Source organism: Delphinapterus leucas, chromosome 10 (genome assembly GCF_059928025.1).
Source record: "Delphinapterus leucas isolate spDelLeu-1000000601 "Yukka" chromosome 10, BTC_Dleu_Yukka2, whole genome shotgun sequence".
In the NCBI taxonomy this organism is placed as follows: Eukaryota; Metazoa; Chordata; class Mammalia; order Artiodactyla; family Monodontidae; genus Delphinapterus; species Delphinapterus leucas.
The window spans coordinates 27,915,523-28,059,701 of NC_143138.1; the positions used below are offsets into that span (position 1 = coordinate 27,915,523).

At 38.2% G+C, this 144,179-nt stretch overlaps 4 protein-coding genes and 1 non-coding gene across 13 annotated transcripts; 3 read left to right on the forward strand and 2 right to left on the reverse strand.

Moving 5' to 3' along the window:
• Positions 1–9,847: 9,847 nt before the first annotated feature.
• RHAG (Rh associated glycoprotein) lies at positions 9,848–33,002 on the forward strand. Its single transcript, XM_022582093.2, has 10 exons — positions 9,848–10,010; positions 20,320–20,503; positions 21,048–21,198; positions 22,933–23,080; positions 23,270–23,436; positions 25,529–25,666; positions 26,213–26,334; positions 30,250–30,323; positions 30,532–30,605; positions 31,319–33,002. Exons 1-10 carry the CDS (start codon positions 9,848–9,850, stop codon positions 31,397–31,399), a joined length of 1,302 nt encoding a protein of 433 aa, XP_022437801.2. The 3' UTR covers positions 31,400–33,002.
• Positions 33,003–33,417: 415 nt separating this feature from the next.
• LOC115801791 (U6 spliceosomal RNA) lies at positions 33,418–33,525 on the forward strand. The gene has a single exon (XR_004022137.2). It is a non-coding gene; the product is annotated as a U6 spliceosomal RNA (small nuclear RNA).
• Positions 33,526–47,799: 14,274 nt separating this feature from the next.
• On the reverse strand, positions 47,800–52,930 carry C10H6orf141 (chromosome 10 C6orf141 homolog). Its single transcript, XM_022582091.3, has 2 exons — positions 51,278–52,930; positions 47,800–48,725 (listed from the first exon to the last, which is right to left on the reverse strand). The coding sequence occupies exon 1, from the start codon at positions 52,151–52,153 to the stop codon at positions 51,578–51,580; it is 576 nt and encodes a 191-aa protein (XP_022437799.1). The 5' UTR covers positions 52,154–52,930; the 3' UTR covers positions 47,800–48,725; positions 51,278–51,577.
• An 84-nt stretch (positions 52,931–53,014) lies between these two features.
• On the reverse strand, positions 53,015–86,717 carry CENPQ (centromere protein Q). Of its 6 annotated transcripts, none has more exons than XM_022582088.3 (9): positions 86,323–86,717; positions 82,026–82,168; positions 81,212–81,266; positions 79,811–79,931; positions 79,154–79,222; positions 78,474–78,603; positions 73,423–73,542; positions 73,195–73,269; positions 53,015–55,765 (listed from the first exon to the last, which is right to left on the reverse strand). In XM_022582088.3, the coding sequence occupies exons 1-9, from the start codon at positions 86,447–86,449 to the stop codon at positions 55,664–55,666; spliced, it is 942 nt and encodes a 313-aa protein (XP_022437796.2). In that variant the 5' UTR covers positions 86,450–86,717; the 3' UTR covers positions 53,015–55,663. The 6 variants fall into 6 exon arrangements, with proteins under 6 accessions (XP_022437796.2, XP_022437797.2, XP_022437795.2 ...); XM_022582089.2 differs by lacking the exon at positions 53,015–55,765 and adding an exon at positions 56,352–68,608; XM_022582087.2 differs by lacking the exon at positions 53,015–55,765 and adding an exon at positions 68,617–72,213 and having other exon boundaries at positions 73,432–73,542.
• MMUT (methylmalonyl-CoA mutase) lies at positions 86,497–113,946 on the forward strand. 4 transcript variants are annotated; one of them, XM_022582082.3, is made up of 13 exons: positions 86,498–86,666; positions 90,027–90,451; positions 91,681–92,048; positions 95,494–95,651; positions 96,433–96,604; positions 97,873–98,121; positions 100,519–100,630; positions 102,033–102,148; positions 103,996–104,111; positions 105,699–105,830; positions 106,975–107,122; positions 109,500–109,667; positions 113,453–113,946. In XM_022582082.3, exons 2-13 carry the CDS (start codon positions 90,067–90,069, stop codon positions 113,579–113,581), a joined length of 2,253 nt encoding a protein of 750 aa, XP_022437790.1. In that variant the 5' UTR covers positions 86,498–86,666; positions 90,027–90,066; the 3' UTR covers positions 113,582–113,946. The 4 variants fall into 4 exon arrangements, with proteins under 4 accessions (XP_022437792.1, XP_022437790.1, XP_089774759.1 ...); XM_022582084.2 differs by lacking the exons at positions 109,500–109,667; positions 113,453–113,946 and adding an exon at positions 107,225–107,840 and having other exon boundaries at positions 86,497–86,666; XM_089918633.1 differs by lacking the exon at positions 86,498–86,666 and having other exon boundaries at positions 86,780–90,451.
• Positions 113,947–144,179: the final 30,233 nt, after the last annotated feature.

Here is a 144,179-nt window from a genome sequence, read left to right on the forward strand (position 1 = left end):
TATATTTATGGAGATGTGTTTATTTTTGACAATGTGACATTTAAGACTTGTATTAACAGTTCAATGGTAGTCAGGCATGGAATACCTCCTTAGAATTTTATAAAATTACATCATGACTCAAGCCTATTGACTTCCATTTCTATTATCTTAAAAACCTGTTCCTAAGTTATAAAAAAGGTGACAGGAAATAAATTAAAACTTGAAGAGAACTAATTAGGCTGGGTGAGGGCATGAAGGAGACTTCTGGCATTAGTATAGCTGGTTTCATAACTATACACCTATGTAAAAATTAAATTGGCTATATACCCTTAAGATTTTGTGCATTTATTGTATATTAGTTATGCTTCAACTTTTAGAAAAACGATGCAGGGAGGGAGGAAGGAAGAAAAAAAGGAAAAGGCAAAAAAAGTAAAAGAAAATAGGTTACTATGATATGACAAGGAGCACAGGTTTGGGAAGAAAATCTGGTTTTTGTTTGGTGCATATCATGAGTGGAGGTATGGAGTGGCAGTTGAATATATGAGTCTGGGATTCAGTCTAGAAAGGAAATAAAAATTTGGAAATCATCTCTGTATAGTTGATACCTGCAGTGATGATATTAGATTAGATTCCTAGGAAGTGACTGAAGGAATGTGCTAAATCCCAGAATATGCTGAAGCTTGGAAAATAAGATATAAACGTTCACCAAAAGTGTCAAAACAGGAGAAGCAGCAGAAAGGACTGAAGAGTATAATGTAAATGAATGTCAGAGAGACAGATTGCTGTGTAACTCCTATCATTTTTTTCAATCAAAGAAATGAATCTTTAAATTCTCTATGCCTGTGCAATTATCTGAAGGAGGAAAGGAATAATTCCATCTCTAAGGAGACACAAAAGGATCATCCAGATGCTTGGGGAATATTGAAAACCTTTTGAAAATGATCATGAAATTACTGTCAGTTGATAGCTATCAGTTAACCCCGAAAAATGATGAGGAAGGAGGAGCCGTATAAGGTGACTGACATGACAAATGGAAGGAACCAGAAAATCTTGAAAGCTTGATATTAACCTGTGGGAAATTCTTATGATTTAAAATATTTTTCTTATCGTCTTATATTTAAAATATTTGACTTATCAGCCCAATCAGGTTATACAAGCTCCTTGGAGTTATGGACGACTTTTCTCTTATGTCCCCTAAACACTCAGCACCCTGTAGAACAATATTGGATGTTCAGGGGATGTTCGTTGTGTTAAGTTGTTTCTAAACTCCTTTTCTATTTCTTTCTTTTTTTTTTTTTTTTGCGGTACGCGGGCCTCTCCCTGTTGTGGTCTCTCCCGTTGCGGAGCACAGGCTCCGGACGCGCAGGCTCAGCGGCCATGGCTCACGGGCCCAGCCGCTCCACGGCATGTGGGATCTTCCCGGACCGGGGCACGAACCCGTGTCCCCTGCATCGGCAGGCGGACTCTCAACCACTGCGCCACCAGGGAAGCCCCTCCTTTTCTATTTCTTATGTTATTATTTTTATTTTTAAATTCCTGATGGATTTTTTGGTATATTCACCCTGCAAATATGAAGAGCCAGAGCTGAAAAGGACCTTCAGAGGTTCTATGGCCTACACTCTTTTTCGAGATGAGAACACTGAAACCCTGAAAGAGGTTACAGAAGTAATTAGTACAAGTTACAGGTCTAACATTGATTCTAAACCCAGGTTCCCTGAGTCCAATTTTAGTAAGTGTCTCACTAAAACTACACTTATTCTTAAATATCATCATTGCTTACCTCTCTACCATAATCGTATTTGCCTTCATTACCTATTTCAGTATCAATCCCTCAAAAGATTATCTGCTTTGATTTCTTGACATTTCCTCAGGTACATCTTTATTCATTGTTAAATTTGGTCTATGTTTAACTAGAACTCTGTTCAGTAACCCGCACCCAGTACTCTGCTCAACATTAGCTACCGAGTAACAATGTAATAAATGGATACATGAACAAATAAGTAAATGAATGAAAAAATAACTCATTAATTGCTACAGAAATGTATTTTGTGAGACTGACACAGATTTTTTCAGAAGCCAAAGGGTTCTTTACCAAGAAGGATGTGTTGCCAAAGAATTCCTTAATGTACTTCTTGCTAAAATTGTACGTGAAAGAACACTACCTGCTCTCTAATTTAACAAAAAAAAAGAGAAGAGAATAGTGTCGGCTCCACCTTTTTGGTAAACATGGACCATCACTACTGTTTCTGTGGGGAAGAGGAAATAGGAGCCAGCTTCCCTTTGAAATATAGTAAATACAAGGAAGAAACATACATAAAGGAATATTGAAAGTTTAGTTGATTCCCAAGTCCTCTCTCTCTCCTTAATATGATGTTTATTGTTTTAAAATGTTAAGTTGATATATTGGTTGTTTGGTGCCTATAAAATTGAAAGAGAAAGTAACAGTGTCTAAAAATGTAGCATAAAGGAACATACCACAATATATTTATTTGATCGAACAAGAACATTGAAATTAAAAGGCAACTCTGAGCACTGATATACATCATTATATTTATAATTGAATATCCAACACCATTATGCATATCTCTGGTAAAAAAAAAAAGGATAGTCTTTCATTCAAAAATATATTAAATATATACTGAGGATCTACTATGTCCCATATGTACTGATTAGTTGCATTGGGAAAGCCTCACTTTATGGAAGGTATGGATCTCCTCAACATCTTAAAACAATGCGGGCAGGTTTTATAATGTTTTCTAACTATAAAGAACTCCAGGGCAGGAGGTCATCATTATTATCAGGGATGCACATTTGATTTAGCTTTTTTATTGGTAACTTGGAGTTGTGAGCTAGGATGCTGACTTGCCAAGTTTTAGGTTGAACTAGAGCTGGAGAGGATAACAAACTCAAAGGCAACATGAAAGTCATCAGTGGGGTCAAGTCAAACCAATGTACAAAAAGAAAGGAAGGAAAGAAGGAAGAAAGGAAAGAAGAAGGAACATTAATTACATAACTCAATAATAAAAAAAATAATATGAGAAAAGACAAGGGATACCTAAAAAAATTATGTGACCATCAGAGGGATAATTTCTGCAACTTGCCGAGTCTTACTGCAAAACAACATAAATAAGAAAATCCAATAGAAAGATAGGCAGAAGTCCTTATCAGATGATAAACAAATAAATACAATCACTAATAACATATGTAAGGAGGCCTGGCTTTATATATAGATATAGAGAATGAAAACTTAACATTTTTCATGTATCACATTGATGAGAATTTAAAGTTTAATAGTACCCAGGGTAAGGGAAGAAAGCAATCACTTTTTTATGTGAGTACACATTAATGCAAATTTGAGGACAATTTGACGATTTTTTAAATGCACATATGCTTTGATCAGCAACTTCACTTCTGGGAAATTCTTCAATAGCTATATTTACTTTTATGTGTGTGAAAATGTCTGAACAAAATGATATGATTGCAGTATTGCGTGGAATCATAAAAAATTTTTTAAAAGGCTGAAAATAGCCTACGTGCTTAAATCTACATCAGGAAGGAACTGAGTAAAGACCTTATGGTATGTCTACAGGAGGAGTCAACAATTTTTTTTAATTTTATTGAAGTCTAGCTGATTTACAATGTTGTGTCAATTTCCGCTGTACAGCAAAGTGACTCAGTTATACATATATATATATACTTTTTTCATACACTTTTCCATTTTGGTTTATCACAGGATATTGAATATGGTTCCCTGCTCTATAAGGTAGAATCTTGTTGTTTGTCCATTCTCAGTTTGCATATGCTAATCCCAAGCTCCCAATCCTTCCCTCCCCCCCCCCCCCCCGCCCTTCTCCCCCTTGGCAACCACAAGTCTGTTCTCTATTTGATGAACTCTTTTTGTAAAGGTCAAGATAGTAAAATTTTTAGGATTTGTGAGCCACATAAGATCTCTATCACATATTCTTCATTTTTTTTCTTTAATATAGTATTGGCACAGACTTCTGATCTAGAGAATGGGATACCATGGCCAGTAAAAATCATTCATGTGCAAAGAAGGACAAGTCATGTGAAATATTGTTTGGCAAAACCAAAAAGAACAAAACGTGTTTTCTTTATCTAAAGACCTTCTTTCTTATAATACTGGAAAAAATGGTATCCATCAGGCATATGTACATATATTTACCTTTTTCCCTCCTGTTCAAATGGGAAAACTGTCCTTGCTCCATCCAAGGCCAACCATGGAACCCATGCTCTGGAGCCCAATTCCTTTTGCTCACACGAAAAGCTATTTTTTTTTCCTTCACAGGAAAATTTCACATTGTTGTCTTTGTTAATTCCTTCATTTAGACTTTCCCATTTTTCTCCTCAACCCACTCCATTCCAGCTTTCATCTCCTCTAGGCCTCTAAAATCATTCTCATTAGGGTAAGTAATACCTGAAAGACTTAGTAAAAGAGCGCCAACGACAATTAGCCCAAGAAAAAGAACAACAGTGTCAGAGTCAGACAGACTTGCATTTTAATTGAGTCCTGGAACTTTTCTAGGTGCTGTTAGATTTTGGGAGTGATTTAGTTTCTTGGTTTTCCCATTTGTACAATGACAGTAAGAAACAAACCTACCTTGATGGACTGTCTCAAGGATAATAACCTGTGTAAACAGTCTGGCAGCTATCAGGTGCCAGTGGATGTTTAAAAGGTCACTAAATGCTTACTGGAAAGACACATTAGTGCCCGAAGCCCAGTACGCTGATGCACCTAGATAAAACGCAATGGGGAAAGAAGCAAGTTCCGGGAGGAAAAAAAAAAAGTTCTGCCATACTTTCTGGGAGGCCCTTCAGTTCTAACCTTATCTTTGGAAAGCAGCTTGCTCAAGACCGTGCCTGGTTTACACGACTTCCCTTTCATTTTAGCTGTACCCTCCCTTGGGCCCAACGGCCAGGACCCTAATCAGGCGGGATCTCCCTGGAGCCCAGATACAAGTTTCTGTCCCCACCTTTCTCCTCTACTATCATCTCCTTCTCTTTTGTTCTTTATTTTAATTTTGTACAGTGGAATTGCAGCTACTGCATTTTATTATGAGTGAATTTAGGGAAACATGTTTGGGACCTAATCCTTTCTTGGCAAGACTGTGGAGAATGAATATTTTTCAACATTAAAACTCTTCTCCACCTTAACCAAGTAACCAAGGTTAACATCACCAGTGATAAAACATATCCATATCTCATACTCCGTGATAGGATAGGAGGAGAAGGGCAGTTCACCTCTGGAGTAGTTAACCCTAAAATCCATAACCCCAGTCTAATCATGAGAAAACATCAGGCAAACCCAATTTGAGGAACATTCTGCAAAATATCTGAGCAGTACTCTTTGAAAACATCAGAGTCTAAGATGACTAAATGTAATATGGGACTGCGGATTGAACCCTGGAACAGAAAAAGGACACTAGCAAAAAAGTCTGGAGCTAATAGCATTTTTTTTTTTTTTTTTTTTTTTTTTGCGGTACACGGGCCTCTCACTGTTGCAGCCTCTCCCGAGACTCTCAACCACTGCGCCACCAGGGAAGCCCAATTTACTGGTTTTGATCATTGTACTATGACGATGTTAGATGTCAACACTAGAAAAAAACTGAATGGAGGGTAATAAGGAACTCTCTGTTATCTTTGCAATAGAGATAAATCTTAAGCTATTATTCTAAACCTAAAATTATTCAAAATAAAAAATTTAAAAATCTCTTCTGCTTCCGAATGTTGATAGGATATAAACACTTTAGTGATTCTATTATTTAAATAGTATGCCTTCATTTTTCCAATATATTGTCCTTATACCAAGGTTTCAAATTTTTCCCCCAAACTGCCCCATACACTTTGTTAGCTTTTTTGTTTGTTTGTTTGTTTTGTTTGTTTTGTTTTGTTTTTTCGGTACGCGGGCCTCTCACTGTTGTGGCCTCTCCTGTTGCGGAGCACAGGCTCCGGACGTGCAGGCTCAGCGGCCATGGCTCACGGGCCCAGCCACTCCGCGGCATGTGGGATCTTCCCGGACCGGGGCACGAACCCATGTCCCCTGCATCGGCAGGCGGACTCTCAACCACTGCGCCACCAGGGAAGCCCTAGACTGAAAATTTTTGAGGTAGCAAGGAGTGACCTCCTTATAAAGGGGATGTTTTTATAGAATGTCAACTATGGCTCAACACTTAACCCATAGTAATGATCAGATTTGAAGATTCTTTGACCATTGGTTGATGAGATTCATCCATTTAATAGGCAGGGGTAAATACATGTTAGTGATCCCCACTCTTTCCATAGTAAAAACTACATTTAAATATAGAATTATATTTTAAATATATATTATATAATATAAATGTATAACAGTCCTCAACAGAATAGAAATGTAGTTTTCATATCTTTTGATTTGAAAAGTACATAGGGCATATTTTTTTTTCTCAGTGCAAAGTTTGAAGTTCATAGCAATTTTTAGTATTCTGCAGTAAAGCCATTATGTATCAGGGACAAAGTTTGGGGACATCTGTCGAATAACTATATGCAAACATAAAATATTCTCTATTATCTAGATGTCCTCACTGGGGAAAAGAGTGCTTCAAGTAAGAAAGTTGACATCTATCTTAATTTGATAGTACCTTCCAAATTAAGGTAAAATAAAATATAATAAACAGAAGACAGAGCTAAAATTAGAAATGTCTTCCTTTAATATTTCAGAAGATTCTTTGACATTTTTCAGTACCTTGAGATCAGCAGGAACCTAAATTATCTTACATAGAAAATGAAATGGTATAGCTGAAAGAATTTAAATTTAGGAAATTGGACAGACATGTTTGGCCAAGCTCTGCCTTCTACCTGCTGTGCAACCTTGAGCAAGTTGCTTAAACTCTCTGAGCCTCAAGTTTATTATCTGTCTATAGAGTTCTCTTCTACTTGGCAAAGTTAGCTTTACTGTCTTTGTTAAGGATCATTTCACAGGTCCTCTAGCTCTTCTTATGCAACGCCGATCATATGAGGGGTGTTGAATTAACTTTTCTAAGGTGCACAGGATCTCCTAGGAAGATTTTGACTAATATTCCTCTAATTGTCCCTGGGATGTAGAGTTAAGGAGATTTATTGCTATAAACTAATGTGTCCATGAGAATTACCAAGGACAAGAAATGATGAGGAGATTCCTGAGGTAAAGTTACATTGAAACAAAGGGGAAGTAAGGCCATATTTAAAACAGACTTTTTTTGGTTTTGGCTGCTTTGGGTCTTTGTTGCGGTGCAGGCTTTCTCTAGTTGTGGTGAGCAGGAGTTACTCTTCATTGTGGTGTGCGGGCTTCTCATTGCGGTGGCTTCTCTTGTTGTGGAGCACGAGCTCTAGGTGCGGGCTTCAGTAGTTGCGGCACGTGGGCTCAGTAGTTGTGGCTCGTGGGCTCTAGAGCGCAGGCTCAGTAGTTGTGATGCACGAGCTTAGTTGCTCTGCAGCATGTGGGATCTTCCCAGACCAGGGCTCAAACCCATGCCCTCCTGCATTGGCAGGCAGATTCTTAACCACTGTGCCACCAGGGAAGTCCCCAAAACAGACATTTTAAACCAGGGTTCCATGGATAGAGTTCAGGTGGTCCATATACTTGAGTAGGAAAAAAAGTGCATTTAATTGAAATTCAGTATTTCCATTAGTAGTTTTATGACTTTGTCACCAATAGAAATCCCAAATAATTTTCTCTCATATTATTCTTGTTCCAAATATCTTAAAATAATGAGTAAAAATTGTTTATACTCATACTCCTACTTTGAAGTTATACTAGTTATTAGAAATGCCACTAGATTTTGTTATTTTCTATATTATGAAGATGCATCTACATCAGACTTTTGGATTTTATTATATTTTGATCAATGAGTTTCAATGCAACTGGTTAACTTGATAATTCTATGCATGTTATTTTGTACATTTAAGAAATATTTCGAGAAGGAATTCAGAGGCTTCAACAAACTGCCAAAGTGTCCATAGCACATAAATGTTAAGAACCCTTGGCTTAAGACAAGGGCCTATACCTCAGACAGCTGCTTTGGGTGTGCTGGAGCTCACTCTGGTCCTGTAACCCAGCTCGGTGGTAATATTCTGGGAAATAATTCCACAGCCATGTAGGATGATGAGGAAACACAGGGCCCCCCAGCTAGAGCCCTGAGAGGTGGAAAGAGCCTTTTTGGGGACAGGAAAAACCTTTTCTTCACTAGATACATATGGGATCGTAGTTCCCCGACCAAGGATCAAACTTGGAATTCAGGCCCCCTGCAGTGGAAGCTCAGAGTCCTAACCACTGGACTGCCAGGGAATTCCCTGTTACTTGGTTTTTTACAACCTTGTGTAGAGTTTATCAGCATTAGTACTTTGCCTTTATGATCTTTTGGAATTATCACGAGCACCCTTTGGGCCACTGCAAAACCAAAACCAAAGTGGAGGATGTACATGTGTGTCCCTGAAGTTAACCATCTGAATCCACTCCTGTGGTGCCATCTTTCACTCAGTACGATAATCTCTAGGTCCTTCCGTGTCACTGCAAATGGCATTATTTTGTTCTTTTTTATGGCTGAGTAATATTCCATTGTATATATGCAGCATTCTTCATACTGAATGCAAGACCCTTTATAATCCAGCCCAGCTACCATTACAGCTTTATCACCAGATACCCCACACCTGGTCCCTCCCCATTTCTCCCAGCTTTACTTAACGAATTGCTATTCCTCAAATATGCCGTGTGCTTCCAAGCCTTATGCTAGTCCCTCTTTCTGTTTTACTGGTAAAGCCTATTTATTTTTTTAATGCCTCCATCCATAGCATTTCATGTGCTAGTAGTGTTCTTGGGCCAAGACAAAATGAGATGCTGCCTTATTTATGTTCCTCAATACTTTTACGAACACTTACATTACTTATCTGTTTTTATATGATCACTTGCTTACATTTCTGTCTTCCCAACTAGATTAACTTCCTCAAGGAAGTTAATAGACCCATTCTATACTTTGCTTACTTTTGTGTCTCCTAGAGGGCCCAGCTCAGTGCCTGTCATACAATTAGCACCAAGTTTCTGCTGAATTTAAGTTACATTAGAGACTAGACACTAGAAATAATGCCACTTGCAGCAACATGGACGGACCTAGAGATTGTCATACTGAGCGAAGTAAGTCAGACAGAGAAATACAAGTATCATATGATATCACTTGTATGTGGAATCTAAAAAACGGTACAAATGAACCTATTTACAAAACTGAAATAGAGTCACAGATGTAGAAAACAAACTTACGGTTACCAAGGGGAAAAGTTGGGGGAGGGATAAATTGGGAGATTGGGATTGACATATACACACTACTATACATAAAATAGATAACTAATAAGAACATACTGTATAGCACAGGGAACTCTACTCAGTGCTCTGTGATGACCTACACAGGACTAGAATCTTAAAAATGAGTGGATATATGTATATGTATAACTGATTCACTTTGTTGTACAGCACAACATTGCAAATCAACTATATTCCAATAAAATTTTTTTTAATTAATTAAAAATTTTTTTAATTTAAAAATGTAATAAAAAAGGGAAAAAAGAGTCTAGACACTTGTGTGCAATAGATCATTTCCATCAGCTGGCTTCTTTCAATCTATATTGTATTTTCTTCAAACCACCATTTACAACAGTTTGATTACAGAGCATAATTCACTCCAGTGGATGGGGTGTTTTCACCAGTCTTGCCCATTTTTTTTCTTGCAATGTCACTGGAGTGCCTTGAGCATGCAGCCTAATTCTACACACAGAGCAGCCCTTCTGTCCTTATCAACCTCCCACAGACCGCAAAGCCCTCAGTGTGCCTCTGTCCTTTGCCACAAACATGAGGTTCACGTTCCCTCTCATGGCCATTGGCCTGGAAGTTGCCATGATTGTTTTATTTGGATTATTTGTTCAGTATGAAACGGATCAGAACGTTTCCCAGCAGCCCAACAGCACCAAGTCACCTACCGTGGATGTGGACAGATACCTTGACCTGTATCCTCGTGAGTAAGCAATCTGCTTCTTATTGTACATTTTTGGGTTCTCAGAATGTGGACCCATTTTACGTTCTCAGAATGTGAGGTCTGTGAATACTGTAACCCCTAGCACTCTACATGGGAGCTCTTTACAGAATTATGTGATAGTTCTGAGTGCTAAGGTTATTATAAGTTTATGCTGGGGCATCTGGTCTCTGTAGTTAATGTGTTTGGATAGAATCTGTGTTTATTAAAATATCAGAACAAGAAGCTGAAAATGTAAATAATTGATCAATGTTTTGTGTTGCCTACATGCTGCTAAATGACCTTATTTTTCCCTTCATCACTAGTTCTGCAAGGTATAAAAATATCCCCCCCCCAAAAAAAGACTCAAAGTTAACTTTGGAGGAGAAAAAGTAGAAACAAAATGGGATATTGAGAAGGAATTCATGTAAGGGCCTTAAGGTATAAGAAGGGGTATTAAGGATGATATAGGATGTAAATGATGTACTCAAGGCTTTATAATATTCTGAAAGGAAGACCGTTTGTTCCTCTGAGATGAGAAGAAACGTGTGAACACCTGACATATTTTAAAAGCAGGACCCTTCCCTGGGAATGGCAACTGGAGGAAAGAACGGATATAGTTTCAAGTTTGGACAGGCAGGCTATAAAATACTTGGTATAAAAATAATAACTACCATTTACTGACTGCTTACTATGAGCCAGGCATATTCATCACCTTGTTAACCAGGGAGGGAGGTTGTGATATAATCTTGTTATATAGACTGTTTATTCAGTGAGGCACAAATAATTTTATTATTTATTAAGTGTTAAATTTTATTAATTTATTCAATTATTTTTGTAGCGATATTTATTATAGTTCTATAGCATATGTCTAAGCTTTTTTAAGAAAATATGACATTTGTTCTCTCATTCCTACACATTTTTGAGGGAGTTTATATAATGCAGAGTATTCTCATGTAGAAACTGTGACCTAGAGTTGCCAAGCGACTCAGCCAAAATGCACATTCTCAAGTTAAGGGCAGAGTTAGGACCATAAGTCAGAGACTCAGGGTCCAAATCTAGTTCTTTTTACACTACATAGATATCCAAACGGGTTCTTGATTAAAGAATTTTATAATTTGCAAGTTCAAGAACACCAAAACAGAAAAGAATTCTGTTCAACTCTGTATGCTTCTGTACATTTCGTTTCTTCATCCAGTAAACATTTTTACTGTGCACCAAGCATGTGCTACAGCAAACTTACTCAAAGATAAAACAAGTAAGATGTCTTTATTGTAAGACTCCACTGTTCGGTACAAATGTAAACGAAGAGCTGCACTATGGCATAGAAACAAAATGCCAAAAATATAAGATTAGTGTTATTCAAATAAAGTTATCTTAAGCGATCAAAAGCTTTGTAATTTGCATAATTCAAGCTGAATTCTCTCAGTTCCAGTGTCAACACTCATAGGTAAAACTTCAATTCAGAATTTGAGATAAAAGCCAAGTTGGAGAGAAGAGTTACTAAACATGGTCATTTTTTTCAATTGCCTAGCAATCATATAACCTTTATACTCTGCTTGCAAGGAACATAGAAATTCATTCATTTTATGATGCATTAAGAAAATATCTATTTAGCTCCCAATTCTCGTCAAGCAATCTTCGAGGTCCTAGGCTCTAGGCAGTAAATAAAGCAAAGCAAACAAAACAAGCAAAGTCCACGCCCTTGCTATTACCGAAAGTGGAGTCTGGCTGCTCGCCGCTCAAAAGCCAATAAAGAAGCAAGTTTGGTGGAAAGGAAAGTTTGCTTTATTATAGATGCTGCAGCTGAGGGGGAGGGCAGACTCCTGTCCAAAGGCCGACTTCCCCCGCCCCCCGACAATCAGGGCGCAAGAGCTTTTATAGACAGAGGGAGGGGGCTACATGCAGAAAGAGCACAGTCAGCTCTGACAGTCCTCTTGATATTGGTCATCAGTGGTCTGATCAGTGTCATATTGATTGTTTTAAGTACTGTTAGTCTTTAGTTCCAGGGTTGGTTTGTTCCCATTTCGTTGAGGCCAATTCTCAGAATTGTGACAGCTTATGTCATGGCTACAGTCTGTTCATCATGTAGTTAACTTCTTCCACCTGGCCGGGGTTTCAGTGTCTAAAAGGCAGCTCACAGCATGTGGCTCAGGATATTATCTATAGCCCATGAGGAGGAACTAAAGGTCCTTGACTTTGGTTAATGACTAAACTATTATTATTTGTCTTTTTGGACTGCTATTCTTTGCTTCTGCATTTTCTCACTTCTATTAAACTTATTCTTTGGCTACAGTTTTTCCACAAAAGGCAGGTGGAGAACATGAATTGGGAGAGGACCACAGGGTCCTGCTCTATTTCATTATAAAGTTTACATTCCAATGGGGAAACCCAGACCATATACACACACACACACACACACACACACACACACACATATATATATGAATAGATATATATTCAATATGTATATATATATTCATATTCACATATGTACTGTGCTGGGAGGGGAAAAGCATTTACACATATATACATATGTGTACATATGTGTATATATACATATGCATATCTGTGTATAATACAAGCAAATATATACATGTATATATTTGCTTGTATGTTATACATACACACAGCACACAGCCATACACTAACACACACACACTCACATGGTAATAAAATGCCACAGCAATAAACAAAGCAATATTTAAAAACTAGATGTACCTGGACAAGGGGGATATCCTTTCAGCCTTTCTCAACCAGGGTTATGTGAATGAATTAAGTCTTACTAGCCCAAGGCATCCACTGCATACAATTAATTAACTTCTCTTCTGTGCTTCTACAGTGGTACCAATCCTGTACCATCTTTGAGAGAACTAGAAAATAGTTACTTAAATCATTATCTTGTTCCATGGTTTAAATGAGAAATCTGATTGAGAAAGGCAGTTAATGTAGAGTCTGGATAGGTCTTTTTGATACGAAGTGACATTAAACAGAACTAAAAGAGGCAAGAGAATAAGCTATATGGAAACAGAACAAGGACATTTTATATGGAAGAAACAGCAAGCGCAAAGGCCCTGGGGTATTTAGTATATGCAGTGAGCAAGCAGGGAAAACAAACTCAGAAGTGTGAGAGTTTGGGTGCTACAGAGCCTTGTAGACCGTTGTAAGCAAACTGTTTTTATTCTGAGTTGATAAACAATTGGAGGACTTTGACAGGAGGAGTATGATATGATTTAAGTTTTAAAGACATTCTTCTGGATGTTACGTAGAAAAGAGTTTGTAGGGGATCAAGGGAACAACTAGGAAGTCATATTACAAGAACCATCTAGTAATCCTGGAGAGATATGAAAGTAGGCTGGACCAAGGTCATAATGGAGGAAGTTCCGAGAAATGGTCAAATTCTGGCTATAACTTGAAAGTATCGCTAAAAGGATTTTCTGTTATATCAGCTGTATCAAACATAAAAACAAGAGAGGGATCAAAAAATGATATCTAGGGCAGGATTCTTTTTCACTTCTTTAAGGAAACATCAAATCACAGTTGCCAATAATAATAATGATTAACAATCAACAGCCAACACAGACACACACAAACCACAACATCTTCCTCACTATAAGGGCAGTGAAGCCAGGACATAGGCAGGGGGCAGGATAAGGGAAGAAGAATTTAAGCAATAGAGGCCCCTGGGGGCCCAGAAGAAGGGCATTACACAGAACACAAAGTGAAATTTTACATGGAAGGCAGCCTTCACTCATTCAAAATGCTCCCCATAACTCAAGTCTATACACAATTAAAAGTTCTCTCTTCTGTAAGGTGGCTCCCAAGATCTAAAATTCTGGTTAGTACTAATCTTCCAGTTCAGCTGTGTTATCACTGGTTAAAATATTTTGTAGAACAGCCCTAGAAACCACACAATTATACTAATTATACCTATATTTTTTTTCCTACATTTCAAACAATTGATGTACATCAAACTTATGCAACAGCATAAGTCACTGGAGAGAAGATTATTAAATATTCACTCACTAAGAAGCAAAGTGCAAGTCAGGTAAACAAACATTTGGGGGCACCTACCCAGCACCATGGACGGTGCCAAGTTCAGGGGTTCAAGCACAGAAGAGGCTCATTTCCTGCCTAAGAAGCTCACAGGGACTTTCACCAGTTCTCAGTTGCAGTGTGGTGAAAGCTATGAATTTTTCACAAATAAAGAAAGTAGGACCTTTATTTATATTTAAAATAAATTCAATAGGATATAATTTTATTCATCTCTCTCCTCTCTTGCATTCCTCACTATGCAATGCAGAGAAAGGGGTGATATCACACAATCCTGGCATCTGCTCCCATCCCAGGGCACAACTACGGAAGTGGGCAACACACCTGAATATCACATTGCATGTCATGACGGACCCCAGAGAAACTCATTTGAGGAACTAGATACACTCCATGGTTTTTGGCCTTCATGGCACCCAGCAAAGTGTTGGCCAGTTTGTTGAGGCAAATAATTTGATAAAGGAATGACGTTTGGCTGTGACTGTCAACTAATCCTTGCTAACACATAGCAAGACTAGAGAAAAGTAAAGTTTAAGGAGAAGGCTCCTTGAAGGCTGTTAACATGTTACTAGAGATTCTACAAACACAAGGTCTTTAATGCCTACAGGACATTAAAACCACATCAATGAACTTTATGTCCTCTGTTAAACCTCTCCTGTTGCGGAGCACAGGCTCCAGACGCGCAGGCTCAGCGGCCATGGCTCACGGGCCCAGCCGCTCCGCGGCATGTGGGATCCTCCCGGACCGGGGCACGAACCCGTGCCCCTGTATCGGCAGGCGGACTCTCAACCACTGTGCCACCAGGGAAGCCCCCATTAGTCTATCTTGAACTTTGAGTGGATCCCATGTGTGATCTTGTTACACTGATCATTTGAAAAATACTGATTCACAGTTATGCAGATACTCCAAATGTTGACATATTTCATTATATAATATCAAAAAAGGATACTTGTTAATATCACCAACAATCTCACCAGAAACCCCAAGAAGTTTCAGAAAGCTGACAAGCTTGTAGTGGCAGACATAAATTTTCTGAAATTCTAATTTTTAATTTACTTCTAATTTTTTAATTTACTTCTTATTTAACTAAGTATAGTTGATTCACAATGTTGTGTTAGTTTCTGGTGGAATTCTAAGGTTTTTTTTTAAACTCAAAATGTATTACTGGCAACAAATACTGTGAGTTCTTTTCATTGAAATCACAACATCACTTCGTTCATTTTTCAGAAAAAGTTAATACCCATTTGAAAAACCATAGTTTATACCAATCTTTTTTCCAAAAAAAAAAAAAAAATGGAGTTCTGTGGAAAAGTTGCTCACTCAGTTCATAACTCAAACAATAACAAACGTGCTTTTTCTTTTCTGCGACAACCATCATGTTTCAGTAGTGCTTTACGTGTAAAGACATGTATGAGAGGGTCAATAGTTACAATTAATAATTTTTACTGATTCATCAAGGAATCTGTAAGTAAAACTGGCTCTTTTTTTACTGCAAGTGTGTGGTCATGAAGAATACCAGACTACTAATTCAGTTTGGTACCACTGCTTTCCTTCATGCTAAAGTACAAGCAGTTTTCTATACCATTGTTTTTCATCATCTGTGGAAATATCAACACAGTGAAAAAGTCAAACAACATCCTGAATTAGAATTATCATAAAAATAATTTCAACCTCAGATCCCCTGAAAGTGTTTCCAAGATGCCCAAGATGTCTGCAGATCACACTTGAAGAATTACTGAAGATATAGGTAAACTGGCAACGAATGTACACAGCACTAGAAATTATTTTATGAATTTCAATACCAGCAACAGATTAGTACGATGATTTATTTTTAAAAATCCCAATTTAAGAATATGCTCCTATTTTATTCAGATATCATTCCGTTCATTTATTTATTTATTTATTTATTTTGGCTGCACCGTGCGGCTTGCAGGATCTTAGTTCCCTGACCGGGGATTGAACCCAGGCCAGGGCAGTGAAAGCACCGAGTTCTAACCACTGGACCACCAGGGAATTCCTCATTCAGTTCATTTATTACAAAAGATTCAGCAAATCTAGATATACGTGACAGGCAAAAGGTTACAGAAAGTGCAGGGTAAATGATTCCTAGGAAATTGTTTGCTGCTATCCTAAGTGATACAATGCTTGAATTAACATGCTGTGTTTTATAATCTAACAATAAGATACCAGCCTCCTGTATGCTGCCTTTGAGTTGACTCATTTTGTTTACTTAAAAGGACTGGAAGCAATGAGCACAAATAGAACCCATATCTTGCCTTCTAACTACCATTTTCCACTCAGAGGCTCATTCCAGGTCAGGGCAAAGAAAGCTCAAGGTAAGCCAAGTGTATAAAGACTAATGGGGGCATGCCAAGAGAACACAAGATCCTACTTGAAAGAGCACCAGCTAGCCAAATTGGGGATAAATAGAGCATTAAAAATAATAATGGTATAACGGTAATAGATTATAACACACTGAAACAAAGAAAAATTGATGATAAACGGGCACAGACAAGCACATAAACAAATGAAATAAAACCAGAGGGACGTGCACAATCTTACAGCTGTGCCCGGCGACACTGTGCAGAGCATCTGGTTCTTGAGGGTCATCTAGAAGTATGTCAGGTAAAGAAGTGTTAGGTATAGGGGAATTCCCTGGCGGTCCAGTTGTTAGGACTCAGCACTCTCACTGCCAGGGCCCCGGGTTCAATCCCTGGTCAGGGAAGTAAGATCCCACAAGCCAGGTGGCGTGGCCAAAAAAAAAAAAAGTGTTGGAGGTGGGATGGGGCGGACATTCTAGGCAGCACCCGTATACAGGAAATAGAGGAGAAAGAAGGTTCTGTTTCATTTTTCTGTTGGTTGGTGGTGGGAGAGGGAGAGTTGGAATCATCAGTTGCATTTCAAAGACATTGAGTCATCAGGGCTTAAAAGATACCCTAGTCCAAGATAAATGTGAAGTAAAATATAGAACAAAAATACCAGACGTTGCCAAGTTTACTTTAGAGGCTAAAGTTGCCTGCTATTGACGGAGACAGACAAATACAATAAGATATCACTTACACGTGGAATCTAAAAAATAATACAAATGAATCTATATACAGAACAGATACAGACTCACAGACATAGAAAACAAACTTATGGTTACCAAAGGGGAAAGGGAACAGCGATGGACAAATTAGGAGTATGGGATTAATAGATATAAACTACTATACATAAAGTAAATAAGCAAGAAGGATTTACTATATAGCACAGGGAATATTATCCAATATCTTGTAATAGCCTATAATGGAACATAATCTGGAAAAAAAAAAAAAGGCAAATCACTATGCCTTATACCTGAAAGTAACACAGTATTGTAAATCAACTATACTTCAATTTTTTAAAATTGCCTGCTACTGAGAATATCTGATTTAGACAAGTCTTGGAAGTCCTTAAAACCTGTCAGAAGACTTCACAAAAGTTCCAATCACTAAAGAAATCCCTTTTTCCTTCTATGAAGAGGATACTTAATTCCTTTAAAGGCAGAGTCTTGCACCATAAAACTAAACTCATGACCCTCTCCTTTGTCCCCACCCGCAAAAAAAAATTCCTAGTGCAGGATGAAAGACAATACATAATCCTAACTGTTTATAAACCTTTTTATCCATACCTTTTATACAGAATCATTATTTGTCAAGAGCCTTCTCAACTTTGTAAACTCTCTTAGATGAGGTTCTTAAAGCCCCCTTGTGGCGAAAAGCAGTAACAAGAATTAGATTTGGGGGAGGGGTGGGAAACAGTGGAGCACTGTTAATACAAGAAATTCCTCCCTCTATATAACGTCTGGTTTTCCAACAAAGGAAGAGGAGGATAGAATCTGAGTAATTATTACTCCCAGTGTGAGACATTACAAAATTAGTTAAAACAATTTTTAAATTAGTTGGTTACTGCACACTTTAAAATCAGCTGATGACAGGAGGAAAAAGAGTTTTCTAAACAAGAACGTTTAGAAAAACAACTTGGCGTAATAAAAAAAATAACACAGTGAAGACAGTAAGACTGGGTTCTTATTTTTATTTTAGTTTTGTGATTATAAACAACTCACCTAACTTCTCTGGATCTTAGAGTCCTGACCTAAAAACAAAATAAAATAAATGAAACAACTTATAGAGCTAGGAGAGACTTTGGGCTTCATCTAATCCAAACTGTTCTTTAAAGAGGAGAAAACTGAGTTGCAGAAAGGTCTAGGAAAATCATAAACAGTAAGTCACGCATACTCTCTGAGCTCCACTCCAACTTAGTCTATGATCTAAATCAAATGTTTATATAAAAAATTTAAATGGTAAAACAATCTGTAAAAATAGATAAATGCATGTGGTCACCTATATTTCCAAAATCAAACAGGTTGATGTTAGTTGACAGTTGCCCATCGGCAGGTCAGGTAAAATCCCAATTCTGAAGTTCTCTGGGAAGATATGAGATGAGGGTGGGCATCCAGAATGCGGGTGTAAGTCAGATTATTGCCAACAGGCATTATCTCACTAGGAAAAAAAAAAAGACTGCAGCATTCTCCTCTCTGAGACCTCCCTCAAAGCTGCTAATGAGAGGGAATCTTCAGAAATCTTTTTCCTTTTTCACCCTCCTCAGACTGACTGTCTTGGGAGGTTGCACCAACAAATAAAATGACCAAAAGGCTCACTGCATGGATGGAGTCGAAAGAATGATGACACTGTGTGTACCTGAATCAGCAAGTTTGGTCTGGTTTTCTCATTCTCTTTATTACATTTGCAGCACTCATATATAAGTGAGACTAGCTTCTAGACCACCAAAGGAACCTCATAATTCAGTCTATGATGCCAACTTCTGTCTGTCCTGGTATTTGTCATAGAGTAAGATGGTAGGGTAAGTCCCCACGGCTCCGACCAGCCCTTTTCAAATACTGGGAATCTTTGGAAAGACAGCATCTTCATCCACTTCTGGGTTTGTGATCACTGCCACAGATTAGTTGATCGGATTTAATCTGAAAAGTTTGAAAAAAATGTAGTATGCAAGCTGTGTTGGGGAGAGAGTCAGGACAGTTCTACAGAGATGAGGGGAGTCCAAAGGGAAGGTGCTACAGACTCTAAGAGCGACATTAGCCTGAAAGAAGGTTATTGGGGAGTGTCTTATGATCAACACCTGCAGGAGAAGTGTTTGGGCAGAGAGAGAAGCCTCAGCTGACCCCACCAGAAACTCTGAGACTGGGATTGTCTAGCTTCAGGTGGCCCTCTCCCGAGGCAAGGGGATGCACATGTCAACCAGTCATTGGGCTCAGGCTCCCCGAGGGAAGGCCTGTGACCTGTATAAGACAAGAGTGTTTCCCAGAGGGAAGGGAGAGCTGTCACCTGGCAGCACCCCCTACAGCCCCAGGAAATGTGAAATATAGCTTTTGCAGTATTGCAGATGAGAACACTGAAGCTCCCAGAGAATAAGTGACTTGCCCAAGGTCTCACAGTCACGTGATACAATTGGGGGATATCAGCCTACATCTCCAGAACCAAGTCAAGTATCTGTTCCTCAAGAGGATACAGCCTTCCTTCCGTTGGCTTAGAAAGTGTTAATGAAGACATTATCCCATATGACTTGAATAATGATCTAGTAAGATTTCCAGGGCTGGTCCTATTATACACATTTGATAGATAAAGACAGCAGCTCATTCATTTCGTCAATGTTGCCTCTTTTCCTATATGCACGCTTTTATGACAGATTCAGGGGAGCAAAGGATGAGTATGCCCTAATCCCTTCAATCAGGAAACTCACAATCTAGTGCAGGCAATGGACACCTCACCAAATAACTATTGCAGTGTGATACGTGCTAAATAAATGGTAATGCAATGTGACAAATGCTAAAGCTGAGGTTTGGAAAAGACAAGAGGAAATATTAATTTTCCCTGGTAATATTGGGAAAGTCTGCAAGAGCGGGTGATACTTGCATTATGTTTTGCAAAGTTTTCCTCAGGTGGAAAGTAATGGAAAACTCTTCAGGGAGAGGATGAAAGACACACTGGTATGATAGTGCATAGTCTTCCAAGAAAAGGCTCAGACACTGAATAATTTGCCCAAGGTCTCCTGGCTGCTAAGTAACCAAGCTGTCACTTGAACCCAGCCTTTGGCAGCCCAGTTAACATTCCCTTTGTAGTGTTTTCTGAAAAGGATGTAGCACTTAGTAAATGGAATATGCTATGATGTAACACTTTCTCAGTGGTCCCCTTATGCAGATTTTTTTTCCTCTGCTCTTTTGCAGTCTTCCAAGATGTGCATGTTATGGTATTTGCTGGGTTTGGCTTCCTCATGACCTTCTTGCGAAAATATGGCTTCAGCAGTATGGGCATCAACCTACTCATTGCTGCTCTGGGCCTCCAGTGGGGCACTATTGCACAGGGGATCCTGCAGAGCCATGGAGAGAAATTCCACATTGAAATCAAAAAGTGAGCACCCCTTATTTTCCAACCATTGTGTTTTCAGAGCAATTGTTTCTCTGCTTAGTCTCTTGACAGTCAGCCGCTGAACTAGCTTGCAAATTGTTTCCTTTCCATGATAGAAGATCGTTGAGATCCAAGGATCTAAATCAATGCCTTGCTCAACTGAGCTGGACCATACATTCATGTCTATATCCACTATGATGTGACCTTAAGGGTATGAGAAATCTCCTTCCATAAAATTATTATTCCTTCCTTATTAAGGTAATAATAATAATTATTATTCCTTTACCTTATTAAAGTAAAACCCTAAATGAGGTAAAGAACAGGTAGGTTAAAGGAAATGTGAGAGCAACTAAAGATTGTATGTTAATTGGAGGTGGGGGTGGGCAAGGACGTGGGAGAGGATAAAAGTAGGCCTGGGAGAAGCACCTGATGGGGACAGGTGGGGAGAGGGCCCTTGAACTCTGGACAGGGTGATGCTATAGTTCATTACAACTCATATATGTGGGGTGTGCATTATTCTTCAATGTCTTCTTTCTTCTTCCCTCAGCATGATAAATGCAGACTTCAGTACAGCCGCAGTTCTGATTTCTTTTGGAGCTGTCCTGGGAAAAACAAGTCCAATACAAATGCTGACCATGACAATTTTAGAAATTGCTGTCTTTGCTGTCAATGAATATCTGGTTGTTGAGGTATTTGGGGTAAGTGTTCTAGTGATACTTACCTAGCTTTGAACACCACAACACATGTATTGGATGCCCACTATATTCAGGGACAAACCTTGGTGACAGTGATACCATAGCAAATAGTACTCATAGTCATCATTTGAGTGCCTACTGTAAACCAGGAGTTTTATAAACATTATTTAATTGCAGTATCACCACAACAGTGTAAAGTAGGTATTATGATGTTACTATTTATACACAATAAAACTGATGATCACAGATGCTAAATGACTTACTTGCCTGAATCTGGATTCAAATCCAGAATTTTCTAGCTCTACAACTCTTTTTATTAAAATACATTTTCTATCAATGATCAATTCCTATTTATATTTCAACTACTCATTGAATAGCTCTTTCAAAGCCTTTTATTAAAGCTTAGATGAAATTTCTTCTCCTCCTTGAAAATCTCATTGATTCTCCCAAGGAAAATAAATAGAATATTTCTGGGCACTCTCCAGTATTTTATTTATGCCTCTATTGAACATGTAATTCAATAGCAAATACTTTTGGTAACTTTCTAGGTGTCATGTGTTGGTGATTCAGTGACAAACAAATAGTTAAGGTCTCTGTCTTCATAGGGTTTACAATCCAGTGGGGGAGACAGACATCCAACAAATGATCATACATTCAACCATCTACCTATAGAATCATGCACACATACACAAAAATATTACTATAAATTGCAACACGTGCTTTGAAAAAATAAATAGAGCGGCTCTGAAGGAGTATACCTAAAAGATCTAACTTAGACTGTGGAATCAAGGTAGAATTGTCTGAGGAAGTGACAGCTAAGCTGGACCTGAAAGGTACATAGGAGTTTATCAAGCATGAAAATTTAAATAAATTAATAAATTTGTATCATTTTCCTACTTTAATAAGTACAGAGCAATGCCTTGGGTTTGGCACACTGAACTTTCCATCTAGAGACAAGAAATGTAGAAAACTGGATCAAATCCATTGTGTCCTAAAGAGGGACCTAAAATGCGCTTCTTCAAATGAATCTTGGACCTCAGCTCGTTTTCTTTTTCTTTGTTTTTTCTTTTTTCTTTTTTTTTTTGTGGCGGCACTGAGCAGCATGTGCGATCTTAGTTCCCAGACCAGGGATCGAACCCGTGCCCCCTGCAGTGGAAGCGCAGAGTCTTAACCACTGGACCGCCAGGGAAGTCCCTCAGCTGGTTTTCATATCATCATTGCAGGGTGAAGCTTCTTGAAACTTCAAGTCTTTGAGTTACAATGAAGTGAGCTTTTACTGCAATGTCAAGTGAATGCAAAAATCATGTTTGTTTTGTATCAAATGCAATGCATAATATTTCACTGAGAATCTCCCTAACCTGGAAAAGTAACCTAAAATGTATTGAGTGCCCACTAAGGACCTAACAGTTGAAAAACATGGTCCCAGCTCAATCTTACCACAAACTGTATTAGTTGGGTAACATTTCCCCATTTTACAGAACTGGAGGTTCAAAGAAGTAGAGTAATTTGACTAAAGTCACATCAGAGAAGTACCTGACCTAGGATTGAAAGTCAGTTCTGTGTGGCTCCAATGCTTGCACTTTTTTGTTTTTCCTGATCCTGTTTTATTCCCTTTCTCTGACACATTTTTTCTCTCTCTTGATCTCTTTTTCTTTAACCCATGAAGCAGTTCTTTCATTGACCTCCCTCCTGTAGTGAGTTTCACCTCTATTTACATGAATGTTTTGCCACCCTCAGGCCTCTGATATTGGAGCATCAATGACCATCCATGCCTTTGGGGCCTACTTTGGTTTGGCTGTAGCAGGCATCTTGTATCGATCAAGTCTGAAAGAAGGGCATCGCAATGAAGAGTCTGTGTACCACTCGGACTTGTTTGCAATGATTGGTGAGTTGGGATGAACTTGCCTGATTCTTGTCTATTTGGTCAGACGCAAGGGAATACCCCTATTTTCTCCTAACTCTTAGATAACAAAGCATAAAAGTAAAGACATCTTGTCAGTGCCCAAGGCAAACGGCTTCCCCTGGACTGCCTTCCATATTCAGAACTAATACCCCTTTTTGTGATTTACTACAGGGACTCTTTTTTTATGGGTATTTTGGCCCAGCTTTAATTCGGCCATCGCTGATGCTGGAAAGAACCAGTACATGGCCATCGTAAACACATACTTCTCTCTTGCCGCCAGCGTGGTTACAGCCTATGCATGCTCCAGCCTTCTTGAGAGCCGAGGCAAGCTCCATATGGTAAGTGCCATGTTAACCCCCATGGAACTTTCGCTAAGCAACCCTGATGGCTGCTCTTATGACTAGTTCACTTCTGCATCACTGCTGAGCTGCCCGAACAAATCACAACACTGCAGACCTTGGAGAATAATCTGAAAATAACATTCCTTTATTCTTCAAATGTGTACTCTGGCAAATCTAGTAGGGAATATAATTATGCAAAAATGAAAGATCTGAAGCATATTTCTTTAATGATAGAGCTAACTGTCCCCAAGTTCTTAGAAAATCTTTCTTAGAAACAGGAATTTCTACAAGAGTAAAAAAAGAGAGTGGGGGAATGCAAGTTGATTTTCTAATAGCAGATATTTCTCTCAAAGAAATAACAACTAAATGTAATGTGGGATCCTGAATAGGATTCTGGAAAAGAAAAGGGATATCAGTGGGGATACTGGTGAAATTCAAAAAGGTATTTAATAATATTACACCAATGCTAATTTCCTGGTTCTACAGTGATGTAAGATGTTAACATTGGGGAAAACTGGGTGTGGTATATATGGAAACCCTCTGCAATATTTTTGTAACTGCTACATGTCTAAAATTATTTCAAAATCAAACTTTTTTTATATCTCCCCCAAAATAGTCTTTTGAGTTGCTTGACTAAGAGCTTAAAGAAATATCAGTGAAGGAATAATCCTCAGATCAGCCACTCTTCCTTTCTGAGCTGAGGGAGAAAAAAGATATTGTACCAAAATATTACTTTCTTTTTTTAAATTTTTTTAAATTAATTTATTTATCTTGGCTGCGTTGGGTCTTCATTGCTGCGTGCGGGCTTTCTCTAGTTGCCTCGCGCGGGGGCTACTCTTCATTGCAGTGCACAGACTTCTCATTGCGGTGGCTTCTCTTGTTGCAGAGCACGGGCTCGAGGCGTTTCACTAGTCGTAGCACACGGGCTCAGTAGTTGGGCTCGCAGGCTCTAGAGCACAGGCTCAGTAGTTGTGGTGCACGGGCTTAGTTGCTCCACGGCATGTGGGATCTTTCCAGATCAGGGCTTGAACCCGTGTCCCCTGCATTGGCAGGTGGATTCTTAACCACTGCACCACCAGGGAAGTCCCACTAAAATATTTCTAAGCATAGCTAAGGACATGTATTTCAGTTCTCTGCAAATTGTTTCACGAGAAAAAACTGAAAACAATAAAAAGAAGCAATCGTACATGTACAGCTCAGTGGTTCTCTTTCAAAAGCACTGATAACCTGTCTTCCTCTGGCAGAACAGTCAGAATATGATTTTTCTGAGGAATTCTGGTAAATGGAAACTGGTTACTATTTCCTCCACCCTCAAATGTTCTCAGAAGAGTGACACTTGCAAAAGCTGTTGTCTTTGATGTGTAATGTGTACATTTCAATGTCTCTAAATCCCCTCTTTGATTATTGGAATATCATGGACTCTGCAAAAGCACACAGTGGCCACAGGCTTCTTTCAGTTCACGGTAACCACAAATGCATTCCAAAGCTGCATAAAGAGGCAGAACACTGCCAGAATAACTGCTGTATATTCCCACCCTCCTACTACAACTTCTTTTGATTTCCTCACATCCCTCTCCACACTGGTCTTACTAACCTGATCTCTCATGCATGACCAAAGAACCCTACAACAAGGATACCAAGTGTCAACTGCTGGGAAGAAAGGCCTTCTGAAATTACAAAGAACCTTCTTCTTAAAAAGGAATCCTGGGACTTCCCTGGTGGCACAGTGGTTAAGACGCCACGATCCCAGTGCAGGGGGCCTGGGTTCAATCCCTGGTCAGAGAACTAGATCCCACATGCATGCCGCAACTAAGAGTTCACATGCCACAATTAAGGAGCCCTTGAGTTGCAACTAAGGAGCCTGCCCGCTGCAACTAAGGCTGAGTGCAACCAAATAAATAAATAAAAATTTTAAAAATAAATAAAAAGTCCATTCCCCAATAATATTAAAATAAAAAAGAACGAATCCATAACCCTCCCAACTGAAGAATGTGTGGTGTATGGAATCCACTGAACCCACGATTGCTACAGTCCTTCTGAACTCCTCCTCCTGCCTCTCACCTCACTCACATTTCTGTGCCCTACACAGGTTCACATTCAGAATGCAACCCTTGCTGGAGGAGTGGCTATGGGCACTACTGCAGACATGGCAAATACCCCATACTATGCTATGATCATTGGGAGCATTGCAGGAGTGGTCTCCGTGTTTGGGTTCAAGTTTCTGACTGTAAGTATTAACAAGACACTCTGAGTCAAACTTTGGATCTGCCCCATCTTCTTCTCACATCCCACCAGCAGAGAAAAGCTATGAAAAGTCCTTTCCTAAGCACCTCTCCTTGGGTCATTCAACATGTCAGTGTTCCAGTGGTTTCTACTCTTTCTTGCTTTCTTTTGTTTTTATCAGTTACTTATAACAGTATGAACTGAACGTACTTGTATTGCTTTCCTCAGGGCAGTTCCATTAAAGGTTTTGTGGTTGTTGATGTTTGTTTTGTATAATTAAGGACTCTGAGCCCTACTCATGAGATTTAGGATACCATCAGTAGGTAAGAATGAGTAGGAGTTAAAGTCACTCACCTTCAAATCTATCTACCTAAGACTGAAATGAGCAGTTTTGCTACCAGTGTGTTCAGATTCTTTGATGTAAGCAGGTGTCAGATAAAGATGGGGAACTGGCCTGCAGATAAAAATTTTCCTGCATGGTCATTGACTTCAGTCACACAGCTCTCTATAGCTAACAAAATAATAAAGCTTCCTCTTTTTACAATTTTAGCCATTTTTCACTACTAAACTGAGGATCCACGATACGTGTGGGGTCCATAACCTACACGGCTTACCTGGTGTGATAGGAGGCCTCGCCAGCATTGTGTTCATAGCCTTGGAGACAGCTGACACGTGAGTGAAAGAATGGGTTTTCCTGTTCCCCAAGGTCAAGTGCTGTTTTCTCTTACTCTTAGAGAAACCCAGTGATGAGAGAGCTTTTTCTTTAGCAGTCCAGACCACAGTTCGTAAGTACTGTTCTTATTGAAGCCAAAGAGACACAACCAAGATAAAAGAATTGTATTGGAAGGTGTTTCTTAACTAGCATTATTAATGTTTTTTTTTGTTTAATTAACGTGTTTATTTAAATTTCTCTATCATAGGCAACTGTCTCATTGCAGATAGGACAATTTGATCATCACATTCAGATTACAGTAGGCTTACTCTTTTACTTGGTCCTACCAAAATCAAGCATATGGGGCATATATGATGAACTGGCAACCTTTGCATCCAATCCACACAAAGAAGAATGAGTTAGCATAATGTGGAGAGCATTTGGATCTGGGGAATCAGAAAGACTGGCATATGGTTCCAACTTTGCTACCTAGTTAAGTGGCTTTTGACAAGTCACTCAGCATTTCTGGTTCTAAGTTTTCTCATCTGTAAAATGAGAGACTTGTACTATTTATTCTCTGAAATCCCTTCTAGGCTCTAACAGACTTAGATTCTTCCCCAAGTGGCCAGAGAAAGAACAGCCATCAGTCAAATTTAGGAGAATGGAAGTGATGCCATAAGCCATCAGTTGTAATTTTATGCAACAAGATTGGAACAATTTGATATGAATGTCATCCATGCAAAACAGCTAGGAAAATTGTAGAGTTCAGATCACTCAGGGATTAAGGAAGGAGGAATCAAAATGCTCAATTTTTGATTGAAAACATGAGGAAAATGTGAATGTGTTTGATGATGTCTCAACAAGTCCACTGGCTGGAGTTATATAATATGAAAAGAAAGTGTTTCTCTTCCATTTTAGCAGATTAAAATATTACCATGTTAAGACCAGTAATGATAAATATTTGAAAAACTTGCTTCATCATATTTTCTACTGAATAGACAATTTGCTTCCTCTTCATGTGTATAGGTGACCCATTTCTTCTGTTGTTTTATTATTATTATTATTTTTACTACTTTTGTAAATTTGGAGGACAACCCCAGAAATATCACATCTTCTTTTAGTTCTTTCCAGGACCCAACAGAGTGTTGAGACCAAACACTGATGTATTTTAATGCAAATCAAGCATGACAAAAGTTTGAGATAAATAGTTCAACTCCTAAGTATTATAGTGTGTAAACGTTCTGCACACACACTTAAGAGGTGTCTCAGGATTAGAAATAGAGGAATTCTTGAGCATCATGCCTGGATCAGTTCCATAGATGCGATAAAACTAGTCTGTCTGGCCCTCAAAGGCTGGGTCTTGCTGGGTGGCCAGATTTGGGGTAGGTTTCATGGTTAAGAGTCCAATCCTTGGGTATACAGGTTTAGCAACTTCTTAATTTATTCAGGAGGCGTTGAGGGGGGCAAGCCTTGGAAGGCCCATTCACATGTGTGTGTAAAATTCACACATATTTCACACAGCAGATAAAATACATTTGTACAAGAGCCAAATCTATTTACTCACATGTGTCTATTCAGAATATTACAATGCAAATCGGGTTTCTTGGTAAGCATAGAACAAGGAGAAGTTAATATACTTAAGGGACATTTTTTCAACTTATGGCAGCTTTACTCTAACAGTGCTGTTAATTTTGTCTAACTCTGTGTTTTCCAAGCCTATTTTATCATGGAATAACTTTCATCAAAAACATCTTTTAATACTTTGTAAAAGATCTTGGCAGATTCTGGTAAAATTAACAGGCAGCTTACAAAAGAAGAAAATCAGATGAGTTAAACACATATTAAATATTCAACCTTGCTAGTAATCAAAAAAATGCAAATTAAAACAAATTATCCATTTTTCAGTTATCAAATTGATAAAGATTTAATAAATTATAATATTGAATGGTGGCTAAAGTGGAAACATGGGGATATAAATTGTACAAAGTCCTATTTGGAAAAGCCCTTAAGAAGAATATAAACCTTTACTGATAATCCCATTTCTAGATAGGTTTTATTTTAGGGAAATTATTGGACAAGTCCATAAGCATATTCCTAAGAGGATATATTCTCACAGCATATTTAAAAATATGAAACATCAGAAGCAACCTAAATACCCAACCTATAGAACTATAATTACAGTATATCTGTACAGTGTACTACTCTAGTAATTAAAATTATGATGCAGATCCACATTTACTGACATGAAAAAACATTAAGATTTAATGGGAAAATCAGTATCATGACATGATTGCATTTTTATAAAAATACTTGCTTATATTTTACATGTTTATACTGATAAGATTGGAGGGAAATTAAACTTTTTCCCTTCTTTTCTTAATTAGTGGTTTTGAAATTTTTACAATGATCATATATTACTCGTACAAATTTTTCTTTAGTAGAAAAAAAATAATAAAACCTTCAGATAAAGAGAAAAAAAGGAATCTGAGTTAAGTACATTCTTTTCCCTGAAGGATGAGGAAGAAACAACACATTCTCCTAGTTCAATGGTTTGCTTTCCTGCCATAACTCAACTATTTGTTAATTGCCTGTTAAGAGTGAGGCACTGTGCTAAGGAGATTCCCACACTCCTAGCTCATTTGACACCCTTATGCATTTCTATAGCTTTTAATCACATTCTTCTATTCCCCAAATTATAAGGAATTTTTCACTCATTAAATTTTAAGGTAACTACTTCTAAGATATACATGCACTTTAATATTTTCAGTGAGTTGTCCCTACAATACCTGGTAAAATTAGCTTTTCTGATTTTTTATTTCATCACAATTGTTTTTGGGGGGATGAAGTAAGGAGAGATGGCTGCTCACATTTGTTTTGTATATTGCTCCATCCTCAGTGCCTAGAAGGGAAGCTGGCACAAAGCAAGTACCCAATAAGTAGTTGTTGAATGAATCAGAACCTCGTACCACATTTTTAGAAAATACTAAACCCTCTAAGGAAGATCTTTTTTTTTTTTAAAGTCTTTATTGGAGTATAATTCTTTTACATTGTTGTGTTAGTTTCTGCTATATAACAAAGTGAATCAGCTATATGTATACATATATCCCCATATTCCCTCCCTCTTGCGTCTCCCTCCCACCCTCCCTATCCCACTCCTCTAGGTGGTCACAAAACACCAAGCCGATCTCCCTGTGCTATGGGGCTGCTTCCCACTAGCTATCTATTTTACATTTGCTAGTGTATATATGTCCATGCCACTCTCTCACTTCATCCCAGCTCACCCTTCCCCCTCCCCGTGTCCTCAAGTCCATTCTCTACAGCCACTATGGAGAACAATACGGAGGTTCCTTAAAAAACTAAAAATAGAACTATCATATGACCCAGCAATCCCACTACTGGGCATATACCCTGAGAAAACCATAATTCAAAGAGTCATGTACTGCAATGCTCATTGTAGCTCTATTTACAAATAGCCTGGAGATGGAAACAACCTAAGTGTCCATTGACAGATGGATGGATAAAGAAGATGTGGCACATATGTACAATGGAATATTACTCAGCCATAAAAAGAAACGAAATTGAGTTATTCGTAGTGAGGTGGATGGACCTAGAGTCTGTCATACAGAGTGAAGTAAGTCAGAAAGAGAAAGACAAATACCATATGCTAACACATATATATGGAATCTGAGGAAGATCTTTTCATCATTCCTGAAGAAAAAGGTAGTTCCTGTTTAAGTGCTTATAAGAATTTGTGAACGTTGATCAAGAGTTTCAAAGAAAATAAATATATGAGATAAAAGAAAACTTGTAACAAATGTTTGTTTGCTGGTATGTAATGATGCACTCTGGCCTGGAAGGGGCAGGCATGCATGCCCTCAGGAGATGAGCTTTGTTTGCTGGCTTGGAAAAACAATGGAATTTTTTTGGCCTCCTAGGTCTGCCATGGCCATGCAGGCAGCTGCGCTAGGTTCTTCCATCGGAACAGCACTTGTTGGAGGGCTAGTCACAGGTGAGCATAAAAAGTAAACATGTTTATATCTCATGCTCTCAGCATAATAGATGATAATAAATATTGGTAAATTTAAAATTTTTCTAAACTTCTGACAGTAATCATGTAAGCTCAAGGGGATGACTTTACAACAGTATTTTAATTACTTTGCAAGTTGATTTTCCTCTTCAGCATCATAACATGACTTATTTTCTCCCCACTTTCACAGGTTTGATTCTAAAGATACCTATCTGGGGACAACCAGCTGACCAGGACTGCTATGATGATTCTGTTTATTGGGAGGTACTATATAGTGTTCTAAGGATGTACATGATGACTACACTAGGGAAAGTTTTGCTCACCTCATGTCTAGATGTCTGTGTGGCACCCCCATGATGAAATTGGTTGAGCTCCCTATTTATAGAGAGAAATTGAGAAAATGTGCCCAGAAAGATAAAATCAGAAGCTATATTTTCCAAAGCAGAAACTAGATGAAGAAAAGACAGACTTTAGTTGGCAAGTGCCCTTTCACTCCTCCGAGGGCAATGAAAAAGCTCCTCATAAAACTATAAGAATCCTGGGCAGCGGTGTGAGATTTTACCCCACATATAAAAGTTGACGAAACAGGTGGAGCACCAAGGTTGAAGAATTTCAGTGAGTACACATGAGGTTCTAGGACTGACAAAACAACAGCTTCCTTCCATCCTCCAGTTTCTACCTCTTTATTTCATTGACATTTTCTCCCAAATTATCTCCTGCAAAGCTTAAGACTGATAGATATTTGGATGTGTTCCATGGGATTTTCAAAGAGAACAGGTTTGGGAAAGCGAATGTAGTCAGGGTGGGCGGGATAAATATTTTTGTTTTATTATTCTTTCCCAACTCAAACAATTTTTATTTCCAGTTTTTTCTAAGCTTGAATAATAATTACAGAAAATCTTTGTTGTGATACTAACCTCTGACAAGCCCAGTGAAAGAAACTATCAAAAGTGTCCTAATCTTTTCTTTTTTTTAAGGTCCCTAGGAGGACAGAACTGGACATGTTCAGTCATTTCCATGAACATGGCAACCGCAACCAGTTAGAACCTGAAGCCTAAAAACCATTCCTGTGCCTCCGCCTCTTTGCCCATTGCCTAGACTTGAAATAAGATGGCAGCATCCAGTGAGAATATGGACCAGAATGGACAGATCCTGAGCCCCAAATGTCCAGTGTGAAAATGTTTTAACATAATCTGGTGCTGTCTCTTGGCATCAATGATCGTTTGGTTGAAGAAATGTGACATACAACAGATGGTCAAATGGATTCTATTCAGGACTCCCAGATTACTCTTGCCAGTGGGTAGGTACAGGGTGAACATTCCATGTATTTTCTTGTATCTTTTTTTTTTCCACATAGAGGAAAATTTACAAAGAAACCAACATTTTCTAATCATGTCTTAATGTACGTACTATGTCTTCAATCCCAAAGATTATAAAACCGAAGCCAATGAAACAATAATTTATGTAGGAAATCTATATAAGAAATAAGAAAGAAACGTACGTATGTAAAGCAGTAATATGATTGTTTTTTGACTGAGCTCTCTTGATTCTAAAAATGGTCTAGTTAGTAATGTTATGTCTTTGTTTTGTCGGCTAAAAAAAAATGCACAACCTAAAAGTTGAGAATCGTGTTCTATTTGGTAGACTTTCTGAGGACATAAGCCCGGGAGACAGCCTCTCAGAGAGTTCTGACGGACTGCTTGGAAGAGGTAAGGGAGGAACCAGGATATACAGGAGTTTTGCAACAAAGACCAAGTAGTCAGAACATCAAAAGATTACTGTTAATTAAAGACAACCAGACATCTCAAGTTAATGAATTTGGCACTTTTCTATGTATGGGCAGATGCAAGAGTCTGGGCTGCGCACCTCAGCTATCTGGGGCCAGTAGCCTGTGGGCATCCTGCTGTTTGCATCCTGAGCTCCTTCAGGGCTCACCCTCAAGAAAGGAGGTAGTGGCTAATGGCTGCAACATCCTTTGTTTACTGATATGGCAGGCAACATGTTTCATTCACAGTTTGAATATTCTTATGCTTAACTTCCTTTGCATGTTTACTATTTGCAATAAGAGCTCAAATGCTATCTGACCAATGTCTGTTTTGTATAAAATTTCAGTGGATTAAATCTTATTATACAATAAAGCATTTGTCTTTTTTCTTTGGTGGTTAGAATTCATTTTAGTAACAAACACACAGATTACACACACATACACACACATTCCTCATACTTAGTCCATACTCAGTTCAAATAAGTTGTTACTATGTATTCACTACCAAAAAAATCAAGTTAATGTCTCATGTTATAGGGTACGTTTTGAAGAACTCAGTTTTAGAAAAAGGTAACTGACATAGTCATATAAAACCATTTCTAGGGAAATAACATAAAATTTTTTTCTCTCTGTTAACGCTGAAGATTTTTCTTCTATCTCTGGAGTCCTGGTCTCTTGCCAGGATGCACTTAAGTATCAGTGAGGCCCTGCCATAATTAACAGGACTTCAGTTTCTAGATGCTAGAACTGAAAAATTATAATAACAATTAATTAATATGTTATTGCTCTGGGAAAATAGTGTAATTTATTTGTAGATCCTAAATATTTTACTAGATAAATAGGTGACTTCTTTCAAACCTGCATCAGTTTCTCTTTCAAATGGGCTTTTTGAAAAAGCTCACCTATAAAAGTCCACTGTCCCCACTCTTGATGATCATCACAAAGAATCATTTTCGACACCAGGATGTCCCAAGTCCTCCTCATTCCTCTGATCATAAGACAACATTAAGAGGGTCTCCAGAGAGTTCATTTGGATATGCAGGTCAATAGGTTTCAAAAAAAACACATTTATTCTAGGGCTTCCCTGGTGGCGCAGTGGTTGAGAGTCCGCCTGCCAATGCAGGGGACACGGGTTCGTGCCCCGGTCCGGGAAGATCCCACATGCCGCGGAGCGGCTGGACCCGTGAGCCATGGCCACTGAGCCTGCGCGTCTGGAGCCTGTGCTCCGCAACGGGAGAGGACACAACAGTGAGAGGCCCACATACCGCAAAAACAAAAAAAACAAACATTTATTCTAAAGTGGCTACTTGAATGCTCGACTAGGCAGCACGTATACTAAAATTGGAATGATATAGTGAAGAGTAGCAATGGCCCCTGCACAAGGATGACACTCAAATTCATGAAGCATTCCCTATTTTATAAAGGGGGGGGCACTTCCCTGGTGGTCCAGTGGCTACGACTCTGTGCTCCCAAAGCAGGGGGTCGGGTTTGATCCCTGGTCAGGGAACTAGATCCCACATGCCTCAACTAAAGATCCTGCATGCGGCAATGAAGATCCCAGGTGCTACAACTAAGACCTGGTAGAGCCGAAATACAAAAAAAAAAAAAACAACAAAAAACGATGCATGGAACTTCCCGGGCGGTCTTGTGGTTTAGACTCCGTGCTCCCAATGCTTCAGGGGGCACAGGTTCGATCCCTGGCTGGGGAACTAAGATCCCACAAGCCCTGTGGCGTGGCCAAAAAATTACATTAAAAAAAAAGATACAAGGCTTCCCTGGTGGCGCAGTGGTTGGGAGTCCGCCTGCCGATGCAGGGGACACAGGTTTGTGTCCCGGTCTGGGAAGATCCCACATGCCGCGGAGCGGCTGGGCCCGTGAGCCATGGCCGCTGAGCCTGCGCGTCTGGAGCCTGTGCTCTGCAACAGGAGAGGCCACAACAGTGAGAGGCCCGCGTACCGCACAAACAAACAAACAAACAAAATAAAACAGAAAAGCTATTATGCCTGCAGTTCCAGTTTATAATAGCAAAAGGATACAGATTAAAATCAGGTGAAAGAAGCAGCACATAAGACAGGGTCTAAGAAAGTCCCAGACACAGTCTTCCAGTGGTCCGCTCCCAGTGGAGTCAAGTGGACTGGGCTTACTAGCAGCAATGATGTGTGGCAATGTGCATGAAGTACTGGCAAGCAGAAAGATCACTCAGCCTTGGCTTCCAGGGTTTTTATTTGGGCTTTGTCACATACACTTGGCCAGTCACCCACATGGCTGACCTTAGTGTTTACCCTCCAGAGACTTAGCTATTACCACACAGCCAAAGACCACACCATAAACCATATTAGCAGAGACCATCCAGGTGGCCCAAGGTTCCCAGGTAAACAAATACACTTTATCAAGCAGGGCATTCCAAGGTTCGGGGGTTACCTCCCAGAAGCTCAGAGCAAAGGCCTGAACTCAAACAATTACATGTTATCAGTTTACTTAATACTTATTTGAATGATGCATTTTTAGTAACTTGCCTGTATAGAACCTTTCAAAAGCATCCAACTCAATGCTCACTTGTTTTGTAAGTGCAATGAATGAAAGTGGTCATTTCTAGGTTGGCTATATTAGAAAGACTATAAAGACAAGTTGCTAAAACAACAACAACAAAAAGAAACAAAGAAATTGCTCTTGCATCAGACAAGAGCAACATATAAAATAAAATAAACAAGACAACAATCAAGACTGGGAAGTAAACAACACAAAAATCTAGAAAGATTCTTCATTCAGATTGCTTGTCTAGTTTCTTTCTGTTATTTAAAGAATCTGAAGCTGAATACCTTAGACAATGCACTTTTTGTGTAATTTATGCCAGGAAGAAGATAGGAAATTTCAATCAGCAGACCCAAGGGTGCACCCTTGACCTTACCACAAAAAGTTGGTGAATGAATGCATGTGTGTGGATCTTTATTCTCTAATTCTTTTTTTCAGTTTTTAGCAATTTTTTTCAATAATATGTCAAATGTTAGATAATAGGGATTTGACAATGTTGAATTTTACCTAAGCCCTGTGCTTCTGGAAACAGGGAAGTTTAAAGGAACCTCACAGTTTACTGAAGAAAAAAGAAAAATAAAAGCCTTTCCCCATATGATTAGATAAGACTCACAAAACCCCTTGTTTACCTGTGACAAGGCCAGGCACAAATTCCTATGCTTTGCCTCATAACTTATCTCCTGAACTACTCATTTCACTGACCAATCAGAACAAAACACTTGTTAGACAAGTGTTAAGCTTCTCTCCTTCCTCCAGAGCCCTGAACTTTGGCCCACACCCAGCCCTGAACTTTTGCCCACACCTAGCATGAGCCAGCAGACAACCCTGCTCAGAATAGGCTGGCTTGGGGTGGGAGGTGTGAAAATTCTCTGACACTATCCCACCTGTCACCCCACTTCCATGCACCCTGTCCTTCCTGGCCTTGTTCACCCCTCTCTGTACTCCTAAGATGCTTGCAGACTTCATTATGATTGCAGCATTCACCCTACTACAATAGTCCCTTTCCCTGCCTTGCAATAGTCCTTTTGAACTAAGTCTCTGCTTTCTCAGTTGGTTTTTTATTTGACAGATGTGACTAAATGTTGGGGCTATACAGATTATAGGTTACATTTATGTAAGGGAAACTAGGCTAAAATTCATACTGAGGCAAGAAAAATAAGGTAAAGTTCAGGAGTGAATATGAAAATGAAGTTAGGGACCCACTCATTTGTTTTAAAGATTCTCAGGGGATTTTTACCTGAATATGTATATAAATATATTTTTTTGTCATGTGAATATTCTTAAATCTGAAAATGCTATATGCATATATTTTATATATATAGTATGTCTATGAACCTAAAATATTTTTTCTTTCTTTCCTTCTGTCTGTTCTTTATTTCTTTCTAATTTTCTTCCTTATTTCTCTTCCTTTTCCTCTTTTATAGACTAGAAGGCCTCTCTCCCCTCTACTGCTTTTTTTGAGTCACTACCCAGTTGGCAGCCAAATACTGCCCTTCCTTGCCCCCCCTCATGCTTTCCATGCCCTTTTAATCTCAGGCTTGGGCATAGGGCACAAAGCCCCTCTCCCTGAGGTCCACCCCTAAAACGTAGCCCAGCTCTGAGGCACTGAATGCTTTTGGTGTGTTTACGCCTTATCCATTCCAAAATCACTTTAAGTAGTAAATAATACCATTTAGATTGGACGATTTGATTAAAAATCTCAAACTCTACTCAGATGGCCTATTTCTGGAATTCTTTGTATTTCTGGTTCATGTCTTAAATCTGAGAGATTAGTTTTTAATTATTGACTAAAGAAATTGTGGTATACGTATACAATGGAATATTGTTGAGACTTAAAAAAGGAAGAAATCTTGTAATCTGCAACAGCATAGACAGAACTCGAAGGCATTATGCTAAGTGAAAATAGATAGAGAAAGACAAATAACATACCTCTCCTTGTATGGAATCTAAAAATATATATACAAAAAAAAAAAAAACTATGTTCATAGATACAGAGAACAGACTGCTGGTTGCTAGAAGCAGGGAGTAGAGAGTAGGAGAAATAGGTGAACTATTTTTTGGGTGGGATTTTTTGGTTTTGTTTTTGTTTTTTTCTCGGTATTTTTAGTTTAGATAAATTGAAAAGAAAAAGAGATAGAAGAGTTCATCACCAGAATGTCCATACTACAAAAAATGTTAAAGGAAGTCTTTCAGGCAGAAAGAAAATTATACCAGATGGAAACATAATACACAAAGGAATGAAGAGCACTTGAAATGGTGACTATTTGGATAAATACACAACTTTAAAAAAAATTCTTACTATTTAAGTGCTTTAAAAGATAATTAAATGCTTAAACAACAAAATAACAATGTACTCTGGTATTTATAATATATGTAAAGTAAAATGTGTAAGAATAGTATCATAAAAACCAGAGAAAAAGGAATGGACATATACTATTGTAAGTTTTTATACTATATGAAGTGGTGTAATATCACCAGAAGATAGAGAATGATAAATTAAAGGTGTGTACGAAAACCCTAAAGCAACTACTAAAATAACAAAACAGTTTTATAGCTAATAAGCCAACAAAGGCGATAAAATCAATTTATGTTAAAAAAAAAAAGATAATCCAAAAGAACAGAGAAAAACAGGAAAAAAAGAGCGAAAAACACTAACATAAATAGAAAACAAATAGCTTAACAATATCACATCAAATATAAATGGGCTAAGGGCTCAGATTAAAAGACTTATCCTTATCAGATTAAATAAACAATACAAAACCCAAATATATGCTGCCTTCAAGAAATGCACTTTAAATATAAAGACAAAAATAGGCTTAAAAGTAAAAGGATGAGGAAAAGATATTCCATACTAACACTAGTCACAACAAAGCTGGGAGAGCTGTATTAATATTGGACAAAGTAGATTTAATAAAAAAGAATATAACAGTTATAAAAAAGGTAATTTCATAATAATAAAACAATTAATCAAGAGGACATAACAGTTCTAAATATTTATGCCCCTAATAACAAAACTTCAAAATACATGAAGCAAAAATGGATAGAACTGCAAAGAGTTGTAGGTAAATCCACCATTATGGTCAGAAAAATCATTACTCCTCTCTCAATAGTTAACAAATACAGACAGAAAATCCCCAGCTTTCTTCACTCAGATCTTAGGAGATAAGGTTGAGTATATCCAGCAATTTTCTTTATACAGTCAGAATCAGAGCAATCAAGAAACATTTGATTGCTGGTCAGCTATCATCATTTCCAGGTGCTATATTAATTAGAGCCAGATGTGTGAATCAATACTGGGAAGTAGCAATATATTAAAGAAATTAATAGCCCAGGAATCAAGGAAACTTGAATTCTCTCACTTAATAAATACATGACCTTGGGCAGATTGGTTAACTTCTTAAAGCCTCATTTTTTTCATTTGTAATATTGGGATTATAACAGCATCACTAGGATCTATTACATATTACATTACCTATTATTATAATAACAATTTGAATCAGCTACAAGTCATTTTAATCCCTGACACACTCCCATTTGGTCTGATTGGAGTCTTTTTTGTCTCTCCCTCCGTCCTTTGTTTTAGAAAAAGAGCTTAGTTGATGGGAACACTGTTAAGTGTGGATATCACGGAAAAGATGTCACTGAAACTAACAGTCACTTTTTATGCAAAGAAATACAGCCCTTTGTTCTGTGCCTGCAGCTGCCTCTTTTAGACTTGGCTCAAGGTTTTCGTTAGTGCCTGCCAGACAGGATTATCTAGGATTGTGTTCCAGCAAGCCAAAGTCATGCCAAGCAGAGGAGTCAAGTAGTTGTATATATTTAGTATCATGGCATGAAGCCACGTGGTGTGAAGAACACACTGCAGCAGGAGCAGACCTAAGTCCTAATCGTAGCTCTATTAGGAAGAAGTGCATGACCCTTACCAAATCTGAACTCTCTGGGTCTAAATTGCACTACCCATAAAATGACAGAATTTGATATGCATGGTCACTCAGTTTCCCCAAATTCTATGTTACTAGGAATGACTCTTTAGAAACAAAATGTTCAGAAGACTTCAATCATTCATTTACTCCTGCATTTATTGACTAGTTTCAATTCAGTAAGTGCCAGGAGCTGTTCTGTTCTAGACATTGGGGATTCCATAGTTGGGGGCAGGGGGTAGGAATGGTCAGGGGAAGAGTCCTTGCTTTCAAGAATTTTTAATTCCTTGGAGAAAAAGAATGGTACACTAAAAGGTAAATATATAATATAATGGCAACCAGTAAAAACTTGAGGAAATATTGCTATCAAGAAGGCAATAGGTAAAAGATTGTTCAATCCAGTCTATTAATATAGTTCCTTTTTCATAGTCATTCTAACACAAAAGGGAAAGATATTTCTTTCTTGATCAAGTCAACTAGAATGAGTTATCTCTCAGATGCATGGTTAAAAGTCAGTAGCATAAAAAGGTAGAAAATTTAGTGACAGCAAAATGAAAGAGTCAACTCTGACAGAAGGGGATACAGACATAAACAAATGAAAATGCTTGTCAGGCAACAAAAGAGGGGAAAAAAATGAGAAATGCCAGGTATAATTCTAAGTATATTTCAGGAGCTGTGTATTTGTTCATTCTTAACTTGTCACAACAAGTCAACCATTTATGTATTATTACTATTTTCCTCAGTTTAAAATGAAGAAATGAAGGCTCAGAGAATTTGAGTAACATGCTGAAGGTCTGTGCTAGGATCTGCACGCAGTTCTCATTAAGTTAAAAATCAGTGCTCTTGGGCTTCCCTGGTGGCGCAGTGGTTGAGAGTCCACCTGCCGATGCAGGGGACACGGGTTCGTGCCCCGGTCCGGGAAGATCCCACATGCCGCAGAGCGGCTGGGCCCGTGAGCCATGGCCGCTGAGCCTGCGCATCCGGAGCCTGTGCTCCGCAACGGGAGAGGCCACAACAGTGAGAGGCCCGCGTACCGCAGAAAAACAAAAAAACAACTTATTCCCAGTCTTCCTAAATGAGAAACAGACTTTCCCATTTTTTAGAGTTATGTATCATTATTAACATCTGGGATGTGCTTTACCCTAAAATTCTGCACAACATTCTCATAAAATAAAATTCCACTCGATTGAGGGAAGAATGTAACACTTTGTTTTTTCAATTCACTTAAGGTTATTTGTGATGGCTGCCCAGGATAAAATTATTTCATCACTAATGATTCCTTTTCCTCTTTCAGAAGAAAGATACATCTACTGACTGTTTCAGTGATGACAATTTGGTGGCACTTGTTAGTAATCTGTTTGCAGCAGGTACAGAGACCACAGCCTCCACGCTGTGCTGGGGGATTCTGCTCATGCTGCGATACCCTAAGACCCAGAGTAAGTCTTCTAAAATTCAGAGCATTGTCTGAAGGAGAGGAAGCAGAAACTCTTGGACTGGACAATGCAGAATTCTAGAGTTGCCCTGATACCTTAATTTTTACCCTTGAGGATAGTTTGTACCTTTAGTCTCCTCGTGATATAAGAAAGTAGATTTTGCCCTCTAAGCAACCTGAGATGGTCTGAAGGCATCACTACGTGCAGGTCCCCAGAGGAGCCCTAGGAATAGAGGCCTGGAGGTGGAAGCAGTGGGGGGAAAAGATGAGTCAGAACTCAGAGAGCACTTGGGCTTGACTTTCACATTTAAAGAAAATGGGGAGACTGTTTCAATACCCGCCTCCCACTGCAGACTGTAACCGTGCTCTGTTTTATCCAGAAAAGGTCCATGATGAGATCGCCAAAGTCGTGGGTGCCTCGAATGGCACACCGAACTCAAATGCCTTACGAAGATGCTGTCATTCATGAAGTACAGAGATTTGCTGATATCCTGCCCGCAAGCTTACCCTGTGCAACCACCACAAATATTATATTTGAAAATTACTTACTATATTCCAAAGGTAAGGGTTTAAGAAGAGGGGTGAGGGGAAAGGGAAAGAACATCATGCTGCTCAAAATCACAGAGGCGCTGAGATGAACTGGTGAGAGCTAGGTAGAGCGTTTTGTTAGAAGGAGCCTTGGAGTTGTGGGGCATCTAACTGACCCCGTGCTACTGCTGTTAGGTCCTTTTGTTTCCCTGAGCCCCAGTCTTCTCTTTCATGGAATGGAAATAATCTAGCACAACTACGAGGAGAAAGTCCATGTATGATGCCCAGGCATATAAATGAATGAATGGATGAATGGATGAATATTATTTAACAAAACACTTAAAAGCAGTTGATTGCTTTCTGTCACTTGAAAACTATACCAATTCCTGCGATAAAACAGCTAATCACAATGATAGTATGGCAAAACTTTCTTCAAGAGGAAACTGAGGGCTTCCCTGGTGGCGCAGTGGTTGAGAGTCCGCCTGCCAATGCAGGGGACACGGGTTCGTGCCCCGGTCTGGGAAGATCCCACATGCCACGGAGCGGCTAGGCCCGTGAGCCATGGCCGCTGAGCCTGCGCGTCTGGAGCCTGTGCTCCGCAACGGGAGAGGCCACAACAGTGAGAGGCCCGCGTACCGCAAAAAAATAAAAATAAAAATAAAAAAAATAAAAAATAAAAAAAGAGGAAACTGATTCACCAAGCTGAAGCAGTGAACATTGCCCTCGATTTCAAGGCAAGCTTTTGCTTTTATTATTATCTTAGTGTAGTTTTAGTTTTCAGAATACTCCTTCCCATATCAAAATTAAAACTACTTTTGTTGACAGCCCTACATTGTTTCAGAGTATGTGGCAAGCTATGGAAGTGGGGTAGCTTACTTCTGAGGATTTGTTTTGATGGGCTTATTAAATTTAGTTTGTCCACCGTCACTGTCCCTGGAGATAAAAGATCAAACCTTCACAGAGCCCCCAAACCCACCAGGAAGGCTCAGAGTCACCAAATGAGGACTATTTAACTCCCATCATATGAATTTAGCAACTGGAATTTATCAAAAGTTAAATAACATGCTGTTATCACATAGCAGATACATGACTAAGAATTTATTCCCAGTTCTGAATCCGAAGCTTGTGTTTTTTAGTAGGTACCGAATGAAAATTTGGTTGAGTACATGACTACTCCACACTCAATCCTAAGCCCCACCTCCCCCTTCTCCACTTCCTATTCCTTCTAGAACACACTGCTTCACAAAAATTGCCATCCAAGGTCACCATACATCTTAAAGAGCCACTTTTTTAGGAAGAAGTTTCATCTCTGTCACTAATAACACTTTTATCTCTAGGGCACTGAGGTCATCCCTGACCTCTGTGCTTTGGGATCAAACACAGTAGGAAAAACCAGACACATTTAACCCTGAGCATTTCATTTCCTTAACTCTACCAGGAAGCTTATCAAGAAGGAAGCTTTCATGCCCTTTTCAGCAGGTAAGGCATCTTACTTGAGAAAGGTGATTTGAAAAATCTGGAGAGATTTGGCTTTGTCTTAGGCCAGTGCTAAGGTTTTATCTTTCCATGTGGCACTAAACTTCAGAAGTATGGAAGAGTCCTCCCCCGGCTTTCAATTGGCTGTAGGACATTAAGCATTGGAAGGACATTTTCTTAGGGAGTCCTTGAAGATTCCTTGTGGGTGAGGCTAGGTCGGGCAGAGCCTCAGGAATTTGAAGAGAAAGTCAAGCAGGGCAACGATGGGCAAACCCACTTCATTCCAACCAGAGAAGCTTTGTTTTAATTGTGTAAATACCAGTGTTTCTCTTAGGATTTCTTGAAGAAAGCAAAGCGGGGAAAAGAAAAGAGCTTTACATTAAATTTGAAATCCATGAACTAAATGAACTTACTCTATAATTGTCTGGATTTCTAAGAACCTGAAATGAGTTCTCCATTTCCAGAAAAGAGTCTTAGCAAAACTTCACCATAAGCAGTTTGTCATCTTTGCACTTGTACAAACAATGGCTTAGCATCACTCCAGATTCCCATTCAGTGATGGGTAAACAGCAGTCACCCCAAAAATAGACTTTCTTTACCTACTGATAACTAAGGAATGCAGAGAGATACAAAGCACAATCCATTCTCCTAGTTTTTACACACATACACACATAGGTACAGGATAATATACAAGAAAATGTTGCACGTATTCATGACTCCTGCTTTAAAAGGAAAAACATAATATCACACTTGGAACAAGAGGTAAAGTAAATGAAAAGTAACATACATGTATTCGCAGTGTTTCGAGCTCAATTTCTCTCAACACTTCCTTGCATTATAGTTTTGGGGGGAAAAAATGCCACAGAAACATAAACAATGATCTCTGGAGGATACGCCAGCTACATCTAACTCCAAACCTTCATTTTACAAGTGAAGAGATACATACTGATTTCCAGAGCCCTTTATCAGCTCTTGGACTTACTACTGTTCATCTTTAAAGAAACTATGTTTTCTATCACACCCTGTGAACAATAATTACTTTGACTTTTATTCTTGAGCTCTGACTGACACTGTGTTCAGGGCTTCCGTGGTTTCTCATGCACCTGGACCCGGAGCTTCTTCGGACTACAAGGCAGCAGCAGATAGATTTTTGCAGGGTGGCCCCATCCTTAAAGGATTTTGCCCAGCTTACCTCAGGAATTCTACTTTAGGAAATCTAGGAGTAGTAATACTGTTTTTTATCATACACAAACAGAAATATTACTAAAATATAATCCCAAGCAAGTGTCACAATAAGAAAAAGTATTATAAAATCAATTTTATGCCTGAACTGTGAGAGCTAAATCTCTCCAAACCCTCATGTTTCTCTGGTTGTGTTTGAAGGCACTCTTTTCCCCAGTTCTATCCTTATCACTTATTACTTACTGCATTAAGGTAGAGATTTTACTTTCTCTTATATAGGGATTAACAGAAACAGCTTTGATTCGAAATCAGGAAATCTGAGTTTGAATTCCAACCCTTTCAGTCCCCCATTCTTATGACTTTATGACTAAATGTTGGCAGTGGCATACTTAGTGAATGTGACACCAGTAGCAGATAATTTTTAACACTAATATGAGAAAATAATATTCAATAATAATCATAAACTAAAACAATAACTTTGATCCTTCTGTGAGTCTCATATAATAATTATGTATGTAAACTACTGTCAAGTAACTAATAAACTTTAATAAAACTGAAATGTCTGCAAAAGAAACAGAACTACTAAATTATACAATTCATGGGATATTTTATTTTCTTGATTCATTCTTTAGTTTTAAAATGATGAATAAATAATAAATTTCATGTTAATTATCCAAATCTAATGAAACTGTTCATGTGTGAACTAAATTTGCACTTATTGAACAAAAAATATTACATTTTGCTGTTTCCCTATTTAAAATTTTATACATGTCACATATAATGGCAGAATTGAACTCTAGTTCTTTTTCTAAATCACTACAACCACTGGGTTACAGTTTATATTGAATCTACTCTTTTTTTTTAAAAGAGTTTTTTTTTTTAATTAATTAATTTGGTTGCACTGGGTCTTAGTTGCGGCAGGTGGGCTCCTTAGTTGTGGCATGCAAACTCTTAGTTGCAGAATGCATGTGGGATCTAGTTCCCTGACCAGGGATTGAACCCAGGCCCCCTGCATGGGAGCAAGGAGTCTTAACCACTGTGCCACCAAGGAAGTCCCTGAATCTACTCTTAAAATGCAGGAATATATAGGGGTCGGAGACACAAAGTGCATTCCAAGTGAGTAAGAAAGATTCTGAACTCTTAGGAATTTACTCTCTAAATGAATGCATGTAACTGATTCTGTGTGTGTGTGTGTGTGTGTGTGTGTGTGTGTGAGAGAGAGAGAGAGAGAGAGAGAGAGAGAGAGAGAGAGAGAGAGGTAGATTGACTTGGGGGGCAACACTGAGAGTTCTTTAAATTGTCTTCCACATAGAAAAAAAATAATAAAGGACAATGAAAATGTGCTCATTGGAGGCTTACCTCTGTATTACTAAAGTTCAAACAGTAATCACAGGAACTTTTTAGAATTTAGATCAACAATAGATTTTTTTCAGAGACAAGTATTTTATTACTAAGTCCGTGGTGATGATAAAAAGCACATTATCATTTTTTTTTTAGTCCAGCATTATCATTTTTTTTTTTAATCTCTGAAGATGTTGTACTGCTTATTTTTCACTCTTGGGGCAAACCCTGCCCATTGCCTAAATATAACCCTGCCACTGAATATAGGTCACAGAACCTCCTTTCTTCTACTCCCGTATTTTGATTTAATATTATTTCAATTGTAAGTTTGCACATTTTCCCATCCAGTTATGTTGGGATGGAAAGACTGTAAACCCTGAACCTATAACCCCAGAAATCTGGGTCAATATTGAGGCTGGCTTGGGAAGTCCACAGGCTTGCACAGGGTTTCTCTCTGAAACATGGACATCAGTGGTCAGAGAATGCTTACACAAGGTGACTGTGTTCACAAGCCCTCCCCTTCAAGTTCTTTTGATTTAGTAAAAATTACCTGGTGCCCCGTATACCTCCCTGTCCCTCTCCCAAGTAAGTTGAATTCCGGTTATGCAATTGTACCAGCTTTTCCATGGACCTAACAGGCTTTCAAAATAAGCTCAAAGTCACAAGAGTTTTTAGACGTAAGACATGTGCCTAAGGATGATCCAACAGGCACACAAATCAGCTTTAACACTCATGGTTCCAAGCCTGGAGCAGGCTGTCCAACAAACCAGCCTTAAGATTAGGCTTGTGCACTAACCAACCTCAGTGATCACTGGGTAATACCTAGGTGAACCCTGACTTTTCTCTCAGTAAGGTAGTATTAGTCCATTACATAGCATTTTGGGTACCAACAGTCAGGGCTGAACTATGCCAAAGCATATTTCACCCCATGAAGAAACTACTTGCGGTGCTGCATTCCGGATGTTTTTAAGAAATAATTATAACATGATTTTCTCCAAAAAAGAATTCTGTGACTGGACCTTCCAGAATTCTGTGACTGGGTCTTCTAGTTTCTAACTTCTAGCTTCTAACAGAAAAACAGTCTTAGTAAAAACCACTGGTTTGGGTTTGATATGGTTTCTTGTGTTGTATGCCTTTTGCTCTTAAAAACAAACAAACAAAACAAAAGCTGGTTAGGATAAAAATTAAAATCGACAATAACAATAGTAACAATAATAATAATTTTGAGTATTTATTGTATACCAGGCACTGTTCTAAGTAGTTTAAACTTACTCCTAGAAAAAAATCCTGAGGCTGATACTATTTACCAGGTGGTAGAACTTGAATCTACAACCTCTGGAGCAACTAGCCTGGGAAGGCAAACCACAGCCTCTACTGCAATCAGCCCAGAAAGACCAGGACTTACTTGGTCAATGACTGCCAGCTTCCCTCTTTTTCTCTTTTCTTTTTTTTTTTGCACCCTTCCAACTCAGGACCTACCAGAGAGAGCCCTAAACCATTATATAAGAAGCCCCTCTTGATAGCCCACCTCTAGCTTTCCCATGCTAGTAGCTTCCAATCAGAGCATACATGAAACCCCTCCTTTCTTCACTGTTGTCAAACAAAAATTGTACTAGACCGAGTTAAAGAAGCAAGGAAGACTTTATTCAAGTCTATTGCAATAGGGGAGAGAGACGGAACTCAACTCCTTTGAAACAAAAGGTGGGATAGCTTTTAAGCACTGGGGTGAGCTAGTGGAGAAGTACTAGAGGGGGAGGTTGGTCAATGCCATTAAGCCATCCGTGTTTGCTAACTAAGGCTTATGAAGTTGGGCTCTGACCCCCCCTTGCAGAGACTGGGAGTCAGGGGCCCCCATCTTTCTAGATTACATTTCAAAGGGATGGCTTCCAGATGCTTGAGAAAGAAGGTCCTGTTCCTGGGTTGTAAAACTGGCAAGACGTTGGGAGATTTATATCTCAAAGGGGCAGAGAAAGAAATTTACAATTGCAAGTTTTCTCAAGTAATGCTCTAAAGAGCTCAGGAGCTATAGTCAGGAAGAAACCTAAGGTTTAGTTGAGCTGAGAATAAAGTTAAGATCATCTTGGTCACTGTAAAACTTTCCCACTGCCCCGCCTGCCTTTGCTCCCTGGCCCAGTGCAAGTGATGCTGGCTGACTCCCCTTCTATAACCAAGCTCTGAATAAACAGCCTCTGATTGTCCTACTTTTGTGAAGCCTGCAGCCCCCTAAAAGTAGTCATTCTATCTTACACTTAGAAATCTGAGTTTGAATTTAAATTTATTCCTTGCTTTAAAGCTAACCAAGTCTTATGTTTTGTTAACTATTAGCTACATTGTGCCTAATAAATGATTATAATTCCTTATTCTTTCCAAAGTAAATTGGACTGTTTCTTATCTTCATCTACAGAAGAAAAGTTACAAAGATTTGCCCTCCCTAATGAAAGAGCCAAGTACTGACCAGGGTTATAAGGATGTCAGGGTGTTCAAGAGTCACAGCCTGCTTTCTTATCTGAATCAGTTGATTCAAATTCAGGCTCTACCTCTCTCCCCACCCCCTGGCAATTCATTACAAGTGGCTGGCGAGTCTTGACTCAGCTTGCAAGTGTTGGAATCCGGCTTTCTTTAATGACTTCCTGCCCTCTTCCCTTAAGGGCATTTTTAAGTAAGTATTGTTTCACATTCTTAGACAATAAAAGAACCACATTTCTGAAATAGTTTGAACTCCAATAACCAATCAATCTTTCATTAGGAAAACTTTAGAATAATAAGGCTCTTTAAAAAAACACTGCGAAGCTTTTTAGAGATCTCTGCCAATTCACAAATCAATATATGTTTCACTCTTTTGTAATCTCTAAATGTTTTCATAATTCTACAAAGTGTTATTACCATGGCATTGTTTTCCATATAGAAAAAGAAAAACCTTTAAGTTTTTGTAAGTGACAAAGTGGGATACAGAACTAAATATAGCATATATGTCAATGCTTCTCAAACTTTAATGTGAATCACCCAGGGATCTGGTCAAAATGTGAATTCCGATTCAACAGATTTAGAGTGGGGCTTGGAATTCTGCATTTCTTAAAAAATCATTCTTGGAATGCCCAAGCTTCTGGTTCACAGACCCCACCTTGGATAGCATCAGTATACGTTAGTTTACATAAAGACAATACTCAGATTTTATATACAGTTTATGATCAGAAAAGTGTATGTATATACACATTAAAACATCAAATAAATAAAACCAGACTGGAAATATACCAATTACTAAAAGAGATTTGGGGTCATGGGTGAGTTTTTGTTTTCTTTTATTCCATTTTTCTTTTTCCTCACAAAATAACATTTCCTCAAATTTTTTTGCAATGAATATAACTTTTTCTGTTAACAGAAAGCCTTTTCTCTTTCTCCTTTTTTCTTTCTTTCTTGTTTTTAAGCAGAAAGGCACATCAAGTGCTGGTGATGACCAACAAGAATAAGATCAGCGAGTCAAATGTAATGACTCTCAAAGGTGATGGAGGCTGTGGACAAAGGTTAAGAGAGGTTGACACTTGCTTGATCCATGGCAGTTATGTGACTATAATACGTGTCTTATGGTCACTTGAGTGGTCAGCTGGCTTCCAAAGTCCTTGCTGTGACTCATCCACATAAGACAATTGTAGATGATCACACTTTTGGTGAGGTGGAGGTAAGACCACAGAGCCAAGACCCAGTCATTCTCAGAGACTTCTTGGTATTGAGGATGCCCAGGCTTCCCTTCAGATTCACTCCCAGGACACTGTTTGGTTTCTTTTTGTTTTTTTAAATATATTTATATATTTATTTAGGCTGCATTGGGTCTTCGTTGCTGTGCGTGGGCTTTCTCTAGTTGTGGTGAGCGGGGGCTACTCTTAGGTGCAGTGCGCTGGCTTCTCATTGAGATGGCTTCTCTTGTGGAGGAGCATGGGGTCTAGGCTCGCAGGCTTCAGTAGTTGTGGCACATGGGCTCAGTAGTTGCGGCTCGCGGGCTCTACAGCACAGGCTCAGTAGCTGTGGCGCATGGGCTTAGTTGCTCCGCAGCATGTGGGATCTTCCCGCACCAGGGCTCAAACCCATGTCCCCTGCATTTGCAGGCGGATTCTTAACCACTGCACCACCAGGGAAGCCCCCAGGACACTGTTAATTGGGAAAAGATTCCTCAGCTTCCTCCCACAGCAGGGTTCTGCTTGGATTGGGAAAATCTGTGAAGCAAATTCAGTAGACTTCAACTTATTACTTTTTGAATCGGGGAGACATCTTTTATAGAAGACGTATACGCACATTATAGGCAGTTAGCAGGGGGGTTAAGTACTTTAAAAATAATTTTTACTTAAAGGAAAGAAAATTAACCCAAACGTATTTGGATTAAAGGAGTCCAGCTGACTTGAATACTTTTTTGACAGAAAAGAGATGAAATGAAAATTAATTGTGCCTATTCTGCTTTTCTGAGATGACAAGGGCATCAGATTTAAAATCCCTGGGGGCAAACAAACTAACCTGACAGGTCCTAAAGAAAGTACTCCAAGCTCCTACCCGCCAAGGGGAACTAAGCAGTCTGAGAAACCTCTTCAAAGACTGTCAAACATGGTGTATGTACCTTAGGCCTCTTAAACTCAGGATGAATCTTATCACAAGCTATGTATGTGGGGGGTGTCACTACTAAGGAATTTAAATTTACTGATCCATTAAATGTTGGGAAAAGCTAGAAATAAGAATTTTGTTTCAAGAATGCAGAAAAAAGTCCATAAAAACCACTTGTTTGGGTTCTATAAGATTTCTTGTGTTGTATGCCTTCTGGTGCTTTTTATTAAATAAAGCCCTAAAGCCTGGTTAGGATGAAAGTGAACTCAACAATAACGATAATACTAATAATCGCTCACTTTGAGCATTTATTATATGCCAAGCACTGATCTAAATATCTTTCATCTAACTTAATCCTAGGAAAAACCCTATAAGATTGATACTATTTATTATCCCTATTTAACAAATAAGGACCCAGAGGCACAGAGAGGTGAAACACTTGCCCAGTGTCACACAGTTAGTAAGAGGTGGAGTAGTTATGAACCCAAGTAGCTTAAGTCCTGAGTTGGCTCCATAGGGAAGGCAACAGAATGCCGCTACCGTTTTTGGTCAACTTTAAAGAGGCTTTTCTTGTCTCTATTCAAAGCTCTATCACATGGGGCATATGTTGACTCACAACAACCAAACTTATTGAGTCAGGTCTGAAATTTGTCTGCCAAGAAGTTTAACCTCACACTGGAGCCAGGCAGGGTTGTTGGATGAAAAGATCATTCATTTCATGGAGTCTGTATTACCTTTTCTACCTACCAAGCAGTTTTGAGCACAGATGAGCTCAGGTGCTGAATTCCTCTCTCAAGTGAGGATCACACTGAGAACTGCTAGTGATAAATCTCAAGCCCACAGGCCTGGCCAGACTCAGGGACATCAAGGTGATCTTAGTAGTTCTCATAACTGACTGAGTCAGAAAACCTAGGCTGCCCTCACTCATCTTTTGACTCCCTAGAAGTAAGTCCTAAAGGCATCCCCAAACTTTTAGGAGGGAGATGATCATATTCTTACGTACTTAGTAAGCATATGCAGTAACTAGCTTCGTGACCTACATAAGCCACATGGCTTCTAGGCCTAGGTTGGCTCAACTGTAAAATAGGGACATATCTTACCTATCTTGTCTGCCAAGAGGCAAGAGGTGGATCAGATGATATTTGAGGGCCTGTCAAGCTCTAAACTGAAAATAAGGGGCAAAGGAGGAAGAGTAAGGGAGGGGGCCCTCCCTGTTCAATAGTTTACTCCTCAAAAGCCAGAGTCCCATTTGTTTTGTTAATTCCTGCAGTAACCAGATAACTCCTTCAGTTCATCAGTTCATCTCTAGAGGGGGTGCTTTGCTCCTAACACACCTCCAAACCAGGCCCCACTACTAGAGTTAATAAAGATGGTGTTTAATAAAAAATAAACAAAATAAAAATGAGTTGTTTCAATAGCATCAGAAGAAATTTTTTTTTCAACAGTATCAGGAGAGATTTTTTTTCAATCCAGTCTCGACTACAAATCTTATTAGTAAGAAACTTCGAATAAGAATAAGATATACAGTCATTTTATGGCAAACTATATATTTCTATCTACCTTTGGAGCAGAAGATTTATCTGCAGTGTTTCAAACATTAAGATAACTAAAAATTTCATATTAATAGCATTTTTACTGAACTAAATTAAATACTTGGGGTAAAGCCCTTTGAAATAGCATTTCACCTTCAAAATTCAGTCTTCTGTTTCCTCCCCTTCTTTTCCTAGCTCCTCTCTTTTCTTCCTAACATTTAAAGGTAATAAAAACATTTAAAAAAAAGAAAGAAAGAAAGAAAAAGATGTGCACACCAGAAGACAGTAACAAAAAACGATTTTGTTTACTGGCTGTTTTGTTTTACATTTTATTTTCCCACTTTTTACTTTCTTTTTCAGTTTCAAAACAAGCCTCTCTCCCCATATATTCCCACCCCCACCCTTCTGCAGACAGCAGACTTCAAACTTCACTTCTGCTTTCAGGTCTTAAAGAGAAGGGGAGGGCGGGGAGGCAGAAAAGTGACCGAGAGTTATCTCAAAATAAAAATTAACAACAGATTTTCTTATTTCAAAATTCCCACGTTCTGCCAATTTGAAAATACCTTTCCTCCCCTCTTCTAAGGTCCCCAGACCGTCAGAGCATTTAAGCCACAGTATAAAGGAGGTGTCGTGTTGCTTACAGTTCTTCAGTCTGCACTGGGTGCCGTGTGCCTCCCTGAAGCCTCTTAAAAGGTTCTTGTTGTCGGTTAACTTCAGGCTGGAGTTTCCGGAAGAGCATTTTCTTTTCTTAAGGATGAGCGCTCCTTCACCAACTCCTGAACGTTCCTCGGGCTCCTCTTCCCCACTGAATCTCCTCGGGGAGTCAGGTCCTGAGGGACCGTGAAACTCTCCCTCCGCGGTGTGGACACAGGGGTCTCTCTCTCTCTCTCTGTGCCGAGGGCTCGGGATTCTCCAAGGGTCCCGGCGCCCCGCAACCGGTCTCACTCCGTGTTGGTGGTGAAAGTGACCGCGGTCATGGAGCGCTCCTCGGTCAGCGTGGTCATGCAGCCCTTCGCCCACGCGACCTGCAGGACTTCTTGTGTCACCTCATAATCCACGACCCGGACGAGGAGGGGTTTGGGTGGGTTCCCCGGAGCTCGGGAGGGAGCGTCTACACGGCTGCCAGAAATTCGCTTTTCCCTTGGAAAGAGAGGCGAAGGGCAGTCGGGTTCCCGGTCCTGTCCTCCCGCTTTGAAAAGGTCCTCCTCATCGGCCACTTCTTCCCGTACGGAGTCCCCCTGAGTCCCCAACCACCTCTCCGGGTTTAGAAGAAAGAGCACTTTCTCTCGGACCCAGGAGTCACAGTCCACATTCTCTCCGGGGCTGTGCTCGTGGGCGCCGCGCCGGCTGCTGCTAGCCCCCGCTACCGAGGGGTTCGGCGCGCCCAGCGCCAGGTGAGCCCCGCGCCCCGCCTCGCGCACAAACGGCCGGGAGCACCGCCCGCTGTGGGGCGAGGCCGCGAGATTCGGAGCCCCGCGCGGACCCGGGGCCCCCATCCCGGGAGGAGGGCCATTCATCCGGTGGATCTTCCGCCGGTTCTCGCAGCAAACGCCAGCGGAGCTCTGGAAAGCGCAGGACTGCCCGTCGGCCGTGGGCGTGGCCTCCGCGCGCCCCGCCTCCCGAGCCTGGGACTGTCCCCGCCCCCTCCCGTCCGCGCCTCCCTCCCTCTCTCGCGGCTTTCGGGCTTTTCAAAGGCGAAAAGCCTCACTTCTCCCGCAACCCCACGATCGCTCCCCCTCTTCTTACCTGCGATCCTAGACCTGCGGCCGTGATCTCATTTCTGAGTCTTTCCCCTCTCTCTTCTCAGTTCTATCCTAGTTTCCAGCCCACCACCGTTTGTCTCTAAACAACAGGAGACACCCTTGCACTGCACACACACCCGCACTGCCCCACGAAATGCCCAACACAGTGTATGTCTTCTTTCCAAGGACTCTCCTTGGAGTGAAGGAACATGGAAGTTAAAAAAAAAAAAAAAAGGCTTATTTAATCAAGTTCTTCTGATAAAAGTTTCCGTGTCCACTCCGAATCCACCCTCACCATCCTACCAAGATTATCGAATGCAGATCAAAAGCATCTGATTGGGAAAGTTGAGCCCTTTGAGAAAACGCCTTTGTATTGTTTGTTGTTCTTCGTAGGAATGCGGGAATGTCACACCGGTCTTCATTTTGGTTTTGGTCATGCTTGTCCAAAGCGGCATAAGTGCCTTTGATCAAACGGAAATAAACAAAACCAAACCGCTATAAGAACTTAAGGATTTAGAATTTTGTGTTCGTTTTTAAAATTTCCCCTTTCACTACTCCCCTACCTCCCTCACCCCCTCACCCACCCCCACCCCTACACACACACACACACCTGTTTAACCCCAGAAGTTAAAAATACATATATATGGATCTCTGGGTAGGCTTTCAGAATCTCTCGTTGCCAGGCCCTCTGACATACTTAACTTTGCCTGAGGGTAATGCGGAAAGCTAGCTAACAGAAAAAAGGAAGCTTAGTTTGTGATTTCCAGTTTGTCCTTGGTTACAGGTCCTTGCTTTATTAGAAAGTGTTCACTTTTCCTGTCTGCTTTAGAAAAAAATGACTGCAATGGTGGAAGTTTCTGCCCATACTCTGAAGGACCAAGTAGTATGGTGAAAGATATTTTGGAAAGAGAGGACCTTCTGATGTCTGCTGACTGGATGCCTGACCTTGGGCCAGTTACTGCTAAATTACAATTAACTAAATTTTTCGAGTGTATTAGGCAAGAATTGCTCTAAGCATTCGATATATTTAAACTCATTTATTCTTTTCTTTAAAATAAATTTCTTTTTGGCTGCATTGGTTCTTCATTGCTGCGCACAAGCTTTCTTTAGCTGTGGTGAGTGGGAACTACTCTTTGTTGCGGTGCGTGGGCTTCTCATTGCGGTGGCTTCTCTTGCTGCAGAGCACGGGCTCTAGGCGCGTGGGCTTCAGTAGTTGTGGCTCTCGGGCTCTAGAGCACAGGCTCAGTAGTTGTGGCGCACGGGCTTAGTTGCTCCGAGGCATGTGGGATCTTCCCCGACCGGGGCTCAAACCTGTGTCCCCTGCATTGGCAGGCGGATTCTTAACTACCACGCCACCAGGGAAGCCCAAACTCATTTATTCTTCACAGCAAACTAACGAAGTAGCTCTATAGTCTCCTTGAGAACTCTGAAGCACAGGGAGGTTAAGATCAAATACCAATAAACAGTGGAGCCAGGAGTCTCACAAGTTTAAATGTTTGGTCCTATTTTAAATGACCTTCTTTAAATGTTTGGTCCTATTTTAAATGACTTCATGTTCTTTTCTGTTCATTTACTTAACCAGGAATCACTGAGTGTGTGCTAAATGTCAGCTACTGTTCTAGGTGATGGAGGAAAGAAGCTGGATTGCTTGTCCTGTTGGAATTTTCATTCTTTACATCAGTTACATACATCAAATTCTCTGTTCAAACGTAGGAGATAATAAGTTAACTTTAACGCACAAGAAAATCAACTGCAGGCTAATGCCCTACCCTACTCTCAAAGATTCTACTCTTATAGGTTTCCGGGAGGGCTTAGAATGTGGATTTTTAGCAAGACCCTCAGCAATTTTGATGCTAGTGGTTCATAGACAACATTATAAGAAACATTACCAACGATAATACTCTAGACCATAGATAAACTCTAGGCCTTTTTTTGCTGCTTTCATGTGACAATAAGAACACTGTGTTTTCCTTCCTTGCAGGAATATTGGGAGAATTCCAATGAAGGTGTCTGTATTCTGAGGGAAGTGTAATGTAAACCACAAGATTTATTGCTTTCAAATTTTCATGCCAATGGGGATTGGGTGAGGGATTAGAGTGGGCATGGGGAATGGGGAAAACCTATTTGCTGAGGAGTGAGCCTGATTCACCCACCATAAAGCACCTGAATTTCTAGATGTCAAGAAGTTGTGTATTAATGCATAAAAGAGTGTTAAGAGGAAACACCAAATAAATTAAACTTCAAAGAGATAAAGTCTAAAAAGAACATAAACAAAGAAATAGGCAGCTTGCCTTCAGGATAGTGGTGTCTGCTATGCTTTAATATCTCACAGTGCATAAAAGCCTGATAAAGGGTGCTGACAAAGTGAACCCATTTACTTCCCCTCTGAATTGCCTACTACCAACTCTAATTTAAGGAAAAGAGGCTTTGTCATAAGGATATCAGGAGATTTGTTAGGAGATATTGACAGATTTGTTGGGAAAGTGGGAATACCAGACTTTAAAACAGGTAGAAATCAAAGCTGTTGCCGAGGGAATAAGGAGTTGGTACAACAGGAACAGATTTCTCCGCTGGATGGAATGCACTCCAACTCTCACACTTGTCCCTGTGGCATTTACTCAGGAGTCAAATTCCACTCAGAAGTATCCATCTGGCTCAGTTTATGCAACCTGCTTATCCCTTCACAAAACAGGACAGTAAAAGAAAAGGTACAGTCAAAGAAGCCTTTGGGGGATCCCCTTGGCTTCTGTAATGGAAAAGCAAACAGCTGGACTTCCCCCACCTAATAAAACTGTATGGTAGGGAAAGGTAACATTCCAAAAAAGAAGTCAGGGTGTTGTTAAGAATTTTTTTTAAATTGCACTGATGTCTATCACACTAACTATTATAAACAGAGTGTGGATATGGGAGTGACAGATAGGGTATTCTGGATAAGGCAACATTATGAGCAATGGTGCAATGGTGAATATGGAGGCACGTGTAGAGAATAGTTTTGTCCTTGACATTTCTCTTCTCTCACGTCTAAAACACTTTCCATGATTTTATCCATCCCGTGGCTTCAACTGCAACCTGTACTCTGATGATTCTCCAACTTATATCTCTATTATAGACCATGATGCTTATTTCCAGACTTGTGGTAGATTGTATTATTGTCTCAAATTATTTATTTCCTCATCCTGAAAGAAGATCATACTTCCTGGCTTGTGTACCACATGACTTGCAATGCTCCTTATTCCCATACACTTCTCTACCCCACTGATGTTGACTTTGGCCGTGTGACTTGCTTCAGCTTAAACAGGTGTGACGTTGGATGCATCTGAGCAAAAAGGAAGAGTCATTGCAAGGTTGGCCTTGGGCAGGCTCCAGAGCTGCCATCTTTGCTGTGATCTGGGAATGAAGACAGTACATGGGACAGAGCTGACTGGAATCCAGCAAAGTTACAGCAGCTGATACATATTCTAAGCAAGAAACTTTTGTTACAGTAAAACAATGAAATTTGAGGGTTGCTTCCTACCACAGTCTAACCTAGTGAAAAATGTTTCTGTTTAATTTTCTATTGGACACCTTTTTTGAATGTCACTTGAGAACTAAAATGTTGCCTGCCATATCAGTAAACAAAGGATGTTGCAGCCATTAAGCCATTACATTACAGCTGCCCAGACTGTGGGCCCTGAGGGAACTCAGGATGGAGGCAAAGGGGCTGCCCACTCCAAGCCCATCTAGCCGTCAGCCCCGGCAGTCACCCCCGACGGTGCACCTAAGGAAACTCAGGATGAGAAAGCATAGGATAACTGCCCCAGATAGCTAACTGGCCCCAGATAGCTGGGGTGCATAGCACAGGGATGATTTCAGTGAGCCCAGACTCCTGCATCTTCCCAAACATAGAGAAGCGCTAAACTTAACTTGAGATACCCGATTTTCTTTTATTAACAATAATCTTTTGATATTTCAACTACCTGGTTTTGTTGCAAAAACTCCCCCCTCCCACCCCCATCCCCCGCCCTCTTCGGAGCAGTCTCTCAGTGTTATTTGAGATGCTGTCTCCCAGGCTTGAAGTCCTAAGAATGTCCCCCACATAAAACATAACTCTCAACTTTTATATTGTGCTTTTTTTTTTTCAGTCAACACACTAGAAACCTAAAATACCTAAAACTGAACTCATTATTTATTCTCTTAAATCAGTCCCCTCTTTCAAGTGTTCCTTATCCCAAGGATTAGCTTGACTAGCAATTCTATTGTCTTCCCTCTCCCTCAGTGGTTAGACCCACCCCACATATCTAATATTTAACCGAGTGCTGATGTGTATGTATTTCCTCTCTGCCCCTACCTCTCCAATCCCCATAGCTACAAAAATAAACTCAGACCCTTAGGCATGACATAAAATATCTTCATACTCCTACCCCAGCCTATCACTGTTTATAGTTTAATGAATAAATGAAAAAAGAAACAAACAAGCCACCTAAATGAACACAAAGTGCAAGTCTGAGACTAGGGTGAGGTTATTGTGTATAAATAAAATCCAGCCTGATTATGGATAGACCTTGAAAACTACGAGCCTTTTAGAAGAGATTCTAATCATATCTCCTTTGACAACTAAGGTTCTTGGGACCTGAAGAACTCAGACTGTGCAAAGAGAATCTACACTGGACTGAGTCAGGTGACTCTGATGGGCCGTGTTATCTTGGGCAAGTCTCCCAATGCCTCCAAATCTATGTTCTCATCTGCAAGGTATAAATAATACCTGTCCTGTGTGCTTCCCAGGGTTTTCGTGGAGGTCAAATGAAACAATTCTGGTAACACTTTGAAACTATGAAACTTGCAAAATATTTTAAATTTACTTTTTTTTTTCCGGTACGCGGGCCTCTCACTGTTGTGGCCTCTCCCGTTCTGAAGCACAGGCTCTGGACGCACAGGCTCAGCGGCCATGGTTCACGGGCCCAGCCGCTCCGCAGCATGTGGGATCTTCCCGGACCAGGGCACGAACCCGTGTCCCCTGCATCGGCAGACGGACTCTCAACCATTGTGCCACCAGGGAAGCCCTAAATTTACTTTTTTAAAGTTCATTATTGTTTTTTAGAACTGGGAACCCAAACCACAGTTTTTAATGAAATCCTTAGGGAAAGATGCAGAAGTCAATGGCTGGAGCTAGACAATAAGTACCAGACCCATAATCTTAGAATAGAGGAGCTAATGTTATTAGTTATAAATTGGAGAAAAAAGAGGAAGAGAGTGAATGTGGCAGTTCTGGGGATATCAAGCAGCTTAGCCCAGTGGTCTGAGATAAAATGGAAACTGAGGCAAATTTTTTAAAAAGGAGTCTTTGTTTTAAATTTTGTATTACCAAAGGGTGTGCTCCTGGGAGAAGAAGAAAGAGGCTTAGTTTACCTAACATGGGGCCCTGAGACTAACGTGGTATATATGTATGATATTTTTTGAATGAAACATTTAAGCACATTGCCTTTTCACTCCACAGAGAGTTGGCGACCCTTAAAAGATGTCAGCCAGGTACTTTGAAAGGACAAAGAATGCTAGGTGTCCCAGTTAGCTGCAAGAGATGATGCATGTAGCACTCTGAATAGTAGCTGCATAAAGGAGATTTTTAAACTATAATTCATTGTCAGCTGCCTGCATTATCCAACATTTTAAAGTATATTCATCATCCTCCTCTCCTGTCAGAGATTAGGATTTAAGACCAGGCTCTCTCATTGACTATGAATAAACAACTTATTAAACAGGAAATTTTGTCATTAGTAATTGAGTTGGCATTTTATGATAATAAAGAACGAATGTTCTTTACCCTACACTCATCTTCAGCATAAACAAAATTTGACTTGTTTAACAGCAGCCCGTAGTACTATTCCAGAGACAATTCAATCTTTGACTCAATATGGGTGAATTAATACTTATGAAATACTTCATATAAAATAATCACTCAGGTTAGTAAAATAAAGGTCATGATCTTAATATACCCAATCTTGATTAGTTTATAATAAAATATTTTTAATGGGGCAAGGCAATTTTTCTTCCCATTACGTTATTTTATTAACCAATGTGCATGTGATCAGATATGGGGTATAACAGCTGTAGAAATCCTCAGTGATATTTTACATCTAGAGAGATTTCATTCCCCAAATATCTAGCTGTTATAATTTGCTACGTTTTATCAACAAGAAAAGAGTGGCTGGAAAATACTGAGTCTCTCATTTAGCAAGTCTGCAAACGAGTTGACCTGGAATGTCTAGGAACTCAAAGAAACTGTTAGTAATAATCCCTTGTTATCTCTTATTCATACTTCATAATTCATCCCTCCAGGGCAAGGCTTGGATAGAATGTTGTAGTAGATTAAACTGATCATTTAGTAACCCCACTGCTTATGTCTACTCCCCCTTCTTTCTCAACTCTTACTGAGGACAATCTTATGTTATTTTCAAACCCATAAATTCATTAAGAAAGGCATGGAATTTAGCCCTCCTTCAGTTTAATACTCCTGATAGGTACCCTTTCCTCCTTTCCTCTGACCATGCTTTGTGTCTCTTTTACCTCTTCTCTGCACTTTCTCCTCCTTTTTTTTTTTTCTGGTCTTTTATGCAGTTCCTTCCTTCCTTTCTATTGTGATATAGTGCAGAATTTGAGAGCGTGAGTTATGGAGCCAAACTCCCTGGATTTAATATCTACCTTTGCCATATATTAGCTGAACGACTTTAGGCGGCCTACTTAACCTTTTTCTTACCTTAGTTTACCCATCTGAAAACTGGGGGTAAGAATAGTACCAATCCCATAGGGTTGTTGTCGGGAGCAAATGATTTAATATGTGTAAAGCCTCTAGAACAGTGCCTGCCACATAGTAGATGCCATTTCCTCTAGAATAAATGAAGGCAGGGATTTTTAAAACTTTTGTTCACTGCAATGTAACTATCACTGTTGCATCTCCAGTACCTAGACCAGTGCCTGATACCATTGTTGAAATAATTAATTTTCTATTTCTACTGTGTTTATCTTTCAGTGTTTTTCTTTGGAGCTCTGCTTCTTCTTTCTTTCCTCCTTTAAGACCTCTCTGTTTCTACTTCTGCATTCTTTGCCTCTCAGGTTTCCATCATCTATTGCTCACCTAAATTGTCTCCTATGTCTCTGGGTCTAACGTTTTTGAGTAGAGTCAAACATCACAAATTCAACATTTATCAGTAATTATTAGTCATGGAGTTTCCAATGAAAAGAGAAAGAAGAACTCTTGAGTCAAGGAAAACTGAGAATAAAATAATACTTTAAATGCAATATTTTACATTAAATTTGTGGTGACCTGTGTTTGTCATTTATACATAGGTTAAGCTGCCTGTAAAAATCTGCCACTTTTTACCATTAGTTTTATTTTTTTTATTTTTTTATTTTATTTTATTTTTTTTCCATTAGTTTTATTTTGATTCAAACGTAAAAGTAGTTAAAAGAAGAGTGTAATAAACAGCTGTTGTTCACCTGGATTCACTGATATTTTATCATATTTGATCCCTCTCTGTCTTTACACACACACACTATATAGACATTACTAGGAATTATTTGAAATTAAGTTACAGATATCATACTTTACTGCTAAATACTTCAGCATGCATCTTAACAAAATAAATGCCACCACATTACCAATATCGTACTTAAGAAAATTTACATTAATTCGATAGTATCATTTAATGTATCATAATAAATTTTTCCCAGTGGTCTACAAAATGTGTGTTTTAGAGTTTGTTCCTCTGATCCAGAATTCAATAAAGGTTCATGAGTCGCAGGTGATTAAATTTCTTAGTCTCCTAAAATCTAGAATGAAGCACTCACATCTTTTCTTCCCACCCCTGATATTAACTTTTTTGAAGAGTTCAGGCCAATTATCTGATAGAATGTTCCATCCACAATTTGGATTATTCTGATTCTTCCCTTATGATTAGATTCAGGTTACGCAGTCTTGGCCAGAAATCTATGTGGTGATATATTGCACTTCTCGCTGCATTGTATCAGAAGGCACACAATGTTGGGTTCTTCCACTGCGGCTCATGCTAAGTTTGACCACTTGGTAAAGATGGTGACCACCGGTCATCTCCATTATACAGGTCCATTTTACCCTTTACAATTTGTAAGTAGTAATAATATTAAATAAATTTTATTTAATATTATTTAATAATAATCCTTGCTTGAGTTAATTCTTAAATTGGAGATTGCAAAATGTCAACTTTCTAATTTGCCATTCCTTCTACATTCCTTAGTAGGTATTCTTCTGTAAAGAAGAGTTTTTGTTTGCCAGACCACCTCATTTTCATATCATTGTGGATTCAAGGATTTTTAAAAAAAATTCATGTGTTATAATCCACTACATTATTGTTATTTTCGATGCTGTTATATATGGTATCAAATTTGCCAAGTAGGAAGTTCGTTGTACCAGTTCTGTTTTCTTTTGACATGACCAATTTTTTTTTTTTTTTAAATTGAACCCAGGTCCTTGGCAGTGAAAGCGTGGAGTCCTAAGCACTGGACCGCCAGGGAATTCCCAACATGACCACATTTAGTCTCGAGCATTTCCTTACTTTCTTGCCCAAGGTGTTCTTTCCTTTTCTTCTTTCCTTTTCCTGTTCTTCAGCCTTTTCTCCAAGAGTTCTATTTTCCCTGAAAGGTATTTATGAAGATCTGACTATCAGGGATGATCACTGAGTGTTGTTACTTGTAGCCCTTTTTAGTCAACAGAGCCAAAGAATAGATGTTATTTTTAATCCCAGGTTCCTACATTGTTCAAAAGTCAAAACAATATAAAAGGGATATATATTCGGGGAAGTCTTGTTCCCATCCCTAACTCCACTACTTATAGGTCACTTAAAAAATAGCTTCTCGTTTAATCTTCCTGTGTTTCTGTTTGCAAAAGAAAAGTTAGCAGAGATCTATTTGATATACACTAATTTTCTCATTCTTTCTTACATACTCTTGTACATGTAGCTTTTTTTTCCACTTAAAAACGTATCATGGAAATTACCTCAAATTACATCACAGAGAACTTCCTTGTTGCTATAAGTGCTTCATTGTGTAGATGTGTCGTAATTCATTCACCTGGACTTTGAAGGATGGAAATTTAGGTTGTTTCTAAAAGTTTGATATTACAAATAATATTGGAGTGAATAACCCAGTGCAAACATTGGTTTTATATTTGTGGAGGAATCCTCAGGGTAAATTTCTGGAAGTTGAATTGCTTGTATAAATGCATATGTATTTTATTAGACGGTACTGAATTCCCCTCACTGGAGTTGTAACTTTCCTACTCCCACTACCAGTATATGAGTATGCCTATTTTCTACAGCTTCAAACTTGGGTTCTCAATATTTTTTAAAAGTATTGCATGACAGTTTAATCACACTTTTTTTTGAGTGAAGTTAAGCATCTTTTCATATGTTTAAGGGTCATTTTATTTGTTTTTCTGTGAACTAACCATGTCTCTTGCCCATTTTTCTATTGGATTTGAGTAAATTTTTTTTCTCCTCTCAGTGTTAAGGGTTCTTTATATTTTATGGAAAATAGTTCTCTATTTGTGATATAAATTGCAAATAGTTTCTCCTAGTGTGTAATTTATATTTTGACGCCAGATCTTTTGCCACTGAGAAATCACACACATGCAAACATACATATGTATTTTATTTATCAAACTTAATATTTTTCTTTTATTACTTCTGAATTTGGAAAGCCTTTCCTTATACCCACATTATAAAGGAACCAACCAATGTTTTCTTCTAGTATTTGTATGACTTCTTTTCTTTTTAAAGGCTTTATTTATTTATTTATATCTTGGATCAATTTGGAGTTTATTCTTGTATAGGTATGAAATATGAGTTTAATTTAATTTTACTTTTTTTCAGATTGCTATCCATTTGTCTCACTGCCACTTATTTAAAATTCCATCTTTACCCCAGCGACTTGAGATGCCACTTTGATCTTATTTTAAACTTTCCTGTGTACTTGTTATTTCTGGACCTTTTTTTCCCCTTTGTTCTGCACAATCACGTACCATTACTACACTTTATATAAGTTTTATAGTATGTTTTAATGTTTGTGGGGTTAATCTCCCCTTTTAACCTATTTTCTTTTCCTGAAATTTATATTGTTATTTTTGCATATTTATTTTCCATGTTCTTAGTCTCAGGAATCTGATGAAAGGAAATAGTCAAAAATGCAGCAGAGAGACTTCCCTCGTGGTCCAGTGGTTAGGACTCGGCACTTTCAGTGCTGGGGCCTGGGTTCAATCCTTGGTCCAGGAACTAAGATACCATAGCTGCACAGCGCAGCCAAAAAAAATGCAAAAATTCTAACGGGACAACTAGAAATATATCAAGTGCTCTCTTTGGGAAATAATCTAGAACTAAAATCTCACATCTCGTGTTCACTGCAGTAACTGCATGGTACTAACTAAAGTCTGACAGTCTTACTGGATTATAAGCAATGTCTTTTAACAGTGTTTAAAACCTAGAGTATATTTTGCCTTGGAAACACATAGATCTGTTAGAGGGAGAGAAAGCCGCACATCAATTAGGGAGAAGAATACCCGGATGTTAGCTATTTTTATTTGTAACTTTTAAAATCACAAGAGCCAGAATAAGGGGGAGTGAACAAAAGTTCACTCAAGAAAATAAAGTTCACTCAAGAAGTGAACAGGGACTTCCCTGGTGGTCCAGTGGTAAACAATCTGCCTTACAATGCAGGGGACTTAGGTTTGATCCCTGGTCAGAGAACTAAGATCCCACATGCCATGGGGCAACTAAGCCCCGTGCCCCTCAGCGAGAGCCCACGTGCCTGCAAACTACAGAGCCCACGCTCCACAACTAGAGAGGGAAAACCCACACTCCTCAACAAAGATCCCTTGTGCCTCAACGAAGACCTGACGCAGCCAAATAAATAAATAAAAATAAACAAATAATTTTAAAAAGAAGTGAACAAAATTGGAACAGGGCTGGAACACACATGCCACCAGTACTGCTGAGGTTGGAGGGGGTAAAGAAAAGGGGAGAGGCTGGGAGTGGCTTCTTTCTCTCTTTCACCTCATTGCTCAGGTACAGTAAGATCAGAAAAAGCAAAGGGCTGTCGGCAACTGGGTTTTAATAGCTGGAGCCAAGATTTCTATCAGAGATTGAGAAACATGGGTGAATAGAAACTTGGGGAAAGAGAATTAGGCTGTTAATGTTACCTATACTGACACAACAATCCCTCCATCTGCATTTTCTTTTTTTACTATTTTTATTTTCCCCAACTAAAATAATTTTAATGCTAACATCCCAGGTTAGAAGGGAGAAATCATCTTTGTTGTAGGTGCTGTGCTATTCCATTGGCTGTGTTTTACTTTCAGTTTTATTTTTTCTCTGCTCCTAGTGTTTACTGAGATTAGGGAAAATGGATACAAAACTTTAGGTATTATCACAGACAACTTAAAGAAATTTAATTTAGAGTTCTTTCATGTTTTTTTCTCAAAATTCAAATCACCAAACAAAAATTCGTCATGAAAAATGCAAAATGAGTAGAAACAAAACTTGTGTTATTAAATGAGATTCTATTCTAGAGGATGTCTAAATGTCCTCCGAAACTGCCCTGCCTTGTCCTGCTCCCAAAGTTTGAGCAGACTGAAATCTCCATTCTTCCTCTGTATTTCCCCTCAGTGAGTCTTAGGCAGAGTGAACATTCATGCTCACTAAATACGCAGACAACTGCAAAACCCAGTCCACATCCACCCAGAGCAAAGTACACGTCTCTGCAGGGTTGAGCATGTTGCCTGTACTGAGTCCTCAGAGAGTTCCTAGCTGCCTGAGAGGCCAATTAGCATAATAATTCAAAGTACAGGCTTCAGAATCTGAAAAACTCAGGCTCTGATCACGACTTAAAATCTGCATAACCTTTGATGAGTCATAACCCACCCCCCAGCCAGAATTCCCACAATAAGATAAATCACACACACACACACACACATACATACACAAAAGTATATATAAAATTTGGCACAATTATCAGCATGTAGTTAAATGTTAAGTAAACAGTAGGCACATTATTATTAGTAAGACAATAAGGCACAGGGCTATAATAATGATGCCATGTACCAGCTGGGAGTAACCCTCAGTTATCAATGCTAAAGATAATGAGAATCCCTGGGGCAGAAACTAGACCACATTCTCCCGAGAGATTTATGGACCACAGTTACTTAGACCTCTTCCCTCTGGCACCAACGATAAGTCTCTAGGTAACAACTGGCTCATGGTGACCTAAGCATACTGTCACTCCCAAGGAATCATATTTTTTTATTAAAACAAAGCTCTCCTTCAGCCAGTTTGTTTACTTTTCTAAGAATAAACACCTAAAATTTAGATTTCCTCTAATCTTTGTAGTTGGGATGTTTGTGACCTCCATGGGGTAAGAAACCAATATTTTCCATATGGCTAAGTCAACTTTATCCACACTAGATAAATCCAACCATTGTGTTTGTGTCTGCTTTTATTGCAGATAGAAGAACATAGCTTGTGATGTTTTATCTCTTCCTTTATTTTCCTTGAAAGATATGCATACACAATCAATTGGAATCCAAATTAAAACAAAAATTCTGATAAGGATAAAAGACTAATAAGAGTATTGATTATAATCATTTAATCAATTTAATCATTTAAATTTCCTTTATGAAAAAGATACGTGGCTTAGGGAAAAAAAAGGTTGAAATCAAAGTAACACTGTTCTGGCTCCGCCTCTAGCACTGATTATCTATATGATCTCAAAGAAGTCATTTATTTTCTTTGGCCCGCAAATCTTCATATGTAATGAGAGAATTAAAGTTTATCTTATCAAAATTCTCTGAGTATGTACATATGCATACAGAAACATGAAATAAATGTAAATATATGTGTATGTATGTTTACATGTGCATTTGCACATCCAGATTCACACCTACATATGCATCTTAGTTTCCCATGAGAAAGCAGATTATAAACAAGGGGGCTGGAATAGGTGATAGGCAATGTCCAGTCCTATGCCGACTGTTTCGAGCTTTTTAAAAAATTTTTTTTATTGATTTATTTGTTTTTGTTGTTGTTCGTTTGTTTCTAGCTTTTAAAATGCCCATATCTTCATTCCTCCATCCAAGGCAACTGAGAAATGGAAGCTTGTTAGCAGTACAAATTCTCAGGCCTGACCTCGGACTTACTGAATCAGGGGGCTGTGGGGAGAGGCTCAGCCATCTGTGTTGCAACCTGCCCTCCGGGTGATTCTGAAGGGCACTAAAAGGTGAGAACCAATGCATTTAAACATTTCCAGGGAAGAACTATATGCTACAGTCCTAGGCAGAAGTGGAGAGACAGTAATTAAAGGGAAAAAAGCAGAATATTCTACAGAGAACTTGAGTCACAGGTGGTAGGAAGAGAGTTTGGGGAAACAGCAGTGGCAGGCACAGGGGAGCATTATTTTGGGTCGTAGGGAACTGACGTGGTAATGAGAACACCGAGCAGAAGCCCAAGCAGCAATAAGGAAGCAGTAGCCACATGCTCCCGTGTTAAATCACTTGTTCTCGTGCAGTTATTTCTGCTCCTTTGTGAAGACCCTCTGACTTTAGAACCTTCTTCCTACAGTGGATCGCAAAGGAGGATAATTATCCTGTTTTTAGCCATAGCTGTCTCTGACCCCTATAGTCATTACTTTAGAAACCTGAGACAGGGAGAGTTAGGCATTTCTCAGCCTAACCCTGCTTGTCTTCTGGTCCTTTTCAAAAATTTAAGGTTCTCCTGATTCTAGTTTTAATTTTTCCCCTCACTGACAGCTAGGAGCATGTGTATGTTCAGAAAAAGGAAGAAAATTCCTGGAGTTCTAATGGGCTAGGGGTGAACCTGCCCAGAGAAAGCTGCAGGGGTGAGAATAAGCCTATAGAATCGACCAGGCAAGAACTCGGCTTGAATGCTGTTTAGGAGGCTGATGGAGAACACGTTGTCATCCAGGACGTTGCCCTGAGAGGGGAATCCCTGGCTTTGCAACTTCCTGGTCAGCGTGAGGGCCACCAGCCGGCTGTAACCTTTCCTGCGATGCTCTGGCAGGGTTTAGCCATGGCACATGGTGGCAAACTGGTCTGTGACAGACCAAGACACGGGGTTCCCCTTGTCATCATGGACACACACTCGGGAAGCAGGAGATGAGGTTGGCAATGTACCAATGACACTGTTCATTGCCGTCCGGTTGAGTAGATAAGCATCAGCAACACAGGTAGGTTAGTTGTGCGGAAGAACTCATTCTCGAAGAAAATGACATGAGAAGAAATACGAACTCGGTATCACGGGACCACAAACAACTACTTCTCTTTATACCGACTCAAACTGAGAAATCATCCTCGAGATAGTGCCTTGCAAATACCAGAATATTTTCAATAAATTAGAATCCGTCACTCACCACTTATAAACATCTTTTAGGGTTTCATTTCGGATAGGACACAACACTCATTATATTAAATTTAAGTCTTTCCTTCCAATTTTATGCCCCTTTGTTATTGTCCTCAGAATAGATGAGGCAAGTATTTCATTTTTCTGTAAAACAGATCTCAGACTTGATCTTATTAACTCCTGAAACTGCTGACACCCTCTCTGGGGGCCTTAAACAAGTCCAGATTCTTGGGCCCCTAATCGTTTCCTTGGTAAAAATAAACGTTTTAGGATAGAATTTCTATCTTTATGCATCTATGACCAGAAAAAGAAATACAAATGTCTTAATATTCTAGGCATACGTAGATGCTCAAGAAATGCTAGCTCTTCCAGACCTTTCCCTATAAGGTCTGGAAAAAGGTTTAAAAACCCATGACATTAAGATAAAAAAGAAAAAAAAAAAGAAAAGATAAAAATTGGTGCAATTTCTGAGAACTGAGATGGATTACTTAGTTGCAACTCTCTGGGGCTGGTTGTGCTTCCGAATTTGCTTCCATTCTTGAAATTACCAGTGTCCTAAGACCATCCCCGCTTAAGAGCCTGGTAATGTCATTCTCACTATGTCCTTCTTTATAAAGAACACGTTTGTGTTTTCTTTCTATTAGTGGTTCTGCAGTGTTAGCTCACATTCCAGGCATTCTGTGGGCTCTGGCACTGGGTCACTCATCTAACAACTAAGCAGGGGGAAAGAATAAATAAATACAAGCAATAATGAGCTCAATAGGCTTTTTCATTTAATTCTTGAAAATAAACTTCAAAACAAAGTCAAAGAAGCCTCAGGCAGAAATGTCACTGCAAATAAAAACACTAACACATGTGTTTCAGGAGTGACAGTGGAGACTATGACCTTGTATGTGAAGGGCAGATATCCAAAATAAGGTGTCCAAATTTGGGTAATGATGTAGGTGTTAAAGACAAACTGTGGGACTTCCCTGGTGGTGCAGTGAATAAGAATCCGCCTCCCAATGCGGGTTCGAGCCCTGGTCCGGGAAGATCCCACATGCCGTGGAGTAACTAAGCACGTGCACCACAGCTATTGAGCCTGCGCTCTAGAGCCCGCGAGCCACAACTACTGAGCCCACGTGCCACAACTACTGCAGCCCACGTGCTGCAACTACTGAAGCCCCTGTGCCTAGAGCCCGTGCTCCACAAGAGAAGCCACCACAATGAGAAGTCCATGCACAACAAAGAGTAGACCCGCTCGTCGCAACTAGAGAAAGCCCGCATGCAGCAACGAAGACCCAACAAAGCCAAAAATAAATAAAAATTTTAAAAATTTATTAAAAAAAAACGAACTGTCTAACTTCCTATGTAGAAATAAATCTGATTTTAAAAAGCCTGACAGGGGATCGAGGAAAATTTAAAACATCTCAGGGACAGGACAGTAAACAGACTGTGGGAAATGCTAAAACTCTATAGGACAAACAGCCTGACCTTTTTTACTTCCTAGCTCTATCACCACTTACTATTTGAGTGATCTTAAAACAAAGTTACTTAGCTTCCTTTGTCTCTGATTATGCAGGATGGGAATAACAGTGATTGCTATGAAGTTTAATCCCCATAAGGTTGTTATTAGGATTAAACATTGGTATAAATGCATGTATACATGTAATGGGCTTAGAATAGTGCCTGGCATATAGCACATATCAATAAATATCAGCCATTTTAACCATTGTTATTTTTGTTATACAGCACTGTCATTCCATTTGAAAACTTACCTTAATTTTAAGGACCTCCTTGGAGGTGGAAATGGGTAAAACTGGCTAAGGCACATTTGTTTCTGTTAGTTAAAAAAGGAAAAAAGTCTATGTAAAAAAAGTACTCTAAGTTTTATTGTATTTGGAAAACATCACTCCTTCATCTTCCTCTTTGTCCAATTTTAACAAGTATAACCAGTCTTTGGATATGGTTGCTACAAACAGCTGTCACTTTAATGAGGAGACAAACACCTAAGGCAAGAGAAAGTGGTTGTGTGGTGGTTAAGTGGTGAGAAATACATTCAAGGGTAGCAACTCTTAATGAGAAAACTAGTTAGAACAGAAAAATGTATCAGTCACTTAGGACAGAATAAAGCACAAATGGGAAATTTGAATTTCTCTCTGCTTTTGCTTTGCTTCTTTCCTCTCTCTTCCTTAAAGCTGAATTTCTTGACAATGAATGAAACCTGAGAGGATTTAGGATACTTCTGTTCGGAAACTAAGCCAACCTAAATGATTCAAATATTAATGCTGACAGGTGCACCTGCATTTATTTCTGGTAAATAGAGAATGCCAAGAAATTCTGTCCAAATGAAAGAAAGTAAATCCCTTAATTTTAGGTTGCTGGGCAGGTGTCTCATATTTAAGCAAAACCTGTTTGTTAAACATATGCCCAACGGAAAGCTGGAGAATGGTAGAACCCATATAAAATAATAATTTTAAATGACTGACAGTAAACTGTGTTTCTGTAACATCTGTACAGGCTGCCTTCCCCCCCCAAATTACAACATTTTCCCTCCTTCCTTCAGCAGCATTATTGGGGACCCATTTTCCTGTATGTTCAGCGACTTTCCCTTTCAGCCTTTTTCAATCTTTTCCAATCTGATAGGTGAAAAAGTTTTGCTGTTTTAATTTGCATTTACATGATTATTTTAAGGTTGAAAATCCTTCAAGTACTTACTGGCCATTTATGTATTTTCTTCTGAGAATTGTCCATTTTCCTATTGGTATTTAATCTATTTTTTACTGGTATTTTAGAGCTCTTTATGAATAAAGATATTATTTTTGTTTTATATATGCTATAGATATTTTTCAGTCTGTGCTGTGTCTTTGGCTTGGTTTTTTAATTTTTATTTTAAAAAGTTCAGTTTTATGTAATGATCTATTAATTTTTTTTTCTTTATGGTTTTGGCTCTGTTTATATGAATAATACAGGCATACCTCAGAGATACTGCAGGCTCAGTTCCAGACCACCACAATAAAGCAAATCTTGCAACAATTTTTTGGCTTCACAGTGAATATGAAAGTTTCGTGTACGTTGTACTGTAGTCTACTAAGTGTACAACAGTATTATATCTTAAAAAACGTATATACCTTAATTAAAAAATAATGGTGTTGGAAAAATGGCATCAATAGACTTGCTCAAAACAGGGTGGCCACAAACCTTCAGTATGTAAAAAACACAGCATCTGCGAAATGCAATAAAGTGAAGTACTACAAAACAAGTATGTCTGTCGGGCTTTATCTACACTGACATCAGTTATTGATTCATAAATTCTGTTCAGTTTCTATTTTTCTATTTAATTTTATTTATTTTGAATCTATTCTGTCATAAAGTAGGAATATTTACCACCACCCTCCACCTCCATCCCCAGTGCGGTTGGTTCGCTAGCTTTCTCAAGACCATTTATTGAATAATTTATTTTCTCTACATTTTATTCGATATTCTATCTTTATTACAGGCTACATTTTTACACCATATAGGCTCCATTCCAAAATATTTATCTTTTAGAATTTAAAGTTTCTGGCATGGGCACTTATCAGTCACCGGAGAGAAGGTGTATGATAGTTGGCATGGCCTGTGTATGTGAGAATTTAGACAGATGAGGATACTACATAAGATGACCATCTGAATTACTGGGACCTTGTGCAGTTGAATTTCAATTTTATTTGGGTCTGTAATTAACTCTTAAATTCTTCACAAAGAGTATACCACAATTCAACCTTTGAAGAAAATATTGTGTATGTTGCCTGCTACCTGCCAGAAGATACTGTACGTCTCTCAAAATTAGATCATGTACTTTTCAAAGCTACAAGAGGGTAGTATGACCAGTTTATGCGTGGTAGAGAACTACCCCTCAGCAACAGTGGTAAGTTGAAATTCCTGTTGACTTTCAATCAGCTGTTAAACAGATGTTCTGAGGGAAACAGCAGACTTAATGTAACTCCTTCATCCCCACCAAAAGAGATTATAAATGTCATGGTTAATGATAAAAGTGATTTGGGGCTCTACTTGCCAGTCTAAAAACACAAGGGTTTTTAAGTTTTAAGACATGTTGTGAAATTTTTTTCCTTTAGCTGCTTTGCCTGGCATGTAGCAGACAGTCCAAAGTATATACTGTAATGTTCTCTTTAAATGCTGCACTATAGGTTTCCTTTCTCGAAGACTTTATTTCCCTTAAGATCCATTAAGGTCCTTTTTGACCATTATTTCCTAAGATCTTTTTTTTGACGCTTTTGCTGAGCTGCCCAGGGTTCCCCATGACGTGTGGTCTCCCTCACTGCAGTGAGCACTAAATCCAACTTATTTAACTGAAGCTGTCTTCCTGGTGGTCTCAGCCTGGAGGGCATTAACAAAATTATAGCACCCTCTAAATTAACTGACAAAACATTCTAGGTTAGACAGAAAAGTAATTAAATTACAGTTATTTTATTTTATAAACAGATAAAAGCAACCCAGACAATATACTGTGGTTGGTTAAAAATGATTTTTAATATATTTAAGTGATAATTTCTTCATGTGTATATGCTTATTATCGCAATGAGAAAAGATTTAGAAAGAAGGGATTTTTTTTTGGTTTGGTGTTTATTTTAAGGGAATAAATGAACATGGGTTCGTTTTTAACAATTTTATGAAATAAAGGTATGCTCTGATGAGAGTAGAAAATAAATATTCAACATCTATTCACTAACCTAACCAAAGAAATAAAATGTTCATGCTACCTCTAAAGTTAAAGACACCTGGCAGATATTAATTATGCCACAAAAAGTCTAGGAAGTTATGTAAAAGAGCAAAGGCATTTGGGGACTTCTAGAGTTCCACATGACCAGACAGAAAATGCAAGTCATCAGCTAAAAAACAATATTGATACCAAACACTTACATGTTTATGTGCTAGGCACTATAAACACTTTACATATGTTAAGTCACAGTATCATATTTCCTCTGCACTAACCAATAAATGAACTCTATTCAGCCATTATAAACCATCAGATTGTGGCTGTTCTCATTTTAGGGTTTAAGGCAAATAACTGGAAATACAGCAACATAAATGTGAGTTCCTAGATGTGGGAATTGATAAAAACAGTTTTCAAGGCCTACAATAGATGTATAGAGGTTAATGGTAGATTTATAGAGGTTAATTTTAAAGTGCATATTAGGAGAATCCTGAAGAAGCCTCAGCCACGGCAATATCACGTAGAATAACATTTTTACAAATTCGTAAACATTAAATTCATATGGAACAATCTACAAACAAAACAAAACAATAAACTCTTTAAGAGGCATCCAGTCTTTTATAGACTTCTTCAATGAAAGTTAACATGTTTTTCATCTGGGGTGAATTATGGAGAACATCTAAGTCCTTCAGAAGAGCGTTCTGGTTTGGAATTAGCATCAAAATTTCTTTCTGTGAGCATGACAATAATTCATTTTTTAAATTTTATTTTTTTGATAATCGATATTAACATTATATTAGCTTCAGGCAGACGGCATAATGATTTGACATTTGTATACACTGCAAAATGATCACCACAGTAAGTCTAGTTAACATCCATCACCAAACACAGTTACAAACTTTTTCTTCCTTGTGATGAGAACTTTTAGATCTACTCTCTTAGCAACTTCCAAATATACAATACAGTATTAACTCTAGTCACCATTCTGTCCATTACATCCCCATGACTTATTTATAAATAACTGGAAGTGTGTACCTTTTGACCACCTTTACCCATATAATTAGTTTTTAACCTTTCATTATGAAAAATGTTATATGTATGTTATTTAGAGAGAATGGTATAATAAACCTCATATAATCTTCACTCAGTTTCAATTATCATCAACTCACTGTCATTCTACTTTTAAATCTATGGTATTCTGTTTTCCCTCTGCCCATTCCCATTCCTCTCACCCTAGGTAGATTTGAGACAGGAAAATTTTGTTACTTTCTGGGGAAACGTAAAGGTTTTCTACCACTGTAAACACTTACACTATAATACCTATGGGAGTTCTTTGCAAAGGTAAGTTAGCAATGTGCTGTGTATGCCCAAATGGGACACAGTACTGTCTTAGGAAAAGTTGCACATGCCATTATCAGAAGCACAAACAAAAGCAGCTGTCAGGATTTGCTTCCAGAAACCCGTCCTACAGCCACGACTGCACAAATGTGTAAAGATATATGCGCAAGGATGTTCCTAGTATTACCTGTAGTAGCAAGAATTATTTATTTCCATCATCTTCACAAATTACTACATTATGGCACATCCATACAATGGAATGCTATACCGCTATTGACAAGAATGATTATACTTATACACTTATATGTATAATGATTATACATATATACAATTCGTAACTGGTGATGCAGTTAATATGGTAAATTGGTACTTACCTGAAGTATGGGTGCTTTGAGACTCTTCTGAGAAAGTTTGGGAAGAGAGAGTACCTCACTATCTATTTGAAACATCTAAAGTAGAAAAAGAAAGCTACAGATTATTTCATAAAGCTAGATTATTTCAAAAGGCTGACTTCTCTTATTACACTCAAAAGCTGTCTGGGTAGAATCTAATCATGAAAAATTATATCCAGATTCTAGCGATACTTTTTTTTAAACAATTACCTGTTTTACCTTCCTTTCCTCTTCTTCTACCTCATTTCTCAGAACATGAACTTTGTTCTTTAGGCTGTGAATATCCCCAGTCATTGACTCTACAGTCTCCACTATTTTATCTGTTTCTTCCTGCATCAGAGAGAGAAAGCTAATGTTTTAAATTAAATATACTATTAAATGAAACCCAAACAGCTATTAATATATAATACATATTTTAAAAACACCTTATATATTGAAACACTTCTGGAAGAAACTGATAATTTTCATTTTTCTTTCAGAAAACAGACTCCCTAGAAATTGATTTACCAATGGAACAAAGATGTATGTGAAGCTTTCCTCAAAAACTTACCAAAACTGCGGGCATCAGATATCCTGGAAGACCTGTGTGAATCTAGCAGAGCCCAAGGACTGATGGCAACAGGTACAGGAGCATTCCTTAAGCGGTATGTAACAGCAGAGAAACTCTAACTTTAATTTAGGAACATCTGAGTGCTATTTTCATTTGCCAAAAGAAAGAAACGCTGAACATTAGGGCAGAGATAGTAATAGAAAATGAGTGGCAGTTTCCCACCTAAAAAAATATATATATCTTATGGGGGAAAACAAAGAGAAAATAAGAAATGAATGAAATGAGTATAATGATATCAGGGGTGTATGGATTGCAGGCCACACATACAGTTAGCCAGCTTCCAGGTTTCTAAATGGTATTAAGTACTGCACTGCTTTCAAATCTAGTCCTAGCAACAGCCAAGGATAGCACTGCCCCTGGGGATCAGGGAACAAGTAAAGAAGCCACACAGAAGTCAAACAGAAATAATAACTCTTAAATCCTGCGGAGCGATATGGCTGATACTTACATCTACAACATTCTCCAAATACTGGAAGCCGAATTTTTACCGTCAACTACAGTAATTTTCCTCAACAAATATATTATGGCTTCTAGTAACCATTAAAAAAGGTACCTGCAGAGGTCTGCAACTGCCCATAGGCTGTTTTTGATCAGTCCAAGAGCTATGAATGGTTTTTACATTTCTAAAGTATGGTTAAAAAACAAAACAAGACTATGCAACAAAGACCATACATGGCTCACAAAGAGTAAAATGTTTATCACCTGGCCCTTATAGGAATAATGTGCTAATCCCTGAGTACCCAAGACTTTGGGTCTGTGAGCTACACTTATTAAACCAAATAAGGTCACATTCATGGGTTCCAGGCATTAGGACTTAGACATATCTTTTGGTGGGCCACCATTCAACACACTACAGAAGGGAATGAATAATAGCACTGAATGAAGGAAAGGGTTAATGTAATAAGAACTAAAATTTTTCAGTATAATTAAAAAAATTAATTTTGTTCCATTGCTTTGGTTATCTTTTTTGGGTATTCATACCATACCCATGCTGTGTCTTTTTTGCCAAACTTTTATATTTGTCACTTTTTCTCAATACCTTAAAAAAAAGTCATTCTTTCTTTTTGAGTCTTAAAATTTTCTCCTTACTTTACCTTTTATTTAAGTATTATTTGTTCTGTTCATTTGCTCATTGCTCCTTCTAATTTAGTCTGCATTACTAAAAGTTTTTTTTTCCTTTAGCTCTAATTCTTTCCTGAATTCCATAGCTTCATTTTTTATTATTTCTAATATTTATGACTTTTTTCATACCTTCTATTCTTTTTCTAAATTTCTTTCAGCTCACTTGGGAAATTAGGTTAGCATTCATCTGTTTTGTGAACACACATTTCTGGCATGCTTTTGTTGTCTGTAGAAATGTTACTTTTTGTCCTTCTTCTAATATTTTCTTATGTTAACTCTGGTTGTGAGATCCAGAGAGATTAAAAACTATGCCCCAGGGCTTCACTGGTGGTGCAGTGGTTAAGAATCTGCCGGCCAATGCAGGGGACACGGGTTCCAGCCCTGGTCTGGGAAGATCCCACGTGCCACGGAGCAACTAAGCCCGTGTGCCACAACTACTGAGCCTGTGCTCTAGAGCCTGTGAGCCACAACTACTGAGCCCGTGTGCCACAACTACTGAAGCCCGCACACCTAGAGTCCATGCTCTGCAACAAAAGAAGCCACCACAATGAGAAGCCCGCGCACCGCAATGAAGAGTAGCCCCCGCTCACTGCAACTAGAGAGAGCCGGCGCACAGCAACGAAGACCCAATGCAGCCAAAAGTAAAAAATTAATTAATTAATTAATTAAATGAATTAAAAAACAAACAAAAAAAACTATGCCCCAGCAGGTCCTATACCATCTTCTCGGTATCTCTAAAAGACTTTGTTCACCACTGCCTTTCCCTAGCACCAGCAGTGAGAGTTCAATGAATGTGTCCTTGTTGCATGAACACAACTTCTCTTACTGGTAACTGATACAGGTTTTGGAAGGTCATCACCAGCAGTAACTCTAGGCTGCAGTGCGAAAAAGCCATTCTAAGTAAGGCACATTGGAGAGATAAAACCTACAAACTCCTAGTTCAAAGACTCTTATGCCAATGAAGAACTCTTATGCCCAAAATGCCAACAGTGCTTCAACTGAGTAACTGACTGTCAAGCAAACATTAGACTGTTGTGATGTTATAAGAAATATACCTTTGATTTTCATCCCTGATTCCTGGAACAGAGCTTCCAAATCCTTGGCATTTTCTGAATGACTGAAGTGGGAGGAGTACTTTTGGTGATTCATAATAAGCCCCTTTCAACCATACGGGAATTTATGCTAATGAATAACTCATAGAAGATGGAGGCTGGTTGCCAGAGCAACCAAAATCCTGTGATCAGAGGGTTGGAACTTTCAGCCTGGATCCTTGATCTCTAAGAAGGGGAGAGGGCCTGGAGATTTAGTTAATAATAGATATGCCTACATGCTGAGGCTTCCATAAAAACTCTAAATTACTGGATTCAGACAGCTTCTAGGTTGGTGAACACATGGAGGTGCTTGAACAGGCATGGGAGTTCCGTGCCCCTTCCCATATACCTTGCCCTATGCATCTCTTCCCTCTGGCTGTTCCTGAGTTGTATCCTTGATAATAAACCTGTAATAGTAAATAAAGTGCTTTCCTGAGTTCTGTTCTAGCAAATTATAAAACCGGAGGAGGAGGTCATGGGAAGCCCCGATTTATACTTGGTTGGTCAGAAGTACAGGAGGCTTGGCCTTGCACTGGCATCTGAAGTGGGGGCAGTTCTGTGGGACTGAGCCCTTAACCTGTGGGGTCTGTGCTAACTCCTGGTAGTTAGTGTTAGAATTGAATTGTAGGACACCCAGTTGGTTTCCACAGAGAAGTGGAGAATTGCTTGGTATGAAAACCCCACAAATTTGGTGTCAGAAGTGTTGCGAGTATAGAACAACAGTTTTTTCCATTTAAGTCTATTTATGCTTTTGGTACACGGAGATCCAGTTTTAGGTGTAAAAGAGAAATGCCTCCCAGCGTTACAAAAATCACACTATCATTTACTGTCTCTGATTAAAGACTATTTACTATCTCTGATTTAGTACTTTATGCAAATATTAAATGTTAAAATAACATTTACCATTATTATACTTTAAAACCTTTTAAAATAACCTTTAAAAAAAGTCAAACTCATAGAATCAGAGAGTACAGAAGTGATTGCCAGGTGCTGGGGGCGGGTGGGAGAAACAGGGAGAAGTTAGTAAAGGATACAAACTTGCAGCTAAAATGAATAAGGTTTGCGGATCTAATGTAAAACATGGTGACTATAACTGATATTACATAACTGAAATCTGTATTATATAATTGAAAGACAGTAGAACTTAAATGGTCTTACCAAAAAAAAAGTGAGATGACAAGGGAAATTAACTAGATGGGGGAAATCCTTTCACAATGTATAGTTTTATTAAATAACCATGATGTACACTTTAAATATCTTACAATTTTGTCAATTATATCTTAGACAAAGCTGAAATTTAAAAAATAACCTATATTAATGTTATCCAACTGTTCATTAACTGGGGGAGCTAGGGTCAGTACTGAAAATATACTCTTGCAAAGTAGTAACATTGGGATGAAAGTTAAATTCAATCGCATACAATGAAGAAAGTGACGCAACCACTAAAAAATACCACTCTATAAATTTAGAATATATGTAGAGCTGTTGCTCACAAATAAATCCTTTCATTGTTATTCTCAATCATACGGAAAATCTGGAATGACCTATTTGTGAATGGTGAGTTATTAGAAATCGTTAAGGATGCATTCCTTGCTTAAACTACCACCACCTCGTATTTACTAACAAAGGTTAACAAACTTATTGCTTTACAAAGTTGAGTTGCTAACAAAGACCATATCTACAAACTACTTCAAAATGGCAAACGGATATGTGGTCCAATCTGTTTTAGTTTTAATAAATATTTAATAAGCTCCCGAGGCTGCTTTTCTTAATTGTTCAAGTATCCACTAATTAAAAGCCTGCAGTTTATCATGACAGCTAATATTATCTCCCACTATCTTCTACAGAATAATGATTAAGAATCCCTTGCCCTGAAATCGGACTAATAGGTTTGCATCATAACTGTGAGCACTCTAAGGTTCAGCTAGAAATGCCAATATGTCTCTTTTGCACACTTGTAAAATGTGAAATATAGCACAGGTCTCTTTAAGTCATTAAGGGCTATAACTGTAAAGTGCTTTGAACAGTGACTAGAACATAGAAGGTCCTCATTACATGTTATCTATAATGATTATAAAAACAGTAATGATGATGACTGTGTTCTTCTTGCCAATACAGTAGCATATACAGGACAGAAAAACTAATATAATGTGTTTTGAAATGCTACAGCATTTAGTGATGAATTCCTATAATCTGATATTTAAAGTCTGATGAAAAAAATAAGACTGCTACTTAATTACAAATATATTAGAAATAGTCTTAATTTTAGAGGCCCAAAGTTCAGGCAAAGTTTTTGCTTTGTTAAAAATAAAAGTTAATGAAAAACCTGGTCCAAGATCTAGTATTTGTTATTTGAAGAATATCATGACAATTTTAAAAACTTTTTGGTCTTTTCCCCCTTCCCCTCTAAAGAAGAACTCCCTGTTCAAACTTCATACCTGCAATAATGCCAGACCCTCTTCATTAGCTCTGTGCTGTGCCCTTTCCATTTTCAGTAGACTTGACACATGAGTTAAATCTTGCTGCTTTTTGGGAGGGACTTTCAGGGTTTCACACAGTTGCAGCAATCTTACGGATAGAATAAAAACATAACTTTATTTTTGAGTATCATTAGTATCATTTTTGTTTTTTTGTTTGAAATACTGTCATCCTCTTTTTTCTTCCCTCATACTCCCAAGGGCTGTAATGTTCGTTTTTTTTTAAAATAAATTTATTTATTTTATTTATTTATTTTTGGCTGCGTTGGGTCTTCATTGTTGCACGCCAGCTTTCTCGAGTTGTGGTGAGCAGGGGCTTCTTTTGTTGTGGAGCACTGGCTCTAGGCACGCGGGCTTCAGTAGTTGTGGCACGTGGGCTCTAGAGCACAGGCTCAGTAGTTGTGGCGCACGGGCTTACTTGCTCCGCAGCATGTGGGATCTTCCCGGACCAGGGCTCAAACCCGTGTCCCCTGCATTGGCAGGCGGATTCTTAACCACTGCACCACCAGGGAAGCCCTGTAATGTTCTTTTATTAACAGTGGCTAATCTTAGCAATAAGTCACCCCCGCAAATCCCTGACAAATCATCATTTAACCTTTCAATTATATTTCAATCATTTTTTAATTGCATAACTGTATTACCTTTTCTTTAGGAAGTTCAGATGATATTGAATTTTTTCATTTTCTCTAATACTGTTACTCAAAATTGCTCTAGAAGAGAAAAAATAGGGATTGAATAAATATTAGTTTGAAACATAACTAGTATAATCTGTTTACTTTTTCTCTCTGATATCTTTCAAGTACCCCTTTTTACTAGCCAGGCAGAATCAATCACTTTTTCTTTTATGTTAAATACATTTAAAGCAGAGGAATAATCTAAGTTCTTTTTATCACATTATATTGTTGTAATTAATTTATAGGCCTGACTCTTCTGATAGATTTCAGCTCCCTGATGGCAGAATCCTGTCTCTGTATTCCTTTTGGCATGTTAGCTTCCACATAAAGTGTTAATTTGAGCTAACTTCTTCCTAAAGTATCCCTCACCAGAAAAAGTTGTAGATAGCAGATCAAGCAAAGATTTCAATTTTATTCCACTGATGAAATTCCAAGTTTCTGAAATTAATAAAGACATTTTTGCCGAATGCTACGGCCATCAGAAGACATTAAATAAATCTTCTTGCAAAAGAGAAAAACACTCTATCACCATAAAGTAGATAATAACATTTAAAAGGATACTGTCTATAGGAAACATATAAGCAGAAATAAAGAGAGTGAAATGGAAAAAAGTTTCATACTCACATTATTACTGATTCCATCATAGTTTGCAAATGTTCTCTGCTACTCTTCGAAAGAGGTTGCCAGGTTTTTCTCTTGTGGGTTGCGATCTTTACCTGTTTTAGATTAGCATGCTTTGCTTGTCCTGTCACCAGTGAAAGAAGAGACTCTGGTTTTTCTAGAAGTTTGTATGTTTTTACTTAAAAAGTGATTCAAATATAAATTTATCTAAAAGAGCTAATGGAATTATCAGAACCAATATTATGAAGCTGTATAAACTATTTAATTTCCTTTTTATTGCATAGCCATAACAGGCCAGGTGTTGAATATGAATATGCTATTGTTATGTTAACTAAAATACTATTAAGTGATGTTGCGGATACAAACTCAAGACAATCTTAAATAAAGAACCAAGCTACAACTATTAGGATTCAACACAAAAGTCTGGTTCTCAGAAATGACCTGAATTAAAGGGCTTCATTGAGAAGACTAGAAAATGATTTCTGCCAAATGTTGGATGGCAACTGAACCAAAGGAGATTAACCAAACCACAAACAGATAATCAGTGTCTACTAGGTTGTTGATATTATTCTACTTATAAAAAATAAACAAAGGGGCTTCCCTGGTGGCGCAGTGGTTGAGAGTCCACCTGCCGATGCAGGAGACAAGGGTTTGTGCCCCGGTCCTGGAAGATCCCACATGCCGCGGAGCGGCTAGGCCCGTGAGCCATGGCCGCTGAGCCTGCGCGTCCAGAGCCTGTGCACCGCAACAGGAGAGGCCACAACAGTGAGAGGCCCGCGTACCGCAAAAAAATTTTAAAAAATAAACAAAGGAGGTACACTATTGGCTCACATGAAGATTAGTTTTGGAGAGAAGGGAGATTAAATAATTACATTTCAGGTATGCAAAGCATTACAAAAGAAAAAGTCCAGTGCACTATGGAAGTATAAAACCGGAGGACCTAACTTGGTCTAGGGTGACGAGAGGTAGAAAATTCTTCCATGCCGAAGTGATGTTTAAGTAAAGATGACTATTCCAAACTAATTTACTCCAGACAAACTTAGTGGTTCCAATCTAATCTAAATAGTGGTGGCAAAACAGAAGCATATTTGTCTCAAAGAGAAGTCAGTAGGTGTGTCTGTATATCACAAATCAGTAATAATTCAGACTGGGGTACACTTTGAATTTCTCTTGCTCATTTCAACTTAGAGCCCTACACAGTATTTTGCTACAGGTGGTAAGTAAAATTGCAGTTGACCAAAAGAACTGACCAACCAGTACTACTTATTCTTGCAAAAATAAGAATGTAACTGTTTTTTACTGTCTTTTGCTTATGCAGAACTCATAAACAAGATGCTGAGAATTTTTTCATAAATATAGATAGCTTGGGAAAGATAGGTTAAACAAGACATAGAAAAGGAATACCTTCAGAAGACAGGTGTTTTGGATGACTTTTATTTTTTTTCGCTGTGTTTCTAACCTAGAGGGAAAAACACATGTGCATGCACAAAGAATTAAACATTAGACGAAAAGATACTGCTATTGCAATAGATTTGTCATGTACGTTGGAGAGAATTCATTTACCTTCTGGCAAGACAGAAAAAAAGTATATTGCTACTTCTAACGAAAAAGGATGTGTATTTATCACAAGCAGAGGATATACTAAAGCAATTCCTGAACAATGGTGATAAAGTATAATAGAATTTCATATGGTGTCAAAGAATGTTTTAAAGAAATCATACTCATCTTGCCTGTGAAATAGTGTTATATACTTTTCCTGAAAAACAAATATAGGCATTGTCTAATACAGGGTAAATAGAGAAAAAATGTTGATTATTTCTTTTATGGTAGGAAGAAGCTAATTCCTCCGAAACTAATTTTTCTCTATGTTAATAAAAATCTCCTCCATCAATTGACAGATTCTCTTGTCTTTTAACATTTGAATGCCATAGAATCTGTATACTATATTCCCAGTCTTCCTATTTAAACACCTTAGCAATGCCCCATCGCACTTCTTCCCTAAAGAATTCTCTGATCAATATCTTTAGAAATTGAGGTAAACAATTTTTATGTGAGAACTTTTACAACCCATGTTGCAACAGCTCCCATATAACAATATATGTGGAATATGAATTACTATAATTTGTAGTAAAGCTGACCTTTAGTCTTCACATATTCCTTTACATAGAACAGATACTTCTAATCAGAGTCCTGAATGATAAACTTGATATTTCATTACCTCTTTCTCTGATAACTCCGCTTCTTCATTATCAATTTTTCTTTTTGGATTTCTTTTTAAATGTTGAGACCTTTTCTTAGAAGGATTTGCTTTGCTAGACATCTTGATGTAAACAGAACAACTATAACAGTGCTTCAAAATGTCTGTAAAGATGAAAAGAACACTAAAGACTTGTTTTATTAAAAACACTTTGTTAAAAAGACTACCTATAAATGTTCCAAATTTGCCTGTAAAAAAAAATCATAAAGAAAGTTTTGGGATAGTATTGTGTGTTTTTAAAACATTTAAATATATTTTAAAACAAATAACATTGGTTCTCATTAGAGTAAAGATATCTAATTCAATTTCATTCCTAAAAATTTCTTCCATTTGTATGGCAATAAAAAATCTTATATAAAAACACTTTTACACCTCTTACTTTATACTCCCCCATACAATAACGTTATCTCTATATTTAAATCGAAGAAAATGGAAATATATAGTGCTAAGTTATTTTACTCTGGTCACAGATAATGTCAACTCAAAGAATAACATTCAGGCCTTCTTATTTTAGGCTTAATGGATTTATCATTCAACTTAACGTCAAAGATGGGAGACGGTAATTTTTAGGATTATACCATGAATCTATGTTGTAGAAATTCATGTGGTAAATTCACTCATAAGGAATTAAGAATTAAAAAGTTAAGCTTTAACTTTTACTGGGTTATGTGCATTTTAACAAAAGCACAGAAGTATACTGATTACTCTGTCTTCTCACACATTACAAAACAGGCACTGGAGTGGGGATGAGAATGTCAATGACAAAATTTAGAAAAATTCCCTTTCCCCATTTAATAGTTCTTTATCACGAAACTCATTTCTGCTAAAAGAAACAGAGGAATAAAATATATATTGCTGCATTAGATCATAAAGAGCAGATAGCTAAGAAATTACGTACACGTTTGGTATAGTACATGTGAACACAAACCCACATACACACACACACAAGTATGTGTGGTGTGTACATTATATATACATATTTTTCTAGACATATAGAGTTAGATATATAGAGAAACCAGTCACCATTCCTTTTCTAAAAATTCAGAGTTTATCACATTACTACAATTTAAATATACATGCAGATTTAGAGACAGACAATAAAGTGGGTACTCTGGATAAATCTATTCTCTCAAATTTTAAAAGGAAAAGTGCAAGCTTTTCTTTTTCCCATAAGACAAAAATAGTGGGAAAGAAAGAATTAACTGAAAGATCACATACCATACTTGGAGACTACATGTCAGATCAGTTACAAAAAGCAGTGGAAGCTAAAATACACTTTACCCTGCTTTTGAACAATGTGGCATCTTATTCTACACCCAGTCTCCTCTGTTGCATTCCTGAAATGTCAAATTCTCTCAACTTGACATCCATGCCATATACTTCCCCTACTTAAAAACCAATCCATATGAGAGTTTTGCTTGTGGACCTCTCCTGGAAGGACTGCCATGTACAGTACAGTTGTTCACTGAAGAAGAGCATCCGGGTGAGAGAACAATTGAAGGCTGAGATTTAGTCCTCATTCCATTTAGGAGACTAAAAATGGTGCAAATTCCTTCTCACTCTTGTTATTGAGAGGTGAAGTATATGTCCCCTTGTCTTAAATCTTACAGACTGTGCAGCGGTTTGAGCAGTAGAATATGGTGGAAACGATTCTGTACCAGTTTCCTGGCCCAAATATGAAGAGACTAGCAGCTGCAACTTCCCCTTGCTTGGAATATTTGCTCTTGAAACCCAGCTAGCACGCTATGAGGAAGGCCAACACGGAGAGGAACTAAAAACCCAGGCAAAAGCCCCAGCTGAACTCCCAACCAATAGCTAACACCAACGATTGCCAGCCTTGCGCATGTACCTGAGCCGATACACTGCAGCTGACACTGCGTGGAAACAACCCTACCAAGTTGTTTCCAATCCCAAATTTTGGAACAAGATAGGTAATTTTTTTTAATTAAAAAAGAAAAATCCTTCCGTAATACCTACCTTATAACATCCAAACTCTTTACCATAACACTTATAGTCCTTAACAATCTAGACCTGCCAAGCTTTCCATACTTCTCTCCCACTACTCCTCAATTGCATCTCCCTCTCCAGATAGACTGGATTTCCGGAACACACTTTGAGTAGTGCACATACTCTACCCGAGCTGCTCTCTCCTGTCTGTGCCCAACCTCCTCTCAGGTCATGAGCCACCTGCACCTGAAAGCCTTCCTAACTACTCCACCTCAACGCTCTCTAAAAGTCTGTGGGCTCTTACGGTCTCTTTCATTTGGCACTTATTTATAGCTTGGTTTTGTTCATCGTTTTTCTTGATATTCTTTATTCAGTAACATGTAATTCAGTGCTACTCCAAATTTGATTTACAAACTGTTTGTTACAGTCTTTTAAAGTACAGACATTAAAAGTATTCATTTAGAAACTTTTATGGCAATTTGACAACAATTTTATGTATGTTAGATCTGGCCAAAAAATAACTGGCTTTGTTTTTTCTTTTTGTTTAATTTTTCTAATAATTCATAAAAAAAGACTTTCTTTTTTAGAGAAGTTCTACGTTTACAGAAAAATTCAGCAGAAAGTACAAAATTCGAGCATACCCCCCCCTTCCCTACTATCAACATTCCATACCAGAGCAGTGCATTTGCCACAGTCCCTGAACCAACATTGACACATCCTATCACCCAAAGTGTATGGTTTACATTAGGGCTCATTCATGGGTTTGGCTAGTATTCAGTTTTTTTAAAATTGTATTTTACAAAAGTATCAGTTGTGACTGATTAAAAATTAAAAAAAAAAAATTGGTCCTTTACCACAGACAGTCTGAAAACCTCTGTTTTCACTGATACCTACTTGAGGTAATTAGCCATACTGCAGAAAGTTCCTCCACCTCAGCACTATTAACATTTTGCATGGGATAGTTCTTTGTTATGGGGGCTGCCCTGGGCACTGTGGGATGTTTAGCTACATTCTTGATCTCTACCCACTAGATGCCAGGAGCCCCTCCCACTCCTCCAAGTTGTGACAACCAAAATTGTCTCCAGACGTTATCAAATATCCGCTGGTGCAAAGCTGCCCGAGGTTGAGAACCACTGCCAAGAGCCAGCCGGGGATGAGGACAAATTGCCCAGGTTCCAAATCCCAGCTCTGTCATTTAACTAGCTGTATAGCCTTGGGGAACTAATTTGCTCACTTTCCCCACGGCTAGAAGTATCAATATCAAAGGCTTTTGTAAAGCTAAAAGGTTGTACAGAATACATAAAGTGCCTAGAACTTGGGACATAGTAAGAACTCAATAAATAAAATAATCTACTGTTACCATTGGGCTAGTTGTAGCATATACAAAAAGGAAGAGTAAACTTTGGCCTGTTTTGGATCCACAGGAAACCACAGGCTAGTGGTAGTAGATAGAGACATATGAAAACAATTCCTATGTATATTCAATTATACACAATGCGACAAATGTTACGAGACAAATGAGTGAATATCTCAAATTGGTGTGGGTATTGGGGGGGGGACATACAGAATTCAGAGAAAAAAGTAATATTTGAATTACATTTTGAAATATTTAGCCAGAAGGAAGGGAAGTAAAGCATTTGAGAGAAAAAAAGCCCGTTGGCAGGACACTTCAAAAGAAACTGGTCTGTTCAGGGACAGAAAAAATTCAGAGAGGCTTTGACATGTACGGGAGGAATGGACAGAAAAAAAGACTGGAACTGTAGTTTGCAGCCAGACTATATACTGCAGTAAAGAATGTATTTTTTACTCTGTAGGAAACAGGGAAATATTCTAGGTTGTCTTGTTTTCTTTGCCAGCGTGCTGAAACTGGTGGAAGCCACCAAGCTAGACCTCTGTATGGGCACAACGTCTGGCAAAACTGCAAATACACAATGTTTACCTCTTGACAAATGAGGCCTCGGGGTAGCGAACGCTGCCGACACAGCTTCCTTAAGGCTCAAAGGCACTCATCACTAAGGCTGCACTTCGCCCCACGACTGACTGCGGGAGAGGTTAAGGAGGGAGAACAAGTATTACAATGATTCGGGGAAAGGAGGGAGGAAACATGAGTGGCTTCACTCCCTCCTTGGGAATCAAATACCACTTTTTCAATCGCTGGCTCCTTAGGGCACACCTGTTCGGATCTCCCTGCTCTTTGAAAACCACCTCAAGCTCCTCAAACACGACTCGCCGAGTTTGCCACCAACGCGCCGGACACAAAACTCATCCCCAAACTGGAGCCACCGTCAGGGAAAGCGCTTTCACTACTCACCAAAGACGCCTCTTGAATCCTTCCATGTGCCGCGCTCAGAGAAATTCGCGCCAAAACCTTCCACAGCCGCGGAGACCCGGAAGTGAACCAGTAGAAACCGGAAACGCTTGTGGAGAGAGGCGGGCATCTAGCCACGCCCCTAACGTCATCGGGAGCGCTCCCGCGAGAGTTCAATGAGATTGGCTGGAAAGAGGGTGGTATCGGCCGACGCCCCCGTTCCGTCTCGCTGGCCTTTGCGTTTCCTTGGTCGCAGGCCCAGCTTTGGGGACCTTTTACTTGTAGGGCTGGGGGCGCCGAGGTCCAGCCGTTCTCTCCCGCATCCGCGGTCCGAGATAGGCCGACCCGTGAGTAAGACCGTGCACCTTGAGGAACGTCAGCTGTTCAAATCCCTCCATTCTTCAGACTCCTCTCTCCCCCCATACCTGTCCTCTGACCCTCGGTCCTTTCCCTCCTCCCAACCTCCCAACTTCCTCCTTCTTTACTTTACGACTGGGAAGGGACCCCACTCTCCTCTACTTGCTTCTTAGGTTTAGATTCTCCACTGACCGCTCTCTTTCAGCGAGGGGGAGTCCGGAGGTACTGCAGGATAGAAGGTGCCTTTAATGTCCCAGAGGCCATGTCGCCATCTTCCTTGGCCCCCCCAGGCACCCCGAAGTTTCTCTAGGCCGAGGGCGATTGTAGATTTCAGAGGGATGTGCTGGCTTCACAGCTGCCTTCCGTCTAGGCCGCGGTGATTGTGAGGGTTTTTTGTAAGAGGTGGCGGGAGTGGAAGTGTCTTTCTGTGTACAGATGAAGGTAAGGGTGAGAGGGGGAAAGACAGGTCTAAGTTGACATGAAAGTGTAAATTACTAACTTGTTCTCATTTTTATCTTGAAAGAGCAATCCTTCATAAGCTCGAAACTCTGAATAATCTGTGTATGTGTGTCACAGTTAAAATCATTTGATGATTTTCTCCCAATATTTTCTTATGGTTAATGATTTATTTATGCTACTAGTACACTTAATTGACATACTATATGTTGTCCTCTCCAAGCTAGCTTTTCTTGAAGTATTAGTGCGGAACCACATGTAAATAAACTTGAAAGTTATTTGATTCAGAGCTGTATGTAGGTGTTTGACCCATATTTTTTGAGGGTGTGGGGTCAGGCTTGCTTCATCGTTGCTCTTTAATACATTCTAACCATCAGTAACTTATTATATTTGCTTTGCATGTTGCTTCTTTGGATGCTGAAGCCTCTCTTGATGGATATGAGAAGAATGCAGAAATCCTGTTGCCATCAGCAGAAGTTGTGTTCTTATCTAAAAGTGATGTCTATTTCCAACCGTTACCAATTTGCCATGCAATTTTAGGAAGTCGCTTATATAATATAAGGCTCTTTCCTATCATTTATCCAGGTTTAGAAAAGCCCTACCTGTATTTTGTGTGAAATGAGTTTGATATTATCTGTCTGCAATCTAGTCTCAGGCAGTTTTCAGATTACTTTTTATATCATTACTATCCTAATGGTTCAGTTATAAATTAATTATTTTTCTCACCCACCTTTTAAGCTGGTACCTGTAGTTTATGGCTCACAAGAACTTGGATGACAAGGACCCCATGGATTTAATAGAATAAAAATCATTGTAGTTAAAAGAAAATAGGAATTGTTTTTGTTGTATTTCTGTTTCGACTTTGTTCTATGCACTTTTTTGACTAGTTGAACACATTGCATTTACAGTTTTTTATCTTTCACTTAATACTTTTTGAGCCTATCTCCTTTTTTAAGAAACCGTGCATAACATATTTTAAATTTTAATTTACGTATAATATACTTACAGATAAGTGCACATATCATAATTGTAAAATTTGAGGCATTTCCACAAACTGAACACATCTGTATAATAGGAATTCAGATCAAGACCATCACCCCAAAGCTCCTTTCTTGCTCCCTTTCTCTCCTAGTCACCATACGTAACCACTCTTCTGACTTCTGACATCAAAGATTAGTTTTGCTGAAGTCCTAAACATATTTTAATAGCTATATAAAATTCTATAATTTGTATATACAGTAATTCACTTATTTCTTCATTGTTAGACATTGATGATGTTTCTAAGTTTTCTTTACTACAAGTAAAACTATAGGGAACATGTATTTCTATCTAGTAACTTTCCCAGGACTGATGGCCCTCAGTGGAATGGCATAATCATTTCAGAGACCTTTTGTGCGTATTGCCACTTTGCTTTTGGAAATAGTTAAATCAGTTAATACTCCCACCAGTGGATTGTCTTTTTGTTTCACAACTCCCTAACAAATGTTGGGTATTCTTATTTTCTTTTAAGCTCCACTAAATTGATAGGTAAGAAATAGTATGGAAAATAGAATTTTAGGCTCACTTTGCTATTGCCTTATCTACTACATGGCATGATGAATATAGTGATAAAATTTGCAACTCAAAATCTTTTAAAATACTAGGCTCTACATATTGAGACTATATGACTCGGACAAGGATTTAGTAACTCAGGTGAACAGTTACTGCTTTTCTGTGTGGAATTTTGATCAAGCCACTTTATTTCTGTATTTCTCTGGACTTTAATTTCTACATCTGTAAAATGATGAAATCGGACTTAGTTACCTGAAATGATGAAAAAGACTCCACTAATTATCAGGAATATACAGCTCTGATGTTGGATCACTTTATAGAATAGAGGAGAATATATACAGTATATGAAGTTTTGTATATGTGTGTTTTGTATAAACATAAAAAGTATATAAAGAAATATTTTATATGAACATAAAAAAACAACGTTCTAATATATTGTAGTGTGGGAGATGATAGATGTATAAAGAGGGAAACAGAGCTCTGTGGTATGGATTACTGAAGAGACCATTTAGCTGAGCTTGTAGTTTCAGGGACAGGCTGTGCGTATATTAGTTAAATGCTTCCTAGGTTTAAATGCTAGCTCTTCCATGCCTCAGCTTCCTCATCTGTAAAATGGGGATAATATTAGTACCTATTTCTTGGTGGTGTTATGAGGATTAAAATTGCTTCTCTACATAAAGTCCTTAAGGAGTGCCTGTCACATAGAAAGCCCCGCGTACTGGAGGTGATGCCTTAGCCAAAGAAGAGTATCTAGGTCGATGGAAGAGCAAGAGCATGTCCCGGAACTTTGACGTATGCAGGGAACTGTAGGTAATCCAGTATCTCTAGAACACAAAATGTGTAGAGGTCAAAGGCAGAGGTGATTCTGAGAGATAAGCAGGGATCAGGTCATGGGAGCCTTGAATATCTGTTTCGTTCACCACTTTTTTCTTCAGCGTCCAACACTGCCTGTCGTAAAGTAGGTGTTAAATAAAAACCTTTTGAATGAAAAAGTTAGGAGGCAACGCTTGATCCTCTACATGATGCAGAGCCTTTGAAAAATTTTACGAGAACTGTGATACATGATCATATTTTCATTGGTGTCAGTGTGTGGAGTGGATGAGAGGGGGTAAGACTGGTCAGTAAAACCAAGAGTCTCTTGAGGGAGAGGACTAGAACTAGAACAATGGTAGCAGTTGTGGAAAAGAGGGACCAGAGTTATAAAATATCAGGTGGAGGGGGCAGCAGAGGAGAAGAGATGAAATCATACTGATATACCCTTTCTTTCTCTTTTCCCTTTTCACCAAAAGCTCCTCTTTTGCTGCTGTCTTATAAATACATACGCACTGTGTTTCTTTTTCTAGGTCAGTTCTTGTTCCTGTTGGGTGTTTTCCATGCTCCATCATGCTGACGGCTAAGAGTCGGCTTTTTTTGCTTTCACCTCATCACCTGAAGCAGCTGAAAGAGTCATCAGGCTCCAGGCTTATATGGCAGCGACTTCTGCATCAGCAACAACCCCTTCACCCAGAATGGGCTGCCCTGGCTAAAAAGCAGCTGAAAGGCAAAAACCCAGAAGAACTAATATGGCACACCCCAGAGGGGATCTCCATAAAGCCTCTGTATTCCAGCAGGGATACCAAGGACTTACCTGAAGAACTCCCAGGAGTAAAGCCATTCACACGTGGGCCGTATCCCACCATGTACACCTTTAGGCCCTGGACCATCCGCCAGTATGCTGGTTTTAGTACTGTGGAAGAGAGCAATAAGTTCTATAAGGACAATATTAAGGGTGAGATTTTAGTGAGATGTAATATTTATGGTCAAACATACACTTCCTCATCTTGGTTTTTTTGAAGGGAGGCTGGTTAATTTCTATAAAGGTAATAGTCACTTTATAATTTTGTAGTTAAGGCTATACTCTGAAAAAAAGTGAATGTTTTTCAGTTTCCATGGTCAAAAAGATAGATGACCCAGAATAAAGTGCTAAATTCTTGAGAGTAAATAATACTTACATGCACATTGTGTAAAAGGAATTAGGTGAAGTGAAGCTGTATGAAGAAAAGAGACCTTGGCTTTGCCTTTGAGAAGCTTTTACTTAAAACCGTCAGGATAGGAATTGGAGGGGAAAGTGGTTTAAGTGATGACCCAAGAAAGGAATAAACAAATGATCATGTACAAATTTTAGTTTTTTGCATGGTTTTCATAATTCTATTTCCCATAATATTTGAATGGTCAAGACAAGAACAAAAATAAATAAGCGAGCATACAAATACTAAATTATGTTAACTATATACAAACAGCCATATCTTTTCATGAATCTTAAATATATTTCTATCAAAAATTGTTAAGATAGGGCTTCACTGGTAGCACAGTGGTTAAGCATCCACCTGCCATTGCAGGGGACACGGGTTCAAGCCCTGGTCTGGGAAGATCCCACATACCACATGGGAAGATCCCACATACCACATGGAGCACAGCTAGGCCCGTGCACCACAGCTAGTGAGCCTGCGCTCTAGAGCCCGCGAGCCACAACTGCTGAGCCTGCATGCCGTAACTACTGAAGCCCATATGCCTAGAGCCTGTGTTCCACAGCAAGAGAAGCCACCGCAATTAAAAGCCCGCGCACCGCAACAAAGAGTAGCCCCCGCTCGCGGCAACTAGAGAAAGCCCACGGACAGCAACGAAGACCCAACACAGCCAGAAATAAATGAAAAAAATTTTTAAAAATCGTTAAGATAAAAAAATCTTGAGATGGACATGAGATATATGGCACGTTTGGTTCCATCTATCCTTTATTATAGTGAAGTCTGGAATTCACTTTGTGCATTTTAGCACATGGGAAACAGCAGACTTTTAGTAGGAAATAAAGTATTTTATTTAAGTTTGTTTTGAGCATAAAAAATGTTTATTATAAAAGTATAATGTGATGAGATGAATCAACACTAAGTAGTGTTAAAGAAAATCAGTTTACTTTGATGTCAGACTCTAATCCTACATTATTTTTCTTTATATATTTAGCCGGTCAGCAGGGATTATCAGTTGCTTTTGATCTGGCAACTCATCGTGGCTATGATTCAGACAACCCTCGAGTTCGTGGTGATGTTGGAATGGCTGGAGTTGCTATTGACACTGTGGAAGATACCAAAATTCTTTTCAATGGAATTCCTTTAGAAAAAATGTCAGTTTCCATGACCATGAATGGAGCAGTTATTCCAGTTCTTGCAACTTTTATAGTAACTGGGGAAGAACAAGGTGTACCTAAAGAGAAACTTACTGGTACAATCCAAAATGATATACTAAAGGAGTTTATGGTCAGAAATACTTATATTTTTCCTCCAGAACCATCCATGAAAATTATTGCTGACATCTTCCAATATACAGCAAAGGTATCCTTTGTGGTTATTATAGATTTTGCTGTAGTTCTTTGAATGTAGGAATTTTTATAAAATGCCATAGCCTAATTTGAATTTGGTAATTGAGTCAGAGTAATAGTTGTAGTATAGAGTCAGGGTGTGGGTTTTGTGTTTATGTGTGTGTATTGTTTTTATTTTTTGGTCTTTAATGTACTAGTTTTATGGTCTGTCATTACCTGTGGGAATCTGGGCAGTAGATATTTACTGTATTTTCTTTATTAAAATTTTTATTCTCTGATATTTGTTAGAATCAGGGAGGGCTCATAATTTACACTTCTTTTATTTCTCTCCAAAGTTCAGATCCAGTTGTGAATAGACACTGGTGTCAGACAGATGGGGATCAAAATATTAGCTTTATTTCTGCAAAAAACTGGATTAGAAGATAACACTTATATCTGCAACCACAATGAGATCCCTAATATTTCACCCCTGAACTAGGTTCATTTTCCCAAGATTGGTGAGCAAATAAGGTTCTTATAGTATTCCTATATTAGCAGCAATCCTTCTACAGGGAAACATAAAGCTTCTTCATTTCCTGTGAGTAATTCATTTATATTTTCCCCCATCATTCCCACTTTACTTTTTGCTGGCAATGCTCTCTTCTTACCTACCTTAAAATTAGACCATTATTTCATAGCAAAGGGCACATCTCTCCTCCATCATCAAAGCTTTTTTTTAATCTCTTTACCTCTTGTAATTGCTGTTATCTCCGAACTCTTGCTAGCATTGCCTGCTCTCCTCATTTGATAAACTTTATACTTTTCAATTTTATTGCTTTTCATAGATTCCATCTGCTCACATGAATTGTATAGAATACACGCCTATCACCTTTTTCAATTTCAAGAACACATGCACAGGAGGATTGATTTGAGCAGTATATGACACACACACATACACAAATAGCAGTAGCTTTAAATAGGAGTCAATTCTGTTTCAACTGAAAAAAGTTGGAAGGTAGACTCAAGGTCTTGGTTGTATGGAAACACCGCAGTCGTGAGGATTCCAGCCTCCTTTCATTTGGCTTCTCTATTGTTTGTGTGCCAGCTCATGATTAAGGAAGTAGGTGGGCCGGCTGTGTTTGTGTGGGGAGAGGGACCTAGCCCCTCTGATTAAAGGTGAACTTCCAGAAGGAACAAACTTCCACTTATATCTCAGTTGACAGAAAGAGGTAAGATTGGAAATGTAGAACACTTTGGCACTGAACGTATGGTTCAGGTACAAGAGGAGAGTAGAGAATGGCTATTGGAGTGGATAGTACCAGTCTGCTGTTATGTACTTGGGCATTTAACCTTGTGAAACACTAATGTCATCTGCAAGTTCAAAATTGCTTTATATAATCTTTCATATAAGTGATAAAAGTGCCAGTTTCAGATATTGATCAAGTATGTTATTTGAAGTAACTAAACTTTTATATTGTTCCTCTAAAAAATATTTAATTGTGACAAAATACACATAGCATAAAAATTACCATCTTAATCATTTCCAAGTATACAGTTCAGTGGCTTTAAGTACATTCACATTGTTGTGCAACCATCGCCACCATCCATCTCCGGAATTCTTTACATCTTGCAAAACTGAAACTCTGTACCTATTAAATAATAACTTTCCATTCTCCCCTTCCTTCAACCCCTGGCAACCACCATTCTACCTTGTGATTCTATGAATATGACTACTCTAAGTACCTCATATAAGTGGAATCATACAGTATTTGTCTTTTTGTGTCTGGCTTATTTCACTTAGCGTAATGCCCTTGTTTCATCCATATTATAGCCTGTTTCAGAATTTACTTCCTTTTTTAAAAAAATTTATTTAATTTATTTATTTTTGGCTGCGTTGGGTCTTCGTTGCTGTACGCGGGCTTTCTCTAGTTGCGGTGAGCGGGGGCTACTCTTTGTTGGGGTGCACGGGCTTCTCATTGCAGTGGCTTCTCTTGTTGCTGAGCACGGGCTCTAGGCACACAGGCTTCAGTAGTTGTGGCTTGTGGGCTCTAGAGTGCAGGCTTGGTAGTTGTGGTTCACAGGCTTAGTTGCTCCGCAGCAAGTGGGATCTTCCCGGACCAGGGCTTGAACCTGTGTCCCCTGCATTGGCAGGCGGATTCTTAACCACTGCACCACCAGGGAGGCCCAGAATTTACTTCCTTCTAAAGGCTGAATAATATTCCAATGTTCCCAGTGTTTCTACTATTCTTAAAAAAAATTCTACTATTAAACTCCTCTCAGTAGAGAAGCACATGTTTGTTTCCTTCTCGTTTGTAACTCCAGATATATTCAAGTAGTCTCTCAATTCCATGTAATTCAATCCCCTTATTGCTTTTGTGATGAACATTTTTCAAGAACTCTTGGTTAGTTATAAATACAATATTTGCAAATGTAAAATACAGATAATCCATACCATACACTAGCAGCAGCTAACTTTTTATGATTACTTACTGTGTACGGGCATAATACTGTACTAAGCTGTTTAGATGAATCGTTTCTTTTAATCCTACAACAATTCCATGAGGAAGGTAGAGTTATTATCTCTATTTTATAGGTTAGGAAACCAAGGGATAACAAGGTGAGAAACTTGCCTATAGTCTTCTGGCTAGTAAAGTGACATGACTAGAATTTGAGCACTCTGACTTGAGTCCATGTTCTGAACCAACTGTAATGAGTGTCTGATTTAGTTTTTATTATTTTATCTTTGGTTAATTCTTGGAAGGATAATCGTTTTTTGGTTCTGCAGGTTCTGTGTGATATGTACCCCACCTAATGTGACATTTTAGGGGGATAGTGGATTAGTGGTTGTGGTAGAAGGAACCTGTCTGAATTATCCTTAGCATTAAATGTCACAGTAAATCAAACTGAAATCTTTGATTTTTAAGCCATGCATTTTCTCCTGTTTTGATATATAGTACTAGCACTGAACCATTTTCTTTTTTTACCCACTGTGTACTTATTCATATTCAATGAGTTCATTCAAATAAGATAATTAATAACTAGTTAATAATAATTAAATTTATACATCTTCAGCAGATTCTCCCAAAGGTTTGAGGTCTTAGGATCTCTTATGAGGTTGAAGTCATGAGTTTGGAATTAAAGATGTCATCATTCAGTTCTTGGGCCAAAGGTTACATTCCTAACCTCAGCCAGCTAATTTCAGAGTTTAACTTTCGGTGCTAAATGATGGTTGGTGATTCTTTTTCACTAGAAAAATAAAACAGGTACAGTCCTTACAGTGGTTCATTGGATCAGCCATTTTAATTGGAAAGTGAATTGAATGTAACTAAACATTAAATACTTTCAGTTAATATTATGAACTAATTAGTATATCTGAATCGAATATCATTTTAAAATAATATTGTCTTTTAGAAGATAGATTTAATAGAACCTTTCTTATATTTTTATTTACAGTTGTATTTTTTTATTATTTTATATAGCACATGCCAAAATTTAATTCAATTTCAATTAGTGGATACCATATGCAGGAAGCAGGAGCTGATGCCATTCTGGAACTGGCCTATACTGTAGCAGATGGGTTGGAGTACTGTAGAACTGGACTCCAAGCTGGCCTGACAATTGATGAATTTGCACCAAGGTGAGTAAATTAAACTCAAATATTGCCTCAACATTAAGAAAGTTCACAGGACCATTTTATGAGTGTATAGCAAAATATATATATATATATATATATATATATATATATATATATATATATATATTTTTTTTTTTTTTTTTTTTTTTTTTTTTTTGCGGTACGCGGGCCTCTCACTGTTGTGGCCTCTCCTGTTGCGGAGCACAGGCTCCGGACAGCGGCCATGGCTCACGGGCCTAGCCGCTCCACAGCATGTGGGCTCTTCCCAGAATGGGGCACGAACCCATATCCCCTGCATTGGCAGGCGGACTCTCAACCACTGCGCCACCAGGGAAGCCTTCAAAATATTTTGATAAAAATGAATTTGTATATATAAATATACCAGATTTTTTTTATGTTTTATCTGAGTGATAAAGAGGGAATAAGCCAATACTGTTTATAATTAAAATTCAGAATTAAATTTTACTGTACTTCTTGGTAAATTAGAGGAATTTTGGCCTCTGCTGTTCAGAGAACACAATTAATCGGCACATTTGACAAATAATATTAAAATGTAAATATGGTTTTCAAGACAGATTTGCTTTTGTTCTTTTAATATTTCCATTTTAAAATACAGAAGTCATCTATTATTACAGGTTTAAGGTTACTGAAGTACATATGCTTTGATTTTAATTCAAACTAAGTAGCTTGAAATTAAAATCTGAGCTTTTTGTGTGTATATATGTGTGTATGTGATACAATTAATTTCCATTTCATAATCAAATTCTGGACTTTACTATTTTAGGTTGTCTTTCTTCTGGGGAATTGGGATGAACTTTTATATGGAAATAGCAAAAATGAGAGCTGGGAGAAGACTCTGGGCTCACTTAATAGAGAAAATGTTTAAGCCTAAAAACTCTAAATCTCTTCTTCTAAGAGCACATTGCCAGACCTCAGGATGGTCACTTACTGAGCAAGTATGTATAACATTTAAAGTGTAGAATTTTAGTAGTCATATATTTTCTTCTAAGCAGCTTGGCATAGTCAAGAAACAGATTTAAGAACTTATCTGCTAATATTTGAAAATCATAATTATTCTGAAGCGTAGTGCATACTTATATTTGTTTTTACACAAATTATAATAAATAAATAAAATTGGCCCCCTCTATTGGTTAACAATATAAAATCATTTAAATCTTAGCTTACATGCAGGGCTGTGTATTTTACTTTTTTAAAAGTAAAAAAATGTGATGATGAGGAAGAAGTACAAATTATAATTTAAGTAATATTGTCTTAAATAATTTTAATGGTTAAAATTCTTAACACAAAATTTCCTCATTAAAATTTGATTTTATACATACAAATTTTTTATTATAGTTGTGTTTAAATAAGCATGCATGCAAACAAACAATTTAAAAACTATTATCACTTGAGTAATCTATTTAAATTTCATTTCATTGAAAAATTATGCGGTGGTGGTCTTTTTTAACATGCATTTTCTTTACATATTAAATTATTTTGATACATTAAAATAATTTATAAATTGCTTTTATAAATTTAAAACAAATAAAAACTAGTAGTCTCCATATTAAATATGATTTCAGGTACTTATAAATGGAGAAAAATAGATTTCAGAGTTGGAAAGAACTTTAGTAATTGTTTTTCACTTAGCCTCCTCATTTTTATAGCTAAGGAAGCTGAAGTTCAGAAAGGTCCAATGACTTGTCCAAATCACAGTTAGGAACAGAATGAACTAGAAGTCATATTTCTTGTCTTATAGTCCATTGTTCATCTGTTTTATTAATCATTTATTAATAAATCATTGTCAGTTTTGTGCACCTCATTAAGGTAGATACTTCAAGGTATACAATAATTAGGAGATAGTGAACTATGAAATGAAGTATGTTAATAATCTAAGTAGACAAAGTATACATTCATGATGCACTTATAGAAGACTATTTAGGCAATACAAAAATAAGCACAACAAATGCTTATATTTCAGATAATTATAAGAGGCAATGTTTTAGTGCCTAAGCACAGACTAGATCCTTTGGCTCTTAATCCTAAATCTGGTTTGTTTACTTATTTGTCTAAATTTATTAGATATTCTGAAGACTAATACAGACTTTGGCAAAGAAAGTATGCATCAGCCACTGCTTAATCATTGTCCTCTTTTACGGCTGCAATATATATCAATTGTTGCCTTGTTTTGTTTTGATTTTTTGCCTTTTGCTAAATGTTTTAGGATCCTTACAATAACATCATTCGTACCACAGTAGAAGCAATGGCAGCAGTGTTTGGAGGGACTCAGTCTTTGCACACAAATTCTTTTGATGAAGCCCTGGGTTTACCAACTGTGAAAAGTGCTCGAATTGCCAGGAACACGCAAATCATTATTCAAGAAGAATCTGGGATTCCTAAAGTGGCTGATCCTTGGGGAGGTTCATATATGATGGAATCTCTCACAAATGATGTTTATGATGCTGCCTTGAAGGTCAGTTTCTCCTCTTTGAAACTTTGTTTATAAGATTTACAGATTTATAAAGATTTATAGATTTTTGATTTATAAATCAAATCATTTATAGATTTATATCAAGATTTATAAAGTGTTTCAGAGAAAAGGGAATTTTAGATTTGACTTTGTAGTATTTAAAACTGAAACTTAATTTAAAAATACATTTGTATTTGTATTAAAGTATTTTATTTCAAAGAGTTAAAAAGACAACTAATGTTAAAAGACTATAACAAAAAAGCAGTTCTTTCTCCTCCACTTGCTTGCTTTCCTGCTTCCTTGAGTCAGCTACGTCTTTTTGTTTGTTTTTATCTCCATGTTTTAAAATTACATGTATATACTGTTTGTTCTAATTCAATCAATTTTAGACCTTATCTACTGCTTTGCTAGTATGGTAGCTTTGTATTTTAGCTGGATCTTGTCCCTTCTTTCCTTTGTCCCATATTACCAATATAATTATATCTCAATGTAAATCCTTCCTGAAGTCCTCTATATTCTCATTTGATTTAGACTGGTTTCTCTCTAGACCGTTGTTGTCCTTGACCTTCCCTTTGTCATTATTGTCAGAATCCTTTTCACCTCTGCTATGTTGAATCTGTGTCCTGAATCCTGTCTCTTTGTTGATTATCCCTTGTTATTTTGAAGCACGTCTTATGGGCACCTCCTAAAAATGGTGCATGGGAGATGAATTAGTTGAAACTTTGGGTGTTTGAAAATGTCTTTATTCTACTTTCATATTTAATTGATAGTCTGGGTTTGAAATTTTTCATTTGGGAGTTTGTAAGCAAATTTGTAAGCATTCACCTACTTTTTATTCTAGCTTTCAATATTTCTGTTCAGAAATCTGATGCTATTCTCACTCAGGATGTCTCTTTCTGAAAGTTTCAGGATCTCTTCTTTATTTTTGTGTCGATGTACCTTGGTGTGTGTATTTTTTCCTGCACTGTCCCCTTTGGTGGACATTTTTCGCCTGGCCCCTTTTTCATGTTCTCGTAGCTCTGGGAAATTTGTCGTGTATTATTTCTTTGATAATTTCTCTCCACTCATTTTCCTTTGGTTTCTCTTTTTAGAACTTATGGTTATCAGGTAAGGACCTCCTTAAATGATTTCTGACATTTTTATCTGTTCTATAATGCATCTTTGAGTTTTTGTTCTGGTTTTTTGGAGAGTCATCACCTTTATCTTTCTACTTAAATACTTTAAAATTTATATATCGTATTTTTAATTTCTGAGAGCTCATTTTTGTTTTCTAATTTTTCCTCTTGCATTCATACTAGTTGTTTCATTATTACAGAATCGCTTCTTCTTTTTCTGAGGATCATTATATTTTTTTAAGTTTTCTTTTATATCCTGTATTGTCACTGTTTCCTCTGTGTGCCTTTTTGTTTGCAATCTTATTCAGAATGTAGGTTTTGTTTCAGTAAGACATCTTATCCTTGCCTCTCCCTGTACTTGATGTTTCATAGTCCATTGCTTCTCTAGTTCAGTAAATTTTGGTTTTCCTGACAGAATGGGAGAGAGGTAGTTGCAAATTCTCAAGTAGTCCCCTTCTTTTTTAGCTTCCTAGAAGATTCTTGGCTTCTGTTGAATCCAGTACAGGTTCTTCTTTCTTGAATCCATCAGCAGAAAGCCAATTTGACCTTGCTCCTATCTACGAAATCGTTTTTCCATTCCACCATCCATTTTCCACTGTCTCATGTATATATGAGGCTGTGATTGAAGATTTAGGTATTTCTTGATGTCAGTAATGCTAGAGTTATATCATTACTCTGCTGCTCAAATCAAAAAATAAAATGGCATTTTGAAATATACTTTTTAGAGTATTTATGTAACCATGAAAACTTTATTTATGTAATTAAAAATTACAGAATTAGTGTTATCTTTAGTTGGCTTCTAAGACTTGAGCGAGAGATTTTTGTGTTTTCCAAAATATACTTGTTAGTTTATCTGTTGTCTTTTTAAATAATTTTAAGCACAGAATGTCTTTTTTTCTTATTGATATAATTGGCATATTAACATTGTATTAGTTTGTGTACAATGTAAGGATTTAATATATGTATATATTGTGAAAGGATTATCAGAATAAGTTTAGTTAACATCCATTACTACACATAGTTACAGATATTTTTTCTTGTGATGAGAACTTTTAAGATCTATCTCTTAGCAACTTTCAAATATATAATACAGCATTATTAACTCTGCAGAATTTCTAATTAATGCTCTATTGTTAATTCTTTTCTTATGAAACATTAAATTTACCACTAAAATAGTTTATAATTTTATTAACATTAGTAATTATATAACATAACACATTTGTATTGTTTATTAAAATATTTTCATCTTCTCTTCTAGTTTTATTAATCTGTTTTTCCTTGGTAGCTCATTAATGAAATTGAAGAGATGGGTGGAATGGCCAAAGCTGTAGCAGAGGGAATACCTAAACTTCGAATCGAAGAATGTGCTGCCCGAAGACAAGCTAGAATAGATTCTGGTAAGATAAAGTAGAAAAGTTTATATGTGAAATCCAGTATTTAAAAAGAAATATTGGGGCTTCCCTGGTGGTGCAGTGATTGAGAGTCTGCCTGCCAGTGCAGGGGATGCGGGTTCGAGCCCTGGTCTGGGAGAATCCCACATGCCGCGGAGCAGCTGGGCCTGTGAGCCACAGCTGCTGAGCCTGTGCATCTGGAGCTTGTGCTCCGTGGCGGGAGAGGCTGCAACAGTGAGAGGCCCACGCACCGCGATGAGGAGTGGCCCCCGCTTGCCGCAACTAGAGAAAGCCCTCGCGCAGAAACGAAGACCCAACACAGCCAAAAATAAATAAATAAAATGATGTAAATTCTATTAAAAAAGAAAAGAAATATTAATTTCTGTTTGAAGATAACGTATAAAGTTAGTAAAACAAAAATTATAGAAAAATCAAACTTGGATAAAATGTTTCTCATGAATCTATATGTATCTATCTCTGTGTTTGTATTTTTGCATGCCTGGATGCACATAAGGAAACATATGTACAAAGTATGTGTGGAGGTTTGCCCATTTATTATGTGTATATATGTGGGTAGATATCTCCACCATTTTGAAGATGACATTATTATTGGTCATTGTGCTCTGCATTGGACTATTCATTTATTTATTCATTCAATCAGCCAATACTTTTTTAGTCTTTAGTATTTGAGACACTGCTATGTCTGGGCATACAACTGTGAATGGGACAGACATGGTCTCTACACCCATAGAGCTTACATTTTGGTAAGAGAGAGAGAGAAAATGAACAAGTAAACAAATAAATAGACAAAATAATTACGGATTATGGTAAGTTTTATGAAGAAAATAAGAAAAGAGGTATATCCTGAGGTAGGATATACCTCTTTTCTTGGCGGGATGTCTTTAGCTAGAGTAATAATCTGGTAGTTTGAGGCAAAATATATTTATAGTGTTAAGGAAGTATAATTTGTAATTCTGGTTTATCACTTATAGATTTTAAAGGTATTTTTTGTTTAAAAGTGATTGGCTGTAAGAGGATTCAAGAAAATATTAGAAAAGCCATTGCATGTTTGTCTTCTACCTTATAAATCTTAGTTGGTAGCTGCTACTAGAGTTTTAATTTTGTAGTGTTAGAAGAGAGTTTATCAGAAACTCTGGGAAAGCATATAGTTTGGGTGAATAATCAAAGCCCTCCCTTACAGAGATTCTGATATATACCTGTCTTTTCCCCTCCTATCCCCATTCCATATTGGTATTCACTGATCTATATTGAAATTTCATTAAGAGTAAGAATACTACTTAAAAATATCAAACTTATAAGGAAAATATGTGTGGTGATTAGAGCATTACTGTTAGACAGTTATTTGTGAATAGAATCTACATATTATTTTCCTCTGGGAGATTAACAGGTTCTGAAGTAATTGTTGGAGTAAATAAGTACCAGTTGGAAAAAGAAGAATCTGTTGATGTTCTGGCAATTGATAATACTTCAGTGCGTAACAAGCAGATTGAAAAACTTAAGAAGGTAATAACAGCTATCATATTTTGAGCGTTTTCTGTGTGCTGGGCACTGTCCAAGCCCTCATGCTGTCCTGCTGCATTGTTAGAACCACCATATGAAGTGTGTATTATTTCCCAGCATTTTAAAGGTAAGGAAACTAAAGGGAGATGGAGAAACTTGCCCAGGATAAATAATTAAGCATCCAAGACTCAAATCTCTAAGTCTGTTGACACCAAACACTCATGTTTTTAATCATGATATCTGCCTCTGTGAAACTTATACATTCTTATTAAAAACCACACCATAATAATAATGCCTTCTATAATTTACACATTTGAAGTAAGGCTTAGATGATTATATAACTCACTCAAAGTTTAAAACAAAATTAAGTTCAGAGTCCATATTTGAACCCAGGTCTTCTCACGGTAATTAATTTCCATGCTCCTGATACTACTATGAAAGAATCATTTGCTTTCAATTAAAAAAAAATTCAAATATATTTGAATAGTGCTTTAGTAAGATACAGTTTAGAATGAAAGATATTTAGATAGAAACTAGAGAACTGTTTTAATTTCCAGTTTCTCACTGAGATGAACCAAAGTATATAAAATACTAAAGTAGATAAAACATATTAATTCTTACTGCTGTAACCTATATATTTCTATTGTATGAAGCTACTTTGGTCTCTTAATCTCTGGCTTTAGTAATTACTGCTATTTCTAAGGCAGGAAAGTTGAAATTCCTTAATGGTTTTCTCTGTTAACTTTCCCTGTGATTGTTTAAGATAGGACCTTTTTCCCCTCAGTTCACATGTTCTTTAAGAATCCAGTAGACTTTGTCCAGTTAGACTGTATGTATAACTTTCAACTTCCATTTGTTTTTTCTATTAGAGTTAATGACAGATGTTTAATGATATTATTTCCTTTTTCACCCTCATTCAGGAGATAATGACTCCTCTCCCACATTTTTGTCATTTTTTAAAGGGTCCTATTTAGGATGTAGCATTATATTTCCAGTGGTCACAAAAGTCTCAATATTTATTATATTTGGAAAACTGCTTTTTTCCTCTCTTGTACTTAAACTCTCTTAAACGCACAGCTTGAGGGCATCCACTTACCATAAATGATGATCTACCTTATTTGGGGTAAGAGTGAGAAATTCAATAATGATAATGGATTTGGGTTCCTCCTTGCCTTTAATATAAATTTTCTAACCCACCTCTGCTTATAGATATGATATAATTTTAGTGGCATCTTAGGCAGTATCATATTTTAGACTTTTTTACAGGTGGTGAAAACTTGTAAAAAATTGGATTTTAGGTAACTTTGTTTAGGCAGGTTGTTGGCAGAGCAGAGTAGAGCTAAGACCCAAGGGAGAATGTTTTTGACTACACTTTTCATTGTCTTTCTCTCTCTTTTGCAGTATTTCTCATTGTCTCTGTCTCTCTTTTTCTCTCGGGATTATTTTTAAGTAGAATAGCAATATACATACATATTATTACCAATAGACTATTAATTAGCTAAGGGAAACTTAAAATATAACTGAAATATTCTGTAAGTTGTAATCTATTAAGTAGCATGTACTACTTGGGAGGGTCAGCACTATTATTTATTATTGCCCTGCTTGTTTCTGAATTATCAGTGTTATACAGAATTTAGTATTATTTTAGGAAGTCCTTAAATGTTGAGGGAGTGAATAAATGTAATGAATATCAATGCTAGGAAACATATTATTCTCTTCTATTTTTTTCTTTTGTTTTTAGAGTTAGGATTATGGAACAATTTCCATATGATATAAATAAGAGTATAATCTGATCTCTGTTTTATTCTCTAATCACATATATGGTCCCTTTCCTTACCCTTTTCTGTAAGGTCAAATCAAGCAGGGATCAAGCTTTGGCTGAGCGGTGTCTCACTGCCCTGACTGCATGTGCTGCCAGTGGAGATGGGAATATTCTCGCTCTTGCAGTAGATGCAGCGCGTGCAAGGTAAGGATATGTAAGTTTGGAGATTTCCAAATCCTAAAAGTTGACCAGTTTAGTTTTTCAGGGTGTACTTAAATAAAAGGCTGATTCTATAAACCATGTGAGCCTAAAAGAAAATATTGGAAACCAAAAAAAAAAAAAATCTTGTTTTTCTTCAACATCTGTGCATTTAAAACATTAATACATTTTGAATGAAGTGTATTAATATTCATGTATTTCCCTGTGGCTCAGGACACTCGGAGCTATTATAATAAACCTGTGTCACTGATTTGCAGGTTGAAGTTTGATGTACTTTCAAGGCTAGGGAGACATTATTAAGTTGGACAGTAAGCAAACCTGCCCTTTGTCCAAGCTGGACAGTATCTCTGTCTTCCAAGGCTGTGTACTATGTAGACATCTCTGAAAAGATAGTCCAGCATAAAGGCAGTCAGTGCTTTGCCTTACAGAACATGCATAAAAGCAAGTGACACAAAAACTTTTCTCCCAATATACAATAATGTCAAAAAGTAAATTATTTTTGCTTTTCTTGTTTATTGCTTAATATAATGGACTTTTAAGTTGTTTCAAGTGCTTAAGGGATGGAGTGAATAGTATATTGGTTGTTTTTCTGTTTGTTTTTCAGTTTTAATTTCCTTTTTTTTGTTGTTTTTGTTTTAATCTCTTAAAAGAAATAAGATGACTTCTCTGCTTAAAATCCTTCAGTGGTCTCCCAGTCCTTTTAAATTAAAACGTAATCTTAACCATGGCCTGCAAGACTGCTGGATATGATCCTTGCTTACCTCTCTGACCTTGTCTTATCCTACTTCCTTTGTTATGCTGTGTACCAATGTCCTTTCTATTTTTAGAACATAAAACATGTTTTCCTACTTCTCAGAGCCTCTGCATTTAGCATTTCCTTTTCAAACACTTCTCCCTCTTAAGTTCCCTTGCGTGTCTCTTTCTCATCATTTAGGTCTTAGTTCAGAAGCTGTATCTTCATATCTTCAATATCCCTAAAACATTTTTCCCAAACACCTCATTCCATTTTGCCTATTTTAGTGTCTTTATAGTACTTATTACCATATGAAATTATCTTATTAATTTATTTGTTTGTTAGTGCATTATCTGTATTCCCTGACTAGATGATAAATTCTGCAAGAGTGGGTACTTTTTTTTTTGGTCTTATTTATCACTGTATCTCTAGCACTTAGCAGTGCTTGGCTCATATTAGACACTCAAGACGTGTTGAATGAATTAATAACCAAATGGAATATGCTAAAAGATTTACTTTTTATCAAAAAATATCAGTAGGAATTTTGGTCTTTGCCCATTTGTATTGTTAAGCAGTGAATTATTCAGTAACCTTTAGATGCTTGTCTATTAGTAGTTTTTAGGTCATTTGGTCATTTTTCAGTAAAGGCATTCAGAATCATTTTTTTTCATAAGTATTCTGAGGAAAGATCCTATCATGAATGCAGTAGAAAGCATTCAGATTTAGATTTTTGACAGCCTATTTTTGACTTAGGTAAGAAAATATGTCTAACTATTGAATGTTAAGTTAAATATTTTTATCCCAAATGATGTTAACAGAACTTCCATTTAATATTTTAGATGTACAGTTGGAGAAATCACAGATGCCATGAAAAAGGTATTTGGTGAGCATAAAGCTAGTGATCGTATGGTGAGTGGAGCCTATCGCCAGGAATTTGGAGAAAGTAAAGAGATATCATTTGCTATCAAGAGGTAATATGTGAGATTTCTTAAACCAGAATGTCATCTTTTCTGTTAACACAATCCTCATGAATCTACGGTGGGCTTAATTTTTTCATATACCACTGGAAAATATTTGACTTGTACTTTCCTCTTAATCTGTAGCTTTACTAAAATAATATTTTGAACTTTCACCACAGTCCCCTTTAGGAGTTTCTCATTTCAAGCAAATGTTTGTTTAACTAACATTGATATTGCTTCATATCCTCCAGGTACTTAGATTTCAATCTCCTTACGATGGTACATTTTCATAAGTTTTATTTACATTGTTTAATTGCTCAAATAATTATAAAATCTTACTTTTCCTATTTGAAAGTAAATATTTGGTTGCCATCTATGCAAAAATTAAAATCACTCGTCACTGGGCTGACAGTAAATAACTGTCAAACATGATTTGGAAATATGAATTAATATAAATTGATCATGCTTCCGAAGTGTGAGCAGTAGCTTCCTGATGATTAGTTTTCTCAACCACTGTAATAAATTTTCCATGAAAAATATTATGTCACTACTCATATATGAAATAAATATCAAAACAGCCAAGGTGAAAGTCATCGAAATGGAACATTTTTTTTTCTTTTAACAAAAATAAATTTGTTTCTTCATGCTTTTTCATCTGAGGTGTAAATTTATTGATTTAAGCAAGCAAGTATTTTGATTATACATTAAGATACCACATTGAGGTCACCTTGGGGGAGTTCACACTTGTGAAGGGTAAATGAGGTATGGACAGTTCAAAACAGCTAGTGAGTCACGTATATGTACAAATACTTCTGAAGGCATTTTTTAGTTTATATTTAACTATTTCTGCATATTGTACTCTGGGGACTGTCTTAAGTTGTAAAGTTATTTCCTTATCTTGCTTCACTGTGATGTTCTCAGTGTTACAGGCTTACAGTCTGTGCCATCTTTCAAATTTTTTTCTAAGGGGGGAGATGGTAAACATACTCAGGCTTTAATGGAGTTCTTAATGTGAAACAGAGATATTAACAAAATATGAGTAAACAGATTAGATGTTTTAAATAAACTTGAAAGATTTACTGCAAATAAATTAGAGTCTTATATCTTACCCTTGGGCAATTAATATATAACTGTTGTATTTTAAAATGTTCCTTAGGGTTCAGAAATTCATGGAATGTGAAGGTCGTAGACCTCGTCTTCTTGTGGCAAAAATGGGACAAGATGGACATGACAGAGGAGCAAAAGTTATTGCTACAGGATTTGCTGATCTTGGTTTTGATGTGGATATTGGTCCTCTTTTTCAGGTATTGAAAACTGTTGGGAGGAATTTCAAGTACTATTGCTATATACTGTGGATAGGTCAACTGGAATGAAGACTAAAAGAGTATTCATTGCATTTTCACCAGGAAAGAAGTAAATCTTCCTGAAGAGGCCCAGCCTTTATAGTCTCCCATAAGAGTTTTCCCATTTGGGATTTTAAAATATTACTCTAGAGAGGCTAGAAGAAATTGTTACTATAAAGAGTTAGCACAGACTTCTGGAGATATGTCCTGAACTGTGTTGGTAGATAAATATGTAAATGTGTTTAGAGTCTTAGGCATTTAAGGTGGGTTTTGTTAAGAATCTCAAATATGTTTCAGATTAAACAAATAGTATACACTGTATTTAGACTGCTTTCAGTCTTCCTCTAAGTTGAATACTTTCCCATTCTACTTTTTTACTTACATTTTGCTGTCCTTTTGCTTTAGTTTGTTTGTTTTAAATAGTGATCAAATATAATGCATTTTCAATATTTAGTGGTTAGCTTTTGGGAAATAATTTTTCATAAAATAAAAGAATTCTAAAAAATTGTTGTCTAAAGGAACATTGGCATCTAAAGGAATTTCTCAAATAACCAAAAGTTCATTTCCCCATTATATACCATCAGCAAAAATATAATTTGTCTTTTAATACCACCAACTTTGTTAACCTTAATTCTACATCATTAAAAAAAAAACTTATCTGTGGCTGAAGGTACAATCATACAGTTCTATGATGACTGATTTAATTAAAATTAGATTTGATGTTTTTAAAATTGCAACATTTTATCATTTAAAATACAGTTTAATTTATATAAACATAAGGCATGGAACTGAATTGTTTAAATGGAATTTTTAAATATAAATTTACTTATTTATTTATGGCTACTTTGGGTCTTTGTTGCTGCACGCAGGCTTTCTCTAGTTGCAGCGAGCGGGGGCTACTCTTTGTTGCGGTGCACAAGCTTCTCACTGCAGTGGCTTCTCTTGTTGCAGAGCACGGGCTCTAGGCGCGCGGGCTTCAGTAGCTGTGGCATGCGGGCTCAGTAGTTGTGGATCTTGGGCTGTAGAGCTCAAGCTCAGTAGTTGTGGCGTACGGGCTTAGCTGTTCCTTGGCATGTGAGATCTTCCCGGATCAGGGCTCGAACCCGTGTCCCCTCCATTGGCAGGCAGATTCTTAACCACTGTGCCACCAGGGAAGTCCCTAAATGGAATTTTAATCTAATCAATTTTGGTAGCATGGATGATATGAATAACAAATCATGCTTAAATTAAATGTCTTACCTCTAAGAAATCAATAGCAGGAATATGCACATTTTTAAAGGTTTTAATTTCGTGTGTTAATATTTTTCACAGACTCAAGGTTTTACCAATATGTTGTATGACTTACCTAGAGATCTTCTTGAATGTAGATCCATTACTGAGTATAAAATCTTTTGATTCTGCACTAAAATTATGAGCCTTAAAATCGTGCCAACTCAGAAAATTCACAGATTTTGATAGTATTTTTAGTGCTTATAATTGTGCAGTGGTTTCTCAGGTGGCCTTATCCTTCCCAGTTGTCTCAATTTACATTACATTTACAATAAGAAACTTGTAGGTACTTTTTATATGAAATGATTTAAATATATATGTACAGTATCAAAGCAATGTCACGGACTCATTACAGAGCAGATATGATCTTTGGTAATTCAATTCATAATAGAATGTTTGAAAACATCCTTTATGCTTCTATATCCCAATGGTTAAATCAGTTAATAAATGAGAGGCATGCCCTCCTTGGCACCATCCTTTCTCTTGTTTATGCACTTTCCTGGGTGCTGTAGCCCCTTAACTAGTTTCTATAGTTCTCACCTTATTTTGCTCCATATATTACTGTTAATTCTGTGTTTCCATGGAAGAATGAGGTCCTGGAGCTTCCTAGTTCACCATCTTGTTCTTTCCCATTCTATTTTAAAACCTAAGGCTCACTTTTTCATGTTGCATTTTATGTTCAGTCTTTTACTTCTTTATAAATCCTATGCCATGTTGCCTCTCAGTAAATGTTGATAGTGAAGACAACAGATGTATTTTTTAAAAATTATAATGAAGAGATAATATATACTTTGCCTATATTCCTACTTTATCTTGAACATTTTGGGGGGAATTATATTTTGGTGTAACTTAAATCTAATTGATAGTTTGTAGTGCTAGAAGCAGATATAGCCCTGGTGTTTATTATAATAATTGGATGAGTTGGTATTTGATGATGAAATATGAAGTTATATTCACTTCAATATTTTTAATGTGGAAAATCTTGGAATGTTGATTGAAGTAGTATAACACTTTAGAAACACTTTTCGGAATAAATAATGATTTGTCTCTTTACTTTTGAATTGTTCAGACTCCCCGGGAAGTGGCCCAGCAGGCTGTGGATGCAGATGTTCATGCTGTGGGTGTGAGCACACTCGCTGCTGGGCATAAGACCCTAGTTCCTGAGCTCATCAAGGAACTCAACGCCCTTGGACGGCCAGATATTCTCGTCATGTGTGGGGGGGTGATACCACCACAGGTATCGTTCATCTCCTACATTTTCTAGTACCATGATGGGAAACCTGAGTAGCTTATTCATAGTCCTTTAATTTTCTATATACTTTCTCTAAAAATTTGTTGCAGATTTAGAGCCAGATCATTTCCTAGGTCATTTACTAAGTAAATTCTATAAAAGTGGTCCATGTTGTTTTCTATTCAGACTATATTATAGTTCAATATGCATAATTTGATTTAATAATATATAATGCTTGTATGAGAGAGTTGCCTCCCTACAAACTAGTCACCTAGATAGAGATCTATCTTCTTTATATTCAATAAGCAATGACGGAGAAGGAACAGGATAAAAGTAATAAAATCTCACAACTGGAGTAGCAAAAAATGGTGAACACACAGTGACTATATCAGCCCCTCCCTAGAGATAGAGTGAGCACCCCTTGTCCTAGCAGTGGAGCCAGTCCTTTAGTCAGTCAGTCGGTAGCACTTCTGTTGTTTTAGAGTCACTGCCTTGTCCATTTCCTGCCTGTTCCCATCCCTAAATGTTGCCTTCACTCAGCACTGTATAAATTACATGGTCCTGTAAGAGCCCCTTTTTCATGAAGCTAATTTGATTGGGGAATAGTTTTCTTAGAGCCAAAAATACCTAATTCAGACATAAATGGAGTCAGCCTGTCCTAAAAATTATTGGCTGAATGGGGCAGAGGTGGATTCTTGAACAAAAAGGTAGATCCTCTTAGGAAAGGAGAAATGGATGCTAGGTAACAATAATGTCAATTAATTTATTAAGGGGGCAGGGACACCTTCCTGATAAGTTAAAATAGTTAAGATATAAATTGGGTCTATTTCCAATTTAATTTTTAATTATACCAAATTTTCTTCTTTTACTAAGAATGGAAGAAGTATTGAGTTATAAGAACTTTACATGAAAATGTTCCTAAGTAAATGGTTCATACATACTATAAAGGCCTCACCACTATATAGCAGGAATCTGTCAATGACATGTGACCTTGTGCCCATGTCTACAATTGTTTTCCCTCCATTACAACTCAGGATATAAAATAATGAATACACTACTTAGGAAATGAGAAAATACACATATGTATGAGGTTGTGAGATTGGTGACAATGTGGGGCTGGTGACCAAGCTATGTATTACTTATTCTCTCTAACAACACAATACTTAATGTGTTACAGTCAACACAAAACTGCTTTTGTTAGCACATTTGCTCTTATCTTCATAAATATAGTTTACTACTTGGGAATATAAAGGGCTTTTAGTCTTTACTGCTGTCTGTCTGTGGAACACTTCTATCTATATTGCAGTTTTAGAGTCTATAATCCCTAAGCTCTTGGGCATGACATTAAAATTTAAGAACCAAAATAATTAGGCAGCACAAAATACTGGCATTGAAATATGAATTGAGAAGAAATGCAGGCCTGTTATATAAGTGAGCTGACATTTTCAAGAAATATATTTTGTATAAGTCTCTGGATATTTAAATTACCTAGAATATCTGTAGGTGTTTGCCATACTTTTTTCCCCATGAGTTTAAAGACTAAGGATCATATTCTATAATGACACACTTGTGTGTTAACATGGGTATCCTTTGTAATATAATTATGTATCAGTTAACACCCATGCATTTTTCTCATTATTTGTTTCCAGTAAATATATAAAATGTTGCTATTATTCAACTGAAAGTCTCTTAGATTTTAGATTAGAAAGCACTAATATATGGCGGTTAATCAAAATGATTGAGCCATTGCCATTGTGGAGCTTATAGCGATAACACATGTTAAGTGCCATTGCAGAATTATGGTATTACAAGAATATTATAAGGAAATAATAGAGATAGAAAAGAAGTAGCTGGGGGATAATTAGCATGACCATGTAATTAATCATCCAATGTGATCACTTTTAAGAATGAAAATGAGTACTACTAAAAAGGATGCTGCAAAAATAATCCAATTAAAAAATGGACAGAGGATCTAAATAAACAGATGTTGACAGGTACATGAAAAGATGCTCAACATCATTAATTATCAAGGAAGTGCAAATCAAAACCATGCGATATCACCTCATATCTATTAGAATGGCTATCATCAAGAAGATAAGAAATAACAGGCGTCGTCAAGGATGTGTAGAAAAGGGAATCCTTGTGCTCTGTTGGTAGGAATGTAAATTGGTGCAGCCAGTATGGAAAACAATATAGAGACTTTTCAAAAAGTTAAAAATAGGAGTACATATGATCCAGCAATTCCAATACTGGATATTTATCGAAGAAAACAAAAACAGTGACTTGAAAGATATATGCACCCCCATGTTCATAGCAGCATTATTTACAATAACCAAGACATGGAAATAACCTAAGCGTCCATCAGTGGATGAATGGATAAAGAAAATGTGATACACACACACACACACACACACACACACACACACAGAGGAGTATTATTCAGCCATAAAAAAATGAAATCTTGCCATATACGACCACATGGGTGGATCATGAGGGCATTATGCTAAGTGAAATAAGTCAGACAGAGAAACAACAAATACCGCATGATCTTACTTATATGGAGAAGAACAGATTGGTGGTTTGCCAGAGGCAGTGGTAGAGGGTGGGTGAAATGGGTGAAGGGGGCCAAAAGGTACAAACTGTCAATTATAAAATAAATAAGTCCTAGGAATATGTGTACAGCATGGTGACCATAGTTAATAGTACTGTACTGCATATTTGAAAGTTACTAAGAGAGTAGTATATAAGTAAGTAAGTAGTACCTTAGAGACTAAGGACTAAGGACATAGTACTAAGTAACTAAGAGAGTTACCAAGAGCTCAGTGTGTTACAGAGTTTTAAGTATAAATCTTAAACTCACAACTCACAAGTTGCACTCACAAGTGCACACACAAAACTCACAAGTGCACACACAAAAAATTGTGTAACTAGGGTGACAGATGTTACCTAGACCTACTGTGGTGATCATCTTGCAGTATATACACATATTGAATCATTAAGTTGTATACCTGAAACTAATATTATGTGTCAATTATACCTCAATAATTAAAAAAAAAAGACTCATGGGAAAAAAACCAAAAAAGCTGTTGCAGCAATAAGCACAAACCAGAATGTCCTGGAAGTATGATCATCCTAGTGGGTGAGGATCAGGGCTTTAAAGCACGTCCTAATACAAATATTCTGATATTAAAACAATCCAAAGCCTGGAGCAGTATTTGTGCCCTGGGAATCTTTTCACTCAAACTTTGTGTAAAACTAACAAACAGCAGCAGCAACAACAGAGAATTTTTTTAAATGAGTTAATTTTCATTTCTAGAAAACCTAATTCCATCACGAAGCCGAATTCAAAGTACTACACCATTCACTAGCTGTAGACAAAGTTACCTTGGAGGAAATAAATAGCCTTGTAAATTTAAAGCTATAATGTGTTGCTAAATTTAACACAAATAATGGCAAGTAGTAAAAATTTAGGTGAGAGAAAATTATGGTTTAAGGCTCAGAAGTTCTCAGTTGGTGGACCATACAGCTTCCCACCACAAACAACACGCTGGGGTGTTCGGAAACTGGGCAGGATGTCTTTTGTTCTTTTAATGTCTTGGAGTACTGACGGTGGTGCTAGTGGCAGTTCCAATCAAGGAAGAAGTTTTCAGCCCCAAATGCCAAGAGTGTACCGGATGAGAAAGTTTGGGGCGTTGGGAATAAAGAAGAAAGGACAGGATTCATTGTCCTTTTGTTTCATTTTCTTGAAATTAGAAATATTGTCTGTTCTACTAATTAAATTCTTTCAACAGGATTATGAATTTCTGTTTAAAGTTGGTGTTTCCAATGTATTTGGTCCTGGGACTCGAATTCCAAAGGCTGCCGTTCAAGTGCTTGATGATATTGAGAAGTGTTTGGAAAAGAAGCAACAATCTATGTAACATCCTGTTTTTGTTTCAGCTTTCTAAACTATTCTTTCACTAATGATCAAAGGAGCCACGTCTTCAAATTATTCAACACCTAATATGTGCTTTCCTGAAAGCTTTACATTCAAGCACCTGACTTATAAGAATGTTGTTATGCTATAAGTGTGTATGTATAGTTTCACTTTAATTTTAATTTTAAAAATTAAAAAACATCCTTAAAAACTCTCTATAACATATGCTCAATACTTTGTCAGAAACTCTAGACAAAGGTATTATTTTTTTAAATTGTGATATTTATTTGAAAGATTTCTTATAAACCTATTTACTTTCTATTTTAAGAATTAAACAATGCCTAAAAAAAAATCTGACTAGTCCCATTCTTTAATTTAGTTTTACATTGACTTGAACACCAGAAGATGTAATCCATATATATAAAATAATTATACCTATCTTGGAAAAAATAATGGGAGTGTTTATGTAGGGACTATATTGTGATTGTGGTCCTCAGCCAAATTCTACCAGAATTACTTCGTAAGTGTTTTAAATCAGACCCAAAGTTGGAATGGGGAGGCGGGGGGGGGAATGGCAGAATATTCCTTCAGGTCTGACTTTACTTTCTTCCTGAACGTGAACACGTGAGCCTGTTATTGCTAGGCTTGGCTTAAGACTCAGGAGAGTGGATCTTTATGAATAGTCCCTAGAATGAAAGTGCTCAGGCTGTTAACATGGCTTCCTCCAGAATGATGATGTGAACCGGGGGTGTTTGTATCTGAAAAGGCAGTGGTGTGATTCAGTCTGAGTCTGAAGGCCTGAGAACCAGGGGAGGCTGTGGTGTAAATCCCAGTCCAAGGGCCAGAGAGATGAGATGTCCCAGCTCAGTTAGTGAGATGGAAAAAAGTGGTGAATTCCTTCTTCCTCCAATCTCCTTCCTCCTCCAGGCCCTCAACAGATTGGATGTTGCCCACTCACATTGGGGAGGGCAGTCTGCTTTGCCAAGTCCACTGATCGAAATGCTAATCTCAGCCAGAAACACCTTCACAGACACAACTAGAAATAATGTTTAATCTGGGTACCCCATGGCCAGTCAAGTCAACATATAAAATTAACTGTCACAGAGCCCTTTGACATTGCTAATGGGAATGTACAATTATACAGCTGCTGTGGAAGGTGATATTATTCCTCAAAAAAATTAAACAGTTACCATATGGCCCAGCAATTCCACTTCTGGGTATACATGCACAAGAATTGAAAGCAGGGAGTTACACAGATATTTGTACATTAACCTATGTATATTAATGTTAATGGCAGCATCATTTACAATAGCCAAAAGGTAGAAGCAACCCAGGTGTCCACTGACAGATGAATGGATAAACAAAATGTGGTATATACATACAACAGAACGCTATTCAGCTTATTTCTAAAATGGAAGGAAATTCTGACACACGTAATAATGGATGAATCTTGAAGACGTTATGCTGAGTGAAATACGCCAGTTACAAAAGGACAAATATTGAATGATTCCACTTATATGAGGTACCTAGAAGAGTCAGAAAGTAGAATGGTGCTTGCCAGGGCCTGGGGAGCGCAGGGGACGGGGGATTAATATTTAATGGGTATAGAGTTTCAGGTGGTGATGGTTGCACAACAATGTAAATGTACTTAAAGCCACAGAACTTTACACTTAAAAATGGTTAACATTGTAAATTTTATGTTTTGTATGTTCTACCACAACAAAAAAGTATTTAGGACAGCCCTGGCATATGGTACATATGGTACATGTTTTATAAATGTTAGTTGTTATTATTAAACAAGAATGAATGTTAAGTCATGAAACTGGGAAGGTAGGCGCTGACCGATTTTGTACAGAGGCTTGTACAGTTCAGGGATTTGGACTTTATCCTGAAGATAAAGAAAGAGATTCATAGAAGGGTTTTAACCAGGGAAATAATCTGATGAGATTTGTTTCAGCATAACAGCTGTGTGGAAGATGCCTTTTAATGGAGTCGAGACTGGAGATAAGAATTGAGAGACTGTTACAATAATATAATACAGAAATTCTAAGTAAGCTTATCTGCTGCTTAGGTGCTGCTCAGAGATGGCAAAGATGGAGAGACTATGATCTTATTTTTGGAAGATTGAATCGACAGAATCTGACTTTTGTCTTAAAAAAAAGAAGGCTCTTGATCCTTAGGTATTTGCTGTGTGGAATCTGCTCTCCTCTCACCCATTTTAGTTGTTCTTTTGTGGACCTTTTTTGATGTGCGGTGATTTCACGACTGGATACACTGGCATAATGTCAACATTAGGAAAGTCAGAATTACAGGATTTGTTTTCTAATGATTTTTTGGTCAATACCAGAGCTTTAGAAGCTTTTCTGGCTTTGGAAGTATACTAGAATGATGTCTCTAGGCATCTGAAGATGTCAAATCCTTTCCTTTGATGGAAATATAAGTGTTATATAAATATGAATATTATAATAGTAATATAGGCAGTGGAGGAGAGCTTCGAAGATGCAGCCTTTCTGAGCAAAACTTGCATAGAAGTAGGAGGGATAAGCAACAAAAGAAAACCGGATGAATTCTTCTGATTTCCATTTCAGGGAGTGGGGATTCATTTAATGGGGTGGGGATGGGGGGCTGTTCAACAGCTCTAGGTGTATATTCACAGACAGTAGTATCTGTATATTCCTATCCACTTCATACTACTCAAAATTCTTTAAGAAAGAACCTAATAAAATCATTTACATTAAGGCATAAATGTCTGCTGGCACTGACCATGTTTGTTTTATCAGGAGTATTTTTATTTTTTAAAATTAATTTATTTTATTATTTTTGGCTGCTTTGGGTCTTCATCGCTGCGCGCGGGATTTCTCTGTTGCGGCGAGCGGGGGCTACTCTGTTGCGGTGTCTGGGCTTCTCATTGCGGTGGCTTCTCTTGTTGCAGAACACAGGCTTTAGGCGCGTGGGCTTCAGTAGTTGTGGCTCATGGGCTCTAGAGCGCAGGCTCAGTAGCTGTGGCGCACGGGCTTAGTTGCTCCGCGGCATGTGGGATCTTCCCAGACCAGGGCTTGAACCTGTGTCCCCTGCATTGGCAGGCGGATTCTTAACCACTGTGCCAGCAGGGAAGTCCAACCAGGAGTATTTTTATTTTAAGTGAGGAAAAAGAACTTACCAAAGTGATGAATATCTAAATATACTTGTTGCTATTTGGTAGACACTCAGTAAACATTGATGATGATGATAATAGTAATGGTGATAGCAACTAATGTTATTTCTACCAATAGATAAATCCTGACCCATTTCCAACAATTATGGACCATGCTATAGACCATTTGACGAAGTTTGATTTTTATAAGTACCTTAAAGTTGAGACATAAAATTAAAAAAATATAAATATATTTTTTCTACTAAGATATTCTTATATAATTTGTGCTTATCATTATGAAAAATGCTCTCAGCATTCAAAACTATTTTCAAAGAAAATTATTTTGGTTTTCCTGATTAAACAATATTATTATTTTCTGGTTCTCAGATCCTCCTTTTATGTTATTTGATTTTTCTACTCTACCTGTAGGTGTCTCCCTAAGTTCAGGATTATTCTATTTCCCTGAAAATATTCGAAATGATGCCCATTCTGGCAACCCATAGGTGTTATAAACAAAATTTCTTTAATAATCTACTTAGATGCACCTAATGTCATCCTTTGTGATTGTGATCTATGGTTGATAAAACTAAATGTTGATAATTGTTCATGAACTGTACTGCGTTTGTGCTAAAATGAGCAATTCATTAGCAGTGAAGCTAGACTATGACCTTGGATATGAGATTGTTATTGAATTCTATTCAGTAAATCCATCCCTAATTCACACTAACTCATTTTAAGTTACTAATTCTTCATGGCATGTTTCCTCCCTCTGCACTTGAACCTCTTATTGTTATACTGACCTTCTCTTTCCATTTACCATGAGATCAGAGAATGATATTAGGAATATTTATACACAACGCAATATACAGATTCCGTTAAAGTCCTTTAACAAAGAGAAATGCAGAATTTAATAACTTCTTTCAGGATTACTCGAATATCCTTTTGATTCTGAGACCGTGCACAAAATATCAATTCAGATAAGTGCCATGAATTCATGTAATGTGTACTTCTATTGGTTGACTCTCAGTTGTTAAATTCTAATATGCTGTTACTTTTTCTTTTTTTTTAATTTTTGGCTGTGTTGGGTCTTCGTTGCCGCGCGCAGGCTTTCTCTAGTTTTGGCACACAGGGGCTACTCTTCGTTGTGGTGTGCAGGCTTCTCATTGCGGTGGCTTCTCTGCTTCTCTTGTTGTGGAGCACGTCTCTAGGAGCGCAGGCTTCAGTCGTTGTGACTCGCAGACTCTAGAGTGCAGGCTCAGTAGTTGTGGCACACGGGCTTGGTTGCTCCGCGGCATGTGGGATTTTCCTGGACCAGGGCTCGAACCCGTGTCCCCTGCATTGGCAGCCGGATTCTTAACCACTGCGCCACTAGGGAAGCCCTAATATGCTATTACTTTTAGAAAATAAAGACATACAAGATTTTATTATGTTTTAGCAGAGCTCCACGTGGCCAGTACGCATTACATATGTCTATAGAAAAGAGACATTTTCATGTTAAATTATTACCAAAATAGCCTAAAACTTGTAGTAGAGTAACATTGATGATATTCTCAGATTTTCTGGACTATCTTTACTTCAAACAATCTGTCCTATTCTCTCCTTTAGTTTTCTCATTCTCGTTAGACCATATGGTCATCAGAGCAATGTTAGTGACAATTTTCTGTCAGAATAAATGGTTATCTGGACAATAAGTTGTGAAGGACACTAGGCAGATGGCTGTCTTTACCTCTAACATGTTCTTTGGTTTAAGGTATCAAGACCTCTAAAATTATTCTTCAGAATTGCAGATATATCTGATAAAAGCCTACTATTCAATTGAAAATTTAAATTAGATTCTAAAACCATTAACTGAGAGGGCTGTTGCTAATTCTGCACGGTTGTGCACTGCCCACCTCCAGGGAGAGCCATTTACTTTGCAGTCTTGCACTGTCACAGCCATGCATACTTTGTGCTGCTGTTTTCCGCCTTGAAGGGGGCATAACGGTAGAGCCCAAGTCAAATGTTTGTCTTAAGGATTAAATGAGATAGTGCATGGAACCCACTTTGAACTGTGCAGCCTGCAGAGAAAGACCAATCAACGTTTTCTATAGTAATTGTTACACTTTATGCTAGCCTCACTTCTAGCCCTTGGAAATAAAAATAATGTGTACATACGACATTGTTCCTCTCAAGGAGATGGTAGCCAGTTTGCAGGAGATGAACTCACAGGAAGATTGTGACTACATGATATGAAGGAAGTCTCCACATGATGCTGTGAGAACACAAAATTTCTGACTCTCATCAAAGTCACTGCTCAGTTGGACAATAAATTTGACCAAGAGAAGAAATAATCAACTAGGATGATTTCAAAGATGGCACCCCCAAATATACTTTCTCACATGCTTAGTTGTGCTGGAAATTCCTTTAACAGCAGACCACATCTTTAATTCTAGTTAGGACTGAGAGTAAACTCTAACTCTGGGAGAAGTGTTGACAATTCATATTAGATCTTTTTACGCACATATATTTTGATCTGGGAGAGAGTATAGAGGAGCTAAGAGAATAAAAAGGGTATTTGTGTGAGTAATAGAACGGGGGCAGGGGCAGAGAAGAAGGGAAAATTGAGGCACATTCTTGCAATGGGTTTTCCTGAACAATGGGAAATTGGCAACAAAGTTTTTTTTGGTTGTGTTTTTTTTTTTTGCGGTACACGGGCCTCTCACTGTTGTGGCTCCTCCCGTTGCGGAGCACAGGCTCCAGACGCGCAGGCTCAGCGGCCATGGCTCACGGGCCCAGCCGCTCCGCGGCATGTGGGATCTTCCCAGACCGGGGCACGAACACGTGTCCCCTGCATCGGCAGGCGGACTTTCAACCACTGCGCCACCAGGGAAGCCCAATTTGAGTATTTTTAACAGGTGTGTATGTGTGTATTTGTGTGCATGCATGCGTGTGTGTGCGTATGCATGCACAGGAAAACATTTTTTACTTCATATTTTTGCTGAGGGTCCACTTACTGGTACTGAAGATATGCGGGTGATGTGGAAGCAAACTATCGTGGGTGTTGGTGGGTATAATGCTTTCTATTTCTAAGATTTTTTCTTTTTATTCAATACACATTTATTGGGCAGCTTGGGTATGCCCGCAGCCTTTCCAGGGTCCCGGGGAAACGGAAAGTAATAAGAGACGAGAATCTAAATCCCCTTGGCCTGTGTGCCCTGGGAGGGTAGGTCGGGGCTGGCTGGGTCCCCGCTGGGCCCCGAGGTGGGCGCAGGGCACACAATAGGGCTCACCAATTGGTCCCGGAAAAAACGCGAGAATCGATGTGCCACGCCCTCCGGGCGGAAACAGACCCAACATTGCCGAGGCGTCCCGCTGCTTCCGGGAACTCCACCTGCGGACCGGGGGGCCTAAAAAGGTCGGACCCGCTTGCCTAGCGCCGTCTCCGGGGTCCTCGCAGCTCAGAAGACCGACTGAGGTGAGTGAGCCGCGTTTCGGTCCAGGCCAGTAGCTCCAAAGCACCCTCCATCCCTGCGCCTTCCACCCTTTTGGCTCCGAGGCCATGTTTGTTCAAGATTCCACCCGCGAGGCCTCCCCTCTTCTCCATCCTCGACTCCTGCTACCTTTTGGAACCCTCGGCGCTCCCCCTGGACACATCCTCCTGCCCAGTGGCCGTCCCCCTCGTCAGGGCGCCCCCAGGGCACACGGAGACCCCTCCACAGCCTGGCCGGGCGCCGGGGATCTGGTAGCGAATCCCTTTAGCTTTTCCCTCTAACCTGGAGCATACCTTCATGAGCTGGTGCACGGCCCTTTCCAGATTCTTGGACAGCAATACCGTAGAAATGAATATTGCTTCCTCAAGACTCTTAGACAAGCAAAGCTTTTTATTAGAAGAGATAGAATGTGCACAACGGAGAAAGCAGGGGGGGAAAGGGCCAGCTCCCCAGGGCAAGTTGCTTTTATAACAAAAGACAAGGTGTGTCTCATAATCACTGATAATTTCTTTAATCAGCAGTAGGGGGCTCCAGGATGGCTGTCAGGAATGGGGAGTGCTTCTCTGAGAGGAAAGAAATGCAGGAGAATTTCATGCAAGAAAGCACAGGAACGGATAAGGTGCAAATGTATAGTTGAGCTTTTTGTGTTATGGCAGCTAGGTATACTCGTCAATGTAACAGAGATAAAGTTAATCTTTTAAGCCTGTTTTTTTTTTACCCCTTCTGGGACTCAGGCCCCCAGGGCCTTTGTTCTTTGGCTTCCAAGGCCTGTTTTGCCCAAGGCGTTCCCTGGTCCCTTTCCAAAATGGCTGTGCTCTTGTCTTCCTGTCTCAGATGCAGTCAGGGGACTCCAGCAGAGCCTGGGAAGGAAACCCTCAACCCCACCCCGGGGACTAGGGCTGGGGAGGGAGCGGTGCCAGTGTGTTGAGGTCACTGTCTGGGGGCCTCTAGTTCTAAGATTCTGATTGCAATATGAAAATACATTTCCTTTTTCTTCTTTTCATTCTGTTGATCAAGTGGCTTCTCTAGGCATGTGTTTTTTTAATTTATTTATTTTGAAGTATAGTTGATATACAGTGTACAATGTTGTGTACTGCTGGTGTACAGTGTGTATATATATATTCTTTTTAAGATTTTTTCTGTTATAGGTTATTACAAGATACTGGATATCTGCGTTATATAGTAGGTCCTTGTTTATTTGCTTTATATCGATATGTAGTACTGTGTGTATGTTAATCCCAAACTCCTAATTTATCCACCCCCCCATTCCCTTTGGTAACCATAAGTTTGTTTTCTACGTCTTTGAGTCTATTTCTGTTTTGTAAATAAGTTCATGTGTATGATTTTTTTTAGATTCCACATATAAGTGATATCATTAGATATTTGTCTGACTTCATTTAGTATGATCTCTAGGTTCATCCATATTGCTGCAAATGGCATTATTTCATTCCTTTTTATGGCTGAGTAATATTCCATTGCATATACATATATATCTCTTCTCTCTAGGTTTCTTTGGTTGTGTATCAGCTCAGCCTCTGTGAATCATGTCCAGTTGTGGAAAGAGCATGGACTTGGGCATTAGATTGACTCAAGTTCTAGTTCAGCCTTTTTCCAGATGTTGGATTGTGGGCAACTTCATCTGCTTGTCCTGCTGGGCCTCAGTTTTCTGTCACCCTCCTTGAATGTTTTGTATATGAATATATGTCTCAGACAGAGTAAACACTGAAGAATGTTAGTTTTACTTCCCTCAGGGAGGGAGAAAAATGTGTGGGTTATCCAAGAAGACAATGACACAATCTTTCACTCAGTTAAGACTGGAAGGGAAAAAAAAAAATCAGATTTTCTACTTTACTTTGACTACTAAAGATATCAGAGGACACTAGTACATAGGATATGTTATTTATTTAGTCTGTTTCCAAGGTGTGGATTTGTGATGTATAGAAATCTACAACAGCAAAGCCAAAGTAAGTTCTAAAAATGGATTTGATTTGCGTCACCTTGTCAGCTTAGAAACAATATTATGAATACAAGTGACAAAGTCCTAAGGAAAGGCAACAGCATGCCACTTTGCTGGCTTTCACAAAACTTAATTTTCCATGCAATCTCTAGTACATTAAAAAAATGAAATGTAACATCAGTGTTGAAGGGTGTCTCCAGATGGCCTTTTATTAGCTGCTGAGAAGGCTGCTATTATTCTCCATCAACTGTACACATCGCAGCAACAATTCTCACCTTTATATGCAATAGGCTATCACTGTTGCATGAGATACTAAATGACTCTTGGAGGACTGGTCCCTGAAATATTTTTGAAAGGCCATGTGCAGGCAGAGTTCACATGACCACAAATCTGAATTTGTTCTATTTACTTGAAGGTCAGACAGTGTTGGTTTGCAACCTTGGGAGCTTGGTGGGTGAAATCTGAAATTGGCCTCCATACGTGGAGGGCAAAGAGAGAACGAGGAAATAGGTAGATCACTCCAGATTGGTGTGATTGGTAAGTTTTAATAGGCAAGGGAGCTTACACCTGAGGCTTGTCTTGGATGAGTGTAAGCTGAGTAGATCTCCACACCCATCCATCAGAATCTTAAAAGTTTATGTAGAGGCCTTGACTGGTTTCAGTCACGTATTCAGTCCAGATGGTCTCAACAAAACAGTGCTCTCTCAAGAATTGTCCTTGAAATGTCTTCGGCTATGGGAAAAGTGGGTGGGATGTACATTCCAAGGAAAGGGAAGGGGGTGAGGCACCTCCGATTGCCTGGGTTCAGCTCTTGGGTCAGCTGGTGGTCATGTCCTCTTAATGGCCTCTCCCAACAGACAATGCCAATGAATACTTTTTGCTTGTTTTTTGTACTTTTAATAATTTCTGATTTCTACCTCTCTTATGAGAGTTCCATTGAATGGAATAATCTCTGAAAAATTTTAAAGTGGAAAAAATTAATTATTATTTGAAACTTTATTCAACTGAGCACATCCCATCAGCTCAAGACTAGAAGTTCCTTTGTAAGGCCAGGTCAACTTAGTTTTTTAAAGAATACTGAGGGTAGGGAAAATGTTTAACTCCACTTTACATTAGCGTACAGAAAATTTTTGTCTACTTTCTGAGCTTCCTGCTGCTTTCCAGCACCTCTCCCTGTTTCTAATTGCATCATTTTCATAAGGATCTGCATAGAGCAAATTCATTCAAAGTTCCCTACTGGTATAGATTTAAGAAAAAAAAAAACCTAGAAAGATGTAGAAAAGGTAGGGCTAAATAACTGTGTTTTAGGCGAAATTTTGGATGGAACCTAGGTTTTTGGTTTTTTTTTTTGCGGTACGTGGGCCCTCACTGTTGTGGCCTCTCCCGTTGCGGAGGACAGGCTCCGGACTTGCAGGCTCAGCGGCCATGGCTCACGGGCCCGGGATCTTCCCGGACCGGGGCACGAACCCGTGTCCCCTGCATCGGCAGGCGGACTCTCAACCACTGCGCCACTGCAGGGAACACGAGTTCGTGCCCCGGTCCGGGAGGATCCCACATGCCACGGAGCGGCTGGGCCCGTGAGCCATGGCTGCTGAGCCTGTGCGTCCGGAGCCTGTGCCCTGCAGCGGGAGAGGCCACAACAGTGAGAGGCCTGCATACCGCAAAAAAAAAAGAAAAAGAATATGGCACCCTGGCCAACATCCATCCTGGCTGGTTGGTGTTCATGTCAAATGATCTGGGAACCAAAAATATTTGCGTAGGAAGAAAATAAACTCTCATTAACAATGAACATCACATGTGGAGGGAGAAGAGAGCTGAATAAAAGACTGTGGTGTCCTACTCTCTAAAATCTGCCTACATTCTTTTTTCTTCCCTCAACTATTCATGAGATAATTGAGTTCCATGTTTCTGTCAGAGCATTTACTAATTGGGGCTACATTAGACTCTGCTGTTAGAGCACAGACTAAGTCTAATTCACATTGATTTTCTCCACAGTCTAAACTTTGCACAAACAGTAAGTGCCCAATAAATACTGTAGAATTAAACTTCTCAGTAGGGCTTGCATTCATGACCCCTGTCTTAGATTTACCTATTCACTGGGTATTCAGTTTTTCTTGTCTGCTCATTTCCTCTCCTCCTAGACTATTGGCTGATTTTTGGTGGCGATCTGCCTACCTAGTTCCAATTCCAGTTGATCCCTGTCATTTCTAAGTTTGTTTACTAGTAGACTTACAAGGTTGAGGAAGCTTAATTTGTACTATATTACTAGTCTTTTTCCATACAGAGATTCAATTTCCTCCTTAAAAATATGGAAAGGGTAATTTAATCTATTTTTCAGGGCAATGTGAAGATTAAGTGAGATAATTTATTCAGAAGGACTTTGTGAACTGTCAATCACCATACAGAATTATGTTATTATTAATTGTAAGCTCTTTGAGAGTAAAGTGTACCTTGTACTGTGGCGGGTTGTGTTGACTGCTGAAGCATCCTACAAGCCCCTTTGTGTTTCCTTGCTGGCAGAATCCTCCTCCTGCCGTAGAGGCTGAAGATGCCTAAATACTCTCTTGGCTGCATTCTCCAGCAGCTAAGACTTGGGCAGGGGACCCAATTCTAGCCAATAAGACCTAAATGAAAATCAGCTCTGTGGTTTCTGGGAAATATTTAACTCTCTTATTTGAAAAATGCATGAAAATAAAATATCCTGTCTTCTGCCTCTCTGTGGTTGTCTAGAACTCTGATGGCGATCATGCCACTCCAAGGAGAAGAGCCAAAAGGCAGAGTCAGTAATTTAAGAGTGGCAGAGTGGAAAGCTGTATGGAACATGGGCCTCTGATTCTATTGAGTGACTACTGAATGGAATATATAAATATATAAATGGAATATTTATAAATGGAATATTTCCTGCCATATCAATAAACAAAGGATGTCACAGCCACCAATGATTGCAGCCCTCCAACATGGGCTGGTGAGCCCCGAGGAAACTCAGGATGTGAAAACACAGGCTCCTGGCCCCAGATAGCTGAGGTGCATATCACAGGAGTGATTTCAGTGAGCCCAGACTCTTGCATCTTTCCACACATAGAAAAGCTCTAAATTCCTTAACTTGAGATGTCTGGTTTTCTTTATTTAACAGTAATCTTTTGACTTCCCAATTACCTGCTCTTTGTTGAAAAGCCTCCTATATAACCTGGCTCTTCCCCTCCCCTCCTCAAAGGAGCAGTTTCTCAGAGTTATCTGAAATGCTGTGTCTCGGGCTGCAGTCCTCATTTAGTCCCAGATAAAGCTTAACTCGCAACTCTCACATTGTGCATACATTTTTTTAAGTCAACACTACACAGACCCTGGAACTGCCTGGCCTCCAGAATTTTTGTTATGGGGGAAAATAACTGTTCTTACCAATTAAACCAGTTTTAGCTGTGTATTCAGTTGCTTGCACTGAACGCATTCTAGCTAATATATATTTCTAATATATCCTTCACAATGTCAAGACCAAGTTTGTGTTCTTTTCTCAAAACAATTTTTTTTATTGAGGTGTAATTGGTATACAATGTTATATAAATTTCAGGTGTACAACATAGTGATTCACAGTTTTTAAAGGTTATACTCCATTTATAGCTATTATAAAATATTGGCTATATTCCCTGTGCTGTATAATATATCCTTGGTGGCTTATTTTATATACAGTAGTTTGTACCTCTGAATCCTCTATCCCTATCTTGCCCTTCCAGCTCCCCCCTGGTAACCACTAGTTTGTCCTCTATATCCGTGTAAGTTTAGGTTCCTAAATACTCCCTGTTTGATTATATTTCTCTTCATCACATGTTTGTGTAAAATGGGTACTCATGGTCCCAGGCTCCTTGCAAAGGCAAAGAAATTGCACCCTAGGAAAACAAAGACAGATTGTTCAGATTATATGACCTTGTCCTTAGCAGGACTCCACAGGCCCAAGGCCTGAAATAAACTTGACTTAAATTGAAAACAGACATGCTGTAGGCAAGATACAAAGATTCACTGGGAAATGGAGACCGTGATTGAGGACAGTGCTTCCAGCTGACTCTGCAGACTGGAAATGCAGAGCTTCACAGCCTCTTACTTAAACAGCCCCACACTTGCTTCATTGTGGTGAGTGCTGTTTCTTCTCCACTTCTTCCTACTCCTCTTTCTCATCCCTGGGGTGAAATTTGTGTGATTTAGTGGGCCCTGTAACAGTTTAAATTCAGAAAGACTGGTCACAGATATGCTCAGAAACACTCAAAATCGTGTGCATGCTTTCTAAGGGAACGGCCCTTAGAAAATCCCAAGGCTATCATTGAAAACCTGTATCATCTAAAATTATCCATCTAACATTGTTTGTCAGGCTATGACCATAATATAGATGGTATCGGACGCATTTTACCAGTTGGATAGTCTTCATTGTTAAAGCTTTGCTTTCTAATTTGATCCTAGCCAGCCATTAACTCTCGGCATGAAGAGAAAATATTGCTTGAAAGACAGAAATGCCCTCATCAGGTGATTGTGTCGGGCTGCTTGTGCTGAGAGCCCACTGGTCATTAGTGGCTACCACAGTTTTATGACCCATTAGTTTGCTTGGTGGTGGCATGATGACCCTAACGACTGACCACAATGAGGCTCTGTTTCCCACCACAGCTGGAGACCTGTGGAGCCTCCTTTTAGATGTGAGGACACAGCTCCTAACATTGAGAGTTCCCCAGAGTGACAGATGGAGTTTCAGTCATCCAAGGGCCCAGTCTTCCTTCTCTCATAACTGGTATTGCTGCCAAATTCAGCAGTTTTATCGGCTGCTGTGAAGACTCTTAATGATCAAAGCCAGTCGTACCGTTCAATGAGGCAGAAAGGGGACACAGATGTGAGCAGAAAGGCATAAAACCAGGGAACACAGATGAGAGTGAGAAAATTCAAATCAGTGATGGAAACCCTGTCTGGAAAAACTCCCTGAGTCTAAAAGTGTCCACAACAGAGAAGCCTCCAGTGCCCAGGGCTAGGTGGTGAGAGAGCTCTTAAGGATGCCCACCCAGGGTGAACTTGGATTTGGATAATGGCAAGACTGACACCAAGGAGGATTCTTGGCAATGGGTCTCCAGCAGCGTTAGCCTCTTAGGCACCTGTGGTCATTTTAGCTCATCTGCAACGGGTGAAGAGAACAGGTTGAGCTGCCTCAATGTTAAATGTGTCTCAGTTGGAAGAAGTGCAATATCAGAAATGGCCAGGAGAGGTCAGCATTCAGGAAGCTATGGGAGGGCTTGGCTGTTTGGGGAAGCTGTGAGAGCCACAAGCAATCCAAAAGTGATGGGAACCTCCGACACCGAAATGAAAGGTGTGGCTTTCTCAGGGACTTGAGCATGCAATAGGTTTTTGGTGAGTATAGCATGGTAGGATTGCACGGGCCCAGTCTTTTCAAGGCCCAAGACTAGAGCTATTTATTGTCTTTATAATTGCTTATCTCCTGCTATTTCTCCTCAAATACACAATATACCCTTTTCTTTCCTTATCTTTTTGTTATTAATGCTTAGCACTTTTTATAATACTTATGTCTGTCTAATACATGTACACACATATATAAGACAGATAAACACACATATGTCTGCAAATTGGATTTGTTTCTGAGTGTTTATCCTAAAATTTGCAACTAATATCGTCATGTCATTAAATACTTTTGAAAGCATAACTGTTAATGACTGTTTCCTATTCCATTGACTGCATATAAGTAATTCATGTAACTATTTCTTTATTGCTGAGTTTTTAATGTTGTTTAGTGTGGGGGTCTACTTAAGCTCAATGCCATCCTCCTTAGGGAGAGGCCAGCTAACATGCTTTTTGTGCTTTGAGGACAGAAAATTAAGGAAGCAACTTATTATAGTAGAAATTACTCAGGATTTAGACTCAGCAGATCTAGATTTCCATCTGAGGTCTACCCTCTCTTAGACAATCATGTAACCTCTTTTAACTTTAGCTTTATCACCTATAAAAATAGGATTAATCATATATGCTTTATGAGGTTATTAAGTTAGAATGTTTTTGTGAAAATGAGTCAAACATTGGGAAAACAATGGCACTTAGGGCTAAAAATATGTATATATTTTAGGAATTATAAGGGCTTTTTCTTTCTAAGCAAAATCTTTAGGAGAGGAGGAAAACTAAGCAGCGATAATACCCATACCAGTCAGGGTTCTTGGTTACAACAAAATAGAAACCAATTCTGGCTAAATGGAATTTATTGAAAGGGTAATACACAGATCTCTGAATTTAAGGGAGGGCCAAAGAAATAGACTAGGAAAGCTGACCAAAATTTGAAGTCATGTCACAACCAAAATTTCATCCTGGAAATAGGAGCATCCCTTTCTACATTATCACTGGACTGGCCTCCAGGAAGTCAGTCCCTGTTGTCAGAAGCATCTTCATCCTTAGATGCTCTGCTAGTGCTTAACTCTTAATTTCACCACAGCTGCTCTGAGTAAACGGATTCTTTTTAAAAATTTTTTTAGACAAATGAAAACATGTTTTATTTACAAGAATAAAAGTCTGTACACTGTGTACACATAAAAATATACAAAACCAAATTAGAAAATATCAAAGTGTTAAAATGTGTACAAAGACTTTTAAAAGGTGGCTCCTGGAAAACCTTAAGCCTTAATTCGTTTGAAGAGTACACATTTTAATTTTAAAAATTATCATACAAAAAAATTCCCAAAGCTGTCAAAAAAGTTCACCGGTTTCCACCGGAAAAACTTCATAAGGATTTTATCTAGAGTAAAACAGGATGTGTGGTATCATAAATGTTAGGTTTTAACACATTCCTTCTTTAATCGCTTTCAACGTTTCTGTAGTTTTTATAGTGTATGTTCTATCCCTCTTCTGTTAAATTTATTACGAATTTGATCTTTAGGATGCTATTTTAAATGAATTTTTCAAAATTTCATTTTCAGATAGCTCACTGGTAACGTATAGAAACACAGTTGGTTTTTGTATATTGATCTTGTACCTTGCAAATTTGCTGAATGCATTTTATTCAGTTAGCTTTTTAGTGGATTCTTTAGGATTTTCTATATGCAATATCATGTTATCTGAAAATGGAATGGTTTTACTTGTTTCTTTCCAATCTAGTTGCCTTTTATTTCATTTTCTTGCCTAATCACCATGGCTAGAACCTCAGTACGATGTTGAATAGAAGTGGCAAGAGTGCATATCCTCACCTTGTTCCTGATCCTTAGGGGAAAAGCATTAAGTCTTTCACTATTAAGTATGATATTAGGTCAGTTTTCCATGGTGCCATTTATCAGCTTGAGAAAGTTTCCTTCTATTCCTAGTTTGTTGAGTATTTTTGTTTTTGTTTTTTTGTCATGAAGTGGTATTGGATTTTGTGCAGTGCTTTTATTTTGCACCTGTTGGGATGATCATGTGGCTTTTGTCCTTTATTCTACTGATATGGTGTATTACATTGGTTGATTTTCAGACGTTAGACTACTTGGTCATGTCGTACAATTCTTATATATTATAGATTCTGTTTTCCAGTGTTTTACTGAGGTCTTAATTTTCTCTGAAATTTTTTGTATTATTTTCTCAAGGTTCAAAAATTCAGTTGGGACGTCTGCTGGCTAATGTTATGTCTGACAGCCATGCCCCAACTGCCAGAGTGCTGGGAAAGACACTTTTTTTCCTTTTCTTTTTAGGTAGTAAGAGATGGAACCCCACCTCTACTCCCTCAAACAGAAAAAAATGTTTGCATACTAGACATCCCAAAATGACAAATATTCATTTTAACGTTCCATACAAACAGCCACATTTTGGAAGTCATTATTTTGTGTTGTGTATTCATATTCATATTTATAAGCATATACAGAATTATACCGTGAAAGGGGCAAGTTTTTTTGATTTCATAAGGTGAACTGAATCACCCTGTTTTGCATTTTCACTTTGATGTGCAGCCTCTTTGGTGCCTCTGGGGTAACAATGTAGGCAGAGGAGAGGTTTACTACCTAAATTACAGGACACCAGTGTTAGTGCTGAGGGTGACTTTTGGTGGCATGAATATGAATATATTTCAAGTGCTACAGAGTTTCTCTTTCTACTTTTCAAAGCCATTGCCTGCTGCTGGTTGAGGATAGTAACAGTCCATCTCAGAAAAGTTGGAGGTCCCCTTTTATCCTCACTGAGTTCTAGACTTCTGTATTAATTCTTCCTCTTTAGAGCACCCTTCCACTCTCAACACACATATCCATGTGGACTGGGAAAGCGAGTGTGGAGACCCTCCCCAGCCCCAGGGTGGGATTTGGAAGGTGAGTCAGAGGGAGGTACAAATCTGAGCTCTTCTAGCACAGGGAGAAATCAGCAATCGAGGTATTCAGTGCATGCTTGTGGATGGATTACCTTAAGCTCCATGATTTAGCCCAGTGAAGCCTTCCCAGAACACTAGGGAGAGAGCTGGACATCTCATATCGTGCTGATCAGAATTCGCTTTTGAGTTTAGGTCACGAAACCCTGGCCCCAGGGCTGAGGAGCTCTCCTCTGTTACCTTTCAGGTTATACTCTACTGAGGGCAAGGTGCTGCTGATAATTGGACACATTGGTCTTTTGGTGACAGGATGATACTACTTAACATCCAGGCTGTCTCCCAGTGTGCTGTTCAGAATGAATGAGCTCATTCTGTGATTCCAGAGGAATGCAGGATAATCGTCCTCTCACGTTTTAAATCAAACCCTGCCTTTTTTTTCTTGGAAATTTAAAATGGTTGGATACGTGTTTATATGAGAGAGGAAATGCTTCTGAATCTTGCTGGAGGGGCATTAAATGAGGATTGCATTATTAAGATGGAACAGGGGGATCCTGAACTGAACCAGGAAGCTGCTAGTGAGAGCTGGGTGATGCTGATCAAGACACCCTCTGAGGATAAATGCTGCATTTATGGGCACCATCACATTTCTGAAGTGAAGAACAGGGAAGTGGGAGACTGTGGGGGGGGGGAACCTCCTAAGGTTATTTACAGTATTTTTTTTTTTTTTTACAAACAGAGCCAAGTTCATGTTCAGGCCAATAGGAGAAGCCTATTTGTGGAATGGGATTTGAAAAAAGAGAAAAATGGTCTCTGAACTCCATGAAACCCCGTTAGCTTATCAGGCATAACTCTTCAGTGATGCTCTTTTCAGTTGAAATATTCCTGGGAAAGGAAACATGTGAAACCATAGTTGGCTTTTGTCCACTTATCTTTAGACACTTACTAAACCCCCCTCATTTATTTAAGACACTATTATTTGGTATCTACCGCATAGGATTTTCTTGGGGTGTGTGTGTGCACGCGTGTGTGTGTGTGTGTGTGAGAGAGAGAGAGAAAGAGAAGGCGGGTGGGGGGGATACATAGAGAAATTATAGAATTTTTCCTCTTTAGAGCTTACAGCCTGGTTAAAAAAATAACGCATGTGAATAAATAATATAACACACACAGTGACATATACCTTGAACAAAGTAAAGGTGGATTTCAGAAAGGAGAAAATTTCCTTAATTCTTTTATCTATTTACTAATCTTAAAATTTTATCCAGTCGATGTGTCTTGAGCCATACTCTGTGCCAGGCACTATGCTAGGCACATGTGAAAAAAATAAGGACAGTCTTTTTCTTCATGGAGCTTAAAGTTCAGCTAGGGGACAGAATTTAGAGACATAAGCCCATCACTGCACACATAGTTACACTTCGTGTGTCAACTCTAGCCAAATAAAACAGACTGCAACAAATAGGGGTAGGTACTAAGGTGGTCTTATTTAATTTGGGATGTTGGGAAAGGCCTCCTTGTCAAAGTGACATGTAAGTGAAGATCCGAAATTGAGGAGGAGTTAGCTGGCCAAGGATCAGGAGAAGAGCGGAGGCAGCAGGACTTCCTAAAGCTCAGAGTGGAGGAGAAAACAAAAAGAGACAAACAGAACTCCCGTGGCACCTTGGAAACTTGAAACTGGAAAGTTGGCTGGTGGAGTGTAGGAGAGATGAAAGTAAGATGAAACACAGGATAGGGCGAGTACTGATGGGGTGAGCAGGATATAATAGAATGTCGTGGAAAGTGATCGACAGGAGGAGCCCTGCCCTTAATGACAGTGCAGTAAAAGCATGAGCTTAAAAATGGAGATGATGTTCCTAAGAGACTTTCATGAGGGCTTAATTAAAGAGGGTCAAGTACCTACCAAGTGTCTCAGTGCATAGTAGCTGCTCAACAAATCTCAGCTCTCTTTCTTTCTCCCTTCCCATTTCCTTCACTCCCTTGTTCTCATTTTTCTTTCTGGAGAAAAGAGGTATAGCCAGATGGCTTAGTGGGCATCAGATGTTGTTGGTCACCTAGAGACAGAGAGGTAAACAGAAGTGGGAGCCTGGAGCTTTTTGGGGGGCTGTATAAAGTAGACCCCCTAGAATGGAGCCAAATCTGAACAAAGAGAACAAAGTGGTGGATTCTCGAGATGTCTTTTGAATTCTAGATCAAGCTGGTGCCTGAAGTCAGATATCAGACTTGGGCAAGTGAACCGCCCTTTTTGTTTGTTTGTTTAAAGGCTGTCACATTCATTCATTCATACCTGAAAGATTCCTAAATGATACAGGCCCCAAATTTGTCCATAACAGAAGGATGAATTATGGGGAAAAGGAGAAAAAAAAATCACCATGAAGGTCACCATAACTGAAATGAATGCCTGGCATGTGCAACACATTCTGCTGTGGAAACTGCTGAGACAAGGCTAGAACACTCTAACACCTGTATGTGCTTTGCACGTCATGTCCCCTCACCCATGGGGGAAGAAAAGAAGATTGATGAAACCAATTCAGTAAGAACTCAAGAAGCTCCAATACCAGGTATTGGTGCAGAGGGACTGCTGCTCGGATTCCATAAGAAAAAAATACACCCACGAGTTACCATATGTTACAAAGCTACTGGAGCAGAAGTGTTCTCCAGGTTACATATATAAGCATCGCTGAGGTGGCTGCAGATATTTTGGGAATAAAAACCCTAAAAAGGGAAAGAATATATGTTTGTTAGCAGGGTAGGCATTGGTATTTTTCCCTGAGAGAGCCTGGGATAGTGCAGTCTGGGGATAATCATGGCGGGTTCCCCAGATACACTCCGTGTTTCATCATTTTCATGCTTCAGAGCATTCAGTCTCCAGAGAAGAAAGACAGTGCATCCTCAGTGTTGAAATGTCATTTTCAATCAATGTCAGGAATGCTCTTTGGAGATGTTAAATTTGTAAGTCTATCAAGGGATTGGATATTTATTTGAGCCCACTGTTGTTGCCAACTCAGGAACTTGAGTTTTATGTTGTGTTCTGCCTTTAATTAGCTGGTCATCTGGGCTCCCTGGGTCCTTCTTTGTCACTAACTCTAGATACTTGGATAAATTTTTAAACCTCCTTGGTTTATTTTTATGCAAAGTGTAATAAATAATATATCACAACAGCAAGATCCTTTCTGACCCACCTCCTAGAGAAATGGAAATAAAAACAAAAATAGGACCTAATGAAACTTAAAAGCTTTTGCACAGCAAAGGAAACCATAAACAAGACGAAAAGACAGCCCTCAGAATGGGAGAAAATATTTGCAAATGAAGCAACTGACAAAGGATTAATCTCCAAAATTTACAAGCAGCTCATGTAGCTCAATATCAAAAAAACAAACAACCCAATCCAAAAATGGGCAGAAGACCTAAATAGACATTTGTCCAAAGAAGATATACAGAGATTGCCAACAAACACATGAAAGAATGCTCAACATCACTAATCATTAGAGAAATGCAAATCAAAACTACAATGAGATATCATCTCACACCAGTCAGAATGGCCATCATCAAAAAATCTACAAACAATAAATGCTGGAGAGGGTGTGGAGAAAAGGGAACCCTCTTGCACTGTTGGTGGGAATGTAAATTGATACAGCCACTATGGAGAACAGTATGGAGGTTCCTTAAAAAACTACAAATAGAACTACCATACAACCCAGCAATCCCACTACTGGGCATATACCCTGAGAAAACCATAATTCATAAAGAGTCATATACCAAAATGTTCATTGCAGCTCTATTTACGATAGCCAGAACATGGAAGCAACCTAAGTGTCCATTAACAGATGAATGGATAAAGAAGATGTGGCACGTATATACAATGGAATATTACTCAGCCATAAAAAGAAACGAAATTGAGTTACTTGTAGTGAGGTGGGTGGACCTAGAGTCTGTCATACAGAGTGAAGTAAATCAGAAAGAGAAAAACAAATACAGTATGCTAACACATATATATGGAATCTAAAAAAAAAAAAAAAGGTCATGAAGAACCTAGGGGCAAGATGGGAATAAAAACACAGACCCACTAGAGAATGGACTTGAGGATACGGGGAGGGGGAAGGGTAAGTTGGGACGAAGTGAGAGAGTGGCATGGACATATATACACTACCAAACGTAAAATAGATAGCTAGTGGGAAGCAGCCGCATAGCACAGGGAGATCAGCTTGGTGCTTTGTGTCCACTTAGAGGGGTGGGATAGGGAGGGTGGGTGGGAGACACAAGAGGGAGGTGATATGGGCATATATGTATATGTATAGCTGATTCACTTTGTGGTAAAGCAGAAACTAACACACCATTGTAAAGCAATTATACTCCAACAAAGATGTTAAAAAAATACATATCACAGAGATGTTGTGAGGGTTGAATGCAGTAACTTAGAACAGTGCCTGGAACACAGAATAAAAAAAAGATCTCAAATGAGTCTACACATACCCTTGAAGTTATGATTTTGGGGTAGGAAAAAATATATGGGAACATTTCTTATTATGAGACTTCTTACAAGTGAACAGTCCAAAATCCAATAATCTTCAGCCTCCCCAGTGTATCCCTAAGGATGAACCAAGTGCCATTGTGAAGTAAGACTTAATCAGGTTGTCTTCATAAGGAGGGAACAGTATTCACAGCACTAGACTCCAGGCTGAGCAGTGAGAGGTTGGGACATCTTTGGAAAGAATGCTTGAATATAGAAATGGTGCATTTCATCATTTCAACATATATGAGTTAGCTCCATCTGTATTCTGTGTATCCATTGTAGTGTCCTTGTGCTATCCTTATCTTGTAACTGAATGAAAGTGTGAGGTGTCTGGAGGGATGGAACAGTGCTAGGGATGTAATCATTATTTCTTAAAAAACTAGAGGATGAGAGTAAATGTCAAATCATAATTATTACACCTGAAACTAACATAATATTATACATTAACTATATTTCAATAAAAATAAATAAATAAAAGAAATTCGGGTTTGGTAATACCACTTGGTTGCTTTACATCTTTCAGTAACTCCACAAGGATAAACTCTTTCATGTGTGCAAATATCCTCATCTCTGATCTGTCCACTGCCTAACTGCATCCCCCCATATCTCTTCTTTCTCTGCTTCATAATTTACAATCTGTCATTTTAGAGCTATTCATAGTTCCCCGCTGTGTTTTCGTTCATATTACCCCTTCTACCTGGCATGACCTTCCCTACTCTTCTCTCCACTCCACCCTTCTGCCTGGTTAACACCTACACACCTTGATCTCAGCTCCAGTAGCTACTCAGGAAGCCCTTCCTGTACCCAATGGCCTGAGTTAGCGGTCACATCCTAGTGAACATACAATGCATGTCCACAACTCCATCAGCATACCTACCTCAAAATTTTATATTTTTCTGTGATGGTCTGTATTCCTCATAGACAATAGGTTCCTTGTGAGAAGAAGCTATTTATTCATCTTTCTATACCCTGAGCTCAGCAGAATGCTTGGAATATCAGTTTAGTTCATCCTTTATTTGTCTCCCAAAAAAGACTTCTTAGGAGAAATCACCTCTCTTTGTCTCATTTTGGCAGAACTTTTTGAACTTGAAAACTGTTAATTTCTGTCAGATACATTTATTTTGCGCTGCTCGTAAAGATTAAAGGCTTTGAGGCTACAAATAGGGAATGAGAGATTAGGTAAAAAATAAGATAGGTGAAAGATGTACTATTTTCTATGGATACATATCATGAGAATCCAAGATACTTGTTTTCCTTTGGAATGCCAAAACTAACTGTCATAACGTAGTGCCATTTCTATTTGTTAAATACTATAGGTAGTACTTAGAATATTAGTATCCATGTGGTTCATGGTGTAGGCAAAAATATCAGGTTCCATTCTTTGAATGGAACACTTTTCTTTACCCATGTGCCTGAAAAATATTCAGGGAACGAACAACCTGGATTCTCCCATTTTTCATCCCAACCTTCATACCTTAGGACTTACTTCAAAGTCAGGGCAAACTTGGGACTCCCAACTGCTTAGACAATAGGTAGCTCTAAATTGCAATATTTGTTAGGGATCTTTAATTAATATCCACATTCTTGAGTTATATGGTAACTGGTTTTATCAAATTTATTCTAAGTCCCAAAGAGGAAATCAGTTACTTCCTCTACACTTTTGGATAAACTGAACCTGTCCTACTTTCTGAGTATGTCCCAGCATTTACCTATGGGTATATCTTCTTTGATTAGAGCTATCATAAAGTCAAGCATAATGCTCCAGAGATAGCACTAATGGAATAACTTTTAATTATTAAAAAACTCCGCAAAACCTGTGGGACTGCATTTACATCCATGATTTTTGTTAATGCGTTGAAGCAAGGGGCCTGTCTCTTGTGATTCATTAGAATCATCATGAATCTCCTCTGATTGCTGTTTCTTTCAAGTACCACCGGGATGCATTGCTGCCAAATGAAAGAGGATGTCAGAGGAAACGAACAAGTTTCTGTCCTTAAAAATCACCTGGGACCTTCATTAAAAATGAGAGGGACTTCCCTGGCAGTCCAGTGGTTAAGACTCAGCACTTCCACTGCAGGGGGGCACAGATTGGATCCCTGGTTGGGGAACTAAGATCCCACATGCCACGTGGCACAGCCAAAAACAAAACAAAACAAAACAAAAAATGAGAGACTGACCCTAATAAAATACAGGAGAACCAAGATGAACAAGCCCGGATGTTACCTAAAAGCATCTGCCCTCAGGACAGCAATCTCTACTACAACTTTCTCGAGTGCTAGTAATTCAATTCCTGTCTGGATATATCAGCCAGGGAGCACATTCTTCCTCACGAGATGCATATTTTCTATACATATTTTAAACAATTGCTTATTGTAAATTTTATTTTATATTCTATTCATTTGCTTTACATTAATAACTTTAAACTTCGTCCAGGTCCACATGGCTTGCCCCTCTCCCTTCCTCTCTTCCATTTAACAGATTTGAAATTTTACCACCGACATTAGTTTGGGATCAGACAGATGTGCACCCAAGTCTCACTCACTTCTTAACTGAAGGACCTGAGCTGTGTTACTTAGTATCTCCAAGCTTCAGTTTCTCATCTGTAAAATTGGGGATGAATGATGATTACAGAGTTGTTTTAAGAATTAAGTTTGTTGACTACATACACGTTACTAAAGACATACACTCCTCTCTTTTATTTATTTGGAGTTGGGGTATCCAGAAGTATCAGATCGTATCCCTGACCTCAAGTTGCTCAGAGTTTACTGAAGAGAAGAGATGATAAGCATTGATTGGTATAATGCCGTGTGTTACTAGAGCTATACACGGTGCAAGCCTTTATGTACATGTCCTGGTTCATCAGCCTATCCATAACTTTGACAAATAACTTAATTTCTAAGTAACTAAAATTTCTAAATAACTAAAATTTCAAAAGTTATATCTATATTTATATATCATAAATCTTAGAAATTAAAGATAATCAAAAAGAGGAAAAAAGAACCATACTCCACTCTGAGCACTGCTGAGATCTTTTATTCATTTTCAAACTTTTCTTCTGTGTTCTATATTTACCTATATCTAGATATTATACGTTTATAAATAAAGGGGTACACATCAAATACTGCATTTTGTGAACTTTTCCCCTCAACAGTGGACTTACTTTCCAGAGCCACATTTTAAACACCCTTTATTTTGGGCCAAAATGCTGTATTTTGGATACTCTCGTCCTCTAGTTCGCTGTTTCTGTTTCCTTTTTCAAGGTCTCGCAGAGGGAATTCAGTGTTCTCTCTACGAAGGTAATTCCTGCCAGGGCTTGGTTGTGACAGATTGCAGTGGCAGTGCACTGTCAGGTTTGGTTCCCAGAACTCTAAATGTCACGTTTAAGCTCTGCTGTGTGGCCGGACCCTTTTGCCAGAAAAGATTAAATATAGGACCAGGTTGCTTTTCCTCCCACCCCACTGCAGCACTCAGAACACAGAGAAAAGAACATGTAACCTCTACAGTTTTGTAAAATCTTAACTGACTCCACTAGCTTATATTCCAAACTAATTCAGACAGAAACAGGGCTGAAGTTTCTTTTTCATAGTCTATGCAAAAAAGGTTTTTACAGAGAAAATTAATAACATAAACATGTCCAGAAAGTAATAGATTCTTGAAAAGAAAATTATTTTTACAGCTTCTGGGCGCATTATTTAGTTACAAACGTCATTTATATACAAATATTTTGGACACTTCAACTTCCCTCCACCTGTGTCTGCTTTCAAGAAATTCACTCTGATTCTCAGAGTGGGCTGGAGAAAAGGGTGTCTAGGCCTGTGCAACTAGATGTCTAGGTCTTTGGTAGAGTTGTATGTTCCCAATGCTGCTTTCCCAGATGCCTCAGACAATGCTTCTCTCGCAGCACAGAGCAGAGCAAGTCAGTCGGGGCAAAGGATTAGGGTTCTTCCTTTCATTCTTGTTATTCAGCTTAACTTCTGCTGAACATGCAAGATGAATAAATTCTAGAGATCCGCTGTAAAACATAGTAATTAGCGTTAGCAATACTGTATATCTTAAGTGGGCAGATCTCATGTTAAGTGTTCTTACCACAGTTGAGAGAGGGAGGGAGAGAGAGAGAAAAGGGAAGAGAAGGTAGGGGAAGGAAGGAAAGGAAGGAAGGAAGGAAAGAGAGGGAAGGAAGGAAGGAAGAAAGGAAGAAAGGAAAGAGTAAAGGAAGGGAAGGTGGGATTTACTGACAAGGGATGATGGTCCCCCTTCCTGTCTTTGACTAACAGGGATATTTCAGACATTAAATTTGAATGATTTATTTTCTCATCTTTTATCTTCCCAGTTATTATCCAGAGCTGTTGAACTAACTGACAAGCTGTTGCTCCAAACTGTCCTTCCTTCACTAGTTTGTTTTATTTTTTAGATTCCACATATCAGTGATATCATATAGTACTTGTCTTTTTCTGACTTATTGTACTAAGCGTAATTCCCTCCAGGTTCATCCATGTTATTGCAAATGGCAAAATTTCATTCTTTTTTATGACTGAGTAGTATTCCATTGTATAAGTACACCATATCTTCTTTATCCATTCGTTTGTTGATGGACATTTAGGTTGCTTCCATATCTTAGTAGTTTTAAATAATGCTGGCATGACTATTGGGGTGCATATATATTTTCAAATTAGTGTTTTTGTTTTCTTCGAGTATATACCCAGGAGTGGAATTGCTGGATCATATGGTAGTTCTGTTTTTAGTTTTCCAAGGAACCTCCATACTGTTTTCCATAGTGGCTGCATCAACTTACATTCCCATCAATGGTGTACAAGGGTTACCTTTTCTTCACATCCTTGCCAACATTTGTTATTTGTTGTCTTTTTGAAAATAGCCATTCTGACAGGTGTGAGGTGATAGCTCATGGTGGTTTTGATTTACATTTCTCTGATGATTAAGGATGTTGAGCATCCCATGTCTTCTGCCCGTTTTTTAATTGGGTGTTTTGTTTTTTTGATATTGAGTTGTATGAGCTGTTTATATATTTTTGATATTAGCCCCTTATTTGTCATAGCATTCGCAAATATTTTCTCCTGTTCAGTCGGTTGTCTTTTCATTTTGTCAATGGTTACCTTTGCTGTGAAAGACCTTTTAACTTTAATTAGGCCCCCATTTGTTTGTTTTTACTCTTGTTTCCATTGCCTCATGAGACAGATGCAAAAATATATTGCTACAATTTGTGTCTGTTTTCTTCTAGGAGTTTTATGGTTTCTGGTCTTACACTACTTTGAGTTTATTTTTGTATATGGTGCGAAGAAATATTCTAATCTCATTGTTTTTACATGTAGCTGTCCTGACTATTTTAATTGAGGTTTCTGTTTATTAATTTTTACAATATCAATCATCATTACTACTTCCTACTACAAGTTTTGTATAACTCTCAACCTCTCTTTCTTTCCCATCCTCTGAAACCAGTTAAAAGGCATCTCTTGGCTTGATACATAGTGAAGTGATTATGTCCAAATTGAACTGAAAATTATCTGTTTGACAGCCCCGTACAGCTCAACGTGCACAGCAGTATTCAGTATAAAATGGAAATGATGTAATGTGATTTGATCTGAGCAAATCCAGAAGGTAAAGAAGTAAAAACAGGTGCTTCAGACTCACGTTGTACTATTTCCTACTGTGCTGTTGCTTTCCCCTCCACCTATAGCTGTGGAAGAGTAAGGACTAGTTTTTATATGTTATCTGCCTAGCCAGTTAGCAGCGTTGGTCCTGAACGTAGTAAAAGAAGTCCTTTAAATGGGTAACACTTCGGGTTGTGCCTTTGGTCATTTACTTCAAGTTGGAAGGGGGCTTGAGGTACAGAACTACAGTGATTCAAGGGCAGAGACTAATAGGTTGGTCGAATGGTCAAGGACATGGAAAGAATAGGTTGGAAAATTGATAACAAAGGTATTTGGGTGAGGGGTTTGTAGTATGAGCACAGAGTGTGATGAGATGTATATCTCATATAAATGTTTCTCAGACGTCTTCAATTGATGAGAGGGTCTTAGAGGTGCACTGTCCAGGCTCACCTTCAAGTCAAGATATTCCCCCAACTACGGCAAGTGTTGGCTGTTTCTTTCTGCCAGAATTACCCTAGTTGATGGCAATGGACTCATTCAAGAGTAGTTCCCCTCTTCAGGAGCAGTCCACGTCCAATTACTAGTAGATGTAGTGGTAAAGCCTCACCCTTTACCTCAACTTAGGAAAGCTTTGAAGGTCCCCAAATACGGAGCTTCCTGTAGAATTGGCTGAGACCTCTGTTTAAACTGTACTGTTTCTTTCTTTAGAATTATCAACGCAAAGATCCCACAGATAAAATGACTCTAATAGTTCCTAAATTCATTATTTTTTAATATTGACTATTTCATGTCAAGTTAACAAATAACAGGATATTTGATAATTTGATTGATTATATGAATATATGCATCTCAGAATTTGGGTAAGGCTGACTTCATGGTTCAGAAGAGATGTGCCTACCTAGAAATGGTTAGGTTTTTGTTTATGAACTGTAACAGTTTGTAAGCACCAACTTTGCACAGTTGGCAAAATTAAGGAAGTTTTAAAAAAGACTTAAAAGAGGTTGTTGCGAATACAGTAAGACTTGTCGATTCCAATCTGGCTGAGAAATAGAGCTCATAACAAATCCGTCTATTTGGGAAGGTGAGCTACTTTCTCTATAGTCGTCATCGCCTATGATCAGCAGTCCTAGGACTTCCGAGAAGCATACGTATTATTAACGTTAGGACAGACTCTCAGAGCTTCTGAGATCCAGATGGTTGTCACATATACATTGAGAAAGAGCAACGTAATTAACTGAAGAAGGATTTTATGAAAAAGGATGGAAGGAATGTAAACCATGATGCTTCATCAGGATGTCTCTTCTTTCACTTAGTTCTGTAGCAAATGTACCTTAGGCACCTGCTGGGTGATATTTTCATTTTACATTAACTTATCCTACTTTATTTATTGCCTAATGGATTCTGTAACATTCTGCATAAAAATTATAGGAGAATACCATGTCAGAAGCTCATGATTTTATGTGTAAAGTTTTCTTCCACCAATATGACTTAAGACCCATGAATTTATCATAAATGCTCATATAAATAGTTGTCCTCATTCAAGGAGATTATTATATTTGTTGGTAGTTGCACTCAAGATTGTTATCAATTAGGGATTGCATTTGGCATGATGTAACAGAAACCTGACTACAGTGGCTTAAGCCAAAAAAAATTTATTTTTTGTATAAGAATTATTGAGGCTCGTGGTCCAGGTCTGAGGTAGCAGCCCTTTGAGACCACCCATATTTCAGTCTTCCTATAGCTTTATGTCCCATCACCTTGGGCATGTGGTTCTCATACGTTTGGTTTCATGATGGCCGCTTTAGCTCCAGACCACATTCCAAGCATAAAAAAGGAAGGAAAAAGAAAGAGTAGGAGAATTGCTTATCTCAGTAATACAAAGCATTTGTAGAACCCATGGTAGAATATGGCTTGTATCTCGTCCAGAAATGTGTCACATAGCCATCATTGCTGCAAGGGAAGCTAAAAAAGGTTGATTTTGGTTGGCAGATAGCCTGTAGGTACAAAAGCTGTGAGTAAGAAGGAAGGGGAGAATGGATACTAGGTAGGCAAGCAGTGGTTCTAACAAAATGGATTTCGACTGTATTTTACCTTTCTTCCCTAAACTCTGCCTGCCATTGCTAGATTTTGTTGACTTACACTGTTATCTACTCTGACACTAAAAAGTTAGTGATATATTTCTCTAGAGTAATTCTTTGCATATGAAATGGCATTCGAGTATGCATAAACTCTCTCTGGGTACTCATTTTTATGAGAGGAGCCATTTTTAGTTAAGAGGTTGCCAAATTATCCTCTAAATAGTACCGCCAAATGTGTAATAGTATTTCACTACTAAGAAAATTATTGTATTAAGCCTGATTCCTGATTAACTAACTTTGAAAACTCACCTTTCGATCAATGCCACATAAATGAAATTTTTCCTTGGACCAGAAAAATCATCTTTACCCTATATGATTATATGTCTATTATTAAAAATGGATGAAATGTATTTTTTCTTGCACCTGATAATCCTCAGGTTGGTAAGGACAGTTTTAATTTTCCTGTGGTTCAGGCACAAAAATGATATCTCTAGCTTCATTGGCAATAGAATGACTTGCTTAGTTTTAAATGACTTAATTCCGTGCTGAATTTCACTGGTATGCTCTTCCAAAGCAGGAAAGCTTCAAACGACAAACTTCCCAGATTGCTAAAAGAGTCCTCTGGTAAGGAGACACTTGAAAAGAAGTTCAGTATCTGTTTACTGCCATCACCAGTTCAGCCTGTCACAGATGGATTGTAAAAAAAAGTCAAACAGAAGCTCATGGCGTTTTCAGTTTCAAAGATAAGAGTGTTTTGATTTCTTATTTAACAAAGGAAAAAATCTAGGGGCAAAATGTTGCAACTAAAATAATACAATTTTTTAATTGGTTTATCATTATTAAGAGGTAAAGATTTGGATGGGTCCTGAGGGAAATTTTAGCAGTAGAAGATTACAGTGTTGAGAGTTTTTCTTAAAGAAAGGCATTAGAATTGTTCTTGTTAAGTAAAGCGGTATTTATTTATTTATTTTTAAACATCTTTATTGGAGTATAATTGCTTTACAATGTTGTGTTAGTTTCTGCTGTATAACAAAGTGAATCAGCTATATGTATACATATATCCCCATATCCCTTCCATCTTGCATCTCCCTCCCACCCTCCCTATCCCACCCCTCTAGATGGTCACAAAGCACCGAGCTGATCTCCCTGCGCTATGCAGCTGCTTCCCACTAGCCATCTATTTTACATTTAGTAGTGTATATATGTCAGTGCTACTCTCTCACTTCGTCCGAGCTTACCCTTCCCCCTCCCTGTGTCCTCAAGTCCATTCTCTACGTCTGCCTCTTTATTCCTGTCCTGCCCCTAGGTTCATCAGAACCTTTTTTTTTTTAGATTCCATATATATGTGTTAGCATACGGTATTTGTTTTTCTCTTTCTGAATTATTTCACTCTGTATGACAGACTCTAGGTCCATCCACCGCACTACAAATAACTCAGTTTCGTTTCTTTTTATGGCTGAGTAATATTCCATTGTATATATGTGCCACATCTTCTTTATCCATTCATCTGTCGTTGGACACTTAGGTTGCTTCCATGTCCTGGCTATTGTAAGTAGTGCTGCAG

What these genes read in the sequence shown, in the direction of transcription:
- RHAG (XM_022582093.2), top strand. Translation starts at nt 9,848, where the DNA reads ATGAGGTTCACGTTCCCTCTCATGGCCATTGGCCTGGAAGTTGCCATG. An exon ending in TGGTTGTTGAGGTATTTGGG is followed by an intron (nt 21,199 to 22,932) that starts GTAAGTGTTCTA and finishes TGCCACCCTCAG; the next exon opens with GCCTCTGATATTGGAGCATC. An exon ending in GCCGAGGCAAGCTCCATATG is followed by an intron (nt 23,437 to 25,528) that starts GTAAGTGCCATG and finishes TGCCCTACACAG; the next exon opens with GTTCACATTCAGAATGCAAC.
- C10H6orf141 (XM_022582091.3), bottom strand. Translation starts at nt 52,153, where the DNA reads ATGAATGGCCCTCCTCCCGGGATGGGGGCCCCGGGTCCGCGCGGGGCT.
- CENPQ (XM_022582086.3), bottom strand. Translation starts at nt 86,449, where the DNA reads ATGCCCGCCTCTCTCCACAAGCGTTTCCGGTTTCTACTGGTTCACTTC. An exon ending in GGATTCAAGAGGCGTCTTTG is followed by an intron (nt 82,169 to 86,322) that starts GTGAGTAGTGAA and finishes TCATCTTTACAG; the next exon opens with ACATTTTGAAGCACTGTTAT. An exon ending in CTGAACTTCCTAAAGAAAAG is followed by an intron (nt 78,604 to 79,153) that starts GTAATACAGTTA and finishes TCTATCCGTAAG; the next exon opens with ATTGCTGCAACTGTGTGAAA.
- MMUT (XM_022582082.3), top strand. Translation starts at nt 90,067, where the DNA reads ATGCTGACGGCTAAGAGTCGGCTTTTTTTGCTTTCACCTCATCACCTG. An exon ending in AGATTGAAAAACTTAAGAAG is followed by an intron (nt 102,149 to 103,995) that starts GTAATAACAGCT and finishes CTTTTCTGTAAG; the next exon opens with GTCAAATCAAGCAGGGATCA. An exon ending in GTAGATGCAGCGCGTGCAAG is followed by an intron (nt 104,112 to 105,698) that starts GTAAGGATATGT and finishes TTAATATTTTAG; the next exon opens with ATGTACAGTTGGAGAAATCA.